We start from the raw sequence: 144,179 nt of genomic DNA, 5'->3' as shown, positions 1-144,179 counted from the left end.
TGAACTTCTCTGTGAATATACTCATCCTCCCATATTACTTACACAGAGGGATGGATGGCTCTCCTCCATCCATTCTTGCCCCTTTACAGCTGCTATTTACACAACATTACATTTCTGGTAAACCCTGGGATGCCATTTGACACAAAATGGTGGCTTTCCAATGGGATGGGTGGTCACTGGCAGACTGCTCCACAAACAGGTCCGGTAAGTGGTGGTGGCTCAATGAGCAAGGTCCAAGAGGCCGTGTGTGTGTGTGGGGGGGGGGAATCTGTCAGACTTCACATCCCTCATGGACTCCCCTAATATCCCTACTTATACATAGGGATGAGGGAGAAATTCGAGATGAACTAAAATGAATTTGGATTTCTAAGAATCCAACCTGTGGAGTACTCTGCGGACCAGCCTCTCCAAGTGATTATTTGCATGTTTCCCCACATAATAGGAGGGGGAGCAATCAAATTTGTCTGTGAATGGATGCCTAAACAAATGACACTGCAAAATCCTCTGAACATGCACAGGATGGATTTCACAAAAAACAAACATCCCTACTTACACATGAAATAGCAAATAACGACTAAACAATCTACACTGAAACACCTACATGGAGACCATGTGCAGCCAAGACATATATTTCAGGAATATGTATTTGCAAAGTACTCGAAAGAAAGGGCCATAGACATTTGGAAAGAAATACTGAGAAGCTTTTGAATCTTCTTTCCTTTTTCCTGCTACAGAGTGTAATTTAGGCCACATCTGGTGGCCTGATTTGTGGGACATCAGAAAACGCACCCAAAATATATCTGCATTGTGTTCGCAGATTATTGATGAGTCTCATCACAAACTCAGAGGCCCCCTGTTGTTCAGCAAGAGTGAAGAACAGATGTACAGAAGTGTCTCTTTCCCTAGCTAACATCTCATAGCTGAAGCTGTCACATGTAGATAATGCTGACATTAAGCGTAGTGGCACACAGCACACTGCTGCCAACAAATCTCAACATATCTGGGTAGCAGTCATCATGACATCTGTACAGTTGCTAAGTAGCCCAGTTTTACATTTATCCACTGGAAAGATTTTGAGCTTTTTTGACATTGAATACTTACAAAATCACCTTTCTCTTTTGGCAATATAACTGGGAGATTATTTTTACTTGCAGTAAATTTAGTACATTCCCCACAAAAAAAGCTACATAGTCATGAACTGCTTACTAAAGTGGTGGGTTTTTTTCAAATGTGGCCCAACAAACAAGAGACAAAATGTTACTGTGCTTATACTGGACAACAGGGGTGGGGAACTCAGGCCTAGGGGCCAAATCTGGCCATTGAAATATCCAAATCTGGGCCTCCATGGTCCCCCAGAAGGCCTCACCACTTTTAGTCCAACCACCAACCATTTGGTGGTTTCCTAGCTTTTGTGCAGTCCCCCCATGCCCTATCAGTTACTGATGGAGCCTTAAGCTACACTGTGCTGGTGTGTGTGTGTGTGTGTGTGTGTGTGTGTGTGTGTGTGTGTGTGTGTGTGTGTTGAATTTTTGTCCCAACCCCCTTTGGCCACCACTGGAATGTGACCCTTGAGAGCTTCTCCAAAAATGGGAAGAGGTTCTGCACCCATACTGCATAATAACTAATGCTGTGAGGAAAAATTCAATTCTTCCATTTTTGGCATTTCAATGGGGAGAGGGAATGAAAATTCTTTCAAAAGAGGCTGGTAGAAGTGAGAACTTCAGGAAATATTCTTCTTGGGGAGAGGGTTTCCACATATCTTTTTAAGTGTAGCTGATTGTTGAGGTGTCTCCTTTCTTATACAATGCAACAACACACACCCTGGCACTTGGAGGAGCCCAGCAGTTCTTCCTGAATGCCATGTGATTTTGCCCTCTCCAGTAGGTTTTCAGGAAGATATCCTGGGCTCTTGCAAGTGCCAGGGATGTAGTTTTTTTTTTTAAAAAAAAATACTCCTGGCTACACTTAATAAGGTATGTATTGGAAACCCTGTCCCCCTCTCCATGGAGAAAATTCTCTGAAATTCTCCCCTTCCCTGTGAGAGAGGCAGAAAAAATAATGCCTCAGGGAGAGAAAAAGTTCCTAAAAATAGGGGGCAGTATTCAGTGCAGCATTAATATTAGCATCACAAATAATATATGTTTCCTAGCTTCATCATTGAACCATATTCTAACATTTCATCCATCCATCAATTAGGCAACTGATTTCCTGAGTTCACTGGGTTCTTTCAGCACAGTGCCTTTTGTAGGTCTATAAGATTTTCCAATCCCCTTGCTGTAGCACTGATTTCAATGTAAAGTTAATAAGAATGTTCCTGTAATTCCTTCATTGTCTAGAGTCTGGAGGTGACTCCCCATGTGTGTGTACATGGTGAAAAACAGATTGCATTAAGTGTTTGGGCAAGATATTTGAGGGCTTGTAAAGGTGCACTGTGCCTCTCAGTTATCATCTGCGAAGCAAATCCCAGTTTACAACCATTCAAATCTAACCTATCACTCAATTTACAACCTCCACAAGTGGGTTTTATAAAGCAACTTTGTGAAGCAAAGGGAAAGTTGCCCCCCACCCTGCTAGTTTGCCAGAAAATTGCTAGCCGGATGGAGAAATAAGGCATAAAAAGAGAGACTCAACGAAATCCTGGACACAGATTTTATGCAGCAAACATTTCTAGGAAATTTGGCCCTGGAGTGCCACTTGAGTAGTTCCAGCCTGCTCCTCAAGTCAAAGACACATCTGCTTATTCATCAAGAGCTCCTTATATTTATGACAGTTATTATGAACAATTAAAATGCAAGAGTAAGTCCCCATGGAATGGCAGCCTAACTGTACTATCCCACACTTGTTTGTCTGCTCAGTAGTAATTCCCATTGAGCTCAATGGCACTTATTCTTAGGGGTTATGGATTTTGTTAAATTTGTTCCATCAACTTTTTTGTGGATTGACACACATCTTTCATTCCATTGTCTGCTCATCAATGGATTTTTTTAAAGCAATGTACAGGGATTTCATTCCACTTGCACAAATCTGCATTAGCACAAATGTCTGTTACTACAATGTGAATTTGCTCAAATCCCCCCTTCCAATTAAAAAATGGTCTGCAAGTCCATGGAATCCACACAACTTGTAAGAAACCAGCACATTGCAGAATCCAAAAGTCAGATCCCTAAAAATCCCAACTCATCTGAATCTACTGCGGATTTCTCAGATATCCCTACTTACTCCCAGTTAAGACAAGATAGGATTGCAGTGTTTGTGTGTGTATGCCTGTGCATACACATGCAATGACAACGAGCAGGGATCTTGAATTTCCACTGTTTCAGAGCTAACATCTGGGCTGCTAACATGTCCCTAAGAGGTGGTGTCTTGCTTCAAAGACAGACTAAACTTCATGTATACAGCAGGGTTTAGTGCTTAAAATAAAGGAAACTAAGGAACTATAGTTCCAAATTAGGCCAGTAGGCAGGACAAACACAGGGCATTCCAGAGAAGAGTGAGGCTATCAGAGAAATACAAGGCAACCATCTACAAACTACTACACATACACTATTCCAGCACTCTGCTACTAGAACTGAAGCTTTTAACCCTGAGCTTTCAGAGCCCCACCCAGAGCACAGCTGCAGGCCATCGGTGCCACCTGAGGAATATTCTACTTGCAACCAGAACCTTGCTCATAACTATACCTTCACTCATGCAGAGTCCTTATTCTTTAGGTGAGCACTTCTGTGTCTGGCACCTGGTCATGCCTGAACCTTTCAATGCCTGTGTTCCTTGGACTTTGGCCACTCAGCATCTGAGGGGACATTGTGAAGGATAGGATCGATGGTTATCTCTCCCAAAGCCCTAGAATTCCTTGATCTCCTAACACAGACAGCTTCTCTGCAATGTTTAGCTCACAGGTTGCACAGCATCATCTTCCAAAGAAGTGGCATGACCATCACTGATGTTTGAGTCCCTTATCTAAACTGGAGTAAGGTGATTATGACTATTCAACTCTTGACCACCCATATCTGCAGGTAAGGATCCATGTCTGAGCCTGAGGATTTACCTGTCATTCACATGACAGCTTGTTTTCTTAAATCCATATCTGGGACAATACCTTTAATAGGCCAGCTAAAGGTCACGAAATAGTGTAGAAGCATTTGAGTTCTCCAGAACTCTTCATTAGATAGGGTGGAAAACAAAGCAAAAAAAAAAGCAAGAGAAAGCAAAAAGTGACAGATGTCCAAACCATAGAGTCTGCATCTACTAACAGTCTCAAGCTGAAATGTGGGAGGAGGCAGCAATCATTTAAATTAGGCTGCATCAAGTGCTGAGATGGTTTCAGGTTCCACCCAGACCTCTCCCAAGGACTGCTGGAATGGAGAAAACAAAACAATGATCAATATTTTATGCCTTCTTTACCAACTTGCCTGGAGAAGACACCTTGAATAATGTGTACAGTTCTGGACACTAAACTTTAAGATGGATTCAGATAAATTGGAACAAGTCAGAGAAGGGTAACAAAGATTAACAGGGGACTAGAAACTAAGGCCATGGCTAGACCTAAGGTTTATCCCAGGATCATCTCGGGTTCGTCCCTGCCTGAGCACTGGATGCCCTGTGTGGCACTTAGATGAACAGGTTTGACGCCAGGACAATCCTGGGATAAACCTTAGGTCTAGCTACGGCCTAAGTTCTCTGAGGAAAAATGGAAAGAACTGGGCAAGTTTAGCCTTGAGAACCAAATGGAACAACTTTGATAGCACTTTTCAAGTGCCTAAAGTGCCATATAGAAGAAGGCTGCAACCTGTTCTCTATCATACAAGAGTGTAGGGCATGAAAAAATAGGCTTAAGTATAGGGAAGCAGTTTTTGGATGAATATCACAAAATATTTCCTAGCAGTCAGACAATGGAACAAACTGCCTTGGAAGGTTGTGGGGTCTCCGTCACTGGAGATATTCCAGCTGAGTCTGGACAACCATCTGACAGGGACGGGGGCTTTAAATTAGATTCCTGCACTGAGCAGGGGGTTGGACTTGATGGCCTAAATAGCCGTTTCCAATTCTGTGAGTTCTGGAAAAATTGAATGTTTCTACACTATTTTCTGACTTTTCATTGGCCTAGTAAAGCTATTGCCCAAATATAGATTTTGGATTTTTTCTTATACTGAATACTAGCTCTGTTCAGGCATTAAGCCTGAACAGGGTACATTCACTCATGAATGGGGTATGGGACCATTCATGCTCACCCCACCTCCTACATCCCAGTGTGGGCTAGCCCTGGCCCTTCAGTTCCAGACCTGGCTGCTCTGAAGAGGAGTTCTATGCTTTATAATGATCCAATGTTATGTGGAGAGTTATGTTCAAAGTCCTCTTGTTGCCAGATGTTGATGCTCAATATAGCAAAATCGGTAAGTGAGGGAGAGGAGCTGGTACTTACTGGGACATAGGAAATGAGGACTCTTGAGTATTTGAGAATGCCATTGTAATCATGTTATGCCTGTGGGAAACCCACAGGCAGCATGGCTCTTATGTTCTTATCCTCTTCAGGCTTAACACCTGAAAGGGGCTACAAACTCTGCCTGAAGCAACTTTCGTTACTCCATTGGCTTAGTAAGTCATTGCCAAGTACTCTTTGGGTATGGATGAGTACAAATTTCATTTGGATTTCTTTTTTACAATAAGAACTTAACAAAATTTGCAAAATTCTTTATAATTAGAGTGAAAAGAGCTTGAGATTTTTTATTTTTTTTTAAAGTGAGAGAAACTGAACCTGACCAATTCATCTATCCAAGGAGTTTTGAGTTTTTAGAAGCCCATGTTGGGATTCTTGTGTATTCAACCACTTCTGTGGTGCTGAATAAAAAAATGCTACATCTTATTTCTGGCTCCTCATTTTTGAACAAGCTGGTTCAACATGGCCCTTTATATGCTAGGAAAGGCTGTACCTATTGAATTCAGCTGGTGCAGATTAGTGAGAATTTCAATCAGTTCATTATTTGGTAGCAACATACCAAAATTTCTTCATAAACGGGGCAGAAAGAACTTGATTATTTCTTTTAATTGAATGTGGGAGAAAATGTAACAAACAGATTCACCCATCTCGACAGTAGGAACGACGAGCCCTAAAAGATGAGGGTAACCGATTTTAACATGTATTTATCCTTTTCTGTGATGTGTAGCTTCTTGTTCCTATCTGGTGGCTGAAATTTTATTTTGTTACACAGCTGCATTAGGAGGAAGGCAAACAGGTGTATTTTTTCCTCGCAAAACCCCAGTTTTTCTGCTTGGCACAGGCTAATAGGTATTCCACCTGGACCGAGTGGTGCTTATGTTTCTCAAACTTGTATTACAGCTCAAGTAGGTTACTGAATCCCTCAGCTGTTGGTGATTCTGCATCATCCTGAATGGTTTCTTCGAATATGTCAAGGCCCTTCTCTCGCTGCTTCCCCCCTTGTGAGACACATAAGAATAGCATTTCCCCTCATATATACCTTCAAAATGTTCCAGAGGAGAGTCAGACTAATACTGGACATGGGGGTGAGGTGGGTGGAACAGAATGTTTACCTCCAAAAATGTCTCTTATTTTCTGCTTCATGTTATGTACAGTCTGGGCAAAATGACACCTTATCCTAATTGGGCATAGCAGACTTCTGTGTTTTGGCTTGCTTACTTTAGTGTAAGCACGCATGGGCCCAATTCAGATTGAGACCATGGTGATTCAGGAGAAGGGTTTAATCTACCCCCTCTCATTTTCAGCCTGACATTCCACCCCTCCCTCATAAGAGGGGGGTAAAGAAAAGAAACAAGCAACGTTCCCAATGAAATCCGAAGGAGCAGAGCATTTAGTTTGGTCCTCTGACAGTGTGATCCTCAGCATTAGGGTGACCATATGGAAAGGAGGACAGGGCTCCTTTATCTTTATCAGTTGTATAGAAAAGGGCATTTCAGCAGATGTAATTTGTATGCATGCAGCACCTTGTGAAATTTATTCTTCATTACAACAGTTAAAGCTGCAGGAGCCCTGCCCTCTTTTGGATTTCGTCAAGATGGCAGGGCTCCTGCTGCTTTAACTGTCATGATGAAGAGGGAAATTCACCAGGTGCTACTTGCATACAAATGACACCTGCTGAAATTCGCTTTTCTATACAACTATTAAAAGATACAGGAGCCCTGTCCTCCTTTCCATATGGTCACCCTACTCTGCATGTTTACTCCTGTGCATATTTGATATTTTCATTGTTGAATTTAATTTTCGGTTGTAATTATTGTTTGGCTGGGGGTTTATAACTGCCAATAAGCAGTATTTCATTTCCGTAAACCACCCAGAGAGCTTTGGCTATTGAGCAGTATAAAAATGCAATAAATAAAAAAATAAAATATAATTTAATTAATCAATCAATCAATTCGTACCCATAAGTAAGTTCCACTTTGTTCAGTGGGGCTTGCTCCAAGGTGAATGTGCACAATGGTGCAACCATAGGATGCAATCCTATATGCACACTCACCTGGGAGCAAGCTCTATTGAAATCAGTGGGACTTACTTCTGAATTAATATGCATAGGAATTAGGGATGTGCTCCGCTCCGATTAGAATCGGAGAATCAGAAGCGAATTGGCCTGCTCCGCCTTGCCCAGAGGCGGAGTAGAAGTGGACCAGGGACCCGTAGAAGCACGGTGAAGAGAAGCGCCCATATGCAGAGCGCTTCTCTTTTCGCGGCGCGATCCAATCGCCATTTTGAAAAATTTCACCCATAGGATTGCATTGGGGAAAAGAATAGGGGATAACTGTGTTGTTTTTTAAGATATCTTTCTGAAACTTCTTGTGCTTAGAGAGGCATGGCTCGGGGTCATTTTGAGCTTACTCTCAGCTCTCTGCGTGCTGCGGTTCGCTTGCTAGAATTTTTTTTAAAAATCGGGTAAAAACAGCGGGAAAAGGTACCTTTTCGAAGGGCTGAGGGGCAGAGTCAACTCCCGGTCATGATCACATGATCCCAAAGTTGGAGGAGGGGATAGGCAAAATGGGTAACTTGGGATTCTGGGAACTTCTCTTTCTTAGTCTGAACGGACTTTTCCCAGTGTTTTTTAAAACAGTAGCCCCACCAAATGCACAAACACAACCTGAAATAATATACTAAGCAAATAAATAACAGATAGGAAATACAGCACTGCTACCCACCCTGACCTTGGGGAACAACTGAATAGATGTGGTGCAAGGGGATAAGGTCCCCTAGGACATGTGGACGTGCCCTGTGCGGAAGCTAATGCCTGTCATGAGTTGAAGTAACAGGTAGCTTCTTGGCATAGAAGCAGCTGAGCTAAAGCCTTTCATGAGTTGAAGTGAAAGGTTACTTCTTAATCCCCCTCCCCTTGGGCACGTCCACTCCCCTCTTACTGGTAAAAGACAGATATAGCCTTTTTTAAAAAATTCTTCTTGTTGTTTATTCAGCAACACTGCTGCTTTTAATTCCACCCCTCCTTTGTTTGTTTATTTATTTATTTATTCCATTTTATATGCATTACTGGCTTTGAAACTATCCTTGGCTCACTTCCTTATGCCCCCAGAAATGTCTGCTGCCTGCCTGCCTTCCCTCCCTCTTCCCCTGCCCGCCTCGCAGGGATGGTTTGTGTGTGTCTTGCTTTGACTCAGGGGAGAAGTCCTTCCTGCGCTCACTTAGACTTTTGGAAGTTCTAAATCAATTTTTCAAGTGTGGAAGAAGATTCATATTTAGGTTTATCTCTACTCCCCAATTCATGGCACGTTGGGATTTCCTTTGAAATGGGCCCATTGAGCTGTCTGCAGCTTTAAATCCCTGAGATACTGGGGTGTCCGATTTTCATAAATTCCCCAAAAATCAGGGGATGATGGGATTGGCTTGAGTCTTGGCATGCATGTGTATCCCTGGATAATCTATCATGGTGGTGAGCTTGAGGTTTCTAACGTGAAAATTGACAGAGATATCAAAAGGGGTGTGAATTGGGGTGAGTTAAAAGGTTAGAGCCCCGCCAAAAATCAGGGGATGATGGGATTGGCTTGAGTCTTGCCATGAATGTAGCTCTAGATGGTATCTGTGGGGGTGCCTGCTTCAATTTTTTTCATCTGTCAAAATGTCGGAGAACAGCCCATGTCTGCAAATGGGGTGTCCGATTTTCATAAATTCCCCAAAAATCAGGGGATGATGGGATTGGCTTGAGTCTTGGCATCCATGTGTATATGTCCATGAGGTGTCATGCTGCCAAATGTGAGGTTCCTAACTTTAACAGAAAAAAAGTTGTATACTTTTTTGTATTTCAATGCAAGCCTATGGGGGGAAAAGTGAAGCTCCGATCCGGATTCGGAGCTCCGCAGCGGAGCGGAGCGGACTATAGGCGGAGCAGGGCAGAGCGAAGCGGCCCGATCTGCAAATTGCGGATCTGGAAGAGAAGCGGATCGGAGGGTCCGTGCACACCCCTAATAGGAATACACCATGGCTCTCTTAACACTGATATATTCAAGCACCTTTCTCTCCCTCTGGCTGAACCAACTCTCACTTTGGCTGTGTACACCTGCTCTGATTTGTTGTGGTTGACCAGCACAGGAAAGGCAAGTTACTGTGCTTTATGTTTCCTATTGCCCTGGCTTTACAGAAGTGAAAAGCAGCAGGAACTCCCTGCAAACATTTACAAAAGGATGGCAATAGGACAATAGAACAAACTGCAGTCCCTCTTAGCACTCCCAAGTGAGAACAACAAAACCAAATAAATGTATATTGTAGGGGACAGTTGCAAATATGCACAGCCCATCCAAGCCCCATTGAAATAAATGAAACTTGTGCCAACAGAGTGCTTGGCGTATCATCCTCAGAACCTTTGTCGCGTGCATAGATTTCAGGCATCTGTCTATTGATATTTCTTCCCATATGTTCATGTGTGTACTCTTGGCAATCTAAATGACACACTGAGCTCAAACCACTGAGCCAGATTGCCACCTTGGGCTAGCTCCAGTATGATTCCTTTCGGAGATCAGAATGTCATCCCAGGGAGTTTTCATTTCCAAACTGCTCATCCAGAATTTTTATACTCGTTTCATTTTTTTTTGGCCAAACATAAAGCAGGTGGTACATTACAATCCTTTATGTAGAGTGCTTCATTCTTTATATGCAAGGGACACGGATTCCTGCTGAATTTTTATACAATGGTGCCCAATGGATTGTTACTCTTACTGTTTTGTTAAAGTGACTATAATTCTCATTGGCACAGAATAAGATGCCAACGAAGACACCGACGTAGAAGACACCATGATGTCAAAGATGAAGCTGACCAAGATGGTGATGATTATGGCAAAGAAGAAAGAAGTGTATTTCTATCTAGCTTTGGCATTCTGTCTCCTGCTGGGAGACACAAAGCCAGTGTGTTCCCTGATGTCTTTTGATTTAAAAAGAAATTGCTGCTGTTGCATTGGGGAAGGGTATTTGTTATGTTCAACATCAACAATGACAAAACTCAACCTGCAAGAATTGTTTTAGCTAGGGTGACCATATGAAAAGGAGGACAGGGCTCCTGTATCTTTAACAGTTGCATAGAAAAGGAATTCCAGCAGGTGTCATTTGTATTTATGGAGAACCTGGTGAAATTCCCTCTTCATCATAACAGTTAAAGCTGCAGGAGCTATACTAGAGTGACCAGATTTAAAAGAGGGCAGGGCACCTGCAGCTTTAACTGTTGTGATGAAGAGGAAATTTCACCAGGTTCTCCATATACAAATGACACCTGCTGAAATTCCCTTTTCAATACAACTGTTAAAGATACAGGAGCCCTGTCCTCCTTTTCATACGGTCACCCTAGTTTTAGCTGCCTGCAAATCAAATGTTGCTGTATTTTGCCAAAGTATAAATAAGGGGCTGGATACAGGATTTGCCTTCCTTAAGAGAAAGGGCTCTGCACACAGATTATCTGTCCACTTGATTTGGGGGGATCTGCCTTCCCCACACACATACCACAGCTCACCCCTTTCAGCTGGGTCTCCTGATTTTCTGAATAGGGTTTTCAGAGGGCTGGAGGGGCTGCCTTTTTGAGTAAAATGGTCAGCAAATCTTGTGTTATGTCTGAACAAGGGGTCATGGCGCTTTATGAATTACTGTGCTCTGCTTCTGCAAGTGATAAAACTTGTAACGGGTTTTAGGGTGTGGATGGGCATCCGGCACTGACAACAAAACATCTAGCATCCTCTTCAAACAAAAATACCTATACCTGCATTCATCATTTCCACCACCTGGGGCAAAGAGCAGCCGGGAGGGCAATTTTGATTAAGAAATTGGAACAGGGGAGGAAGGGCAAAACTCACATACATCTGCAACTGTGGTTCAGTTCAAATAAACCTGAGGAGATCCAACCACAGATCTCCCATATAATATAGCTCTGGGCCGTAGGCTTCTGCCTTTGGGGCAGTGTTGTGTGGCTGCTACCCCTTCCCCAACAGGCCTGCTTGTTCAAACTCTTCTGAACGTTAGGGATGCTTGTGGAATTCCAATACAGTCTTTGTGAATTCCAATATGAACAGACTTCATCTGCATTTCCCAGACTAACGTTTGGATCAAAATTTAAGTGATCCGTCACCTTTTGTACATCCACAATGTTACAATGCAGTTTAAAAGCCCATTAGAACTGTGCATTTGGAGATAAAACATTTAGTAATGCCAAAATGGGATGGAACAGAATTTTGGGTGGGGGCACACATGCGGACATGCCCTGGACTGGAAATAGATTGATTTGTCTAACCCTATAGCACTGGCTAATATTCCAGAAAATAAATCTACCGTATTTCTTCGATTGTAAGACGCCAGAGAGCTTTGGCTATGGGGTGGTATAGAAGTGAAAAACATTATCATCATCACCACTATCACCATTTTTAACAGCTACTTGGCAGTCTGGTTCAATATAATCCTCTCCATGCTGGGAATATTTGCACCTACTGAATTTGGCTGGTGCAGATGGGTGAGAATTGCATTTCATTTTTTATGAGAATTTCCTAAAATTCTTGAAGTTCTTTCTGTTCATGGCAGAAAGAAGTTGAGATTTTAAAAACCTGAATGCAGGTGAAAGTGGAATTGACAGATTCACTCCATCCCTAGTACAAGCAAATTCCCACACCCAAACTAAAATCAGCTTTCCTGCTTATTTACTCCCATACATAAAAGATATTTTACAAACACAACCATGTTAGAGAAGAACTTGAATCGCAACTTGAATATCATTTTGTATGGTTGCCCGAGACCAAATAAAATATATATTTTTATGGGGAGGAGGATGAAGTTAGTCCATGTTCATAGGCCACCACAGTCATCCATGATAGTAGTGAATATAACTTCATTGTTTTAGTTCTGCAAAATTTCAGTACCACTGAAAGCTCCATCCGGCGTGCGTTTTATTTCACGCTCGTTACTGGGCACTCCCGGAGTTTGCTCAGGTCCCTCACATGACATTGTCTACCTCTCTCGCCTGTTCCTCCCCTTCAGGTCTTCCTCGCGCCACAAGAAAAAACCCTTATTAAGTCCAACTCGGAATCGCTGCTCTCTCCTGCTGTGTGCAAGAGAGAGCAGCGCCATTAGAGCAGTGGACTCAATGGGCCTCCAAACATGATTGCTGTCAGAAATTGAGCCTTTTCTTCTTGGAAGCTTCCATACATTTTGAAATGCAATCACATATAAGTGAAAACAGTTCCTAGCAGTGCATATCCTGCTGCTGTGACAATGAAACAAACATGACAGAACTGCTTTCTTGGTAGATTTTACGGTTATACATTATTCCTTGTGCCTGCTAAGAGATTATCATGGGCCCATGAAGCGTTTTTTTGTCCAAGGGCTCCCAAAAAACTGGAGCCAGCACTGCCAAATTGCATTGGCCATGCTGGCTGCAAAATTGATTGCATCATCCCAGCAATATATTGAAAGTACTGTGGAAATGCAACAGCTGTGACCGTGATATCTTAAGGAGTCCTAATTTTTATTGTTAGTCACTCTGGAAATGTTGCGTTCAACTGAAAAACAGGACATTGGCCTTTCAAATAAGAAAACACGTGAATAGCTGGAGTAGAATGGCAGTTAGAGTAGAAACTGCTCACTCCTAATTCCAGATCGTTTATTGAATTTGCAGCCTTTCAGAGCACTCCCCACCCCCTGCCCAATACGATCTGATGGAGAAGACATCTCTAGCCATTGCAGAAGGGATTATTTGAAAGGCTGCTCCTAGCTCAAATGCCGCTGTAGGGGGAGGATCCCTCCTCCTGCAGAGATGTTCTTACGTCAATGCTACCCTGCAGAGGGCGAGCTGCTTGTTCCCCAAGGTAAGTTTTCTTCCATCAGCCTCTGTGGAAACTAATGGAGAAGATAAAGGGGGTGGTGCACACCTTAATTCTGTGTCCTCTGCCTACTCCCAGGGGCTGTCTACACTTGGGGAAAGCCCCATGGTGGCTGTGGATCTGCACCCCATTGATTAGACGATGCAGACACAACTTCACAGCCACTGTGGGGCTTCCCCGCAATGCTCCAATTTGAAGAAGTCAGGGATTTACCCCAACTTTTCCAAAGGAAGTGATATCAACTTGACACTTCTACAGTGTAATGTCACTCTGTGGACAATCCAGGGCCAGCCAGAGGCAAAGCCTGGTGGAAGGAGACAAGCGATTGGTTGCCTTCCACCAGGAAGAGGACGGGGTGGCTTATGGACCCAGACAGCTGCCCAGAAACCCTGTACTCCTTCCTGGATTACCTGTTGCTGGCGTGGGAGAGGGAAAGCATGGGATTGAGGAAGGAGGTGGCACTATCCTGGCACCATGAAGACAGCCCCCCCCCCCCGGTCAGTGTACATAGGCCTGCAGCCTTAAACAGAGGCATCAAATAGACGGATAGATGATTTGATCATGATAATACAGCATGGCTTTTCTCCCATCATGCCAAAAAATGCCTTACTTTAGCAATCTAAAGCATCATTTCAGAAAATTGCTCTTCCCCTTAGCAATGCTTTTCTGATATAAATATTTAATAATTATAATATACTTTACTGTATTTTACATTATGCTACCGGAAGGATATGCTTGCAGTACAAAAATATATCATTTGACTCTCTGTAACAAGCCATTATTTATGATGGCTTTGCCATTTCATTCTTCTTTACCTCTCTTTTTAGTCTTAGAAAAGCTCTTGTGTGAGATGCTTGACAGTGAAAAGTACTATGAGTTATAACTGAGCAAGACTTAGTTATTTCTTAGACAGCCAAAATGAAAAGGCCCTTTATAATGGATAAAATGTCTGAGGCAGATAAATTTACAATTATACTAGAAAACCCAAGTGCTACTAATAATACTTTTAAAATTACCCACTTTTCAATAAAAAAAAACAACAACTTTATCACCGGTGGTGTAGTGGTAAATGTTGAAGTGTAAGCAATCATCATAGCCATGTCCCCAAGGAGAGTCCAAAAATTCAGGCAGCTCCATTGATCCATATCAACAAACCAGTTCAAGCAACTTTCAGTTCCATCCAGAGGAGGTCTTTGGTAAAGCTAATGTGTCTTAATTACTCATTCAAGACCAAGCCACCCCAAATACTTTGCATTACAACAGTTATGATCCTGTATACAGGACATTACACTTTGTGGGTCAAATCCAGCAAAGTTTAATATGCTTCAAGTCCCACCAAGGGAAACAGAATGGGAGTTAGTAACAACTCACTTAAGTCTCCTTGAATTCAAATCAAATTAATTTGGACCAACGTTTGTATGCCCATAACACTTAAGGTGGACACTTTAGATTATGGGATGCCAGTGCAGTACTCCTTGGCATCCTCCTTGGCAAAGGTCCCCTGCTCCTGCTTTAGAAGGCTTTCAGTGTAAAATGTGAGCGCAACAAATGTGTTTGCAGATCAGATGGCATCTAACTGGCAGCCAGTGAAGAACCTTCAGCACAGGAGTCATACCTAAGAGCAAGAATAGGGCCCCCCTCTATGAATTGCCATGAAGAGGACAAGCATCACCCAAAAAACCAAAAGAGGACACCTATTTGCATAAAAATAATATGCTAACTTTTGTGTACAGATGCAAAAAAAATAAAAATAATTTATAAATGCTAATTAAGAAATATAGCACATTTCACCAGAGGGGGAAGATTGTGCACAGGTGACCTGTGTGCCTTGCTCAGTCTGCTGTCCAGGGCAGGATCTACACTACTGCTTATAACAGTTTATAATGGTTATGACAACTGTTCAGGCTTAGGACACATTACTTATACCGTTTTCATAACGTTTTTAAAGTGTTATATCTTGCTTGGTGTAGATTGGGCCCTGGTGCTGTTGGTGGGCAACTTCAATGCCCAGGTCTTCCTACTGATGGTTCCTTACCTTTAAACTTGGATTGTACAGACTTCAAATAGAGGAGACCTTCAAAATAGAGGACAGTTCTCCAGCAGCACTTTGATTAAAGCGCTGTCCTCTGTAAAAGAGAACACATAGCCACCCTAAAAGATCCACTAAACAACCTAGCTGCCACATTCTGCACTAGCTGCAGTTCCTGAACCAGTCTCAAGGGCAGCCCAACACAAAGCACATTACAATTGCCCAGTCTTAAAGGTTACCAATGCAGAATTGAAAGGTGAATCAGGAATTGGTTTGAAATGTTAATGGCTTAGGGTATTGTTACCTCCTGCCAATGTTTGTCAGCTGCAATGCACAGCAGTGCATGGGTCTGACCTGGGGATGTAAAGAATATTGTTCCCTTGTGCTCTGTGATATGTTGCAGCACCAGAGAGCTAGCCACAACTCCTCACAGGACGCTTGGTAGCATTTTGCCCCCCAGCATACATGCAGAATGGACATGTCCCCCATCTCCCTTAAGGTTGTTCCACCAATTAAGAATATGTGAGCATCCCGCCAGCAAGAATATCTGAAAGGAAATTATAACAAGAACCAAAGTTATGGGTTTTGGCAAGAGGACAGGAGCATGAATAGACCTTGGATGGTTTCCACCTAAATCAGGTCTGGAGTTTCAAATATTAATGTAGGGATCAATTTAAATAAATATCATTCTGGGAAAGAGCACGAATTAGCTGCAAAAATTGCTACCTCCCAGTCGTTATAAACTATTCTAAAGTTCTCTAAGGGCAGGGGAGGAAAAATACTAGCCTCTACAATTAAGTATGTTTGCCAAGAGAACATCACTGAATTCTCTGTGCTGCAAAGCTCTGGGATTTTGATGATGTTACCACTTTTAGAGATAATACAAAAAGCAGTTTCTCAAAGTCCTTCTGGGACCTCCTAACAGTATGCCAGATGGTTTGTTAAAATGTATAAAGTAGAAACTGCCCCCTCCTTCTGTGAAGGTAAGAATGCATAAGGTGCTCCTTTTGCATGGGTTTAAGTTACAAAAGAAAGTGTCAAATCAGTAACCTAAGACACGGCTGGAGAGAAAAGTTGCAGAGAAGTATTGGGCTAAACAGTGTAGCAGAACGATGCTCAAGAACCGTTGGTCTGCAACTATGTAGCGGTGCAGCTAGGCTTGGACCTTGGGGACAAAGTGCAAAGTCCCACAGCCCAATGAACACAGCCCATGACCACTCAGAGAGCAGCAGGCCAGCAGAAGCAAACTCTTCTTTTATTCCTGAAGTCTTTTTTTATTATTATTATTTTTGAGTACATAAAATACAAACCAACATAACAATTAACATACCAATACCTAACAAATTACTTGAATATATAATTATTAACATATAATGCTTTATCATAACATAATCCAACATAATTCAACATAATAACAAGTGCTCCCCCTTCCCTTCAGGATCATTCCTGTTTCCAAAATCTTAACACCTCTTCTGCTGGTGGTTTCCCACTTCCCTTAGAAAACACAAATATTAGGAAGGGTTTCCAAATTTCCTCAAAATCATTCGTATTTGCTATACCTCTTCTCACTTTAATGTTACATGTTAATTTATCATTAATAGCACTCTCCCATACTTCTTTATACCACTCTTCAATACAATAATCACTTTGGATCTTCCAGTTCCTAGCTACAATCAACCTTGCTGAAGTCAGCAAATTCGTTATCAGTTCCTTAATTTCTTTACTGCATTTTAAATCTTCATATAGTGAGAGTAATTCAACTCTTGGTGTTGCTTCTATCTTCATTCCAACAATTTCTTCAATCTCCGAAAACACCATCTTCCACAACTTTTGCACATATTTACATTCCCACCACATATGTAAATACGTTCCTTTTCCCCCACAACCTCTCCAACAATTTGCTGAGTGCTGGTTATTTATCTTATTTAATCTAACCGGGGTTAGGTACCACCTCCATATAATTTTATAATAATTCTCTTTTATTCTCACTGACATATTTCTCAACACTCTTTGTCTCCATAGTCCTTCCCAACTCTGCTGTCCTATCTATACCTTCAAATCTGTCTCCCAAACCAATTTTCCTGCACTATCCATCAACCCTTTCTCAAGTAATATTCTATATATTTCACTCATTAACCCTTTTGTCTATTCCTGAAGTCTTGATGGTTCGACAGTTTAAGTGAGCTTAAAATGCAAAAATGCATATACTTGGAGGGTGTTTGTTTCTTTGTTTTTGAAGCAGTGTTGGCAGACTATTTTGTTGTTGTTCTAACATATCAGACATGTAAAGCAGTTGTAAAGTATGGAATGGTGGTTAGGAGGACAGGAGAAGAAAAGTGTTAGTAAAGTAATACGTATGACTGTTAAAGGGGCTCCCAATAAGATAACTGTCCCAAGTTTAAAATGACCTAACTGCATGCTGCAAATATGTTAGACAAGAGACAGTGGCCATGGCCAGACGGGGCAATATCCCAAGAATCTCCCCAGGATCATCCCTGTGCATTCACATGATGCATAGGGGATCATGGGAGCAGGGAGGGATGATCCCTCCCTTGGCCTGGGATATTGTCATACCCTTTTCCCCTGCTTTTCCTGCAGTCTCGGGATGATTCCAAGACCGCAGGATGTGCGGCCAGGCATTGCGGGTTGTCCTGGCTCTCACGAGTAACTGTGAGGAGCCAGGAACTGGGCATGGGGTATGGAGCTCTTCAGGAGCTCTGTGCCCATCAGGGGTGGGGTGGGGGGAGTGGGGAAAAATTATTTTAAAAAAGACCTACCTTTTGTGCAGGAGTGCTTGTGCCCTCTTCTCCGATAAAAACAAACAAACAAAATGGTGGGTTTGACAAGATCGCGAGATCCTCCTCCCTCTGTCCCTCTACACCTGGTAGGTCTAGACATGCCCAGTGAAATGGGTTGATCTGAGACAGGATATATATGGTGGTAGAAATCATTCATTAGTACCTGATTCTAAGGAATTGGGACAGCTTTGTCATGATGGATCATATACAAGAAAGGTACTTTCAGGAAATGTACATATTGCCCATTGAAGGAAGCTTCTGACACTAGAGGTCAGCTGTCTTGAATAGGTCTATTATTGAAATCTTTCACTGAAATTGTTCTATCTCTTTCAATTGTTTCAAATGTTGTATGCTAAAACTTTTACATGACGTTATTATCGTATAATGTTGTATAATGTTGTGATTTACAATTTTTGTGAATTGTAGTGAACAGTCCAGAGAGCATCAGCTATTGGGTGGTACATAAATGAAATTGTTGTTGTTGTTGTTGTTGTTGTTGTTACTGCTACTATTACACCAGTCTTAAAATCTCTTCACTGGCTGCCAATTAGTTTCCAGCTGAAGTATAAAGTGTTGGTTATCACCTTTAAAGCCCTACATGGTTTGGGTCCAGGCTACCTGCGGGATTGCCTTCTCCTGTACAATCCTCACCCCTGCACATTCAGGTCCTCTGAGAAGAATTTACTTCAGTCAGCCAAAAGTATGCTGACAACTATTACCCGGAGGATCTTTTTTTTCTGCCATTCCCAGTTTGTGGAATGGCTTGCCAGGAGAGATTCGTCAATTTAACAGTCTTCCAGAATTTAAGAAAGCTATAAAGACTGATCTCTTCCGGCAGGCCTACCCAGTCGAATTTTAAGATGCCTTTTTTAATGGTGTGCTGCTTTTAATGATGCACTGCTTTTAAACGTTTGAATTAGTTGTATGTATTTTATGGTGTTTTTATTTGTGTTGTACCCTGCCTCAATCGAGAGGGAGAGGCGGGTAACAAATAAATTGATGATGATGATGATGATGATAATGATGATGATGATGATGAACAACAATAATAGATAAAATGAATTTGCTGGGACCAGCCCACTCAAAAGGAGTGGATTGTAGTGCAATGTGTAGTGCACCTGTATAGTCTTTGAAGTAGAATTTGTTGCAGTCTTTAATCACAATGATTTTACAAAAGTCAGATTTTGCAATGCAAATGATAACTCTGAAAAGCTGTTGTTTTCCCCCATTTATGTAAAACCCTTTTAGAAGCTTTGTGAGCTCACTGTCCCGTGTTCTCTGTGCTCTGGTTAATATCAAAGAAATATCTCTTATTTAGCTCTCTGGCCCCATCCGTTAGGTCTCAGTGTGCTCTAATTCCCTTGGAAAGGTATGAGAAATATTGCTTGAGATGGTATCAGGTTCAAAAGCAAATGAGACACTTCAGATTCAAACTGGTTAGCATTTCTGGCTGTCATCTACACTTGCTACAACTGAAAGTTACTTAGCCATGCCTTTTATTTGGAAAGTGGCAAATTTATCAGCAGCCAGCATACTGTTCTTCACAGGCTTTTTCTCCAGCACTAAGGACAGCAGTTTCAGAAGAAGAAACATAATATCTTAAAATCCAACCTGATTGAATGGCGCTGTTAGATAACGTTACACGATAGTTCAGACTATTTTATATGCTGAACTGAACAAATAGCCAAAAGTCCTGTGTCATTATTTTACTGTCCTGCCAAATATTGATACTGGTTACTCATAGACCAATTATCAAATGAACTGAGCTCACCCCCATTAAAATGATTGGGTTGAAAATACAAAGCAAATGAAAAATCTCATATGTACCAATACAGGTATATGCAGTAAGGACCATTTCTCCCTATACCAGCAATGCAGAACCTAATCTAGCCCATGGAAGTTCTGCATCTGGGCCAGTGAAGCCTCCTTGGTTTTGACCAGGAGGTGGTACTTCACCTCCAGGGGGAATCCCCCCACAAAGGAATCCCACCTGTTATCTCCAGTCTGGGGCCTCAGCTAGACCTGCCTGGTCTAGTGCAACAGAGGTGTGAAAATCTCATGATATTTTTATCGCAAGATCTCCCCCTCTGTTTACACGCAGTATGCGACAACCACGGAGGGAGAGGATGTCGCAACCACCATTTGTTTGTTTGTTAAAGAAGAAGAGCGCATGAATGGTCATGCGCAAAAGGTAAGATTTTTTAAATTAATTTCCCTGCTCCCCCCAACCCACCCCCAATGGGCACAGAGCTCCTGAGGAGCTCTGCACCCCATGCACAGCTCCCAGCTCTCGTGAGTAACCGCAAGGAACCAGGACAAACTGCTATGCCCACACACATGTTCTGCGGTCTCAGGATCATCCCGAGACCATGGAAAAAGTGGGCTCAAAGGGGAGAGCGAGATCCCTGGGCAAGGGTGGGATCATCCTTCCCTGCTCCCAGGATCCCCTGTGCGTCATGTGGATTTTGCCCCGGGATTTCACCCCTTCTAGCTATGGCCTGGGACTGAAAATAATGATGTAGATGTGGCCAGTGGGGGATTTGGCCAGCCTTGTGAAGAATCCCTTGGCTTTGCACAGTGTGTGACACACCCCTGATGTCTGGGGCAGCGTCACATGCCCTGATGTCATCCTCCACCCATACCGCAGTTAGAGCAGCTTTCAATACCCTGTTCCTTTCCCCATAGGGGAAGACATGGGAGAGGTGAAGCACTTAGTGCAGCACTCATCATCCAAATTTGGAGGGGGAGCAGTACACTAAGTGGAATCCCTGCTGTTATCTCTGTCCAGGAGTGAGGCGCTTGAGGAAGGAGCTCTCAGAAGGAGCTCTCATGGAATTCAATAGAGTTTGCTCCAAGTAAAGTATTTATTATTTATTTATTTATTTAAAACATTTATATCCTGCCCTATATCATTAAGATCTCAGAATGGCATACAGATAAAAGCATACAGTATAAAACAATAAATATGCACAGTTAAAAACAAATTAAACCATGAACCAAGTTAAAACAATATATAATTTAAAAGCAGTAAAATCTTTTAAATTTTAAAATTCCTCCCTATGGAATTGCAGCTATCAAAAAGTGTTGACCAGGCCCTGCCTTATCCATTATAGGTCCATAACTTGCATTATTACGTGTATGGCACTGATTTTATTATCTGTGCAGTAGATTGTATTTTCTGCTTATTTCATGCATAAGCTCTTAACCTTTTATTTATGTTGTTGTCTAAATTTATGCTATGCAATGGCTTGAGAAAACAATTTATATGACAAATGTTGTCAAAAATATTTTCAAAAAAAAGTTGAACAAATAAAATGGGCATTGCGTGTTCACCACCTAGTGTTGACTGAAGAAGGTTCATTCTCTGAAAAACACTCAAATACCTTTGTGCAGCAGCTAGTTTTGCTAAACCATTGAGCCCTTCCATTTATGCCATCCTTCATATTTAAAGTTGCATAAATAATATTAATCCAGATCTGTGTGTTATATAATAGATCCTCCAGTATCAGAAGCAGTAAGCCTGTATACACTAGTTGTTGGGGAACATGGGTGGGAGGGTGCTGTTGCACCATGTCCTGCTTGTAGTTCCCTGGTCGACAGCTGGTTGGCCACTGAACAGAGTGCTGGACTAGATGGACCCTTAGTCTGATACAGCATGCCACTTCTTCTGTTCTTATGGTCTTATCCTTGATGGGTTTTTCTAAGCCAGATCAGAAATTCATAGGTCACTCAAGAAAGAGTGGCTTGGCCATTCCCCAAATGCAAAAAACAGAAAGCATCCAGTGGAAAACTACCAAAAAAAGAGGCTGAGAAACCCCATCTCAAGATGCTGAAAAATACTGTTGCCAATTTTGAGTTTTGAAAACATACACTTATCAGTGATCTCTGTAGGCAATTTTTTTTAGACTCATCTCCTGAAGAAGGCCTGGTAGGATCAAAATAAAATACATACATATTTTTCAGCATCTTGAGACATGATCTCTCTTTTATTGGTGGCTGCACATTCCACAGACAAATCTATGAGCATGTAGCTACATGAACAAATATCTGGTCCAGGGTGACTTTGGATTCAACCACTTCTACCTGAGAATCATTCACATGTATACAATGGTCCATTTTCTAACCACCACACTTCACATTAATCACAGGTGGGAGTAGAACTTAGAGGTGATTCACTACACCACTTCCTCCACATGGCTACTTCCATGGAGATGGTTGAGCCATTCATCATAGAGCAATTTGTACACATCTGAACTAGCCACTTGTTTCAAAATAGGTATTGTGGTGTGGGTGGGTGTGCAGTCTTTCATAAGTGGAAATGGAATACTAAATCAAAAATGCAAATGTACCCACAAGAATTACCTGAGTTAAGACATAAACAGCCCAGTTTCTAAAATATAGAAAAAAAATTGCTCATCATATTCTTTCAACAACATCCCTCAAGGTTGCCAACTAGAACTGCAAATTTTCATGATTCTGGCTTGCAAGCTGTTCATGTGAATGATTTGTTTGTTTTCTAATAGTGAACTGTTTGAGACTTACCCCCAGGGGCTAGGAGTAGAATAAACACAGAAACAAGGATAATGGAGAAAATATATATTCAGATATGTGAAGTTCCACATGGTCTTTTTGATCTAAAGTTTTGTTATAGCCTTAATAATCATAATGCGCCTCAAGGCCAGAAGAACCAGAAAACATATTATGCTATAACCAGGGGGCATTGTATCGGGGTTAGTCAGAGAGGGGGTGGGGGAGGGGAGGGAGGGAGGGATGACTAATACAAGTTCCTAAACTTATATTCTGTAACCCTTTGCAGTGCAGAGCTGGAGTCTCTGGAACAGCTGTCCCCAACCTGATGCCCTCCAGATATTTTGAATGACAATTCCCAGCATTCCTGTTCATTGGCCATGCTGGCTGGGGCTGATGGGAGTTGAAGTTCAACATCAAGGCGGGGGGAGGAGGCACCAGATTGGGGAAGGCTGCTATAGAAGCTCACAAACAAATAAGGCATGAAAGTGACATCTGCTTGCTGGTGTTTACTCCACAGTACCTAGGAGCATACTGCCACTGAACATGAAGTTTACATTTAGCTATAATGCCTTACGATTGGTAATAGAGAGCCACTGTGGAATAAGGGTTAGAGTGTTGGACTGGGACTTGCGAGGTCCAGATTCTAGCTCCTACTTCGCCATGAAGCTCACTGGCTGACTTTGGGCAAGACATTGACTGTCTGCCTAATCTACCTCACATGATTGTTGTGAGGATAAAATGGAGAAGAGGAGGTCTCTGTAAGCCACCCTGGGTTTCTTGCAAGAGGAAAAAAGGCAGGATATAAATGTAGTAATAAATAAAATTTAAAAACAACACTTCCCTGAATTTGTCTAATATCATAGAATAGTAGAGTTGGAAGGGACCTATAAGGCCATTGAGTCCAATCCCTTGCTCAATGCAGGAATTCACCTTAAAGCATACCTGACAGATGGCTGTCCAGCTGCCTCTTGAAGGCTTCTAGTGTGGGAGAGCCCACAACCTCCCATGGTAAGTGGTTCCATTGTTGTACTGCTCTAATAGTAAACAGGTTTTTCCTGATGTCCAGCCAGAATCTGGCTTCCTGTAACTTGAGCCCATTATTCCATGTCCTGGGCAGGATCTACACTACTACTTTAAAGCACTTTAAAGCACTTTATAACAGTTTTGACAACTGTTGAGGTCCAGGACACACTCCATATACAGTTGTCAAAACTGTTACAAAGTGCTTTAAAGTGCTTAGATCTGGCTTGCTCTCTGGGATGATTGAGAAGAGATCCTAGCCCTCCTCTGTGTGACAACATTTCAAATATTTGAAGAATGCTATTCATGTCTCCCCTCAATCTTCTCTTCTCCAGGCTAAACATGCCCAGTCCTTTAAGTCTCTCCTCACAGGGCTTAGTTTCAAGACCCTTGATCATCCTTGTTGCCCTCCTCTGAAAATGCTCCAGCTTGTCTGCATCCTTCCTGAAGTGTCGTGCCCAGAACTGGATGCAATACTCAAGATGAGGCTTAACCAGTGCCGAATAGAGGGGAACCAGTACCTTGCGCATTTTGGAAGCTATAAATAAATGCATTAGGAGGTACATTAGGAGGTACAACAAGTACATTGTTGCATTAGGAGGTACAACAAGTACATTGTTAGTGCTAAATAATAATAATAATAATAATGGGAGGAAGATCAATCTTTGATCGAACAAACAAACAAACAAATAAACAAACATAAATTTAAACCATTGTCACATCTTGGGGGGATAAATGCCATAGTTTTCTTGGGAGTATGGGGTGCCTACCTTTGTAGTACATGGTTCTACCATAGCATCACCAGGTAAGGCTAGGAACGAATTCTTCCTAAGCCATTGGGAGCCACTCTCAATCAGTGTTGACAATGCTGGGCTAGATATCTAAGTCATTATTGGACAGTGTCATATGTCCCTGTTAGTTAATTGGCTCTGTTTGCCCTGTAAGCATCTTTGCCCAGTTTACCTGCTTTCTATCTGTGGCACAGACACTCAGTTGGATCCAGGAACTGCCTTCAACTCACAAAAGGTGCCTTTGCCAAATTTGGGGGGATCCTCCCTTCCCTCCCACACACACCACAATGTACCCCATTCATCAGGTTCCTCTGACCCTCTGTATTTCATTTCCAGGGAGCTGGAGGGGCTGCCGTTGGGTAGGAGGGACTTGGCAATCCCGCTTCCACCAACCCAGTTGCACATGCCTAAATCTGAATCCAAGCATGTGTATGTCAATATGGGGCTGCCTATACGGCAGCCAGTTGCTGCCACAATAAACAAAACTTTGCTGAGATTAAGATTGGCAGTCTAGAAGACCTCTAAAGCAACATCTCCATTTAGGGCTCACCGTGCCCTTTAAGCTGATCTTGATGAGGTTCACCTTGAAAGCTTATGGATTCCAATTCAAATTACAACAAGTGAAAGTCTGATCCATGAAGGTCCCCCTGCAAAAGGTTTAATATGCGTTCATTGTTTGTAAATTGAAACCCGTGAAGTTGATCTCTTCGTCATCAAATATGAGGAATGAAGCAGGCAGTGAAACAATAGCAATTTAAATTGTGCAACCCTTGGAAGGTTTTAAAACTGATAATATTTACATAAATAGCTAGGCAAATACAGCCCAGCAGTGATAGCAGCTCTTACATTATTCAGATTACCAGCTCTCAAAAGACATTATCTCTGTAAATCTCTGCAATCAGAAAGAATATAAATGACAACCCAAGCAAAGTGCATGAGAGCGATGTCTATAGCCCAGGAATCAGAGCAGAGGATGGTGATCTTTGACAAGGTCTCCTCATCCATAAGCATGAAGATGCCACTAGACATTCCTCCAAATATGGATGGATAGCTATTCAAAACAGGGGCCTATGTCTAGCCCCCATCATCCTCTTCCATAGCATATGCAATATCATTGTTTGTGTGCATTGTTATTGTTTTCTTACACATTTCACTCTATTCCCTTTCAGGTGCCAATGATGCGGACTGAGAATCTGGCAAAACAAAAACAGTGCAATACTGTCATGTCACCACACTTGCTCAGGACACGTGTCTCTATACACATCACCACTGGGTACCTTACATGAGGATGATGGAAGTTGTAGTCCAACATATCTGGAGGTCACCAGTTGGGGAAGGCTGTGGTATTCAAATGTATTATCATCAATAACATGATGATGATGATGATGATGATGATGATGATGATGATGATGATGATGAAATACAAATGGAATGGATTCAGGGCAGATAAAAGGAAGTACTTTTTCACACAGTGCATATGTTGTTACACTATGGAATTGCTACCACAAAATGTGGTGATAGCCATCAGTTTGGATGGCTTTGAACAGGGGTTTAAAATTCCTGGAGAAGAAGGCTATCAATGGCTACTAGTCCTGATGGCTATGTGCTACTTCCAGCATCAGAGGCAGTAAGTCTATACACACCCATTGCTGGGGAACATGGGAAGGAGGGTCCTGTTCAACTCTTGCCCTTCTTGTGGGTTTCCTGTTGGCAGCTGGTTGGCCACTGCGCGAACCGAGTGCTTGACTTGAAGGACTCTTTTTCTAATCCACCATGGCTCTTCTGTAGTTCTCCTGATTGCATGGCAGAAAGTAGAAGTGGGAAATTGCCACGTATTCTGCAAAATAAGCACCTTTAGAATAAATCCAGAATAAATCCAGCCTCAGTAAATCCCAGATGTGTCAACCTTAGTACTGGGTTTATCATGACTGTTAAAACTTATAAGTGATAAAATAGATTAAGATTGTAATATCCTTTGTGATGAACAGTGAGTTGCTACCCCAGCAGCCCCATTGATCTCAAGTGTGGATAGCGATATTGAGCTTTGAGCCTATAGCAATTTAATTTAATGGAAATACTTGCTCAGTCTCTTGTGGTTGTAGCTCCCTTGGCATTTTAAGACTTGTGACTACTTCATTTGTGCACTCCAACACTATTTGCAAAGCAGAGTTTTTGATAGTTCAGCCTTAAATTCTTAAGTTAGCAAACTCCACAGAGGACTGCAGAAGGCACTAGCTGAATTTTAAAATTTTGGCAGCTGCAATTCAACTGGCATCAATTTAATGGTCATGTAGATTGGCAAAAACAATCTAAACCTCTTGTGTGCTGCAGGGCTTTGAACTTGAATGATACTTTAAGAGGGAAAATGTTCAACCAAGCTTAGGAATAACTCAAAGCACAGAACAGGTTTTGTTTCTTTTTCTTTTTTTAAGGAGTAAATCAGCTGTGTGCTTGGTGTTAGTGAAAAAGGCAAGATCAAAACACAGAAGTTGTGTAAAGTACACTGCAGATTCAAGATGACATTTGGAATGTTTGCTCATGACAGGTCAACATACTATAAGAAATAGTGACAGAGTTTACATAAAAATGCTGTGGTTTACATATGAAAATGTATTCTGATCAGTTAAAGGCAGTTGTTAGCTATTTCAGATACAAGGTTGGAACATATAAGGTAAGAGCAACTGAGATTTCTAACAGAAAATTAACAAAAATAACAAAGTAACTGGTGGCACCTTAAAGACTAATACATTTATTTTGTATTATATTTTTATACTGCCCAACAGTTGAAGCTGTCTGGGTGGTTCACAATAGTGAAATATGACAGAACGTGTTACTCTTTGTAATTTTTCTGCAATAGCTTAGAATAGCTACTGCTCAAGGGGGGGGGGAATAAATTAAGAGAAAGCATATACTGAGCAGTCCAACTATCCCCTGAATTTTGCCTCATCTCACAATGCTTGGTTCCAGCTCCCAAATCTGCTAGTTTCTTTCCTGTCCACCATTTTTACAAACTTACAATGTTTTTGGTTGGGGTTGGGGTAGGGGAAGGTGGAGAGAACCAGCAGCCAAGGCTGCTTCAAAGATGATCTTGTAGATGGGAATTCTGAAAAGTTTAGCTTTTTATTCACCTTTTATTATTGGCCAGGAGGAATAAAAGAACTACAGTTTCCACAATTAAGGCCTTAGCTAGACCTACCTTTTACCACGCAATGGAGGAGTGAAGATCTTGTGTTGTGATTAATGCGAGATCCCTCCTCCGTTTACACGTAAGGCGCGATGACCACAGGAAGAGAAGCATCGTGCCCGTCATTTTTATTTTCTTAAAGCGATGGCAGTGCACGAACGGTCGTGCGCAAAAGTAAATGTTTTTTTAATTAATTTTCCCACTCCACCCACCCTACCCCCGATGGGCACAGCCCAGGACCGTGGAAAATGTAGGCCCAAAGGTGAGGGCTCTATCCTGGGGTAAGGGACGATGATCCCTCCCTGATCCCAGGGTCCCCTGTGTGTCATGTGGATGCACAGGGACAATCTCGGGGTTCACCCTGGGATATAGCCTGGTCTAGCTAAGGCCTAACCCATTCCTCAGTTCTTCATTTGTCACGGAGGACTTTTGAGCCTGAACTGTTGAATCTGGGAAGTGCAGTTCTTTATTCTACCTGGGAAGTGCAGTTCTTTATTCTTTATACTTCCCAGGGTGATGCCAGATGAGGATTTTAAGTTATATTCACCCTGCCTCAAACACAGATAATTTCTTCTTTTTACCTTTTTTTAAAAAAATAACCTGATGCTATGGATCCTTCCTCCACGTCCCTGTGTTTCAGACAGAACATAAGGATCTCTCTCTCTCTCTTTCTCTCTCTCTCTCTCTCTCTCTCTCTCTCTCTCTCTCTCTGGCCTTCGCTAGACCTAAGGTTTATCCCAGGATCATCCTGGGGTCGTCCCTGCCTGCTCCCGGGATCCCCTATGTGTCATTTATATGAACAGGGATGACCCTGGGATGATCCCGGGATAAACCTTAGGTCTGGCTAAGGCCTCTCTCTGTCTTTCTTCCCTGCTTTCTTCTACCTTACTCCCCCACTCCATCTTACTACTCATCCCTTCACTCCCCCTCCAATCCTTGGCTCAGTTTTCACAATTAATTATTAAATTGCCATTTTGTTTACTTTCACAATAAAAATTCTTTTCTGGAAAAGCTATAATCTCATCATTGTTCCACTGAGTACCTTTCTTGGAGGTACCTCTCCATTACCTTAGCTAGACAATCTGGAGTTACCCATGCTTTGTATTTTCATAAATTTGCTAGTTTCTATATCATTTCAACTGGACAGACAGAGCAGTCTGTGCTCTGAGAGAATGAAGCCAGGACTGCAGTTAGAAACTATTCCTTTAGTCTACTTGAGCAATATTCCCACCAATCATTTGTGTTAGATCTCATTCCTCAAACATGGACATGCATTTAGAGTCCTGGGCAGGATCTATATTACTGCTTTAAAATGTTTTATAACAGTAGTGACACCTGTTGGGGCCCAGGACACACTCCATAGACAGTTTTTAAAACTTTTTCAAAGTGTCATATCCTGCTTGGTGTAGATCTGGCCCTGAACAAGCATAATAACACTATAATGCAGGGGTATACATCTAGGTGCTCACTAGATTTTGGACTACAACTCCATCATCCTTGACCATTGACCATGTTGGCAGTGGCTGATGGTAGTTGTAGTCCAATATATCTAGAGGGCACCAGATCTCTACAACTTGCTAAAGAGTCTAAATCATGGTTTGCTTTTATATTGGGGCTGACAAGCAATATTATTCAAACATGAACAAAAGGCAAAAGTGTAATCTAATTAAATATCGCTGCTCAGATTGCTCAGTGAAACATGTTTTTCATGAAATTCTCTACATTCTAAAATATAATGCAATATATTAATATCTTTCATTGTGTTTCATTAGGGTTTAAACTCTATTGAGCCATAGCTATTATGCAAATTCACTTTTTTAAACTTGATTCTCTTTTAGATGATATTCCCAACGAAAAGATGTATCATCTTTATAGTGGCAGTAAATTCAGCAAGCCATTACATACTGTAGTACTAAAAGGAAATATGTCTTTTTGTTTGAGTAAATGTCAGTTTCTTTCTAGAGTAGGATTGGGCAACTTGTTGGACCTCCATATGTTTTGGCCTACAACTCCCACAATCATTCAGCATTGATTATGCTGGTTAGGGAAGATAGGCCAAAAGATCTGGAGAGCCACAAGTTGCTGAACCCTGTTCTAGAGATTAGAAATCTTTTAAAGAGGAGACTGAACAATGTGTAAAGGAATGGTAACATGGAAAACAAATGATTACATATGCAATGGTGGCATTAAAAGAAACTAAATTAAGCATATTTTCAGTTCATTAAAGCATTATATGTACACTAGCTATCCAGCTATTCTGAGCATAAACACATCATTAATTTATTCTGATGAGGTCCAGTCAGAACATATAAAGTCAATCTTAATTCATCCTAATTCCTGAACTCTTCATATGCTCCTTATTTGATACTTCTTCCTGATTTAAGTCAATAACCCTTGTGTCCTTCCTATGGTGTTGGGAACAAATTTAGAATGACTTTGAAAGTGCCTTGATAATAGTCACCTAATGGAAGGATGGATGAGTGATAGAAAGATATCAAACTATAAATATCTAACATATGTATATTAGGGGTGTACATCAGATTTGACCGTCCTGAATCCAGTACTGATACAGGCGGATTCAGCAAGATTCAAGAGATGTCAAAACTGAACCAGGGCTCCTCCAAAGTGAACTGAATTGGAACCCTTCTGAAACTTCATTACTTATCTGGAGAGACCCAGACTGTGGGCTCATCTACACCAAGCAGGATATTGCACTATGAAAGTGGTATGAAAGCAGTATATGGTATGTTTCATGGGCCCCAACAGTCATCAGTGCACTTCAATACTGCTACAAATCAGTAGTGTGACTCCTGCCTTTTATATACCGCTTCCATACTGCTTTCATAGTGGAATATCCTGCTTGGTATAAATGAGCCCTGTGTCTCCACAAACATTAATACATTTCTCCCCAAGTTATCCATATAGGTAGGGATGGGTGAACCAGCAATTTTCAAGCGCTTCTAAATTCTCTGACAATCCATTTGAAGCTTGTTTCTTCTCACTCTCATTTTCCTGTTTTTTCGGTTCGTTGAAATGGAGAGACGGCACATTTCAAATGGCAAAAGTGCACATTTCTTTGCATAGTTTTTCAAAGTCTGCACTGTCCAGTATTGACTGAAGTGTGAAAAAATGCTTTATTTTAATGCATATTTTAAAGCATTTATGTATTTTTCTAACATGATTGCAGATTTGGGAATTTGTGGACATATCTTGAAAAAAGGGGGGTCCTGTTCACATTCAGGATTGTGAATGGGTCATGTTTGCATGATTTGTACATCTCTCTATATACGGAAATGCTAGGGTGAGGAGATTTGGCTAGAGAGACAGGGGAGTAGTTTTGTGACTGAGAGATCTAACTTGGAATCACAGTGGATAGTTTTACTAGGACAGGATCTACACTACTGTTTTAAAACGTGTTATAACAGTAGTGACAACTGTTGGGGCCCAGGGAACACTACATATACAGTTTTCAATCAATTTTCAAAGTGTCATAGAGCTTTATCACACCAGTGGTATACTGTGCAATCACTGTGAATTCTGTGCAAAGGACTCCGAAGTTTTCCAGCTTATAATCTGCTTTTATTGTGAAGTACTCCCATGCATCCTGCTTTAATTGTGCTTCTTAACCAAATGAAGTGCAATATTTTGCTACTAGTTTTTGTGCGTATCATTTGTTGTTTTCTGAGTGGCCACTGGGGTGCAGGAGCAGGATTTGAAGAAAAAATAAACAAATGCTTACATCTGTGTAAGCTTTAAAGATAAAGACAACAAAATTGGCACAGTAATAGATATTAAGGAGAAAGCATACCAAATTTGAATCGGATTGGGTCATCCATTGAATTTTTATGATTTTTTTACATTTCCCCCCTTAAACCCATTTCCTGGTATGCAAAGGAACTAGCCACCCGGTAGCAACAGCAACAACAACAACGGCGACAACATGTATGCATACTTCTCCTGTTGGTTAAAGCATATCTTTTGCATTGTACAATTACACATTTTCCATGCACATTTTTTTAAAAGTATGCATGCTGTCGAACACATTTCTTTTAGTTCATGAATCACATTGAAAGCTGAGAATATGGACTTGAGCTGCAGATTGCATCCAAATCCATGTTTGGTCAGAAAGGTGCAAACTGGGTAAATCCTGATAAAAAAACAAACCGAAGTGAATTCCTCATACTGTGCATCCTTAATCATGAGGCGCTTGCTCAGAAAGTACTGTCAGTTCATGTCCATCTGCCTTTACCACTATATGGGCTACATTCATCATTGACCCTTGTCCTTTTGCACTTTCTGTGGCTAGTGCCAGTCGAACTATATATATCATCATCATCATCATCATCAACTTTCCTAGCTCCTACATCCAGACTTCTCAAATTTTGCAGGTTTCTTGCTGAAGGACACCTCTGTGAGGCACGCATTTCCATATGAATTGCACGCAGAAAACATAAGCTCATCCCCCCACCACCACCGTTTTTTTAAAGCTCCAAACTGTAATGGCTGCTCTTGAACAAAACTGCTGGTCTTATTCATTTCAAACTTGGCAAGCACGATCCCCTTAGAATGAGCAGCAATGCCTGCAAAGTTCATCCAATTCTGCTAAGAACTAAAAAATAAAAATGAAAAAGAATTACCAGTAATTCAATTCTTTAAACTCTATCTATTGATATAGATATATTAACGTTTACATTTGCCTAGTACAAAATGCCCTGCACCTCTTTGCATGACGTTTGGCGAGCCCTTCATAAGAAACTAATCCTACTGCAAATTTCATCCAACCCTGCCAAGCAGAACAAAAGAGTAGAGCTATTATTGATTTCCAATTATAGTCAAAGGGAGGCACAAATCTTCTGAAATGAAATTTGGATTTAGTTCCCAAGTCAAATTGGGCAGCCAATGAACTGATCTGAGGCAAATTGGGCTGTTTTCTGAATCCCTGAATTGGGGTCTGAACCAAACTTTGTGGTTGGTGCATGCCCCAACTGATCATTGTTTAGACTCTGCCTATTATTTTTCTATTATTCCTATTCCAATATAAGTCTGTATACCAGCTATAGGTATGTTTTTCCTATGCTAACCTACCTGAGAGTAAGACCCAATGAACTCAATGGAGCTTACTTCTAGGTAGACACGTTTAGGACTGCACAATAAAAAAATATTGATCTGTACTTTTCAGTGACTTCACTGGGAGCATTTGTTTTATGAGTAATTTTATCATAGCTCAAAAACAAAACATTGTACTACCTATTTTAGAAATATCTTTGGCTAACATAAGAAGTTTACACAAGTACTAACAATCCATAGCCATCTAGATCACATTTACCTGATGAGATCAGATAGAGATTTATTACGGGAGACATGATTGTCTGACTTTCACAAGCTATCAGCCATGTCACCTTCTTTGTTCAGCTAACTTTTCCCAGTACAAATAAAAAGAGTCAATCAGCTCCTCCACAGTTGTTAAATACACTGAACATTGCACCTTTATCATGTCTTTTGGCTGTCTTATTAAATTTAGAATTTGTTACATTATTTTCCAATGCAGAAATAAATTCCAACACAGATGAGAATAAGTCTCAGACTTGCAAAGTGTAAGTTACTCACCTATTATTCATACATGGTTGCAGCTCCTTGGGAGCCACTTCTCTGTGGAGCTATTCCACAAGGTTCAAGGTAAATATGTACATACCTCATCACATGGGTATTTCCCACCCAATCACACACACACCCTTCTATCCCACAGGGTGCCAATTGGCTCCACTCACATGGTTGTGCTATTTGATTTACATACCTGCTGAAAATGCATGGAAAATGCATGAGGAATTGGTTTTCATGTGACTCAGTGTGGAGGGGACTCATTTACACCCAGCAGGATATTCCGCTATGAAAGCAGCATGGAAGCGGTATATAAAAGGCAGGAGCCACACTGCTACTTTATAGCAGTATTGAAGTGCACTGCAAGATTTACGGTGCACTGACAACTGTTGGAGCCCATGACACATCTATACCAAGCAGGATAACACCATGAAAGTGGTATGAAAGCAGTATATGGTATGTGTCAATGGGCCCTCAACAGTTGTCAGTAGTACATTTCAATACTGCTACAAAGCAGTAGTGTGGCTCCTGCCTTTTATATACCGCTTTCATACTGCTTTCATAGTGGAATACCCTGCTTGGTGTAGATGAGCCCTGTGTGTGACGGGGGGGGGGGGTGCGGGGAGGGAGGAAGAGAGGGCTGAAATGTTTGTGGAAGATCTGTTCCTTGATCCAAACCAATATTTCTGAATCCTCTGTGTTAGTGATAGGCTTGCCCATCCCATGACTTATACTAGACGGGGGGAGACAAGAGGGGATTCTAGAAGGAAGAACTAAGGGTCTGGTTGTTGGAGTACACCAGGTAGAACTAGGGATGTATGAGAATTTTATTTTTGTTCACAAAGATAAAAGCATGCCCTGTTCAAAATCCAGAATTCAAGTGTGAGCAGGTGTCCACTGAACATTTTGCAAATTGTTGCGCATGTGCTCATGTTCATCTCTTTCCTGACTGCACATTCGATTTACGCAAATTTCATTATTGCTCAAATTCCCTTGCCAGACTGAGGCTGTTTCTACACCTGCCTTCCCCCCCCCACCCCCGATCATCCCTGTGCATCCAAATGACACACAGGGGATCCCAGGAGCAGGAAGGGATAAACCCTCCATTTTCCTGGGATAATCCTTAGGTGTAGAAAGGGCCTGAATCATCCCCACTTTAGCCTATGGAGGAAACCTGTGCACATTTCAGGAGATTTGCATGAACTATAGGAGATTTCTACAAATCTCCCATTTGATCACTGCTCAATTTGTGCAAATCTCCCATTTGTGTAAAGCCAAGCAATGATTGCAAAAGCAAAAGGGAATTGGGCACAAGACGAGCAGAGAGATGGTGTTTGGAGAATCTTGGGGCATGTCTACATCTATGGGTGTAGAAGGCCAGAGAGGGGGAAATCTTAGACTTACCTACTTCCGGGATCATTGCCCTCTGTTTACACGCAGCACACAACGTCCCGGGTGGACGGAGGATGTTGCACCGGCCGTTTTGTTTATTTATTTTTATCAAAAAAAGAGCACAGGAACACTCCTGCACAAAGGTAAGGTTTTTTAAAAAAATAAAAAATAGCTCCTGAGTAGCTCCATGGCCCATGCCCGGTTCCTGGCTCCTCACGGTTAATCACAAAGAGCCAGGATGAAAACGGGATGCCCGGCCACATGTCCCATGGTTTCGGGATCATCCTGGGAGTGCGGGGAAAGTCGGGATAGAAGGGTAAGGCAATATCCCAGGGAAAGGGAGGGATCATCCCTCTCTGCTCCCAGGATCCCCTGTGCAATCCACAGGATCCCGGGGCAATCCACAGCATATCTCCCAGTCTAGCCATGCCCTTGGTGAACTCAAACACTGCTTGTTCACCCATCCCTGTGCAGGACCTGAACATTAATTTTGCCATCTTAAAAATATTCGAATTTGGATTCCTAAGTGTCCTAGTCCCTCAGTGTCTCACTACCAGCGTCAGGGAGCATTGAGATGCTGGGATATATATGGTAGTGAGTTTTGTCCCACTCATACACACACTTCATTTATTTTACATATTGCACCAGTGATGCAAATATATTTCATTAAGCTGCCTTAAAATGATGACAAGGACTTCATTAAAGACATAGACAATGCAGTCTTTTGTCATAATAAAATTCAATTATATTGTAATTATTTAAAAAGGCCTGCTGTGTGCATATGCCATTGCAACAAATGTTTGCATCACAGTTAGGCAGGATAAAATGGTTCAGCAATCACCATGCATTAGAGGCCAAGTTAGAGTGACAGAACATATTTTAAAACAACAACAACAACAACAACAACAACAGAATTTTCACTACTACAATTTCCTATCAGGAGCTCGACATTCTGTTTATGGATCCATATAAAAGGAATATGAAAGAAATGTGTAAACAGCACTTATAGATGCCATGCTGTTTCAGCTTGCTAAGCTTATAGAACTTTTAGCAGTCTGGTAGTTACAGAATACCTGTACCCTAAGGTAGAATAATTTGTTGATTGGTGCAGGAGATTGTAGAAGGGAAATTGACACAGCTGTGTTTGGGATCTGTGCCACTATTTCAGCCAACCTCAAGATAACATGAGGGTAAGGCCTATGGATAATATTGCAAATCATATTCTGTTCATGTGCTCAGTATTGTACTCTGCAGTACATGCTAGATAAAGTAGAAGAGCGCAGCTTTATTTCCATTTAGGGAGACTAATTAGCATTTATTTTATTTGTGTGTTTATTTTGTTCTGTACCGCCCAATAGCTGAAGCTCTCTGATGGGTTCACAAAAGTTAATTTATAACTATACCTAATAGTTAATTTACTCTGGAAGGATACACACACAAAAACACTGGCCCTGTTCAGAAGACATCTTAAACCACAGCTTTAACCACAATGGTTAAGCCAGAAAGCCAGGCCGTGTTCAGAAGACACCTTAAACCATGACTTTAACCATGGTGAATAAGGCTTTTTGCCTTACTCTCTGTGGCTAAAGCCATGGTTTAAGGTGTCTTCTGAACACATCCTGGCTTTCTGGCTTAACCACTGTGGTTAAATCTGTGGTTTAAGGTGTCTTCTGAACACCGCCACTGATTTGTTCAGTATAGATGAGTTTTCCCCAAAGAACATTTATGTTCACAACCTGCTGGAAAAAGTGGGTATCATCTTATCAGTAAGCCTACTTTGAACCATCAGTTTTTCTTTCCTTTCATTCCCATGACCATGCCCTCAGGTGTGAGAACATTGAAGATACTGGCACCTGCCTGGGTCGTCGTCTCTACTTTATGGCCGAATTCAGGCATAGAATTAGTAGCACCTGGGCAATATCCAACCATGTCATTTCCACTTGTGCAAATTATGTTGTGCTAGTGGAAACTAAGTTCTGCTTGTGCTTAAACAACCATTTGTACAACAACTTTCAGGAGAGTGGGTCAGGTGCTCTCCTATCACAATATGCAAGTCCTTATGTAACTGAAAGATTTGGTGGGGCTCTACTAGTCCTATTTGAGTTTGTGCAATGATACTGCTGGATACTGTTCCATGTGTTTAATGCTGAATTTGTGCCTAGGTATTTGACATAAATAGCCACGCACCTCCTGTAGTATCTCGTTCCAGCCATAACTGCCTAGGCAGACCTGGTCTCCCTAAGCTCTTTAACGATATTTCTAGATGCTCCAATAGCAATATTCAAAATGTTCATTCATAAAGGATACTGGCATTTTCTAAGATATTTTTTTCTTACCTTGCTGCTCATCTAATAAGATTGCCTTGATTTTGGCCTTGTAACTGTGTGCTGTCAGAATCCATTTCATCTCCCCAGGATGCTGCTAGTTCCATTCTTGTCTCCTTCAGGACCTGCATAAATCCTTGTACTCCTTTGATCTGTGTTGTCCTAAGTAAAAATTGTTCAGAAGCCAGCTCTCAAAAACTGGTGTCAGATTAAATGTTAAGGTCACAGCATTCTATTTGAAAGCCAATTTTATTGATTTTACTGTTCTGTCGCTCCATTATAAGATGCTTTGTGACCTTTCTTCCATTTGCCATAGCTCCTGACTCCATGGTCTCTTGCCCATGCCATCCTGTCCATTGGAAATGATACACACTATTAAGAATCTAGCCCTTCTTAATGTTATCTATCCTTCCCAACTTTCATTTTATTTTCTTCCTGTAGAATCACAGTTGCGATTGTAGTTATTATTGCACAATAGCCAGATGGTTTATAGCCAGATGGTTTTGCCAAAGGAGACAGAGTTATCAGAAGTTCAGAGTTTATCACCATGAATGAAGCCATCTGGAAGGAGATATATATGTGAAAGATTGATGCATGTGATGGAGAAGCTCACGTGGTGGCTGGCCAGCCACAGACATCAGATGGAGATACACATTCCCATTTTTGTCCTCCCCCACCTCAAGAAAGAGGCTGAGAAACTGTTCTCCTAAAAACAACCCCATTTTCACATGTGTTGCCTGCTTCCCTAATGAAAAGTTCCTTTCATCTCAAGTGAGCAAATAATGAGGCAAAAATCAAAACCAACAAATATTTGGCTCATGCCTAATTTAGAATAATCCTTCTATTCTACAGTGGGTGTGAACAGTATTTTATTTATTTTTTTAAAAAAAGCATGCATGCAAATATACCATGAAAGAAGATGTGAACTCAACCAATATTGGTTAGATCAAAATCCCAGCTAGCACTCTCCCTGACACGCAGTCTTTCCTGTTGCCATTGTCTTCACACTTTTCTCTGCTCCTCCTCCCGGTGGCTACTTCCACATTTCCCTATACTTATAGCCTAATTATAGTCCCTTATAGTTTATTGCCAGAATCTGATCTGAAATGGTCTGGAAAAGTTTGGGCCTGTTCATCCTGTGGAATGTCAGAATCAGTGTGAGTTTGTCTCTGTCCTCAGAGCAAAGCAGGTGGGACTTTCATTTCTCCTAGGGGTGTGCACGGACCCCCCGCTCCGCTTCACTTGCAGATCCGCCATTTTCCGGATCGGGCCGCTCCGCCCCGCCCCCGCTCCGCCCACTTCCGCTCCGCTCGGAGCTCCGGATCCGGATCGGAGCTCCGTTTCCCCCCCCCCATAGGCTTGCATTGAAAGCTAAAAAATTATACAACTTTTTTTCTGTTCAAGTTAGAAACCTCACGTTTGGCACCATGACACCTCATGGGGGTATACACACGCACGCCAAGTTTCAAAGCAATCCCATCATCCCCTGATTTTTGGGGAATTTTTGAAAATTGGGGACCCCATTCACACCCCTTTCCATAGCTCCGTCAATTTGCACGTTAGAAACCTCAAACACGCCACCATGAAAGCTTATCCAGGGATACATACGCACGCCGAGACTCAAGGCAGTCCCATCATCCCCTGATTTTTGGGGAATTTATGAAAATCCAACACCCCTTTCCATAGCTCCATCAATTTTGCACGTTAAAAAAAAACCTCAAACTCACGACCATGACAGCTTATCCAGGGATACATACGCACGCCGAGACTCAAGGCAGTCCCATCATCCCCTGTTTTTTGGCGGGGCTTAAACCTGCAAAATTTGGAACTTCCGAAACTCCAAGTGAGCGCAGGAAGGACTTCTCCCCTGAGTCAAAGCCACACACACACAACATCCCTGCGAGGTGGGCAGGGGAGGAGGGAGGGAAGGCAGGCAGGCATGCAACTGGCATTTCTGGGGGCATAAGGAAGTGAGCCAAGGATAAGCCAGTAATGCATATAAAATGGAATAAATCAATAAATAAACAAAGGAGGGGTGGAATTAAAAGCAGCAGTGTTGCTCAATAAACAGCAAGAAGATTTTTTTAAAAAAGGCTATATCTGTCTTTTACCAGCAATAGGGGGACGTGCCCGGGGGAGGGGGAAGCAGCTGCCAGTTCAACTCAAGACAGCCACCAACAGCTCTGAGATTAAGAAGTAAACGCTCACTTCAACTCATAACAGGCATCGCTCCACCACTAAGAAGTAAACGCTCACTTCGACTCATAATAGGCATTGCTCCACCGTTTTACTCTCTTTGGAAGGCTCTAATGGCCTTCCAGTGCAGGAGAGAGTGGGGGCACGTCCACGACGAGATGCCCTAGGGGAGCTCATCCCCTTGCACCACATCTTTTCAGTTGTTCCCCAAAGTTAGGGTGGGTAGCAGTGCTGTGTTTCTATCTCTTATTCTTGGCTTAGTATATGATTTCAGGTTGTGTTTGTGCATTTGGTGGGGCTACTGTTTTAAAAAACACGGGGAAAAGCCCGTTCAGATGAAGAAAGAGAAGTTTCCCAGAATCCCAAGTTACCCGTTTTGCCTATGCCCTCCTCTAACTTTGGGATCATGTGATCACCGGGAGCTGACTCTGCCCCTCAGCCCTTTGAAAAAGGTATTTTTCCCGCCGATTTTTTAAAAAACTTCTAGCGCGCGACCCGCACGACGCAGAAAGTTGAGAGTAGTCTCAAAATGACCCCCATCCACGACTCTCTGTGCACAAGAATTTTCGGAACGATAGCTTAAAAACCAACCCAGTTATGCCCGAGTCTTTCCCTCAATGCAATCCTATGGGCGAAAAGCCGAAAACGCTGTTTGAGCCGCGCGGTTGACCCGATTTTCAAACAAATATAGCACGCGACCCGCATGACGCAGAGAGGTGAGAGTGGTCTCAAAATGACCCCCATCCACAACTCTCTGAGCACAAGAATTTCCAGAACGATAGCTTCAAAAAGAACGTAGTTATCCGCGATTATTTCCCGCAATGCAATCCTATGGCGAAATGTTTTCAAGATGGCGACCGGAGCACTCCGCCTGAACTAGGAGCTCCGAAAAATGGTCGCTTCTCTTCGCCTTGCTTCTAGGGGTCCGCGGTCCGCTCCTACTCCGCCTCTGGGTAAGGCGGAGCAGGCCAATCCGCTACTGCTTCTACGCTCCTAATCGGAGCGGATCACACCCCTAATTTCTCCCATCCAGCTGATAGTTTCAACCTTGGTGGGGAAGGAGGCTGGCAGCTTTTCTGAGAGAACCTAACAGGAGGAGGAGGTTGGAGTTATCACAGAGGTTGAAGCATCACCCCTGAAGGCCAGAATGGAAACACCTTCTTTGGGCAGGGACCTCACTGATGGACTAAAATCCCTTGTCAGTCAGTTTCTCAAGACGAGGGCTATTGCAGCCTCACCTTCACTCTTAGGCAGATGCACAGGCTAGGAGTCTTTGCTTTGAACATTTTCATCTTTACTCTTCATCCAATTTGGACTTTTGCCTCTTTGAACTTTATATTACGAAGAACCTGCCATGAAAACTACTGCTATACTTTTCATAGACTTTGAATTCTTGTTTCCTATGGATTTGGACCCATGTAGCATAGAAATGCCAAAGTGGAAATTATGGTCATCAAAATCTCTGCATGTGTGGGATTACTCTGGACTTACTCCTTGTATTGACTCTTGGATTTGAAAAGCCTTGACATGTTTCAACAAATATTTCATAGTTGGACTTGTTTAGGTTGGATTTCAAGGTTGGATTTGTTTAGATCTTTTTCTAGAACCCTTGTCTTTGATTTGCTGAGATCCCAGGAATCATTCAAGCCCTTTGCCCTGTATTCTGTGCCATGATGCTACAAGGGAGAAATCAAGTTGTCTGGATCTCTGACATGGTTATAGTTAATAGCTTTGGATTGTTATAGAATTACTTATGGAGCCTATAGCTAATTGTCACCAGCTATATGGTTTCTGAGGAATGTAATCATTAAGTTTTTACCTGGTGACTTGCTACCATAAAAGAGTCTCACTGATTCTGGGACACTGTGTCAGAATGCCAGAATGTGTGCCTGAAGGGTTGGGCCCATGATAATATGATGCCATGTACTGAAGTGCACTCATATGAGATATCTGTAAGACTTGGTGTCTCAAGCTTTCAGTTGACTGCCTACCAGGCAAATACTTGCTTTCTTCCAGGTTGCTGGCCCACAGTCCCATAAAGAAATATGGCAACTATGTCTGGGGCTCAAGTGGCCACTAGGAGCACAGGTGTGTGGGAAAGGTGTCAACATTGAGACAGCAGGTCAGAAAACAGGCAGGTTCAATTTAATACCTGCTATCTTATAATGATTGGTGTCATAATAAAGATTCTGTTCATTCCATATGGACCCACTCCTTGCAGTGAGTGCATTATCTTATAGCTCAATACAATCCACCTTCAAGCTAATTAAGTCTTTTCCCCCTCTTGTTTTTCTGCGAGTACTTAACATAATAAGTTGCCTAATCTGCACTCCTCATTTTCTATTAATTCATATGTTTAGAAGGGCAACAACAAAAAAATCAATGATTGATGTCAAATGCTAGAACAAAAATAACAGTGCACCACCCATTAACGATGGGAAATACTGAGTACTTTGGATTCGGCAGTGCAAAATCAAACACAAATTAATCAGGCCCATTCATAATAAAGTAGTGATTACAGCTTGAGACATTTTGTACTGACACAATGAATAAAAATAGCTTTTGGAAGAGCGGCATTGCATTCTTTGCTGTATTCAGAATGGTGTTTTTGTAAAGCACCAAAGGTCTTTCACATCAAGATCCAGATATAGAGATGGGTAAGCAGCTTAATGCCTGTCCTAAAGATCAAATGAGCACTTTGAGCGGGTGCTTGGAAGCCTCAGCAAGCCTCAAGGTTTTTTGTGGGTTTATTTGAGCATTCGAAGTGCCTGATTCCCTCTGCTGCTTACTATATCAAATTACTTCCCGAAGGAGAAATACTCACTATGGAGCAGGTGGTCAATGTAGCAGACAACAGAGGTTCTCTCACTGACCTCCCACTGGTTGTAAAGGATGCTGCTGCCAGCATCATTTTCCATTAGTTTAAAACCCACCATCCATGATCCTTAGGAGAAAAAGTTGCTGCCAGCATCACTATGCAGTCAGGGAAAGAGAAGAGGCCCAGTAGGTCTCATTTGTCAGCATGGGTGTCTTCTTCTGTCTTCCAGGCCACCCCTGGGAAAAGTGAGGCCTTTTTTTTTTCCTTTGGGGAGATGTGGTTGATATACCGGCAATGATCTGCTGGGTAGGAAGCGATCAGAATTGGCAAGAGAGGCTGCTTGAGGTAGGTTCTTCCCACCTTGTTCATATTTAGGAATGTATATGAATTTTGTTCCTGTTTGCAAAACATGTGCACATATCCTGCTTGCAACACTGAATACAAATGCTATCAAGAATACCATTACCAGGAAATTTCACAATTTCCCAAAATGCACATTATTCTTTGTTGGGGAATGTACCTTTTAAGAATGCACATTTTTCCCAATCGGCAGGGGGAGGGGGGAGATGCTTGCATTTATTTATTTATTTATTTATTTATTTATTTTAATTTCATTTATATCCCCGCCTTTTATCCTACAAGGAACCCAAGGCGGCGTACATAATCCTCCTCCTCTCCACTTTATCCTCACAACAACAACCCTGTGAGGTGGGTTGGGCTGAGAGTCTGTGACTGGCCCAAAGTCACCCAGTGGACTTCCATGGCCGAGTGGGGACTAGAACCCAGATCTCCCAACTCCCAGTCCATCATCTAAGCCACTGCACCACACTGGCTCACATTTTGGAATGTGAACAAGGTGAACTCTTCAGGAGGAATTTGGAAAACCTCAACAAGCTTGAATATTGCATATTTTACCATCCCTCCTCACAGGGCTGAACAGTCCTTCTTTTCATGTTTATCCCATCCTACCCAACATGGTAACTTCCCAGATGAGGCAAGAACTCACCTGCTCTCTACTGTGCTTCAACTCCACCAGCAGAGTAAATTTCCTTATCCTCATTTAACCCCCTTTAATTCCATTATCATCCAAAGGTCCAGCTGATTTCCTGCTTCTGATATATTGAAATAATTCTTTATTGTTGTTAGTGATATGCTTCTCCAAATGCTTCTTTTTTTTCTTTTTCTTTTTTTGCATTTTTGCAAAATCTCTTATTATCTGCTTGCATCTCCTTTGAGCTGTGGACCTAAAACAGCATTTAACTACATCTAAAACATGGACAATTGAATCACTCTTTGTTCATAAAAAGCACCCCCCAAAACTATTTTTTTACAGCCCCTTGCACATCACACCATTATAACTCATTATCCATTTCATCTTTCCCAAAGAGTGCAAAGCTTCCTTGCAGGCTGTATTGTTTATATGGGGATATAAAATTTCAAATGCATCTTTTATCAAGTATCATGTCAGCAACAATGAAAATTTCACACACAGAGACCCTATATTGTTTGCCTCTGTTTTAATAGGATCTTTTGTTGTGGTCCTTTGGTTTTATGTAGACTTCAGGGCCTGTTTTCTCTATGGGGAGTCACCATTTTCTCAGACAGAAGATGTAGCATACTTTAAAACTGATCTACCCTTGCAGAGAAATAGTATGGGATTGCCTTTCCTGGTCTGCCCATCTCTGAATGTATCTGGAAGATTACATATTTGAACGTTTCATCTTGTAAACATCTCCTAACATGTAGAAAAGTAGCATGTCCAATAAGTAAGGGTGGACACAATTGCCCTCCAGGCCCTTCTTCCCCCCAAAATACTATCACCATTGGACTAGGGCATCAACAGGAGAGCCAGCCATGCCACCAGGAAATTCCACAAGGCCTCTTGGGAATCCATTGGGATCCACCAGCCTTTCAGAGTAGACTGTTCTCATAGGTCCAGCGGAAGGAAGAATCCACAGCTGAAAATAAAGTGGGGGAAGCTGGAGTGTTTGTTCTGTGGGATATGTAGATGACTCGGGCAGTTGACATGCTGATTCCTCACTGGGTGGAGCTTGTGCAGCTCCCTGGTTTGCCAGGGGCATGTCTGAATGGGGCGATATCTGGGGGATCACCCCAGGATTACCCCTGTGCGATCCTGGGGGCAGGGAGGGATCATCCCTACCTTTCCCCAGGATAACTGGGATGGCTTTAAACCAGTAAACGCGAGGAGCTTGGAACCAGGCATGGGGCATGGAGCTCTTCAGGAGCTCCGTGCCCATCAGGGGTGGGAGGGGGCGCAGGGTCTTTTTTAAAAAAAACAACAACCTACCTTTAGCGATTGAGCACTCATGCACTCCTTTTCTTTAAAAAACAAAATGGTGGGCGTGATGTCCTCCTCCTCCTCCTCCTCCCGGGACGTCACACACTGCGTGTAGACTGAGGGGGAAGGATCTTGTGATCACCATATCGCAAGATCCTCCCCCTCCAATCTCTACGTCTAGACATGCCCCAGGTTGCTAGGAGTGATGACGCAGATGGGATGGCAGGTGGAATGCAGGGGAAACAAATCTGACCAAACACAAATGAGAGCCTGTTTTAGAGCCTACTCTGTGCTGGTGGTGGTGGTGAAGAAGCAAGACATGACTCCATCGTTGCTTCCTCACACTGCTATCCAGCACTCAGACTTTGTCCATAAAAAGCTTCCCCCTCCCAAAATAATTTTACAACACCTCCAACATCACACCAGTATAACTCATCCATTTCTTTGATGTGGTACAATCCCCAAATGACTGGACCATATTGTTCAATTTGTATATTGGGATGGATGCATCTGCCCATTTCTTTCCCCCCACATTTTTTTTAAGATGTGGACTTCCCATCTGATCCTCAGTGTGCCCCCATTCTGATCCCAAGAACCACCCCTTATTTTGTGCTCTACATAGGATCAAACTACAGGAGTTCCTTGTTGTTGTTGTTGTTTTTAAAAGGGTCATGAAGCGGCTGCAGGCTAGAAGCAGAAGAAATACAACATGGGAAGGTTCTTAGCCCTTTCCCTACCAGACACTGTACCCCTCAAAGTCACACCTGCACCTCCTAATTTGCCTTATGGGCAAAGGATATGGGGACATGATACTTGCCCTATGAATCAAGATGCCATCAAACAGGGGTAAACAGCCTGATGGGAATACTCTGAAAAATCCTGTCACGGCTACCACAGTTTAGGCCAAAGGAGGGAGTGACTGAATGATTGCAAACATCTCTTGCTGTTCATGGAAGTTGGGGATTAAAGCACTCACCTGGCAGTGACTCGCTGCCAATGTGGCTGGCGCATCAATGCTCATGCAATTCAAAACATCCCCCCCATTTAAAAATGAGTTGCTTACTAAGTCTTTTTTCCATGGAAATATTTTCAAATCTCCCCCTTTTGAAAAGAAAGATTCTAAATGGTTTTCTATTGCAATTCTTAGGGATAAATAAGATGTTACACAGGATAGGTTCCAGCCTACTGATTCTTCTAAGTGAAAGGCAGCCATGTAAGGCTGCCAGTTTGAGTAGGGGAAAGCCAATGGCTGCTTAATCCTTTCTCCTCCAGTCATTTCCCCTCTTCCAATTTAGATTTTTTTAAAAAATAAATAAATAACTCTACCCTTCTACCAGGTTTCTTGCACAGCCCTAAACCAATAGACCTTATATGTGAATAACAATACACAGGATTGCAATGGTTCTCACTTGCTTTTGGACCAAGAGGGCAATAGCATAATATCTAATACTGCTGAGTTCAGCATGTGGAGTGCCAAACATCAGAATTACTTTTTAAGCGACTTTCCAAAATTTGCATTACGTAATATTTATTATGGAAAGGTCACTAGATTCACCCATTCCATTTATCTACTCACCCATTCTGTATATTTATTTACAACAGAGGGAATAAAAATGGAAATGCATTGTGCAGCTTTCAAAGGAGAAGACATTTGTATGCAGTGTGCTTAATGTGATTTCATGTAATGACCTTCACAAGGCAAAGGAAACTGACGAAAGCCAGTAGACATGGAAATTCAGTGTTACAGAAGCACTTTGATCAGTAGGATAAAGTGCTTCCAATATTTTTTCTCTTAAGGTAACCAGAATAATGCTAGGAGCACACTGTGGATTCTCCACCTTTCACTTGTAGAATGACCACTTCTCATTTATTAAAGTATCACATTGTGATTCCTTCCTTCCTTGTGTAGTGAGACCTCTTGGAAGGACTGTTGGCTGAGCATTGGACATTATCAATGTCCTTGGGATGGGGAAGAAGAGGTTTCAAAGTAGGATCCAGTGAGCTCTAGGTTCAACAAGGCCCTCAGCAGAATGCCCTCTGGTAGGCCACCTCCCACAATGGTGCATCCCCAGCCACAAGCATATCTGGTAAGGGCAGTGATGAGTGGCCATTTCCCACATATCTCTAGGGCACTGTGAGTAATTCAAATGGCAGCTTTCAGATCTAGCTGCCCAACTTGTGGGGGGGAGGGCAGGGACTGACATGGGACCTCAGGTTTAGGCCTTCTTTAACTAAGCAAGTTTAAGAATTCAACTTATCCCTTAGTTTTTATTTTAAAAATGAAACCCACACACAGAGAAATAAGATGCACTCCTTGCTAGCTTCAGTCTAGGCGCAGGAATTGGGACTTAAAGAGCTTAAAGTTTAAATTCGTAAAGTTTAAACTCTATCACTTAGTTTTAAACACACACACACACACATATAGATATAGATATAGATATATACACACACACTGAAAATAATAATGATAAAATTAATAAAACTCATACCTTGCAAGCTACATCTTTCCCAAATCAACAACCCCTTAAGTAGAGGATGTACCCTGAACAGTTGTCTGTCCTCAATAGAAATCACCATTCCCTGGGGTGGGGTGGGGCAACTGATCTACATTCCCAGCCAGTGGAAGCTACTGCTGATCAGGAATTCACACACACATTAGCTTGATGCGCTAATGAAATGGAGCTAGAAATCATGGAGGCAAACTAGGGGTGGGGGAAGTAGGTGTAATGGACCCCAATGCATATGGAATGCTTTAAATTTCTTAAAGCACTATATAAATGCTAAATATTACTCTTAATGCCAGCAGAGCAAACACACTGGAGAAATGTGCATTTTAAGGGAGCTCAAAGAACTGGTATCCACACAACTTGTTTTGCAATCAATAGCAAGCTGTTTCTAGAGCTATTTCTCTTAAGTTACTTGCATGTCCATGAGGGATACTTCTCCACTTGTCTCCTGTAAAATATGACAACATATGTGCTGTTCTGCTAACTAATCAGTTGTCAGCCCATCAGAAAAAGATAATGATTCATTCCCCATGGCTCCTTGTCCCTGGTTACAAAGAAAATATTATCACGTTTAACGGTAGCCAATACATCATGTCTGAGTTGGCGTATTTTTGTATTTGACCTTTTAACTTCCCATTCAACTTCTTCTCTTTCGTGGCCAATGGAAATTCAAAACTAATAAATTACTTCTAAGTAAAAATAATTTCAAGTCACTTAAATGCCCATCACACCTTCTTACCTGCTCTCAAGGGGAACAGATATAATTTGTGTGCACTGCCATGTATTGAGAATATAGAAGCCTGAATGTTCAGAAGGCAAATATTTAAGTACTCACAGAAATGAGCTGTTTCCAACAGGAAAAGAAGAGAAGAATTTAGCTACCTCCAGCTTCTGTGGTACATGACCCTCTAATTAATTATACTTTCCTTATAACAAGGAACTGTTTCCCAGAATTCAGGTGAGGATTTGAGCTGAATATTTGATTATATTTCCAATGGTGTGCACACTGCAGAATGAAGTATTGCTGGTTCATCACAGAAACAGAAGGACTAACGTCCCGGGAAACATGAAGTTTATGTGATGGAGAAATGGAAAAAATCATTTTTATTCCTTTCTAAGGGGCATCCAGTGGCTACTGTTTCCTGTGCAAGTGACATTGGGCTTGTGTTTCTTGAATAGCAGCTGAGCCCCAGCCAAACTCAGAACAAATGTCAAATCCTTTTTGGAACCAGGGAGTGCTAGCTTCCAACCAGAGAGATCCCACCTTTGTCTTTCTTAACTCATATGTAGGAAAAGAAATTACTGCTATGGCACCTCTTGCCATCTTCCTTTCAGGAGTGCAGCTGCTCACCTACCTCCTCCATCTCATGAAGCAAATGAGTCTTTAATTTTGCCTCTCAGCAGATGAGGAAGCAGAAGAGTGATGGGAACCAGGAAGGAGTCAAAAGGAGGGTGCAAGGCTGGCAGCCTGTTCCTCAACATGTGCATTTTTAATGGTAAAGAGATCTTCAGGATGAAACCTTGCAAGCAACCTGTTGAAAACTTAAAATCCAGTTTGCAATATGAAAAGAAGATCCATTATTCGCTTTTAAAAATGAATCCAACCCATTTTCTCTATTTCTTTGTGTGCTTGTTGATTTGTATTTTGCCTTTCCACCAAATAGGGCTGTTGAAAGTAACTCACAGCAATAATATAAATACAATACAATACGAGGAAAGAGCAATAAAATGCCAAGTAAAAACAAACATAAAAGCAAGGCAGGTAAAACATCAATAAAACCAATAAACAAACCGATCTCAACATGTTTTAAAATCAGCTAGTAGACTGAATGCCTGCCTAAATAAAAATGGCTTTGCCTGGCTGCCCAAATTCCAGTTTAGGAGCTAAGCATGCTGGCAAAGTAGTTAGTTTTAAGTTCCAACTAGTCTAGAGGTATTTATGTTTAATCAGTGATGTAGTGGTACATTTTGAAGTGTGGGTGTTCGTCATGATAGCCCCATGGCCCCAAGGAGAGTTCCAAAATCCAGGCAGTTCTGTTGATCCGTTTGAAGAGTTTTCATCTTCACCAGGATCAAGCCTTCTGTCAAGCCTATGGCTTTTCATTGCCCATTCAAAACAAAGCTATTCCAAAAGACTTTGCATTGCAACAAGGATAGCTCACAACAATGTATTGTTGCTAAGAGGGCTTTTTTTTATCTCTCTCCCAGCTATTGTGAGGTTTGCAGCTAAGCTCAGAGGGATGCCTGGGGGTGGGTCCTTCTTCCAATGGAAGTCTCTTTGATCCAGTAGAAGCTCCCACTTGAATGAGAGGGGAGAAGCTATTTTTGATTATTCCCTTTCCCTTTGAGCACTCCAATATCTTCTCTGGGGGAGGGAGAATGGGAGAATCACCCAAACCACCTCTTTTCCAGTTCTGCTGACAGAAGACTCCACTGTAACAAAGTTCTCATGGTTAACGGAGGAACGCTAATTGGATACAACCCAAAGACGCCTAGGAAATCTGTATCTCTGCAAATATGTTATGCCATGCCGTTTCTCCATCCTGGATAGATGTCTGTGTTTAGCCAGATGTTAAAATCCTTTCTTTCTTATGCTTTGAATATCTTCTGCCTCAGAGTTCTTTAATATAATTCCATTTTCTTTTTAACTGCAATCCTGTTCTCTGTGTCTAGCAATACATAACCATTTTACTGGGTTTCATGCAACTACTGTAATAAGAGGGAAAGTGAAAGCTCCCCCAATATCCTAGGTAAGTTGGATTGGTGTCAGGATATTACCCAGTTTTGAAAAGTGTTGAAAAAAATATTTTAAGGAAATTGGCCAAAGGTGCAAGGTTAAGAGGTTTAATATGAACACACACCTTCTTGGCCATAGGTTCTTTATAGCCTAAGAAAGCTCTTTGGATATATAGAAGTATATTTCTCCTTATGAATATCTATTTTAATACTTCCTGGACTTTGACTTATTGACCTCTTTCACAACTTTCCCAAGGGTATCCAATGTTGAATGAAACTTTGAACCTGGGTTTCCTATGTGCAAAAAAATTGATGCTGCACCACACTGGCTCTCCACCAGTATTGTCCTCTTCTTTCTTTTCTTTCCCCACCCCTTATGGCCAAATTACAAGCATTAAAAGTTAAGCATATTTAATCCCCCAACGCACATGAACAAAATGGATTGAAGAAAGATGTGCAGTTTCTGTAGTCTGCATATCACTCTCATCCTATTCTCTCTCTCTCTCTCTTTCTCTCTGACCTTGGCTAGACCAGGCCTATATCCCAGGATTGTCCCAGGATCATTCCTGTGCATCCAAATGACACACAGGGGATCCCAGGAGCAGGCAGGGATGACCCCTCCACTTGCCTGGGATAATCCTTAGATGGTATTTTGTAGCTGTTTGCCCTCTGTGGCAAATTAGCATGGTTTTTTAAATTATTATTTTTGCTACCACAAATTTTGCTGGTGTGGCTTCATCTGGACTGTGGCCACATGCAACTCAATTTGCATCTGCAAGCCATGCTATGGAGTGTACTACAAACTCAAGGAGCTTTCTTGCACATTTTTCAGGGGAGAGGGAGAGATTCTGCCATTTGTGCCCATTTCTGGCAATTTGTGCAAATTATGACTACATTTCTGCAAAGCCTTTGGTCAGAAATTTGTGCAAATTGCAAAATGCACAAAATGCACAGAAATCCATACTGGCCAAGTTGGCACCAAAGTAAGAATTCTGGGGGCTAAGCCTAGGAAAACCCATTGAACTCCAGCCCCAAATGAATTTCTCCAACATCCCTAATTGGGCTTGCCCCACCCCACACAGCACACTATTGGAAAAGGGGAGTTACTCTAAAGAAGGTATCTTAGGGCAAGACAATAGAACCTTTTAGTCACTGAAGGACAAGCTCCGTCCCCTAGTTTGTTTCTCTAAAGCCTCAGCTAGACCTACGAGTCTAGCATGACAGAGGGGTGAGGATCTCACAATATTTTTATCACAAGATCTCCCCCTTTGTTTACACGTGGCATGTGACGGCCTTGGATGAACAGGACATCACGCCCGCCATTTTGTTTTTTCTTTTAAAGGAGACAGAGTGCATGAGCACTCAAGCACTCAAAGCTAAGTTTTTTTTAATAAAAAAATTATTTGCCCACTCACCCCACCCCACCCCTGATGGGCGCAGAGCTCCTCAGGAGCTCTGCGCCCCATGCACGGTTCCCAGCTCCTTGCGAGTAACCACAAGGAGCTGTGACAAACCACAACACCTGTCCACACATTCCACGGTCTCAGGATCATCCCGAGACTGCGCAAAAAGCAGGTAGGGCCATATCCCTGGGAAAGGGAGGGATCAACCCTCCCTGCTCCTGGGATCCCCTGTGCGTCATGTGGATGCACAGGGACAATCCCGGAAATCACCCTGGGATATCGCCCCATCTACCTATGGCCTAAGCTAGCAGAGGGCCATTTTTATCCCTCCAGATATTTTGACCTACAACTCCCAAGTTCCATCATCCTTCACCATTTCCTATGCTGGCTAGGACTGATGGGAGTTTTAGGCCAAACTTTGTAGAGGACCAGATGTTACAATGACTACAGAGCCAGGCAGAGGTTCTTATTCTAGATAAATGTGGAGTACAAGAATATATGTGGTGTCTTTGCAAAGTTGTGGACCTGCAATGGTTTTCTGGAACATCCCCTATTTTAGACAGATATTTACTGACTACTGAAAAACTCCTAAGCACACACACTGCCCAGTCACTGAAAATGTGTCTTGATTGGCAGAATAGATTACACTTTTAACAATAGGATCATGCAAACACCTTTGTTTGCTCACATTCATACTCAAAGAGCTTGGCACTCTGTCTGCCTTCCCTGTATTGACAGAAAAAAAGCCACTGATATGCATTCCAGAGAGAGCAGGAAAACACTAAAATAAAGGCTTCTCTGTCCCTTTGGGGGCACTTCTCTGACTAATCTTTGCCTACATGGAAAGAAAATAGCATAGATCAAGTAGAAAATAAAGGAGGCTCATCCAATACAACCAATACATGTTACAGAGACAATGATGGACTTCAGACCAGGTGTAAAGGAGTGGGTTGCACAGCAGAATACAGATCCAAATGTATTCTGTCATAGCCCTATGCAGACAAAAATGGAATAGAACATCCAGCACAACTCATTTCAGGAAGAGATCCAAAATAAAAGCTGGGATACCTGTGTCCATCTCTACATGCAAAGTGATGATACCCACAAGTGACATCCTAAAGTCCTGAGAGGACAGAAAATTATAGAGTTTAACGTGCTGCTTTTACTAGAACCATTCTTTAAAACAAGGCTTCATGTTTCAAAGATGGTTTTCCTCTTAAAATTAAGTGCAGATTTATTTGAAATAAAATCAATAAGGAGAGGTGAACAATAGATTTTTAAGGGAGTTAAATAAATTAAAGCTACAATCTCCCAAGACAATGCAGAAGAGTGATTCGAAGGGGAAAGCATGTAGTGTTCTGGCTGTGTTGGTCTTTTTTCACTTCTCTAAAGTTGCTGCTATTTGTATAACTTATTATGTAGCTATGTGCCACAGCGAAAATCCTGGAACAAAACATGCTAGTTTCAGTGTAGGGAACAGTCTACAAATAGCCTAAAAATGTTGACTTTACAGCTGGGAATGTAGGTTTTCATTGTAAAGAGACTAGAATATATGAATCAGTGGAGGCTGGTGGTTCTGATGGTACTTTGTATTGTTTGTTTGTTTGTTTGTTTGTTGCATTTTTATACCACCCAATAGCTGAAGCTCCTGGGCAGTTCACAAAAATTAAAACTATTCAAAGTATAAAACAAACAGTATAAAAACATGATATAAAATACAATATAAAAGCACAACCAGGATAAAAATCTGCAGCAGTGCAGAAATACAAATTTAAAACAGCATAGTTAAAATTAAATTTATAGACTGTTAAAATGCTGAGAGCATAAAAAGGTCTTGTATCTCTCCTTCAGAGTTCTGTCTGGTTCTGACTGAAACCCAGGGCAGATTTACTGCCCCACGGCCATCAGAGCCACCAGCCTCCATTGGTATTAAGAGCTATGTGACGTGTACTTTGGGGGTTTCTTTTAAAATACACCTCAGTTATTTTTTATCAACTCATCTGAATCTGCATAGTAAGAACTGCATAGCACATTTATGGCATTTGTCACAAGACTAGTCACAGTCAGAAATCCATTCAAACAACCAGTTCATCCCATGCAAATTCAAATTCTATGGGGGAGGTGGGAGAGAATTGCACCTGGGACTTAACAAAGCTTGCCACAGTTGGGACATGTGAACTGGTCTACATTTCTATCTAGTAATGTGACTAAATATAAGGGACTGGATCTGGATCACATTCATAAGAGACCTACTGAAATCAATAGGTCTTAAGTTAGCTGTGCCCAACTTCTGCCCCATTGATTTCAATGGGCGTTCTTCGAATGTGACTAAATCTGAATCCAATCCACTGAGGTATGTAAACAGTAGCTCAAGTTCATTATTTTTGTAGCTCCTGGATTCCATGTTCAGATTTAACATTGGGTGAGAAGAAGCTGACTCACAACTACTTCACATGTTACAGAGCAGCCCTGATTCCCCAGTGTTCTATTGAAGCAAACACAGAAGGTGTGTGAGAGAGATACATATCTTCAAACATGTGGTGGGAGTGCACTAGAAAGCCACAATCAATCATACCCTCCTCCATGCCCCCCTGAGCACTTGGGAGACATTCATCTACCATTCCAACTCTTATTAGTTTGTTGCAGCAAGTATTGGTGGCTGCTAAGCTTGGGCATATAGTTTGATTTGGTTCCTGGGCTGTTCACATTTGAACTTTATCTACCAGTTCAAGCTGAGGGTATTGTGCTGCATTGCAAACATTTGGAGCTTGGCACCAGCCATGTTTGTGTAAATGATATGGAAATGACGTTTGCAGAAATGGAACATTAAGTTGGAAGAAGGCTTATTTATGATTGATGGTCCTTCTGAAATTAAGGTACAGCTTCACATCTTAGGTGTGTGTGTGTGTGTGTGTGTGTGTGTGTGTGTGTGTGTACGCGCACGTGCACTATTCCTAGTACAGTGTGGAAACTGGTGGATGAGATAGCACATATTTTCATAAATAAGATGCTGAAGAATTGGTGTCAACAGTGAAGTCAGTTAAGCTGCATCACTTCCAGAAGATGGCACCTGGGGATGAAAGGTCCTCCCACACCACTGTTACTCTTGAAAGGATGCCTTCATTTTCAAAAGAGAAATTTCAGAAGAGAAACATGCCTTTTCTGCTTTTTTTAATAGATATTTGGTATGTTACAATAGAAAAGTAAGTTGACATGTGAAATGAGTTGTCCAAAACATTATTAGTACTGCCGTGTACAGAATACTTTTATCTGTTTACAAAAAGACAGGTTCTGTACCAAGGAGTTTATAATCTCCCACAGAACATATTCTCATTAGAGGAGGCCTTTGCCAAGTTCCATTGCCTGCTGAGGATATCTTGCTTCAATGAATTGTTGCTCCAAGTGCCATTAACGCCATTTGGGACAGAAAGGTGCCCTATGATGTTTTAAATATATATATATATATATATATATATATATATATATATATATATATATATGAGAATGTTAACTGTGAATTATGAGAGTGTGCCAGGTTGGGGCAGACTGCTTATACAGAGAAAATGTAATTTCTCTATTTTTCCCCTTTAAGTTCTCACACACAGGATATTTGCACAACTCGGGCATAGCAAAATCATGGTCAAAATGTGTACACATCATGAGTGAAAACTGAGCATGGCTCCACTAAGTGGGGGGTGGGGGAATCTGTCTGTTTTGCTTTCTATAATGTTTGCATTTTTTTCCCAAGTTGATTTTGTTCAATTTCCATTTCAGTTTGCCAGTTTTTAAAACATCCACACAAAAACGTGCATGAACGTTCAGTTTTGTACACATTTCCCCTCATATTCACAGTGTTTGCAAGCATTTTTTCCTTAATGCCTGCCATTTGTACACTATTTCCCCTAATCCATACACTTCTGTAAGCAATTTCCCCTGAATTATTCTTTTTTGTACTCTTTGATTTGATTGGAGAGTTCCATCACAAAATTCAGAGAAGTGCAGAAAAGAAAGGATAATTTCTTCTTGGTTTGCGCATTCATTCAGGAAGTAAGAATCAGGTTGATTAACCCTAAAATGAAAACCAAATGAATTTTCCCCACATTTGAAGTGTGCTAAACATGTTTGGAAATAACTGCATGGTGCCTTCTAAACACAGAAAACAATAAACAAGTGATCATCACACATGATAAACTAGGATATGGTCTGAGTGCACATAATGCACAATTGATTGATTGATTGATTGATTGATTAAATTTATATACCGCCCCATAGCCGAAGCTCTCTGGGTGGTTTACAAAAGTTAAAAACAGTGAACATTAAAAAGTATACAAAATTTAAAACCATCAAAAATATAAAACAACAGTAACCATTTAAACAACAACAGTTCTGGGGTCCATTAAAAAACAAACAAACTTAGCATATGTTGTTAAATGCTGTTAAATGCCTGGGAGAAGAGAAAAGTCTTGACCTGGCACCGAAAAGATAACAATGTTGGCGCCAGGTGAGCATCATCGGGGAGATCATTCCATAATTGTGGGGCGCACCACTGAAAAGGCCCTCTCCCTTGTTGCCATCCTCCAAGCTTCCCTCAGAGTAGGCACTCGAAGGAGAACCTTAGATGTTGACCGCAATGTATGGGTAGGTTCATGTTGGGAGAGGCGTTCTGTCAGGTATTTTGTTCCCAAGCCATGTAAGGCTTTATATGTTAAAAACCAGCACCTTGAATTGGGCTCGGAAACATATGAAGCTAAGCAAGTTTGGCTCCAGTCAGTGAGCAGATGGGAGACTGCCAGAGATCTTCAGGTTTACTTGTCTGGGCTATATGATGGGAGAAAGATAGGGCATGACTGCAATAAGAGATTTTTCTATGTAGGAAAATAGTCATATCTGAAGCAGCCCTAGTAGTGAATCAGCAACTTCAAGTTCAACATCTCATATATAATATTCATATTTTCCACTAGCTACCATAGCTATGTAAGTATACCAAAATGCAACAGAATTGGAACTGCAAAATTTGTATTATTATTATTATTATTATTATTATTATTATTATTATTATTATTATTATTATTTTCCCCTCCCCTTTAACATTTGAGGCAAGATGACCAATCAACTTCAAGATTTTCTGGACATTTCCATACATTCCACTAACACCCCCCTTGCTCCCCCCCCCCGGTCATGTATAAATCATATTAATGCAGGACAAATTCAGAAGAAGAAGAAGAAGAAGAAGAAGAAGAAGAAGAAGAAGAAGAAGAAGAAGAAGAAGAAGAAGAAGAAGAAGAAGAAGAAGAAGAAATGCAGTTCACACAACCGATGCATATGTCACAACTACATTTGAAACCAATTTAAAGAAAAATCATTTTGGGGTTTCTTTGCTTTAAAACTTATGAAACTGGCTTCTGAACTGCACTGCATACATCAGCAAAGGGTTTGAATCTTATCCCTGGTCTGTTGAAACAAACAAAGATAGTTAACCCTACCTTGGTCTGTTTAGGACTTCAATTCAGCTAGTATGGTGTAATGGTTAGAGTGTTGGACTGGGACTGCTTAGCCAGGAAGCTCACTGGATGACATTGGGCCAGTCACCGACTCTCAGCCCAGCCTACCTCACAAGATATTTGTGAGGGTCAAAATGGAGAGGAATATGCATGCCATCTTGGAAGAAAAGAGGGATAGAAATGTATCAAACATATCTACTGTGAAAAGTGTGAAGCATGTCTTTTTGAGAGCATAACAATGTGCGCAGGTGTGGTGGCATTTCCAGTCCATGGAACTCATTCTTCCCCATTTCTGGTCATCAGGTCATCCATGGACACTCTATGAACTGTTCACATGAATGAACTGGCCATGAAGTTCCTGAATAGGTTTGGATAACCCCAACCCCCCTAAAGACCTTGACCACTAGGAATGTCTCTGTGTCAGGCCATAGCTAGACCTAAGGTTTATCCCAGGATTGTCCTGGGGTCAAACCTGTTCATCTAAGTGCCACACAGGGCATCCAGCGCTCAGGCAGGGACGAACCCGGGATGATCTTGGGATAAACCTTAGGTCTAGCTACGGCCTCAGTCTCTCTAGATGTTTTGCTTTCTAGGTATTTTGGACTGCAACTCCCAGCATTCCTAGTCACTGACCATGCTGACTGGGACTGATGAGAATTGAAGTCCAAAAACATCTGGACGTAACAAAAAGATCAGGAGAAACAGAGCAGAAGCGTCTTGCTATTCTTCAACTCTCATTGTGTGTTTTCACATGTGAAGTGAGATCTCATCCTCCTGTGGTCACCTGCAACTTGCAGCTTTCATAACAGATGAGGAGCATGAGTCTCCTTTTGAATGCTACAGGAAAGGCAGAAGAGCAAGTCAACAGGTGAGCTGCTGCTGACTCTGCCATTACTGTACAAGAGGCAAGTCGTAGAGATCATGCACCATGAATGCCTACTGGGAATTCCTTTCAGAAGGTGCCAGGGAAGGGGTGAAAAAGATGACTACGTAGGAACATTTGTCTCCTGTTATTAGACCCATATTCTGGACATTAAAATTATACTGTTACAGCAGTTCATCCCCTTTGAGGAGGTTGTGCTTTTGCTGATTGTTCTCTCCAGTGAAAACAGATGGCTCAGACACAAATAGATTTTTGTTTTACTTAGGTTGATTATATAAGATTTCTCTATAATTGGTTAGCCTGTTAGTATTTCCCCCCACATAGTGGCATACTATTTTTCTTTTCAGGTTTTTCTACACAAGAAGCATATTTTTCTAGTTTGTTCCACAATGTACCTTCCGTCTTCCCTCACTGTTGCACTTCTAGCATTTTCTGAGCTTCAAAAATGGCACGATCCTGCCAAAGTTGAGCTGCTTTTTTCTTTTTCTTTTTTATTCCCATTGATTTCTAAGGGAAGATTGAAAGGCATGCTAAAATGTATCCTATTGAAATCAATGTGACTTAAACTTGATTAACTTTGGCTCGATCATGTCCATAATGTTTAGCATTTTCTAAAATGTGATATTTCTCCATATAATGCATTCACTGTTGCTGAGACTTCAGAGGATCACCTATTGATCTTTGTCTTCACATAGTGACAAATGAAACACCATCACCCTCCCCCTTTTCCATACTCTTTGAAAAGTTCTATTTTTTCAATAGATCTTGCCTAGTGTTTAATATTACCTAAGAATAAGTCTAATTGAACTCAGTGGGGCTTACTTCTGAATATAGATAGATAGATAGAGGATTGCATTGTAATATCTAAACTGTTCTCTGTCACCATTATATCGTAAGCATTTCACCTGAATGTTTTTGTGCCTTAAATAGCTATGGTGCTGGGCAGCAGGAGATGGACCAGAGTGCATAGGGACAAGAGTTTCATCCTTTCCCCATGTACCATGGTCCCACTGAAAATTGCTATACCGTGGCAGCTGCTATGAGCTACAGAAGGGAAGCTTCAATTGAGGCAAACACTACTAATATCTTTGAGGCTAAGAGCAGTTTGGTGAAGAAGTATACAAGAATTTTAGTCCACTTCACAAATCACTCAAAAATGCCCCATTTGCAACCATGGATTAGGCATATGTTCTCTGAAAGCATTTGAAAATTCCTGAACTTATGTTCACGTTTGAAAAAATGTGCACTTTTTTTTTAAAAAAAAATGCACTTTAAAACCATTAGAGGAAAAGTGGGCAATTTTGAAAAATGTGCACTTCCCCCATTTGAAATATGCATTTTTCCATTCAATTGACCCAAATGACCCAAAAAGACACTAGATTGCAAATAAGAATGGGAATGAATAGAACCAAGATTTGAAGTGAAGTTCTGAGAACTTGATAAGCTCAAGCATCTCTGGTTCTCTCAGCCCTGGTTTGGGGGGGTGGAAGAGATATTTGGTGGCACAGCAGCATGTGAATAAAGGCTAAGATCCCCCTTGCTCATTCACCTCGGTCCAGATCCTGTTCATCCCTTTCCCATGGCTGCTATTTAAGAAACAAACATTGTGCACATTAAAGACCTGCTTATACACATTTAACATCACATGCCATTTCACCTGAAGAACAATTCTACACCTTAGGCAACAAGAGTTCAACAGAGGTTCCCTGTCACACTGGGTATACATACACAAACACATAATTGACTGTTGCATTCAGGGTTGCATATGGAGCATTTCTGAGAGATTTGTGAAGCAAAATTAAATTAAAGTAATGTGACATATCATCTAAAACCAGGGGGGGGGATCTACACTACTGCTTTTAAAGCGCTTTAAAGTACTTTGAAAATGTATTGAAAACTGTATATGCAGTGTGTCCTGGACCCCAACAGTTGTCAAAACTGTTATAAAGTGCTTTAAAGCAGTAGCGTAGATCCCTTCCAGGTTCACATGTGCAGGATGAATTGATGCTCTGTATTTTACACTGCAAACAGCAGTGTGCAATGTGTTAAGGATGAAGAGTACAAACAGCATCCCACCATGTTAAAAGCCATTATTGAGGGGTGGGTCATTCTAGCATCCTAAAATGGAAAATGTTTCACCAATCTTTCTGAAACAGAGATCTGCCAGAAAGAAATGCTGGTTTTACATACCTTGCGCGTTTCAAGAAGATTGGTGAAATATTGAGGGCAGGATGGCAGTTCAAAGGATTAAAGTAGGAAAAACCTCTGTGACTCAAAATGAACTCTTAGTACTTTCAGGTGGCGACCATTTTTTTGTGCGCTAAAAGCTCCAAATTGGGACCCTTACCCTTCAGACCAGTGGTGGGAACTTGTCCCCCTGTCCTTCTAGTTGGTGGAATGGCTTTTCTTTTTTAAAAAATCCCTTCCCTTGATTTTTATTTTTTTAAAAAAAAAATTCAATGTTTCCCTATGGAGAATCTGATAAGGCAGTGCATGCACCTCAGATTCCCAGGAGGGAGGGGGGAGAAGAAGGGAGAGCGAGGCCTGTGCCCAGCTGCGAGGGACCAGGTAAGTGGGGGGGCTTGCCGGGGGGCTTGCCAGGTAAGGGGACGGGCGGGAGGGGGGTCTTACCTGGTCCATTGCAACTGGGCCCAGGCTTGAATCGAGCCTCCGGGTGCACCAAGGGGCTCAGGGCAAGCCCGTGACCGGCCATGACAGAGCAGGTAAATGGGGAGGCTTGCCTGGAGCTGCCGCTGCAGTCCGTGCAGCGGGGCCAGGTAAGGGGACAGGCAGTAGGGGGGTTTTACCTGCTCTATCGTGGCCAGGCCCGGGCTTGAATCAAGCCCCCTGGTCCACTCGGAAGCAAGGCTTGCAATGATGGGAGTTGTAGTCCAACACCTTTGGAGGGCCCGAGGTTGGGGAAGGGCTGCTCTAAACAAAAAGAGAGAAGTAGGTGGCTCTAAGTTGTTCGTCATCAGTTTTCCACAACCCCACAGTCACCTCTGCATATCCTATTCTCCATCCTGTCCTCATGGTTTATCTGCTTTGGGAGAATGAGAATTTCACTGGTACTTTCTGCCTCCTTAGGGAGGATGTGTTGTTAAGGCTTGTGAGCCTTAACTCCCAATTTCCCTGCTTTTTGGTGCTTGGTTGAAAACTGTACATCCTTAAAAGTTGTTTTGTAAACTGCAGGTTTTTTGTTTATTGAATTTTTATTTATTTATTTATTTGCTTATTTATTTATCTTTAAAGATTATAGCCTGCTTGATTTCCTGGGAGAAAACTCAGGGAAGCAATCAGGCAAAATTGGCATAGACCAGGATCAAGAGTCCTCTGAGGCTGAGGTTTCTAATTGCAATGACTCTGAAGAGGAGTCAGAACCAGTTCCTGGTCCTTCACAAATGAGGCCCTCCATCTTGGCTCTCACAGCCTGTCCTTTCAATCCCCATAACACACCACTACCCTCTGAGTCTGAGGAGTGGACCTCAGACACTTTCAGTAAGCAGGAAGGCTCTGGGGAGCATTTCCTAACCAGCTCCTCAGTCACCAATCCAAACCACCAAGAAGAAGCCAGTGACTGCTGGAACGGTTACTGTCCTTTTTAAGAAAAATAGATGCAGTGCTCGAGGAGCTGGAGCTTCCAAAGGACTCCTGTGACCTTCCGATAAATTCCAGCCAGTAGCTCTAAGCCAGTCCTGGGATAACTTTGTCAATGCAATAGCTGCAGGACTGCTCTCAATGGCACTGAACAAATTCCGAGGCCTAGGCTGGTACATGCGGTGCTGAAACTGTTCCTGTTCCAATGTCCTGAACCACATCACGGCTCCTCACCTGAGCTGTTTCCCAGTGTAGATTCCAAGATGGAGCAGGGCATCAGCAGTATTTAAACCCCAAAGTAATAACCAACAATAATTACAATTTGTAAGAACAGCAGTTAACCAAAAGTGCTAAAAATTAAAACAAAATGCAAGAGCTATTAAAACTTGAAACCAAGCCCTTCTTAAAGAGAAGTTGTTGTTGTTGTTGTTGTTGTTTTACGTACTGCCTAAATAGTAGAGTGTTGGAGTCTGAGCAATCTCTGTTGGCAGAGCACAGAGAAGGCACTAGACCTTATGATTGCCTGCCTAGCTTCATGAAGCCAGGAGATCTGCAGCAATGCCTCAGACGATGATCAGAAAATGCAAGGAAGAACACAAGGAAGAAAGAGGTCCTTAAAGATTCCCAGGTCCCAAGCCATTTATGGCTTTAAAATCTTAACACCAGCACCTTGAATTCAGTCCAGAAACAAAGCATCAGTTGGTCCATCTTTTTCAGGAATAGCCACAGCTGGCAAGCTAGCCAAAGCTAGAAAAAGGCAGTAGCCCCAACCAGCACAACCTACACATTTAGCTGGATAAAGCAGCACTCCTGATCTAGGATGGGAGAATCGACGATTTTTGAGCTCATCTAACTTCTCTGAAAATCACTTCAAAGCTCATTTCTTCTTACTCCCAATGTCATTTTTGACCTAGTGTTTTTTGTTTGGTTGGTTTGGGGCTCATTCCAATAGAGAAGGGCTCGTTTTATTGGGAAAAGCATGGATCTCTGTGTCCATTTTTCAAAATTGTGCACTTTTCCCTCATTGTCTAAAGTAGACCTAGGTGCAAGTGACACCTCAACATTCTCTACCCTATTTATGAGCAGAAAAATGGGGGATTTCATTTAATTTCTCCAGGAGGAGGAAAAATTCTCCGATTTCTCACAATTTCTCTACTATTGGAAAGGGCTGTTTCTTTCTCTTCCCCTCCCCCTGCAAGGGATTTTGTTTGCTTGTTTTGCTACAAGTGCCAACAGTGATAACTAAGTTGGCAACCTGGCTCCCATTTTGCATCTTAGCCTAAGTCCAGGCCATTGGGGGGTCAGGGGTGGGGATACAGCTGCCACCAAAAATAATGGTGAAGGAAATTCGGACATAATTCTGCAAAGTGTCCTTTTATTTCTAGGAGGCCAAGTAAAGAAAAATCTGAGGAGTTTTCTGAGAAATTTTGCCTTCAGATGTAGTTGCCATGCTTCAGATTTCAGCACCTTCCCCAAGGTCTTCGAAATGTTAAATTTCTGAAGGTTGCTTGCCTCTAATGCAGGTATTGGTAATACCGCTGCTTCCCACTAAGCCCTGTAGCACGTGTGAACAGGCAGTGTTGCATCCAGCTCCAGAGAAGAGCGAGAGCTAGTGTTACACCAAACTCTGAACTGCAATTTCCTGAAAGTTTTCTTCCCCCATGAAAGAGGCTTCCTTTATTCTGCCTCATTTTCAGTGCATTTTATAATTTATTTTGAATATCTTTTGGTGGCATTCTTAATCTTACCTAATCAGCATGAAGTGGCCTCTCTCTGTTTTTATTTCGATTACACATCTCTCCATTGCTCTACAGCCTCCCAGGCTGCCCACACTTCTTGAACTGAAAGAGCCCTATGGGAGGAATTTCTTCATGATGTTCCCTTGGGTGGGAAATGCGGGAAGCCAAGTTGGCTGCTGGCAGCCATAGAGATGATTGCATAATGAAAGACAGGACACTCACACACTCTCCTCAGCCACCTCATAAGTAAAGCAAGAATGAGAACCCTGAACCCAACCCATGAGAATTTCTCCAAAATTTCTTCTTCTTTGAATTTCTTTTTGAAAGCAACTTTTCTTTCAAATTGAATGAGAACGGTCAAAAATATGCAAGGGGAATGTTTGGCACAGCACTGGTCTAAAGCATGAAAAGGTGTTATTTTTTTTTAAAAAAATGTGAATTTCCAACTGCTCATTTTTATTTATTTAAAAAAAACATTTTTCATATGCAGTCACAAATTCAGGAATTTGCAGACATTTCCCCCAAAAAACACTCCTGTTTGCATTTGGGTTTGTGAATGGGACATGTTCACATGATTTCCAAACAGAAATGAATTTCTTACACATATCTAGTTATGAATCTGAGGGAGTGCAACGCCACCCAAGACTAGGTTAAACACCTAATCTTGAGTCTGATTATACCTTTACTTCTAATCTGTGAGGATTAAAGTTTCAGTTTGTTTTGCCCCATCCAATCCCTCATAGCTGCCAGACAGAGCTTCAGTACTTCTCTCACCTCAAGTGATAGATAGATAGATATGTGTGTGTGTGTGTGTGTGTGTGTGTTTAAGGATGTATGTATGTCATTTACACTTAACATGATAACTGTGGGATAGCAATGTACCCCCTATGTCCACAGTTGCCATGTAAATAGTGGAGTGGTTCTTACTCATTGCTGGAGTGATTGCAACAAGACCTGTGAGTCCAGGAGCAGTGGCAAGTGGGATATAATTGATTCTATAAACTCCTGAATCTCACAGCTGATCTGTCTGAGTCAAGAATTACAGTAACATTAAGTGTTTGGTGGGAGAACAAGGCTCCATCCTGAGATAACCAAAGCTCATTAAATATTATAGCAAACAGATGTGGAGACATCGCTTTCAGAGAGAGTTAAGAAAAGAGATAATCACGCTTTATATTCTTGAGCATTCCTTATGAGTGTTTTGACTCCCATAAGTTTTAAAAAAAATCCAGTGTGATTTTCTGATATCCTTCTTTTCCCTTCCTTTTATCACTTTCATTTAAGTTCTCAAACTAACTAGGTCAGATCTAGCCTCATCTGCTTTGCACTCCCTTTTCCAGCATTTAATTGGCCAGTGAACATTCTTTTATTTCCAGTGGTGGGGAAAGCGGAATCTCGAATCTTCAGATGATATTGCACACACACCCCACTACCCAAGCTTTAAAGCATAGACACTGACATTCTTTTAACTGTCAACATTTGCTTTTTCTCTCAGTCCACAATGTGTTCTACCATCCTGATTCTTGGCATAGGGCCTATGAAGCTGCTATTTTAAGACTCTCTCTGTGGGCTTGGAATTAAATAATTGAGACATGATGCTGAGATACTCAATGGACTCTGTGCTCAAACAGCATAAAATCCAGCTTTGCAAAATTATCTAGTTTAATCTTAAAAGGGGGGGCTGGATGCAAGATTCATCAGCTTTACTTCACACTTGTGTGTATGTGTCACATTTCCTAATAAGAGGAAACAGTACAGATTTGTTTGTTTATTTTGTTGGTTCCCGAAGTAAATATAATGGTAAACTTCCAAGGAGAAAACATATATGCAGTGCCTTAACTCCTTATGGAAAACTGTGAAACACAATCCACCTTAGCAAGAGAAATGCATGTAGGTCTATTCTGGTTTTCTCTTGACTTCCAAGCCCCACACTTACAATCACATTTAGACCACCAAACTAAGGGATAACTTAGGGCCAAACATCACATTACATTATTCATCATTCTTTAAAGAGAGAGAGAGAGAGAGAGAGAGAGAGTGAAAAAGGAGGTAAGCACTAAGCAGGTCACTTTAATTACAAAGGAAAAGCAGTTGAAACGTCCTCCAGTCTGGATCAGTTCCCCCCTGAAACCTGCCCCTCCCTCTGCTATTTGCCGCCAGAGATGTTGTTTACTGCAAACAGCAGTCACTCTGCCAATCAAATATCAAACTGTTTTCTCTGTCATACACACCTGCTTGACATTTTCCTCAGAACGCCAGACTCCTGCAGGTAAAAAAGCCTCCTGAACACAGAAACACTTAAAAAAAAAAGTTTCAGCCACCACAAACAAGTAAAATTAGTCTGAACAATTATAAAACCTGGCCACTCACAGATATTTGCAGGTCATTTTGGCAATGTTGTCAGCCTCCTGCACATCCCCTTCTCCATTTCCCAGTTTTAGTGTTATAAAATAAACTTCCGAAAACCCAACTCTTCTGAGATATTACAATATTTGTTGGGATTTCCTGCCATGTGCAGGCAAAGTTGTGCTATAAAATGTGCATTAGGGGGCACTGTCCCATTGAACTACAGGCCACGTGGTCACTGCTCTCTTCCTCATGAAATTTCACTTATTGTAAATGTGGAAGAGAAGCAGGAAGCAGAGCCACGGTAAGGAAATATTATTTTCCCCCATCTGAAGGAGCCCTAATTCTAGAGTGACTGGTCAAAGGCACTAAGCTTTATGGCTGAATGTTGCTATGACCCCAAAAAACCCTGTTCAGGTTCAACACCATATCTACTAGGCATGTGCTCCGCTCCAATTAGAAGCGCAGAAGCAGGAGCGAATTGGCCTGCTCCGCCTTGCCCAGAGGCAGAGTAGAAGCGGACCGCAGACCCCTAGAAGCAAGGCGAAGAGAAGCGCCCATTTTCGGAGCGCTCCGGTTTCCGCATTCCGCTTCTATCGCCATCTTGAAATATTTCGCCCATAGGATTGCATTGTGGAAAAGAAAGGGGGATAACTGTGTTGTTTTTGATGCTATCTTTCTGAAAATTCTTGTGCTTAGAGAGTCGTGGATGGGGGTCATTTTGAGACTACTTTCAGCTCTCTGCATGGTGCGGTTCACATGCTATATTTTTTAAAAAATCGGGTCAACAAAGAGGGACAGCGTGGGTAAACCGGGGGTTTTTTGGTGTGTTTTTTTGAAGCGGTGACAGGCACATTCAACTCCCAATCCTGATGAGAATTGATCACCTCATGAAGCATCCTCCAATCCCAGCGTTAGAGGGGGGACTAAGGCAGAGGCACCCTCACAGCTTTGAGCTCGTAGCGTCTTGTGGGTTTTGGCGTTTGTGGAGAGAGGAGTTAGTTATAGGTGCTGCTGCTGTGTTTGGAGATAGATTAGGATTTAGCTTGGCGTGTGTGTGTGTGTTTGTTTGCTTCTTTCTGACTTTAATCTTAGTTTGCTCTGTGTTTTTCCCTTACTTTGATTTAATATAAACTTTATTTTAAAATTTTGGAGTGTGTGTTTGGTTGGTTGGTTGGTTGTTCCCCCCCCTTCCCTCTCTTAAAGCCTGATTGTGTTTCATCTTCCTTCTTCCTTTTATATACAAAAAAAATACCAAAAAAATACCAAAAAAAAATATATTCTCTATTTCTTCTCTCTGTTACTTGGACTCTGTGTGTGACTGTGTTATTGTGTGAGTGTGCTGTGTGTGCAGTGCACTGTTTGTGAAGTGCAACAGCCACAGATTGAGCATTTCAAATCCTATTTGGGCAAAGCACACACACTTCTTGTCCCATTTCCCTACATATAGTAATATTCTTATACATATTATTATATTCTTATACATATTATTCTTATACATATTATTATTAGTATTAATATTTTATTCTTATACATATTATTATTAGTATTAGTATATTCTTATAGATATCATTAGTAGTATTAGTATAATATCATCATGAGAAGAGGGAGCAGGCACATGTCTGTGGCGGGGCGTGCTGAAAGCAGCAAGGGTCAGGGTGGCACCAGTAAGCAGGCTGCCTCTCCTGCTGTGAAAATCAAACAGGCAACTCCTTAGCTGGCTGCTCCGCAACAGAAGCAGGAGAAGCAGCAGGCAGAGACACTCTCTTCTGCAACTTGTGCCCGGTGTTCTCTTTTTGAGGGTGGGAATGGGAAAAGTGCCCCTTTGCAAGAGGCACGTGGCAGCAGTGCTATTAGAAGAGGAGGAGGAGTATCCCCAACTCCTTCATTATCGTTTGAGCCCACGAGCCCGCTGATGGACCTGTCTCCAGACCTCCTAGACGAGGTTCTTCTCAGCACAGTGGAGGGGCAGGAGGAGGCGGTGGGTGCTGAGGAGGAGCAGCAGCAGGCCGAGGCTCTCTCCCCAGTCTCATCCCACACCTCTTCCGCTGCAACCCCTGTTTCTGTGGCAACACCAGAGAGCTCAGGCAGGCAATTGGTGGTGTCACCATGGAAGCGAAAGACAAGTATAGTGTGGGACCACTTTGAGTTGGGAGCGGATCCCCGCTTTGCTGTCTGTCGCCACTGCAAACTCACCCTAAGCAGGGGTTCATCTACAGGGCATTATGGAACCAGCAGCATGAAGATGCATCTTCAGAGGCAGCACCATTCGATCTTGCTGGGGAAAGAGGCGGGCAAGGCGACTGGTTCCAGGGGAAAGCTGAAGGCTGCTGCTGGCACTGCCACTCTAAGCTCTCCATCTCCCATCCCCACGAGGGTTAGGCAGGCAACCCTGCAGGACATGGGGTGGGGGAAGTATGGACCCACAAGATGGCGTTTTCCAATGCCCACCCAGGGTGCTACTGTGGTGGGGCATCTGCCGGGACTGACTCCTCCCCAATACTAGATCTATGACATGTCTCTCTGCCTGCCCCTCTGCTAGCCTGTCCTCCTCGGTGACCGACTCGCTGGGATGGTTTGCGTTTGCAATGCGTGACTAACTGCAGTGCTGGCTTAAAAACCAGCCATCCTTGCCTCACTTCCTTGTGCCCCCAGAAATGCCTGCAGCCTGCCTGCCTGCCTGTCTGCCCGCCTCCCCCGGGGTGCTGCTGTGGTGGGGCATCTGCCAGGACTGACTCCTCGCCTGCTCTGCCTGCCTCTCTGCCCGCCTGGTGCCTGGGAGATGGGCTTTGCGGTTCGTGCCCAGCACCCTCCGGCACGCTTGCTCCCAGTCGTCCTCCTCTGTGCCCCTCAATGCGTAACTGCTGGCTTAGAAAGAAACAACCAGCCATCTTTGCCTCACTTCCTCCTTGCACCCGCTTACGGGTTGGTTTGCTATGCGTTAGTGCTCAAGCCATCCTTGCGGCACTACAATGCATGCTGCCTGCCTGGCTGCCTGCCTTCCCTCCCTTCTCCCCTTCCCGCCTCGCAGGGATGGTGTATGTGTCTTGCTTTGACTCAGGGGAGAAGTCCTTCCTGTGCTCACTTAGACTTTATCAAGTTCAAAAAAATCCATTTTTCAAGTGTGGAAGAAGATTTAGGGTTATCTCATGGCATGTTGGGATTTCCTTTCAACTGGCCCCATTGAGCTGTCTGCATTGCAACTTTAAAATCCCTGACATACTGGAGTGTCCGATGTTCAAAACTTCCCCTAACATCAGGGGATGATGGGATTGGCTTGAAACTTGGGGTCCATGTGGACACATGGGTAAGCTGTCATGGGACCAAAGGATAGGTTTCTGACGTGCAAATTGACGTAGTTGTAGAATGGGACTTGATTTGGGGTGAGTTAAAAGGTTTAAGCCTCGCCAAAAATCAGGGGATGATGGGATTGCCTTGAGTCTGGGTGCCCATGTGGACACTTGGATAAGCTTTCATGGTGCTGAGTTTGAGGTTTCTAACATGCAAATTGACGGAGCTATGGAAAGGGGTGTGAACGGGGTGCCCGATTTTCATAAATTCCCCAAAAATCAGGGGATGATGGGATTCCCTTGAAACTTGGCATCCATGTGGACACATGGATAATCTATCATGGTGCTGAGCTTGAGGTTTCTAACATGCAAATTGACAGAGCTATCGAAAGAAGTGTGAATTAGGGTTATGGGTGGTGCGTTAGAGGTTAGAGCCCCGCCAAAAATCAGGGGATGATGGGATTGCCTTGAGTCTGGGCATCCATGTGGACACATGGATAAGCTTTCATGGTGGCGAGTTTGAGGTTTTTAACGTGCAAATTGACGGAGCTATCGAAAGGGGTGTGAATGGGGTGCCCGATTTTCAAAAATTCCCCAAAAATCAGGGGATGATGGGATTCCCTTGAAACTTGGCGTGCGTGTGTATACGTCCATGCGGTGTCATGGTGCCAAACTTGAGGTTTCTAACTTGAACAGAAAAAAAGTTGTTTACTTTTTTAGCTTTCAATGCAACCCTATGGGGGGAAAACGGAGCTCCGATCCGGATCCGGAGCTCCAAGCGGAGCGGAACGGACATAGGCGGAGCGGGGGCAGGGCGAAGCGGCCCGATCCGCAAATCACGGATCTGGAAGTGAAGTGGAGCGGGGGGTCCGTGCACACCTCTAATATCTACTACAGCATATTGGAGCATCAAAGACTAGATTAATGAATAATTAGCAGGGGAGGGAGATACTTATCGAACAGGCTAGTTTTGACCTTAATGTTTTTGGAAATCTATAAATTCTGAGTTTTTAAATAGTACAAAATCAGGTAAGCCCCTTCACATGACATCTCCACATAATTGCCTCCCCTGTTCTTTATCCTAGAAGCACCTGAGCAATTTACATGGTGCTGGGGATGAAAAGATGATTTACAAATTAGCCTCACTTTTTCCTTGTGAATCTTGTTGCTACTTTTTCCTGATGTTCTTCAGCTTGCTTTTGGGGTCTTGTGTAATCTTCAGGGAGGCCAGATGGCCATAAATAAAGTTAATATTGTTCCTGCTTCCTCTCCTTTGGCTCTGCTAGGCTAACGTCATCCTGTGCATGAAATATAATTTAAAATGTTTTTATAAGGCATTATTTTAGTCTTTTTGTCCTGAAAATTATACCTGAAGAATTCTGCATATATTTTTTTTAAAAATCTCCTAGCATTTAAATATTTGTTGGTTCAATAAAACCATCAATTAAGGTTTTTTGCTTGTTTTGAAAACCAAGCTATATAGGTTATAGCTCCCTCCAATGTTATTTCAGCAGCTTTGATTTTGGAAGGCATTTCAGGAGTGCCTGTTTTTCTGTTGTTGGCCAATAAACACAAAATATGACTTTAAAATAAACTGCTTTTTGTGGCTTACAGCACAATACAAACCATGTTTATTGAGAAATAAGTCCCACCATCTTCAATAGAGCTTTCTCCAAGCTAAGTGTATTTAGGACTGCCATTCTGCCATTGAAATCAGTGGGATGTTATGTCTGAATAGACATGCATAAGATTGCTTTACTCAGAAGTAGGCATGAGAAGAAATATATTCAGTTACCATATTAATGCAAACTTAACCAATTTTTCACTTTCAAACCAATATGCGAATGCAACGCATATCTTTTAAAATTTGCACTCCTCCAAATTTTGTAATAGATTTTTCCAATCCAAAAATGCATACATAATTGTGAATATTTTGGGAAAAGGGCACACAAAAATGTACATATTAGTGACAGTAATATGCAAGAATGCATTGTATCAGGCAAATCGCTTGCAAAAATGCGTATATCCTAGGCAAAATTGCACTGTATCAGGAGAAACATGCATATAATTTTCATGCAATTTTTCCCCTCAAAGTTTGGGATGAGCCGAATTCCAGATTGGAATAATGACAAACTGAGAGAAACCAAAATTGATAGACTTGCGCATCTCTATTCAGAAGTAACCTTTAAATCAGGGTTTCTCTCAGGGAGACGATGGAGCATATCCTTCTGTCCTGTAGCTTTTATAATCAGGCCTGCCATCTTATGATCACCCCATTGTTGAGTAAACTGTCCAGAAGTTCAGACAAATTTCATGTTAAGTTTCTGTTGGAAGGTAAGTCCTCAAGAGTAACTTTGGCTGTTGCTAAATTTCTTACAGTGGCGGCCAGGCTTAGAGCTCTCTGTGTATTAGATGAAAGTTGATAATAACTCTAACTGTATGATTTCATGTTTGATTCTTGTTTTTTCATGGATCTATGGATCACAATAAAGAAGTATGGTATGGTATGGTTTCTCTCAGGTAAGCCTGCACAAGATTATAGTCCTAGGCCTTAGCTAGACATAAAGTTTATCCCGGGATCATCCCGGTGTCATCCCTGTCCATGTAAATGACACACAGGATATCCCGGGAGCAGGCAGGGATGACCCCAGGGTGATCCCGGGATAAACCTTAGGTCTAACTAAGGCCCTAATCTTGAATATATCGGATAGAGTTGGCACTGCCAAAAAGTGATGATCATCAATTTCTGTGTGCTTTTGCACACTCCTATGCACACATACCTGGGAGTAAGCTCCATTGCAGGCAATATGACATGCTCCCAAATAGACAAATATAGGATTGTGCTATAAAGCTCCTTTTCCCTTCCTTCTACATAATGACCACATTCAGACATCATGTTAAACCAGTTAGCTGGATTGGATGCATATTAACACCAACGAGGTGACGGTTACAGATGTCCAGTATACATATTGGTACACTACAGATCATAAGATTTACAAAAGCATTATTTCATCAAGCACCTTTATTTGGCACCATCCAGCCAAAATCTGGAGTTTTTGAATGTAATAGTGAATCGTATTCACCTCCCCACCCCCAAACATGAAGTGGCCACTGTATGGCACCACCACCGCAAGCATACTTCCTAGTCTACGCTGTTATGTTTGAAGCCATAATCCAGGGGTGAGGAATTGGTTTGGGGGAGCTTGACCCCCCCACCTAACCCTTCATGGGCCTGATGACATCGGGGGATGGTGACACCCCTAATATCAAAGAACAGATAAGGGGCCATAGTTTAGTGGTAGAGCACATGCTTTGTTCAAGCCGCAGGATCTCCAGGTAGGCCTGGAAAAAATCCTACTTGAAAATCTAGGCTGCCACTGCCAATCAGTGTTGACAATACTGGGCTAGATAGACCAAGGCCGTTTATTTATTTATTTATTTATTTATTTAATTACATTTATATACCGCCCCACAGCCGAAGCTCTCTGGGCGGTTTACAACATTTAAAAATAGTAAACATTAAAAGTACACAATTTAAAAACACACACACACACACACATAAAAACAGTATAAAAACAACAGTATCCATTTAAAAACAACAATTGTGGGGTCCATTAAAAACAAACTTAACGTTGTTAAATGCTGTTAAAATGCTGTTAAAAATGCCTGGGAGAAGAGAAATGTCTTGACCTGGCGCCGAAAAGATAACAATGTTGGCGCCAGGCAAGCCTCATCGGGGAGATCATTCCACAGTTGGGGGGCCACCACTGAAAAGGCCCTCTCCCTTGTTGCCATCCTCCGAGCTTCCCTTGGAGTAGGCACTCGGAGGAGGACCTTAGATGTTGAGCGCAGTGTACGGGTAGGTTCATGTCGGGAGAGGCGTTCCATCAGGTATTGTGGTCCCAAGCCATGTAGGGCTTTATAGGTTAAGACCAGCACCTTGAATTGGGCTCGGAAACATATAGGCAGCCAATGCAAGCGGGCCAGAATCGGTGTTACATGCTCAAACCTCCCTGTTCCAGCTATCAATCTGGCCGCCGCATTTTGCACAAGCTGCAGCTTCCGGACCGTCTTCAAAGGCTGCCCCATGTAGAGGGCATTGCAGTAATCTAATTTGGAAGTTACCAGAGTATGGACAACTGAAGCTAGGTTATCCCTGTCCAGATAGGGGCGTAGCTGGGCCACCAACCGGAGTTGGTAGAAAGCACTCCGTGCTTTCTACCAACTTTATTTAAGTGTTTGGAGCAGCAAAAGGCATTTCTTATTCTGCTCACACTGGGATCTTCCAGTGTTTTTATGACATGAGTCTCCAGCTCAAGTACCAAATGGTGCTTCCCGACCTGGAATTTTGGCCAAGAGCCAAGCTGTGCTCAATCCCAGTTTTCCCAACCCATGTGCAGCAAAACCACTTGATGTTTTGTTGCACACCGGTTTCCCCCTGCTCGCAGCTGCAACCAAGGCATGAGGTACAGAAGTGATACTCCATCCTGACTCTTGCTCAGGGTGACTGCACCCATTTCACCCTTCCTCCATTGGGGAGGTTGCAGGGCAAGCAAAGGACTGAACAGGAGGGAGTGCGGCATGCTTAATAAGGGAATTCCCTTACATTGCTTCTACACCATCATTTGTGGCTAGAGCAGAAATCCTCTAATCAGTCTTTTGCTCCCCATCACATTCTTAACTGACTCCCCATACCTGATTCCTGGACAGATGGAGAGGTCTGAAGGTTTTGCTACCACACCGGCAAAACGTCTCCTTTGTTCTTTCTAACAAGATGTTTTAAGGTCTTTATTATTGGTTAACTAAAAGGTGTCTTTGTTTCTTACCTGTTCTTTAAGCACCAGGGCTATCTCCTTTTGTATTCAAAAGAAGAAAAATACAATTGACATAATGTCAGTGCAGGTACTGTGTATGCACGTTTAGAGTGTGACAGCTCATCTATTCAAACTCAAATTAGATTGCTCATCTGATTGTTTTCAGTAACGACAAAATGTAAAGCAATTTTGCTGGTTAAAATTTAGAGTGCTATTTTTAAAAGGTCAGATTAACTTTATTTAAGTGTTTGGAGCAGCAAAAGGCATTTCTTATTCTGCTCACACTGGGATCTTATTCACAGAGCTGCTGCTTTTTCTTTTTGTTTTAGGTGAATAGTTCAAAATTGAGTTATGGGTAGAAAAAGCTACTTCCCATCTTCAGAAAACCCTGCTAAGAGATTGGCCTTGTGATAGGGTGAAGTCTTCACGCTGCCATGAACTTGGTGTCATGAACATATAAATAGGGAATGTGACCATGGTAGTGAAGCTGAGTTCTGATGGAAGGAAGGGTTGTGTTGATATGAGCAATGGCATAAATAGAAACAGGAAGTTGCTTTCTTTCTTAACCAAGGACAATTGAGTTCAAAGTCTTTGATACTGAACAGGTAAAAGGTAGAATTTGAGCTCACTGCTAAGCTAATAACAATTTATGTAATGTTGGTAACATTGCTGAGTGCCTCATTATAAAAAAAAACACCTCCCTTTTATTTCAAATTCTGAAAGGCAAGTAGCAATGCCATCAAAACTCATAATTCATCTGCTTGTTGGTTGAAACTCATGTATTTGTAATGTGCAGCAGTATAGCGAGCCTAGATATCTACTTAATAAACTTCACCATGCTTCATTCCAAAATCAAGTTTTGGGTACATCTGTAGTCTGTATCCAGATTCTGCGATTTCTGTGCACCTGCTGAGTTTGTTGGTTTAACCCCTTTCTTTCTGAAGAAAATGTCATGACATCACTTCACCCGTTAGTTACTGTTCCCAAACCAATCGGTGGAAAGTTTGGGGTTTTGAATTCCTTCCACAAACAAAGTACATTTGAAGAAACAACCATGTACTTTACTAGACCCCACCACCCCGATCAACATTTTCTTTTCACTTTAAGCTTGGTTGCTATTCATCTATGAACAATGAGTAAACAAATGTGTAGGCAAATTACGTGGAAACAACCACTCAGGATGGGAACATAACATAGTTATGCATGATGTCATGATGCTTTATGTGACTCCAAACTACAGCTCCCATGATGCACTTTGATAATGCGCATGTGCAAAAGCTCATGTTCAGAATGTGATTTCAAATTAAGAGGAAATTCTCATCCAAGATTGGAGAGGGTGAATTTGTCACTTTCCAAGGAAATAACAAATTCCATTGGGGTAAATCATAAAATTGCGAGATTGTTGCCCTACTACTATTGGCCGCCCTGAGGCCCAGTATTTGGCAAAAGGCAGGATACTAATAATAATAATAATAATAATAATAATAATAATAATAATAATAATAATAACAACAACACCCCCCTCATCTAGCTGAGGCCTTAGCCTTGGGATTGAACCTCTATGCTACTGAACTTGGACTTCTGCTTGACTCTCCTTCTTGGACTCTATATTGTATTTGTGTTTTGACCTTGGCTGCTCTTCAGACTTCTCTTTGGAATTGCTCCATCTTACCTGATAAGATTTGGAGCTGTCATGTCCTGATGCTACATGAGCATATCCCTGCGGAGTATGATTCAAACAATGGCCAGTAGGGATTACCATGAACAAAATGTTGCCTAACTGCTTCTGAAGATGCACAGGTGCATTGTGCTATCAACCTATCACATTATCTATGACGTTTTCTGCTGGGAATAATAAAAAAGGACTGGTAGGGAGTCCCACTCAATGTGAAAGGGCTTGTTTGAAACTGTCTGTAGAAATGTGAAAGGGGAACAGAAGGAAGAATTGCAAGTAATTGGGTGATTACTCACAGAAGAGAAAACAAGTTATATGAAATGCCAGGTGGTCGAACCCTACCTGACTGCATTACACACAGATTCCATAATCCTGTGCACAATTACTTGGGATTCATACCCAAATGAGCACAGCAGGATTATTTCCAAGTAAACATACATAGTGATCAAGATGTTAGAATCTCAAGCTATATCCAGCAAATAAATGTGCATATTTTATCCACAAATGTGTGTGACATATATACAGAAAATAATAGAGTTGAGCTGGAATTTCCCTGCAGGTAATTTTCTGAGAACTTCTATATCTTTTTCTCACCCCTCAGAATATTCTCCACACCTTTTGTGTAGTGAGTGCTATTTTTCTCATTGCAAAGGAGAGAGGGCAGCCCGTCAACCCAGTTGCTGCCGCTGGCTACTGCCACTGCGAATGGTGAGCCCTGACCCTGAGAAACCCAGGAGTATCATCACCCTTAATTCTCTATTCACAAAGAGGGTGAAGAGTTTTGAGAGGCTATCCGGGGAGACTGGTGGCTCCAATTTCAGTGAGGCTGAGATTCCATTCTTGGTTTTAGTTACAACTAAGGATGTTGGAGAAATCTGCAGTGAAACCAGATAAGTTTGGATTTTTTTGATGACTCTGAGCCCTGGATTCCATAGTGGCCTGTCTTTTCCCCCATCAGGTGGAGTCTGTGGACTTGCAAACTGTTTTCCTAACTTTCAGGAATTTTGCACAAATTTCGTCACAGAAAAATACACATTTTTTAAAAAAAAAACTTGCAAACAAAACACATTTCTCCCATGGGCCAAAGTGTGAAAAATGTGCATTTGTGCATGTGTGAATTTGCACAGATTCACATTTGTGCAAATGCAGACACTGAAAAAAAGCACTGATTCTGTTGATGGGTGGATTGACACCTGACAATCCATGATGCACAGACAGAACAGGTTTAGCACAGTCCATAGATCCTTAGTTACAACCAGCCATAAATCTAAAGGAGCTGCCCAAGGTACTGAACCTTATCCCCCAAATGGGCCCAGCACCTTGGAAAGCTGCTTTAGGATTCTGGCTGGTTGGAACTAAAACCCAGCAATGAATCTCTGCCCACCAAAATCTGAGCCAACAGTCTCCCCTGGAGGCTATTTCTTTGCACTCAGCTCAAGAAAATACAGCAGCAACGTTGTTTAAGTAGTATGTTTTATGCAAGCATAATTTGGAGAGGATATACTTCAGATAAAATAAGAAGTCCCCATTTTTCCTAGCTATAGTTTTAGATACACTTGTTTTAAAATACCAACCAATTTTCCTAATTGGTTGGAATGTTGTGTGTGTACATTAATCAACCACACAGTTTAGTGGTTGGTTAGTAAAATGACATTAGGTCGCTGGTCTTTAGCTTGGGGTCGTTAGGTTTTACTTTTGGATATCGGTTGTCCAATCCCTGTGCTCAGCATAAGCTTCAAGGAAACAGGCTGTTATTTGCATCAGTGCAGCTGGAGAGTACAAATACACCAGAGCAAATGTTCTGATTGCCAGGAAATCCTCATTTCTCATGAATGAGCAAACATATCTCAAGGTTCAATAGGCTGTGCTTCAGAATAACACAGCTGAATAACTGCCCCTGCCAATAATGTCATGCTGTAAATTGAAAAGCAGCATCTTCTGTTTAAACTACTACTTTATTTTACTAATATCCATTGCCCACCCCACCACAACCCCTTGTGCACAGAGTTCTATTTTAGTATAGCATTGAGTGGGTTCCTTTCAATCTGCAAGTCCAAATGGGAAACCCCTGAACCTCTCTCTTAAACTCTTGTTCCGCCACTAGAACAGTTGTTGAATGGTCACATTAAATGTGCTTTCCATGTTCCCTGCCTCTTTGAAAAATGGGTGGATGGATCAAGCTTGTTTTAGAACTTGAAATGTAGAATTATGCCCTAAATGTCTATACCAAGTACTATGGCTGTATCCTAATGCTGAAGTTTGAAAACACAAAGTGTGGTATGACATCTGTCACTTCCCTGTGTGATGTGATGTTTACTCACTGTCACCAGTTGCCAGTATATGAGGGAGAGAACAAGAAAGACCCAAAGAGTCCTTCTAGTCCCCTTCTTCTGCAGAGCAAGAGCTGCAGTGGTGGTTGTGATGAGAGACAGCGTGGAGAATGCACCACATCATTCAAAGGTTAAACCACCCAAGTGAGTGCATGCACAGAAATGGGATAGTTTAGATGCAGACTATGCATGCTCCAAAGCTCACAATCAATTCTGAACATAATAGTGAATTCTTAATTATGGATGTTGCAGCCTTCCGGATAGCTTGTCACTCCCAGATACCAGTCCATGGATCTCCATGCTTGGCCATCTTGCTGTCTACCAAGTCGGGCAAGCATGAAAATCCCTGCTCCATTGCTGACCCGCCATTTTGCATAAAATTGGCAGCTCGGCCTTTTTGTGAAGGGCCATTTACAAAAGTGGAGGCCGTAAAGGGACCCATTACACAAAATTACAGTGAGTTCACTCATCCCTGTTCGTAATATATCAATCCAGGCTCACTGCAAAGGTGAGCTTACCCAAGGGTGAGTTTCAACTAATGAGCTAATTATGAAATTCAGCAGCATCACTACAGAAAATATGCCTTCCCCCAATTTGGTAGGATTTGGGCAGGAGTGGCACTGCACGTGAGTTTGTCAACATACACTGTGTTGATGCTGGCTGAGAGGCAGAGCCTGAAGATCTATCTAAGCTTGCTCAACCTTCTGGCCATCCCATGAATATTTCAAGTGAATATAAGAACAACTATGCTGAATCAGACCAAGGTTCATCTAGTCCAGCATTTTGTTCATGCAGTAACCAACCAGCTGCCCATAGGATATCCACAATCATGGCATCATCATCATCATCATCATCATCATCATCATCATCATCATCATCATCATACCATCTTTAGGTCTTTTGACTCTAGAAAGGGGTGCAGCTGGCGTATCAGCTGAAGCTGATAGTAGGCACTCCTGGTATGAGTGCAACAGCAGCCTCCTGCCCATGTTCTCCAGCAACTGGTGTACACAGGCCCACTGCCTCTGATACTAGAGGTAATCATAGAATCATAGAATAGCAGAGTTGGAAGGGGCCTACAAGGCCATCGAGTCCAACCCCCTGCTCAATGCAGGAATCCACCCTAAATCATCCCTGACAGATGGTTGTCCAGCTGCCTCTTGAAGGCCTCTAGTGTGGGAGAGCCCACAACTTCACCAGGCAACTGATTCCATTGTTGTACTGCTCTAACAGTCAGGAAGTTTTTCCTGATGTCCAGCTGGAATCTGGTTTCCTTTAACTTGAGCCCATTGTTCCGTGTCCTGCACTCTGGGAGGATCGAGAAGAGATCCTGGCCCTCCTCTGTGTGACAACCTTTTAAGTATTTGAAGAGTGCTATCATGTCTCCCCTCAATCTTCTCTTCTCCAGGCTAAACATGCAAAGTTCTTTCAGTCTCTCTTCATAGGGCTTTGTTCCCAGACCCCTGATCATCCTGGTTGCCCTCCTCTGAACACGCTCCAGCTTGTCTGCATCCTTCTTGAATTGTGGAGCCCAAAACTGGACGCAATACTCTAGATGAGGCCTAACCAGGGCCGAATAGAGAGGAACCAGTACCTCACGTGATTTGGAAGCTATACTTCTATTAATGCAGCCCAAAATAGCATTGGCCTTTCTTGCAGCCATATCACACTGTTGGCTCATATTCAGCTTGCGATCTACAACAATTCCAAGATCTTTCTCGTTTGTAGTATTGCTAAGCCAAGTATCCCCCATCTTGTAACTGTGCCTTTGGTTTCTTTTTCCTAAATGTAGAACTTGGCATTTATCCCTATTAAATTTCATTCTGTTGTTTTCAGCCCAGCACTCCAGCCTATCAAGATCACTTTGGAGTTTTTTTCTGTCTTCCAGGATATTAGCTATCCCACCCAATGCACACTGCTTCTTTATTTGAAGACTATAGGAAAGAAGAGGGTGCAGTCTTCCAGCAAAAGACACTCTGCTGCCTTTCACTTCCCAGATTCTGTGTCTGCCCAACACTGGTATGCATGCACAAGAATGCCTGGTTCTCATCTCTGAAATGTTGGGGGCTATGCAGGTATCTCTGATGGTCTCTCCAGTCCCTTCCACTCTATTACCTCTCACCCTACACTCCCACCACATATGTGTTTCCATCCTTGAGATTCTCCCATGCTCATCTATCTCCAGCTTGGTGGCCATTTTGCCCCGTCTCTTAAAATTGACCCATCTCACCTATCTTTATCCTGCCCTTTATTTCATTTCACTTCTATACTGCCCGATTGCTGAAGCTCTTTGAGTGGTTCGCAAAAATTACAAACAGATACATTATAATAAAACAACGCATAACATTTTAATGTACAAAATTTAAAACAATTTCAACAGCTAAAAACAATTTCAATAAACAATTTGCACCCATTTTTGTAATCAAACATTCCTGCTCCTCCAAAGAAAAATTCTTGGAAAGAACATCTTTGTTTTCAGAGTGTTTCTTTCACTGTGTATTGTGGTTTGGGCTAAAGTCAAAGTCTTTAAACAAGTCATCAACACTGAAGTTAAGTTGCTGTTAGAAAGAGTTTCCATTGTTTTTTCATCCTTTGGCCTGGCCAAATTGGTTATGTTCTCTATATTTATTTTGATATGACAATATTTCACATGCTTCTGCAATTTCCCAACATTTTGTTTCTGCTCCAGGACTCTTAGGTATTATTTCATAAGTAATTTGTGAAATGCCTTCTTGATTGGATGATTTGTTTGGATCAGTTAGAATGTCATAATAACTTTCTGCAGCCAGCATTAATTTTGTTGTCAAATATAAAGATCGACTGTGTAGTCATCATTGTAAGTCTCTGGCTGATGCAATCCCTGCCCGTCCATCCATCTGTCCATCCCAATTTTGTCAGATCTTCACAAAATTAAAAATTAAAATAATCCCCAAGCTTTAGTATTGTTCAACAAAGTAAGACTATGGTACTGGTAACAATATCTAGGTCTTAATAGTCAGCTTCACAGTACCTGGGCTGGTTTGGTTTTGATTTAACTTCCAAAGCAGCAATTGTATGTACAATAACTGAGGGAAAAGGCATGATATTAGGTTGTTAGACTGTCAGACTCACTGAAGTGGCAGAGCTGAAAATGTGCTCACATGCACTTCCATGAACGATTACTTGTATGGGCAAATTGTCTCTCCTTTTGTTAGCTCTAAAATGGAATAGTGTGATTAAAAATATGGACATCATTTGTTGTCCCTTAAAAACCTACCAGTAAAAAAAAATGAATTCTCTGCCATAGATTCGATGTCTGGCCTTGGTCATATCTCTCAACCTCACTGCAAAGTATGAGTATTAATTGGTTAACTTTGGTCAAGTCTTCATCAAACTCTACTGGCCAATTGAAAGAGTTTTATTTATTTATTTATTTATTTATTTATTTATTACATTTTTATACCGCCCAATAGCCGAAGCTCTCTGGGCGGTTCACAAAAATTAAAACCACAGTAAAACACCCAACAGGTTAAAACACAATTACGAAATACAGTATAAAAAGCACAACCAGGATAAAACCACACAGCAAAGTTGATATAGGATTAAAATACAGAGTTAAAACAGTAAAATTTAAATTTAAGTTAAAATTAAGTGTTAAAATACTGAGTGAATAAAAAGGTCTTCAGCTGGCGACGAAAGGAGTACAGTGTAGGCGCCAGGCGGACCTCTCTGGGGAGCTCGTTCCACAACCGGGGTGCCACAGCGGAGAAAGCCCTCCTCCTAGTAGCCACCTGCCTCACTTCCTTTGGCAGGGGCTCACGGAGAAGGGCCCCTGTAGATGATCTTAAGGTCCGGGTAGGTACATATGGGAGGAGGCGTTCCTTCAGATAACCTGGCCCCAAACCGTTTAGGGCTTTAAATGTTAATACCAGCACTTTGAATTGGGCCCGGACCTGGACTGGCAGCCAATGAAGTTGTAAAAGGACTGGCGTAATGTGATCTCGCCGGCCAGTCCCTGTTAATAACCTTGCTGCCCTGTTTTGCACCAGTTGAAGTTTCCGGACCGTTTTCAAAGGCAGCCCCACGTATAACGCATTGCAGTAATCCAAACGAGAGGTTATCAGAGCATGGATAACTGTAGCTAAGCTATCTCTGTCCAGATAAGGGCGCAGCTGGTATATCAGCCTGAGCTGATAAAAGGTGCTCTTAAAATCTTAACAGTTGGCTGTTAAAATCTCTTATTTTGTACATCATCCCAGAATTTGACATATGAGATGCAGTGGGCAGATAGCACTTCACATTTCTAGGGGGTAAAAAAAGAAAAATCTCAGGAAATTCCGGAAAAAAAATCTTCCAACTAAAAGGGCTTCCATTCCCCCCCCACCCCATTCACAGGGCATTTTATAATTTATTTTGGATGTGTGTTGGTCGCGTTTTTTGACCTTATCTAATCACTGTGAGATGGCTCAGGGTACTGTCTATATTTCTCTTTCTATTACACATCTCAGGCTTCCTGCACTACTTTATCTGAAAAGGCCCTATAGAAGGAATAAATTCATGATGTCTTCCCCTGAATGGGAAGTGCAGGAAGCCAAGGAGGCTACAGGCTGTCAGAGAGATGACTGTACATCGAAAGACATGAGATGAGGCTCTCACACACTCCTCAGCCCTCTCATAAATAACGCAAGCAAAAGAACCATGAACCAAACCCATGAGCATTTTTCTGGAATTTCTAATCCTTTCAAAAAAAAAAAAAACATTCTATCAAATTGAATGAGAATAGTCAAAATTTTCATGGGAGACATTTTCAGCACAGCACTAGAGAAAAGTACATGAGGTAAGAAAAAGGTATAAGTGAGCACTCTGAAGCACCTGGCAATGAGGGATTCCAGAGACCTTCCACTCAGACTTGTGGAACCGTGGGAGTTGGGGGAAGGACTCTCTTTGGACTTTCTCACTGTGACCCTGCTGCTCAGCGCCTGAACAGGTGTGGCCACGGGGTTTTATTTGGAAGCGTTGTTTCTTTTCCCATTTGTTTCTTTTAAAGATTGAAGTGGAAAGTGGATTGTTTGGCCATTTAAAGGTATATTCATCTTATATGGGACTGCAGACAATGTTGTTGGTTTTAACCTAGATATGTCTTAAGTAAAGCTTTAACAAATACTGATAGAAAGCAACTTATCCCCACACAGATTTTCAGTCAGTTGACAGGCTCCAGAGATTTCCAGAATATCCACAGCTATATAATAGAGAAGTGGGGTGGGGGATCTACAAACTAGGGCTTCTTAGAACAGGCAAACATTGGTATTAGCCTTTCTGGTTCTTTTAAAAAACAAACAAAAAACACCTGTTTTCTTTCCAATGTACTTTCCCAGGTGTTTTCACAGTATGCATTAAGGCTGTGTGTTTGCCTTTGGGCAAGACCTGAGTAGTCTTTCAAATAGGCTCTTCAGACTGCATACATTAAATCTAATTTGTGAAATACCAAGTATGGTGATTTAGAACACCAAGGACCAGATGGGGTCCTTTTGTTCGATATGTTGTCCTTCTGTTTTCTCAAGTGCAACCATTCTATTTGGGTCTCGATTCAGGAAACTATTTCAGCTACAACACTCACGTCTCATTCTTCTCTGTATGTCATCGAATGAGATTTCTTATAACCATATTCATGGATTGATGGTAAAACTGTTTGTATGGGGAACAAATTCAGAGAGAACAATACCCAATTTGCACATCTCATGCTAAACATAGAATGGAACTTGTCTAGGTAATGAAATCCATTTATTTCCATGGCTTGCATTGGGGGGGGGGAATACAAGCAAAATGCATGTGTTCTGAGTCTGTATACCAAGAATGTAAATATTTGGAAAATGTGCACAAAACAGCTTTTCACAATGGAAAATAATACGTTAAAGAAGTGCAAACAAATAAAGCATACATTTAGAAAACTGTGCACAGAAAAAATACAAATGTCCATGCAGGGTGGGGTGGGGGGAAAGATTCTTAATCTGATGTGGAGTCAAGTCAGAATGAGCTTGGTGGTGGAAAATTTCAGACCTTGAGAGGAGCAAACTTGACAGGTTTACCTATCCCTGAAATTATACTTGATCAATGTATTGCTCTTCTTGACTCTATTAGCCTTTTTGGGCTCATCTACACCAAGCAGGATAGTCCGTTATGAAAGAGATATGAAAGTGGTGTATAAAAGGCAGGAGCCACACTATTGCTTATAGCAGTATTGAAGTACACTACAGGATCTACACTACTGCTTTATAGTGGTACTGAAGTGCACTGACAACTATTGGGGCCCATGACACATCTACACCAAGAAGGCTATAGCACAATGAATGCTGTATGAAAGCGATATATGGTATCTGTCAATGGGCCCCAACAGTTGTCAGTGCATTTCAATACTGCTATAAAGCAGTAGTGTGGTTCCTGCCTTTTATATACCACTTTCATATTGCTTTCATAGTGGAATATCCAGCTTCGTGTACTCTCACAGCCCCCCTCCAAAGAATAGAACATGTTTGCTAGAGACTACTATAAGAAGCACTATATAGAGTTGCCTTCAAAAGCTATTCAGAAATTTCAACTGCTCCAAAATGCTATGCCTAGACTATTGACCGGGGCTGGTTACAGGGAGCATGCAATTTCTTTGTTACACTTCACTGTCTACTTGTCTATTTGAGGCCACAATTCAAAGTTCTGGTTATAAAGCCCTGTATTGCTTTGAACCAGGGTACCAGAAGGACCACTTCTTCCATTGAAGCCTGCCTGGTCCTTGAGACCTGGAGAGGTCCTTCTTTTGAGACCATCATCTTCAGAGGTGTGTTTGGTAGCAACCTGACATAAGACCTTTTCGGTGGCTACTCTCAGGCTGTGGAACTCACCCCCAAAAGAGGCTAGGGTCTTTGCTAGGCCTACCGCATATTCCAGGATGGAGGAGGGGTGATCTCGCGTTGTGAATAACACGAGATCCCACCCTCGTTTACACATCAGGCGAGGCGACCTCAACAAGAGAGCCATCGCACCTGACATTTTTTTAAGTTTTAAAGAGGCAGAAGCATCCACCAATCCTGCACGAAGGTAAGTTTTTTTTAAAAAAAAATTACCAACTTTCCCCACTCCCCCTATCCTAGCCCCGATGGGTGCAGTGGCTCCCGGCTCCTCGCGAGTAATCATGCGGAGCCGGGATAAGCTGCAGAAACAGGTGGGAAAAAGCAGGCCCAAAGTGTTGGGTTTTATCCCAGGGTCAGGGAGGGATAATCCCTCCCTGAGGCCAGGATCCCCTGTGTGTCATCTGGACCCACAGGGGTGATCCCAGGTATCAGCCCGGGATAACCGCTGGTCTAGCAAAGGCCTAGGTTTACCTCTGTGCTGTCCTTCCAATCACTTAATTCAAGAAGGCCTTTGGCCTATAAGGGGTCTGTTGCGTTGGGTGCTTTCTTATTGTGTAATTGTGATGTTTTTATTGTATTTTAATGTGTGTGTGTGTGTGTGTGTGTGTGTGTGTGTGGCATTAGTGTATTTTAAGTTGTTTTTATAAACCGCATTGGTGTCATCTTTTGGTAGAAAGGTGCAGTTTAAAGCAAATAAATAAATAGGGAGTGAGCTACGCAATTCCTCAGCAAACCATTGAGTCCATCATTGAACCCAAATTTCCAATGTTGGGTTATAGTGTTTAATTCTGATGTAATCATTTTCATTAATATCAAACTGTCTAAGCATACCTGAAGTTTGAGGAATGAGCCAAAATACAAGTACTAAACTCAAAACACAAAACAGTATACAGAAGGTGAAGTATCTTTTGGAAGAAAATTATACAGTTGAGAGCAAAATCGTAAGTTTTAGACCACTTGAATACACTCCTTTGCGCCTTCAGTAATTTTAGTGTTTAAAGGGACCATATGATTATTTTTAAAACAGCCTTTTAGCTCTTGTTGAAGATAAGGTTCGATTTACTTTCTAGGTCTTGATGGGCTTACGATACATAAAAGGGAGCATTTAATCTGACATTGTACTCCTTCCTTGGTTGTAACCAACACAGGCGCTACTTTCAGGGAAGGCCTGATTTCAACACTCAAGACTTATAAACTCCATCACATGCTCCTATTAATTTTAATGTTAAGGAAATACTGTGTGTCTGTCTCTATTCACCATGGATCACCCTGAATTTCTGGGACATCTCGATAGTAAAAAGCCTGCCTTTTGCAGAGATGTTAGGGATGGTGCCTTCATAAAGTGTTGTTAATCTGTCCAGTACACATATGGACTTAAGTACTTTAGGGTGAAATCCTATGCATGTTTAGACAGGGGAAAGTCAGGAAGGAAAAATGCTAGCTGGGGAATGCTGGGAGATTTTCCTGTCTAAACATGCATAGGATTGTGCCTTTAAAGTATTAACTTCCCCTCTAGAAATTACATAGGTGTAAATGAATGTACAAGGGACACAAAACACCAGTGAATGGCCTCCCTTCCATCCCATCTCTCACACACCCCTGCCACAATGATCCAAATCATTAGTATATATTATATTAGCCAATCCAGGATTACAGTACCTATTATGCCAGCCTTGGCTGATGGGCATGGTTGTCCAGCACATCTGTTAGGGAGTCTATATAAAACCATATGACTACTCAGGGCTACAAATATGCTTTCAATTCAGAATCATTCAGAGTCAGATGGAGAGAGGGAAGTGGAAGGCATCAAGGTTGTGGGGAGAATATTGATGTCAGAGAAGATGAAGCCCAGCTGCAGACTAATCAGTTGGATGATAGCCTGGCTAGGCCATCCCCTGAACTTGTAGCAATGCTGGCTCCTAATGAAGAGGAGGGGCTAGGAATAAGAAACCACAGAGTAAGATGTCAGAAGAAAAGGCAAGAGCAGTGCTGGTCTTGAAGGGGTCCAAGAGGCTTGCAGCAAAGGTGGTGGCCATGCAGAAAGACCCATCTTGAGAGTAGTAATTAGGCCACTCAGTCTGAGACAGGGAGTCTGTAGTAGCCTGCAGTAGCTTAGTAGCAACTCTCAAGCATGTTGTTATAACCCAGGTGGTTACCCAAAGCCTCCTCTATTATGGAAAGCCTGCTAAAAGAAACCTTGTACATTGCTGCATAAAGACAGTGTCTGTAGCCTAAAGTTTTTGGCTTGCATAATAAAAGTTGTTGACTAGAAACACAGCTTGACAATTTGACTACAGAAGAAGCCAGGCTGGGTACCTGACAATAACCTGCCTTCTGTATATAGGTGAGATATAAATTGAATTCTTATTATTATTTAAAATTGTTACAATTTAAAAAAAGAATTATTATTATTATTATTATTATTATTATTATTATTATTATTATTATTATTAATAATAATGAGTACCTGTGCATGGAATTTGGGTCCCTCCATTTTTCAGGTACCAGATTGTGCATGCAGAAATCTCCATATCTTTGTTGCATACCTATGCACACAGGATCATTGAATGTACAGATGTTAAGGTTATCTATCTATCTATCTATCCATTAAATATATATCTTGCCTTTCCACCAAAAATGGTGCTCAAGGGATGGAACTAGTGGGAGCCACCCTGATCATCTTCTCCCTCCCACACAAAGATATGTTAAATGCCAGAATAGAATTTGTTTCAATAAGCGGTTGTGCTGGAGGGATGGAAGAACAGCAGGGCAATAGCATTTTGTGTCTCATATACCCTCATATGAACTAGAGGCAGGATGCATCTGCTCCCCAGTCAGAGATTTACAGTACCATCCTATGCATGTCTATTCAGAAGTAAAACCCAGGGAGTTCATTTGGAATTCCTCGCAGGTAATGTGTCCAGAATTATAGCCTTAGGAACACTAAAAGTGCCATGTTGGATAAGACTAAAGACCTATCTAGCCCAGCATTCTGTTCACACAATGGCCAGCCAGCTGCCTGTGGGAAGCCCACAAGTAGGACACAAGTGTGATATTACCCTCCTGCCCATGTTCCCCAGCAACTGGTTTTCAGAGGCATACTGCCTCTCATACTGGAGGTAATATATAGTAGCCATTGACTAGTAGCCATTGATATCCACCATGAATCCATCTAATTCCCTTTTAAAGCAGTCCATGTTGATATCCATCACTACATCTTGTGGTAGCAAAGTCCATGCTTTAGCCGTGCACTGTGTGAAGAAGTACTTCTCATTATTAAGTTTCATGGGATGATCCTGGGATCTTTTATTATGAGAGAGAGAGAGAGAGAGAGAGAGAGAGAGAGAGAGAGAGAGAGAGAGAGAGAGAGAGAGAGTTCTTCTGATCCTCTTTCTCCACACCATACTTAAAGTTATCATGTCTCCCCATGACCAGCCCGCATTTTCGGGCTGGTGTAGAAACGGCCCATGTTAAATCTTTTTGTTAGAAGATCAGCATTTTCACATTTCTTTATGAACTCTCAGATGAGTACTATTTGAAGTGATTTGTTTGTTTTCAATTTGTCAGTTAGGTGTACAACTTCATCTCTTTTCATCACTATGTGCTTCACTTTCAGAGTCCTTTTCTGAAAAGGTCTGTCCATGCACAGATATGCTTATCCTACTTTAGCACTCCCTTAAATCCATTGTCATCCAACTTTTCAACTGCCTCCCTAACAGTTTTTCTGCTTCTGATATATTTAAACCATTTCATTGTTTATTGTTAATTGCTTACTGTTTTTAGCAATATGCTTTTTCATCTCTTATTATTTACATGCATTTCTTTTATGCACCTTTGTGTACCTTTTTGTTCTCCTCATTTGGGCAAAACTTCCATGTTTTGAAGGAAGCCTTCTTTTTACTAATAGCTTCCCTGACAAAGCTTGCTAACCATGCTGGTGACCTTTTAGACTTATTGTCTCCTATCCTATGACTTGCTATATACATTCCAGCTGAGCTTCTATTATTCTGGTTTCTAGTAACCCACAAGCACTCTGCAGAAATTTGAACCTCTTGGCTTTACTTTTTGACTTTCCTCTTACCTTTTCCTTAAATTTAAAGACATTTCCTATTCTGAAGTCAAATGTGTTGTACTTCCTTGGCAGAGCTGGCCATAGAGTGATGAAGTGATGCAACCGCTTCAGGCCGAGGATGATGGGGTGCAGGCAGTTGCAGCTTCCCAACAGTTCTTCTTGACCCCACCCCAGCCATTACTCTGTCTTGAAGGACAAAGGTGTGTGTACCACACAACCTGTCCTGCAGTCACTAAAATAGCTTGCTGCCCTCTAGTGTGACAGAGGATCCTATCCTATTATTGTCAGTGTTGAAGTAAGATTCAACTTCCAGGCCATTCAGCTTCTGTCCATGGAATGGAAGGATCCACCATCTTGTCCTTTCCCTCAGGTAGCAAAATGTATCAAGCTCCATGGTAATTTTCCACTTACAAATAAGTTAAAGAATTGTAGATCCTGGTACCAATTAGGATTGAATCCAGAGTCACCTACCCTAAGGTCATTTTCATAACCAACTGTACTACGGCACAATCATTTAGGATATCTAGGTTTTTTTTTTACCCTTTTATCATTGTCATGACTGAAACATCCAGTCTATGTGAGGTTAATTGAAGACTTAAATTCTAGAAGCCTAACATTTCGCAGGAGGCAAAAATATGACAAACTATTGTTTTACCAGAGAAACATATTAGAAAACAGGGGATTTCCCTGGTAATTCAGGACAGCTAGAGGATAGGAAATGGTGCTCTCCAATTTGTTGATGCAGAAGATACAAGAACAAACAATAAAATTATTATTGTTGTTGTTGTTGTTGTTGAAGTTTGGGGAAACAGTGCTTTAAAATCTTTCTTAAGGCTGGCATTGATTTCCCCCCACCCACTTTCAATAATATTTTCTGAGAGAAAAGAATCCGGAAGAGAGAGGCTTTGGGTATCAAGCCAGCTTCCTACCAGCAAGCTGTTCTTTTTCTACAAGGCACAGCTACTCACTAGAGCCAGTGATGTTGCTGGAGAAGCAAAAGGAAGCAACATTTACCACTGATACGAGAACAACACCCCAACCCTCTCAACTATCACTTACTGTGCTGTAAGTCAATATCTTTTGGACTTCAGTTGTGGAATTCATCTGACACTGCCCAGAGATAAGCCTAGATCAATGTGGTCACTCCCATCCTATGCAATTCCCTGCCTCTGGAGGTCAGACAGGCACCAACTTCGTATTTCTTCCAGAACCTCCTGAAAATGTCGGTGTTCCAGGAAGCCTTCCCTTAATGACCAGGCACAGTTTTATCTGCACTTGTTTCTTTTAAAAATGCACTTTTGATGTTTTTTATTCTGTTTTTATTCTTTTATTCAATTTGTCCACCTCTCCAAAATTCTTGAATGGGGAGCAGTATATAAATATTGTAAATAAAATAAAATAAATAGATCAGGGATGGCCAACTCCTCTTGGCTTGGTGGTCCTTGGTGGTCCTTGTTCTTCTCACGGTGATCCATGGACCAAGCATAAACTTGGAACCATCCATGGGGCTCAATACGGGCTTCACACTTGTGCAGTGTTTGGACTCAGGCATTCAGTGACATATGGCAAACTGTGCAGAGAATTCCAAAGGACATCTGCCCAGCCAGTGCTTTCCTTCACTGACACTTCTGTTGAGGAGGAGCACAGCCAAGAGCCAGGACAGTTGTATATCAGCCCAGATTTATTTCATACCATAGAAGCACCTGGTATTCTGGTGACAGCTTGAAGAAGGAAGTTATTCCTCTTAGTGATCTTTCAAAAATATATTCTGCAGCAGCCTTCCCCAACCTGTCCAGATGACAACTCCTAGCATTCCTGACCATCAACTGTGCTGGCAAGGGCTTGTATGAGCTGAAGTCCAAAACAACTGGAGGGCACCAGGTTGGGAAGTCTATTCTACAGTGCCTGGATACTATTAATAGAATTCATTGATGCGAGGTCGATATGCATCTAATGTACCCCTTTGAGAATCAGTATGGGATATGAGAATCAGCAAATGTTCTCCAAATTCCATGTCAAAGCTTGTTCTGACTCAAGTCCATATCAGATTATGAGCTTTTTTTTCTTTCACATGAAAATCTGTCCATGTTTTCATGTGTATTTTTCCAAACATGCACATCTTTTGTGCACAACTCTTAAATATATCCATTCTTCTCTCATTGAAAAAGATGTATTTGCACACTTTTTTTCAAAAGTACACATTTTTCATGTGCGTATTTCAGATGTATGTGTGCTGTCAAATGCATATTTTTTTCATCCATGAATGGCATTGCTACCTTGGAAATGTATGGACTTTGACTGCAGATTGGGTCCAAAGCCACATTTGTTTTGGAAGATGCAAAGTGGGTAAATCACGATAAAAAATGAACAGAAATGAATTTCTCATATATCCCTAATACTACTTAATGCTTTTAATCTTTTAATGTTTTATGCTTTTGTAAACTACCCAGAGATCTTCAGCTGTGGGGCAGTACAGAAATAATAATAATAATAATAATAATAATAATAATAACAACAACAACAACAACAACAACAACAACAGCAAGACAAAGAAGCATTTCCATATTACATACAAATCCAAAAGGCAGATGTGGAATTATTTGTTTGTGACCACTTGAAAACATTTTTGGCAGAGGCAAATTCATGCTGCGACACCTCTGGTCCATGGCCTTAGTCATCTCTAGCCTAGATATTATTTGTTTATTAGTTTAATTCCAGCATTTATATAATAGTACCCAATAACATTGCTCTTCCAGCAGCTTAAAGCCTTTTTTAATGGTGTGCTGCTTTTAATGATGCACTGATTTTAATGTTTGAATTAGTTTTATGTATTTTATGTTGTTTTTAATTGTGTTGTACCCTGCCTTGATCCAGAGGGAGAGGCGGGGTAACAAATAAATGAATATATTATTATTATTATTACTATTATTATTATTATTATTATTATTATACATAAAATACTAAAATGCAATATTAAAATGGAGTATCATAAAAGTACAAATTGCAGCATAAAAAATTGTCAGCTGAGAGAAATAAGATCAGTTTCTCAACAGAATTAAAAATGTATGGCATGTAAAGAGTAAAGGACTTCCTAGACGAGGCCTTAGCGCGCCTTCAGACCCGGTTTCCCTGCTGTGCATCCAGATGACGCACAGGGGAATCTGGCGGCAGGCCGCAGTGAGGCCTCCTCCAATGCGCCATAAGCAAAGTCGCTTATGGCGCGCCTTTTCCCCAGCTCCGGCCTCGGGCTGGGGGAAGTCTAGCTACTTCCGTGGCTTTTTGCGGCTACTCGCTTACTCGCGAGTAGCCACGAAAAGCCACGGACCTGGCACAGCGCTCATACGAGCGCTGTGCCCATCAGCCCGGGGGGCGGAAGAGAGGGGCAGGAAGGATGGCGGGGGGGTGGCAAGGGGGGAGGGTGGGTGACAGAGAGAGTGCCGCTCGCCGCCGCCCGAGGAAGCAGGTGAGCGGCGCTTGCCCGGGCAATGCCGCCCCATGCCAGGCCTTGCCCGGGCAAGCGCCGCTCACCTGCTTGCTCGGGCGGCGGCGCTCTCTCACCCGCCCTCCCCCCTTACCATCCCCCTTTGCCATCCTTCCCCCCCCCATTTTAAAAAAAACCTTACCTTACCGGAGTCTTAGGGGCCGCAGGTGGCCCCTTTAAACTAAAAAAAAAATGCTGGACACTGCAGGGCTTGCGTTGTCCCTGCGCATCCGGTGTGTGGAACCCTGGGCGAGGCGCGCTAATGTTAGCCCCGCCTTCCTGCTGGGATAAGCCGGCAGGTCTAGCAAAGCCCTAAGTTATAATTCAAAACCTTAAAATCATAGCTTTTTAAAAGCCTGGAGCAATATAAATGTCTTCACCCAGTGCTGAAATGACCATAAAGAAGTTACCAGGTGAGCCTCTCTGGAGAGAGCATTTTGCAATAGTAGCAACACCGAGAAGGACTTCCCCTAGATGGCCCTCACTTGGTGGGAGCACCCATAGATGTAAGGGTTTACAGTGCGATCCTAGCCCCCTGATCTTGCTCTGCTCACAGAGTGGAGCTCCATCAGCAGGTCTCTGCCATAGCAGAAGCTCCCTGACTGCCAGTACGGAAAGCTCTGTGGGCTGAAAGCCATCACTGGTAGTGCTCCCACCAGCACTCACAAGCATAAAGCCCCCAAATGGGGCATTCAAGGAGTGGCTCCACGGGATTTAAAGCTGCTCCCTTCCCCCTGAAAGCAGGGCAGGGAGAGGGGGCAGCTCCAGGCTAGTTTAAGAAAATGCCCTCCTGTTAACAATGGGACATCTTTCTTTCTTTCTTTTTTAAATGCTCAGTCTTGGGAACGTACCCACTTTCTTCCACCTTGGGCAGCCTAAGCCATCAGGCAGTGCATGAGACAATGAATCCATTTGCCATTCCTTCCCTTCATACACTCTTAGGATTGCTCTGCCAATTTTCTCCAAAATGCATGTAATCTTCCTGATGGAAGATTCTGTCCCAAGGTGGGAGTGTGGGGAATCTCTAGCAATTTAGCTTTGATTTGCAATTTAGCTTTGATGTAAAGTCCAAACGTTCTCAGCCCTCATCATTGCTTCTTAGGGCTCATCTACACCAAGCCAGATATTCCACTATGAAAGCAGGAGCCACACTATTGGGGCCCTTGACACATACCATATACCACTTTCATACCGCTATATCCTGCTTGGTGTGGCTTCTGCCTTTTATATACTGCTTTCATAGTGGAATATCCAGCTTGGTGTAGATGAGCCCTTAGTGAAATCCCCATTCAGCAGAACTATCAGCCATCTACAGAGGGATCCTGTGTGTGTGTGTGTGTGTGTGTGTGTGTGTGTGTGTGTGTGTGTGCACGCATGTATGTTGTAAAAAACTGAGTCCTTTTGAAAACAACACAACTTTATTTATGGCTTGCAGAATGGTAGAGAGTTTAAATCGAGCAATTTATTTTCCTCTTCCTAACACCAGCCACAGCAGTCTGTTAAAAATGACAACAATTTTCAAGAAAGACAGGGACAGAGGGAATGATTAGAAGTTCAATGGCCTTTTTAAAACTATCAAAAGCAAACCCATAGCTGAAGAAGCAGTTTTTGCTTGTTTTTATCTATGTCCGCCACCCCCAACAACATCCTGAACCACAGAGCAATCTTATACCTGTCTACTCAGAAGTAAATCCTATTGAGTTTAATGGGGCCTACCCCTCAGATAACTGCATAGGATTGCAATCAAAATGTTCCCCGTTACTAATCTCATAAAGCAGCCAGTCTGGTGCCCTCCAGGTGTTTTGGACTTCAGCACCCAACAGCCTCTGCCAGCATGGCCAATGGTCACAAATGCTGGGCACTGTAGTCCAAAATATCTGGAGGGTACCATGTAGAGAGGACTGGACTATAGTGCCTTGAACTCTTTTAATGATAGAATATGTAATCTGATTTTTTATGTTCCTTTCCCCCTTAGAATTTATCATGTTTACTATGAAATGTGCATTGTGCCAGATATGCAATTACACAATCTCTCCAGTGTAATATACACAATGTTCAAGCTAACATCACTCATGAGAAGAGATTTAATTTTTTTTCTACGGTGGTTGTTAACAGATATAGGAGCAGGGAAACGTAAAACAGCTTCTCAGTGGGGATGCCTATATGAATGAGAAAGAATCTCCAGGGAAGTGTTGGTGGAAGCTTCATTGATTGAATAATTTAAATACTAGGCAAAACTCCCGAAAATATGCTGTAGAAATTGGAAACTATCCCTGACGGTCAAATGTTACAGGAAATCTTGCATCTCATTCATTGATTCTGATTGATACTATACCTTCCCCACCCACACCCACCCAGGGCCTTGCTAGACCTACCTTTGAATCCTGCCTTCAGGTGCGGCAAGCCCGTGCTAAATTAGTATGGGTCGTCACGCCTATCCAGACGTCAGGTGCGACGGGGAAAAGAAAGCCCCGTCGCATCGCCCATTTTAAAAAAATCTTAAAGGGGGCCATGTGCGCAGGAGCGCACCAACGAAAAGGTAAGTTTTTTTTTAAAAAAAAATAAAGGGTTCTCTGCTCCCCCTGCCCCTAATTCCCCCCACAATGTCTGATCCCCCCCGCTTGCCAGTCCGCCCCCCCCGCTCGACCCCGCGCTTGCCCGCTTGCTCTCCTCGCCCGCTTGCTCGCAAGGTCTGATGCCCCCTCCACCCCCATGGCTGCGATCTCCCCACCCTGGCTCCACTCTCCCCCCCATCTCTCCTGCCGGGTCTGCTCTTTCCCCCCTGGCCCCCATCACTCCCCCCCTGTGTGATTACTTCGCCCCCAGCCTGATGGGCACAGAGCTCCTATGGAGCACTGTGCCCAGTGCACGGCTTCTCCCAGCTACTCGCGGGTAAGCAAGCAGCTGGGAAAAGCCAAGGAACCTGTTAGACTTTCCACAGCCCCGTTCTCAGCCCAGGGCTGTGGAAAAACCGGCCCAAAAGTGATGCCAGTTATCCTGGGCCAAGGGAGGGTTTAGCCCGGCCTGACCCCAGGATCCCCTGTGCATCATCTGCATGCACAACAGGGAGCCCAGTCCCCGCACTGGGCTAAACCCTCATCTAGGAAGACCCCCAGACTATGGCATTTAAAATCCAGCTTAAAATTAGAACTTGTGAAGTAATATCATTAGTTAAACAAACTCAAGAATCACTCAAAATGCGCAAGCTTTCAAGAACTGCAGATCTCTTCATTAGGCAAGATGTTACAAATGCAATGGGCAGGGTGGGGGATGTCTGCATAGTCAAACTCTTAAAATGATATGGAGGAGGAGGATTTGCAGACATTCAAATTGGGCTCTTCCAGATCAGGTAGGTAATGTGATTGTTCCAGTTTCAAAGTCCCTAGGACCACTGGGATCAAGAAAACAGCAGACTAGTGTAGGTACTCCATTTTTGAAAATATAAAATCCAGCTGTGAACACAAAAGTGTTTTCATCCCAGGCAAGCTACATAATTTGGCTTTTACTGACTTTTTTTTAACATTTACATTTATCTACAGCTTAAGACTGCCTAGTGTATCTCTACTTCTCTTTTCCACTAATCAAGGGACCTGTCTGGGTTGATGGAGATCCCAATCTAAATGTCTGCAAAGCCTTCTGTTCCTCCTCCATATCATCTTGAAAGCTTGCATATTTTTGTGATCTTTGAGTTGGCCTAGTAAAGGTATTACACTTTTTTGGTTTTTGGATTTTTTTTTCTTTCTTAAGGTGAAGATGGCTGCCTTTGTTTTTAGTTAAACAAAGTTACTATAGCTATTTCTCTATTAGAGAAACCATAAACAGATCTGGTTAATATCGTGCAACCCTGATCAACCATTACTTTCATTTTTGAGTTCAGTAATGCCACTAATACAACATCAAAAGGCTCCCCATAAATGACAAAAATAAAACACCATGATTGGCCGCATCCAGCTCTCCTCCTGCAAAGAGTATGGTGCTGAGTCTTCTGCTGTGCTGAGTACACAGTGATGTGTGAGCCCAGAACAAAGATAATTGAAGGCACCCCACTCCGTCCTATTGGAGAATTCAGCACTAACATGCATCATCTTAAGGGTTAATCAAGCATTGTATTTGGAATCCAGGAATCTAGATGACAAAAGGAAAAGATGCAGCTGAATTGTATTCATCCACACAGCTGTGGATGAATACAAGTTCATTACCCATAAGGTCAATAAATCTGCCCACAAGGCTCTACTACACTAAATCAACCCATAAGGCCCCAACTACAATCTATTTGCCCACAAGGTTCCAGACACAACTGGCAATAATGGCTGGACTATGATGGCTTACTGCACATGCTTGACACTTCCAATGAAGGGGTATGGCCAGTTACTTTGATCTTTAGGTGAAACAGGTCTAGAACTCGGCTTCACCAATGCTGGAATTCATTCTCTGTGAAGTCTTTGTTGAGGTGTCACTTCATCTTAAATCAATGCAACTGGAGCTAATAGTGTTAGGTGGTTCTCATTAAGAGATGTCCCTTGCTAGGAGTTTCTTTTATACTATTATTGACCATTCCAGTATAACGAGACACATGCTATCCCGCAACCCTGAGGTCATCCAAACAAAGTAGTGATGTCCATAAACCAGTGTAGCTGTAACAATATACTATGGTCAACTCAACAGAACAATGTATAAATTCTCATTAGGGATGGATGAATCTGTCACACTCAATGTCACTCTGTTTTTTGTTTTTAATTTTAAGTTTATGATATCCTCTTTAACAATAACTACATTTTTAAAAAAGTCTGCATGAAAATACACACATATTTTCATGTGCATTTCTCAGGATTTGTGTGTGCACTTCTTAAAAAAAATACACACTTTTGTACTATGGAGTCAGAGAAATCTGCAACAAATTCAAATGAAATTGGATTTCTGCAAATCCAACTTGGGGCTTCTGTGGATCTGGCAGATTTGCAGACCATTCTTTTTAAGATTTGTTGAAGATTTGCATTTGCACTTGTACCAATCTCCATTATTGCTCATGTACATTAGTACGACTGTGCATTAGTGCAAGTTTGCATTTGCAAACTAACAAAATTCTCATACAAAAAATCCAGTGTCAATGAGAAGACAATGGAATGAAAGATGCATGACATTTTGCAAAACAGAGATGGAGGAGATTAAACGAAATCCATACACACTTCCAAATGTACACATTTTTGTCCACACATGTTCATAATATGCATTTTTGCACTTTCCATGATATACACCATTGTTTTGCATCCATTTCTATAATATTTGCATCTGTGCACTTTCCTGTAATACACACATTTTTGTGCACATTTAAATTTGTAACCTGCATCGCAAAATTCTGAAAACTGTCAATATCACTGTATAAATGCATTCTGATCCATGTGTAGGTTCGTTGAAGTGTGAATTTGATTTATTTAATTTGCTTTAAATTAAAAGCAAACAAATTTCTCACCCGTCCCTAATCCTAATCTATGAGTTCATGAAAGTTTAGCAAAACATCTTGTGACTATGACTCTCTTTAGATCTAAAACAACTTCTGACCCCTTAGAAATGCCTTGTTTTATTTCCTCATTGACTTATGTTCTCCAGGCACTCTCTTCATGCTAATGTTATCAGCCCTGATGCACTGACAAAAGCTTTTTGCCACTCTGTGGGCACAATGAAATTTTCCAAAACAGTGCATTCCCTTATTGCTAGACCCTTGTCAACCAGATGTCTCTTTTCTGTGGCCTTCAGATTCCTTTATACCAGGGCCTGTGAGTGCATTTGGCAATTTGAGAAACTATCCTGGATGCCACCACAAAATGGCTGCCATAGTTAGTCACAAAGGACAAGTAACCTGCCCCAAAGACTGAATACAAGCCAAAGGTACATGCCAACACACTAAACAACCCTTTTGAACTCACTGTTCAACATCACTTTTCCTTGCTTCCCTTTTTTTTCTTGGTGGCTGGGTGTGCTACAGAAGAAAACATTGGCCTCTAACTGCACACCATCTTCATTTCCTAAGAATGTCTCTGAGCCCCATGTGTGTGACCCAGAGACATTCATGGGAAATGTGGATGGTAATCATAAATGGAGCCAGTGGAGAGACCATCTGAACTGGCTCTGAGAATATCTCTCTCGGTGCTCATAATGTTCTAATTTGGAGCACACAGATGCCCACTTATTTACTTTTCATTCATTATATTTTGATAAAAATGAGCAATCGACCACTACTTTATCATATAAATTGTTACACAGATGTGTAGGGAATGATTGTGGAGAAGTATTAGGCTCCACAGTGTATAAAGCTTCCTGGCTTTAAGCCGTGCATGAAATGACAAGTCACAATTGAGGCTGCATCTTTTCCATTAAAACATTCATATTCTACATCAAGCTGTTTTTTAAAAAAGGGTATTAGAAAAATAAAATATCTAATCATATGAGCAAGCATCTAGTGTGGTTCAACTTGGGGCTCATCTACACCAAGCAGGATATTCCACTATGAAAGTGGTAAAAGGCAGGGGACATACTACTGCTTTATAGCCACATTGAAGTGCACTGACAACTGTTGGGGCCCATGACAAATACCATATACTGCTTTCATACCACTTTCATAGTGTTCTATCCTGCTTGGCATAGATGTGTCATAGGCCCCAACAGTTGTCTGTGCACTTCAGTACCACTAAAAAGCAGTTGTGTAGCTCCTGCAGTGCACTTCAATACCGCTATAAAGCAGTAGTGAGGCCCCTGCCTTTTATACACCACTTTCATACCACTTTCATAGTGGAATATCCTGCTTGGTGTAGATGAGCCCTTGCTGTTAACTGTGCCAAGAAGTATAGTGAAGGCTGCAATCCTATACACAACAACCCTTGGAATAAATCCCATTGAAAACAAACCCCATGTTCTTCTGGCACTTGGCTAGCCTTTCTGGATCAGCACATCCTGTTTCACCATCTGCCACTCCTCATGGGACTTGAAGTCAGGCACTTTAGGAAGTTTCCATATTATCTTGCAGACAAGTTTCCAGATGATCTCAACCAACTATGACTGTGCTTGTTTTTCTCGAAAACACACTCACCCAGTACATTCGCTGTGTGCCATTATTTACACATCCATACTTCCTCATTCATCCTCAAAACACGTTAACTTAGCTTAAGGCGCTACGAGCTTTGGCATTAGTTGGCCCAAAGGCCTTTTGGATATGTAACATTTTTGTGAAGGCATCCTTATACAAGACAAATATGGAAAGTCTAACGCACACATCTGTTTTCCAGAGAATACCAGTGTATGCTTTCCATTTTGAAAAGTGTCGGTATAGTTTACGGCACTGCAAGGGCTTACCCCTGGAATCTGTGTTGGGAATTCCAAAAAATACCTTTGGGTGCCTTCTAATAATCAATAGCATCCAGATTTTTAGCCAGTGGTTTCATTTGTTTTTAACATTTCATTTAACATTTGATTTTAACATTTTAAAATAAAATGGAGAGGAGGAGGAGGATTATGTACGCCGCCTTGTATTCCTTGTAGGAAAAAGGTGGGATATAAATGCAATAATGAAATAATAAAAATTAAAAACATTTAACAAATATGAGGATCAACAGGAAAATACAGAGATGTAACATTTGAAGAGAAAAGAAGAAACATGTTTTCCCAAAAAAAACTTCACTGGAGAGAGAGAGAGAGAGAGAGAGAGAGAGAGAGAGATTGCACACAAAAAAATGTAAAAAGTGCTGTTCCTGTGAGAAGTTTGAAAAAACTGCTGGACAGAGCAATCCTAACACACACACACACACACACACACACACACACACACCACTCAGTGGACTCTGAGAGTTTAAGTAATGACAGAGGTTTCCCTCCACTAAAGGAGAGAAGCTCCACTTCAGAGATCTCATTTATGCCCACAGTAATCATAGATGTTTCAAGGCAGAGCAGAGCTGACTTTGCATTTGCTGGATCCAAAGCTCCCTCCCCATTTCTGCCAACCAGGAGCTGCTGTAGCTAATTCCCATACATCCACATGCTGCTTTTGGGGACAGATGGGTTAAAAAAAGACCCACCTAGCCAAAAATCCTGGCAAAGTTCTCCCTCTCTCTCTCCCTCTCCCTCTCTCTCTCTCTCAAACACACACACAGGAAACTTCTTTAAATGGAGGTGTGAGAGGAAGGACAAAAGAGGGGAAATGAATTTATACTCTCTATAACAGACTAAATATGAAGTGATTGACCAGATGGATCAAAACACATTTCTTTTATTGTCAATATTGGGGATCGTCACTATGACAATTAAACATTTTTAAAAGGTGTTCCATCTGCCATTAAATTTATCATATATATATAGTGTGTGTGTGTGTGTGTGTGTGTGTGTGTGTGTGTGTGTGTGTGTGTGTGTGTGTGTGTGTCTTGTTTCATAGAAGAGTGTTAAGCCAGTATTCCATATCTGCAGGTGTATGAGGTTTCTAAACCTTAGCCCCCAGGCGTGCCCAACTAAGCCAGGACTTCTGAGATTTGTCTTAAGTCCCATATGACTGGTATAGTTATTAAATGAATAAAGAGAAGCCACATACATTGGTTGGATTCACTATTTCACTTCTGTCCAGAACTTATAGATTCCGGTCAATGTAAGATAGGTTAGATTCATATTCTTCTTAATATATCCAACAATTAGTGTTATCCAAATAATTAATTCTTACCAGTGTTGTTGAATATCAGGCTATACTTCATATAGTGGCCCAAATTATTAATCCTCCTCTTTTAGGGGCACTTTTGGTTGTGGGGGAGGGGATGAGCACGCTAATGCTTTCCTCATTTTGGAGGGGAGGGCAAATGGAAATAATGTTCAGCAGTGGAAGCTGTTGGCTCCAATTTCAGTGGAGCTGTGAATCCATTCCGGGTTTCTGTCACAAACAGTAGGCATGTGCTCCGCTCCGATTAGAAGCACAGAAGCAGGAGTAGAAGCGGACTGCGGACCCCTAGAAGCAAGGCGAAGAGAAGCGCCCATTTTCGGAGCGCTCCGGTTTCCGCGGTCTGATCCGATCGCCATCTTGAAACATTTCGCCCATAGGATTGCATTGCGGAAAAGAAAGGGGGATAACTGTGTTGTTTTTGAAGCTATCTTTCTGAAAATTCTTGTGGTTGGAGAGTCGTGGATGGGGGTCATTTTGAGCCTACTCTCAGCTCTCTGCGTGCTGCGGTTCATGTGCTAGAATTTTTTTAAAAAACGGCGGGAAAATACCTTTTCCGAAGGGCTGAGGGGCAGAGTCAACTCCCGGTCATGATCACATGATCCCAAAGTTGGAGAAGGGCATAGGCAAAACAGGTAACTTGGGATTCTGGGAACTTCTCTTTCTTAGTCTGAACAGACTTTTCCCAGTGTTTTTTAAAACAGTAGCCCCACCAAATGCACAAACACAACGTGAAATCATATACTAAGCCTATAATAAGAGATAGAAACACAGCACTGCTACCCACCGTAACTTTGGGGAACAACTGAAAAGATGTGGTGCAAGGGGATGAGCTCCCCTAGGGCATCCCATGTGGACATGCCCCCACTCTCTCCTGTACTTGGAGGGCCATCGGAGCCCTCCAAAGAGAGTAACCGGGTGGAGCAATGCCTATCATGAGTTGAAGTGAGAGTTCTACTCCTCAGTTCTCGTGGTGAAGCAATGGCTTTCATGAGTTGAACTGGCAGCTGCTTCCCCCTCCCCTGGACACATCCCCCTATTGCTGGTAAAAGACAGATATAGCCTTTTTAAAAAAGTTCTTCTTGTTGTTTATTCAGCAACACTGCTGCTTTTAATTCCACCCCTCCTTTGTTTATTTATTTATGTATTCCAATTTATATGCATTACTGGCTTATCCTTGGCTCACTTCCTTATGCCCCCAGAAATGTCTGCTGCCTGCCTGCCTTCCCTCTCTCCTCCCCTGCCCGCCTCGCAGGGATGTTGTGTGTGTGTGGCTTTGACTCAGGGGAGAAGTCCTTCCTGCGCTCACTTGGAGTTTTAGAAGTTCCAAATCCATTTTCCAAGTGTGGAAGAAGATTCATATAGGTTTATCTCTACTCCCCAATTCATGGCATGTTGGGATTTCCTTTGAAATGGCCCCATTGAGATGTCTGCAGTTTTAAGCCCCGCCAAAAAACAGGGGATGATGGGACTGCCTTGAGTCTGGGTGTGTGTGTGTATCCCTGGATAAGCTATCATGGTGGTGAGTTTGAGGTTTTTAACTTGCAAATTGACGGAGCTATCGAAAGGGGTGTGAATGGGGTGCCCGATTTTCATAAATTCCCCAAAAATCAGGGGATGATGGGACTGCCTTGAGTCTGGGCATGCGTGTGTATCCCTGGATAAGCTATCATGGTGGCGAGTTTGAGGTTTTTAACATGCAAATTGACGGAGCTATCGAAAGGGGTGTGAATGGGGTGTTGGATTTTCATAAATTCCCCAAAATTCAGGGGATGATGGGATTGCCTTGAGTCTCGGCGTGCATGTGTATACCTCCATGAGGTGTCATGGTGCCAAACGTGAGGTTTCTAACTTTCACAGAAAAAAAGTTGTATACTTTTTAAGCTTAATGCAAGCCTATGGGGGGGGAAACGGAGCTCCGATCCGGATCCGGAGCTCCGCAGCGGAGCGGAGCGGGCATGGGCAAAGCGGGGGTGGAGCGAAGCGGCCCGATCCGCAAATCGTGGATCTGGAAGTGAAGCGGAGCGGGGGGTCCATGCACACCCCTAACTAACAGTCAAGGATGCTGAACCTATGTTGGTTCTGAAGGGAAGCCAGTATGGAATTGCACCCTCACTAAAACTGGAGCCACCAGCCTCCACTGATGTTGAGTGGTGACAGGAGATTCACCATTAGGATGAGGTGGCAGAGGGTAAAATCTCTCTCAATCTCTCTCTCTGGACATGTCTACACCATGCCTTATCCTAGGGACCGTCCCGGGATCATCCCTGTGTTTCCACATGATGCACAGGGGATCCCAGGGGCAGGGAGGGATGATCCCTCCATTTCCTCGGGATAACTGGGATGGCTTTCAGCCTGATTTTTCCTGTGGTCTCAGGATCATCCCAAGACCGCAGGAGGTGTGGGTGGCCGTCTCAGCTTTGTCCCGCCTCCTTGCAAATAAACAAAAGGAGGCAGGAACCAGCACGGGACATGGAGCTCTTCCGGCACTCTGTGCCCATCAGGGGTGAAAAGGGGGAGTGCGATCGGGGGTTTTTGCTTTTGTTTTTTAAAAAAACAACAGCTTACTTTTGCATTGGAGTGCTCATGCACTCATCTTCAGTAAAAAAAAATTTAAAAAAATGGCAGGTGCAACATCCCTAGTTTCTCCCGGGATGTCACACGTGCCGTCTGTTCAAAGGGGAGGATCTTGCAATCAGAATATCGCAAGATCCTCCCCCTTTCCCTCCCGGAACACCAGGAGGTGTAGACATGCCCTCTCTCTGTTTATGTAACAAGTTTTGCCATTACTTGAAGCAGCAGCAGAGTTGTGATGAGCAGCCCATCCTATTAAATGCCCAAGTGGAAATGGCACTACACCACATAGTATTCTATGAGCACTTACATGTTCAGTCCTCATTGGGCTGCTTTGGGGAGGGGGGTTCTCTCCTGAGAGCAGGAATGGGTGGCATGCAGGTCACATGCAGCCATGACTTTCTTGTCATCCTCCCAAAATCAGAAGGGAACTAATTGGCAGTGTGCCACCAAAATTCAGTCGCAAGGTACTACAGAGGCTTACTAATGCCCAATTTATCTTTTTTTCAAGCTGAATTTGTCTCTATAGTAGCTATCAGGACTTACTAAGGCTACGGAGACTTATCAAGGACACATTTAGCTTGTGTTAAGAACTTTTTGTGTCATCACTGGACCTTTGAAGTTGTCCATGCCTTCCTTAGGGATTTGGCCTAAAGTAAGTGTGTGTGTGTGTGTGTGTGTGTGTTACTTCAACAAATGCTGGATTTCCCAAAACCTGCTGAAATGTCCCTCTTGTACATGGATGGGGTCTTTTTGTTATATATGGATTGGCACTCAGATAATGAGCTTGCTTGCTCTTAGTATTTATGGCCATTAGTCTAAAGGTTTACCAAAACAATTCTGCAGAGAAGGCCTGATAGAGGGCCATCATGTGTTTCCTGATGTTGGGATGATCTACAACAAGTATAACATTAAAAGTGGTTTGAAAATGCTATATGGAATGTGTCATGGGGCCCAAAAGTTGTCAGTGCACTTCAATACCATTATAAAGCAGTAGCGTAGATCCTGCCAAAGGCTCTATGCCAGCCTCCCCCAACCTGTTGCCCTCCAGATGTGTTGAACTACAGCTGCCATCATCCCAAGACAGTGTGGCCTGGCTGAGGATAATGGTGGTTCTAAGTCCAACAGATCTGAAGAGTAGCAAGTTATGGTAAGACTCTCTGTCCTTTTAAAAGTGGCATAATAGGCAGCTATTCAACATTGTATTATTTGCATTTCTGCCTGTCGTGGGTATTGAGGGGCACAGAATCTCTGTCAGGAAAAAGTTGGCAATAAAGAGGAGAGATGTAATACAATTATCTCTTAAATGCACTTAGGGCCTTGCTAGACCAGGCGTTAGCGCGGTGTGAGGCCCGGTTTCCCTCCTGTGCATCCAGATGATGCACAGGGGAATCTGGGGTCAGGCCACGCTGAAGCCTGCCTTAAGCCGGCATAAGCGAATTCGCTTATGACCCGGCTTTTCCGCAGCCCCGGCCTCAGAAACCCTGCGGAACGTCTAGCAGGGTCCGTGGCTTTTTGTGGCTACTCGCTTACTCGCGAGTAGACGGGAAAAGCCATGGACTGGGCACAGCACTCATATGAGCGCTGTGCCTATCGGGCCAGGGGGAGGATGCCGGAGGGGGAGAGAGCGGCAGGGAGAAGGCCGGACCCACCAAGAGAGAGGTGGGGAAAGCCGGACATCGGCGATGGCAAGGGGGGGGAAGCCAGACATTGGCGATGGCAAGGGGGGGAGAATATCGGGGATGGAATCGGGCCTGGCGGGGGGGAGAAGATTGGGGACGGGATCGGGCCTGGAGGATGGGGGGAGGATGAGCGAGCAGGCAGGGGGGGAATCAGGCAGGGAGAGCGGGGGGGCTTTATTTTTGTAAAAAAAACCACTTACCTTCTCCAGCGGGGCTCCAGCGCACATGGCTCCTTTAACAAAAAAAAATGGCCGACGCTACGGGGCTTCCTGTTGCCCCGTCTTGTCGTGCGTGTAGAAGCCAGCGACGGTGCGCGCTAGCTCTAGCGCGCTGTCGCCCCTCCTCCTTGCTGGCTTATCCGGCAGGTCTAGCAAGGCCCTTAGTAAACAGATTGCATGGTTTGCTCCAGTTAATTCAAAGTCAACCCAAGGGAAAATATTTATCAGTAAAGTGTTATGTCTCCCCTGGGTAATATGGAGATAGATGATACTGATTTAGATATAGATAGATTAAGAATTTCACATTCCATAATCTCTGTTAAACTTCTCATTTTTCTTCAACTTGCTTTTCTACAGGTTTAGATCTTCTAGGAATATTTCCATAGGGCTGTGAGCTATTTAGTTGTTGTTGGGGGGTTTTAAGCCTTCAGAGAATCTACTTCTTGCAAAATATTTTGAATGGCATGGTTCTCTCCAGGCCCTTTTCACATCACTGAGTATTTTGAGGACAGTTTTTTGTATAAACAGTTGAGCTGGTTGATTTCCAGGTGTTTCATTTGTGTGTTTTCTCCATCATCTAGATGTAGGCTTATGCAGGAAAATATCTGCTTTCTCACCTATTGTCAGATGTACTGCCTTCTTTTTGTGATTGAATATAGCCTCACACAGAGGAGCAGCGCAATTCTTCATTTCAGATTGAGTGACCCCATCTAATTTGGGTGACCTGTTCAGATTTGGATGTCCACAAATACTGGCTGGCATAGGGAAGTTGTCAGCCATTATGTCTGGCTGAATCCAAATCAAACAGAATGAAAAACAGCTGCTGTTGAGGGTTTCTAGACCACTTGTGTAGAATCCGTTCATAGCTTGTTTTTCTACTGGAGGCAAGTAACTTCCCACTGCCAAATGTTAAGAAAAAAATGCAAACCCTTCAATCTCACAGGTTTTGCTTCCTAACAAAATTCCTATCAAAGTCCATCAGTCTACATATATTACTCAAGTGTAGTGTTGCTTTGTGAAGCTACACAGCAAATCAGGCCAGTTTCTTTTTTAATATATTTTTAAGGCAATGGAGCTCATCAACTAAAGAATCGGGGGGAGGACACATTGGAGGAGTCTTGTTACAGTAAAATGCACTTTGGGATTATGTCAAATTTCTGAAATAGTGCTTGCTGAGGTGAATTTAACCTTGTTGAAGAATTTACATTACAATGACCTTGTTCAGATGAGATGCTACACCATGGTGGTTAAGCATTTTCAGCTAACATTATGGCTTAGGATACCATGTGAACCATCACTAACCATGGTGGCTACATAGTCATAGTTTAAACACACTCACTAACCATTTGCTGCAAAATGGTTAGCAGCCTAGCCATGGCTTAGCATGTTGTCTGAACAGGCCCATTATGGCTTAGCGTGTCATGTGAACCATGACTGAGCATGTTGTATGAACTGTTCTTTACCATGGTGGCTACATAACCATGGTTTAAACATGCTGACTAACCATTTGCTGCAAAAGGGTTAGTGGCCTAACCTTGCCTTAGTGTGTTGTCTGAACAGCCCAATACTAAACCACCACTAGCCCTGTTCAGGTGTTCTAACATTGTGTACAATAAATGCATAAGAAAAGGGAGTACGCTAGCCGTGCCCACCTCCATTGTTGCTTTCATTGCTCTCTAAATGTGGAGGGTGACTTTGTGAACAGGGAAGCCTCCACATCTGTGAGGGTTGTCCACATGACCCAGAACACTGGAAACCCTTGTGTGGAGAACTTTCAACGATAGTGTAGGCTTTCTTCTTCATGAAGTCACCTTCCATGAGTAGAGGGTGATGAAAGTGAGGACAGAGGGGGTAGGACTAATACACTCCCACTCCTTGCATATTTACGCTCATCAGATTTGAAATGCATAAATAGGGTAAGTGTCTCAGATCAGTCGAATTCCAGGGTTCTAATATAAATAATGACTCTTTTTTATTTACTTATTTCATTTCTATACCACCCAATAGCCAAAGCTCTATGAGCGGTTCACAAAAATTAAAACCATACGGTACAGCATAAAATATAAAATATGGAAGCTTAAAGCCACAATCTAAAAATACAACCAGAATAAAACCAAGCAGAGATTTAAAATACAGATTTAAAACAGCAGTGTTCTTAGGCTTGACAATCACTCCCTCCAATAGCAAAGCCAGAAGGGGAGTGCAGAGAACTATACTATTAGTATTTATATCAGCCATCCTGCCCAAAGATAACATTGTTACCCAGGCAGCTCACAAAGATAAACTGGGGAAATACACACAAACAAACACACACACACACACAAGTCAAGACCACTGAGAAACAAGGAGGTGGTATCAGAATGCTTCAGGGATGCACAATGTTTGGAAACACCCCCTCAAAAAAAACCTAAGAGGCCAAAACAAATGAACAATGACACCAGAACATACCAGTGATGACTGAGGATGCTCAGTAGCCATCGAATGTTGAATATCAGTTGTGAAAGGACAATGGAAAATGGAATGGCGAGTGGAGAGAGAGGATGGGCTGCCCTACTTGAAGGAACAACTGGGTGAAATCCTGAACAGGACCACATTTTGTTGCAGGCCCACATAGTCCAGTGAGAGGAAATGGAAACCCTTAGCCCAACAGCTCGCCTTCTTTCCCTTAGCTACACCAAAGGAAACTCAACCATCGCCAGCAGCTCAGGCTTGCTGCTAAAGTGGATAAAAAACCAGTTCTATTCAGGTGTTGTTTTATTGAATATAATCATTGCATAAGGAGAGTGAATACTCCAGCCCTGTTCCTCTCCATTGCCACATCCATTGCACTCTACTCATGAAAGACAAGTCTGAAGAGGAGACCCTCCTATATCCATGGAGGTTCTCTGTGCAAGCCAAAATGCTGGAAACTCTGCATTATTAAGGGCTCACATGGAGAGCCCTCATGGATAGAAGTGGTTCTTCTCTTCAGACAGGTGCCCTCCATGCGTACAGGGTGATGGATTCAAAATTGGGGTGGTGGTGGAGATAGAGCAGTCCCTCACCTCACACACTAATTATACCCATCAAGGGAAAGCCTGAATAAGGCTAAGGTCAAGCCTTCGTTTCTATGGAGAGTCCCCATCTTTTCACAACTCTGCTGAAGGTTCATATCAAAATGGATATATGGACTCTGAATGAATACCAGTTAATTGTTATGCATTGTGAGACTATTCAGAGAGAAAGAGGAGTAAATGAAATCGAAATGAAGACATCCCGCTTGGAATCTTCCCTAATAATATGTAAATTTTGTAGAACCTCAAGCTGACTTTTCCTTTCCCAGCTTTTCTTCAGAACTAGCAACCTTAAATACATGTGTTTGGGTTCCTAGCACGTATTTAATTTATTCCTAATGCTGGAGTTACTTGTCAACTGTATTGCTTTGAATGGCACAGAACTGTCTCGGCAACTCTTTCTCAACTTTGTCAAAGCATTGTGAATTCTAAAATTTTGAATATTTTAGAACTTGGAGAATGAGATATGAGATGGAAAGAAAAGAAAAAGTGCAAATGTATGACATCTCAATGTAAAAATGTGCATTTTGACATCCATGTTTTCAGACATTCTTTTATCAGTTCTGACATCGAACTCCATTGAAGCGGCTAATTCATTTGGCTTCCTCATTGCTTTACCACATTGAGTGCCTTGTTCACTTAATATAAAACAAGTGTACTTAATTTCGCTATCAAACCGTGGAGGATGTGTGTATCCAGGAGAACTTTAAAAAGCCAGATTTATGCTTTTCATGCTGGATGGTGTTTTTGAGACAACTGTTCCCTCCAAGGATCTGAGAGGCTTCACTTGATCTCTGCCTTGCCAGGCCTGTTCTTTCATCTTTTTGATTTGTAAGGGCTTCCCTTTTTCCTCTGCCCAGTTGGCCATCACCCACACATAGCCAGGCTGTTCATTGTAACTCATGGGCAGGCCCACCAACACACAAAGTATTGCTGACATGCCTTTAAGAGTCCATCTGCAGATACACTGTCCATCATAAAACATAGCCTCATTTGATGGCGCATCAATTCTTCTAGTACAGATTTACAGAACCTCAGACCTAGGAGTCAAATCTGGCCTTCCTGCAGTCCCAAACTGCCCCTCTGCAGTTCCCCAGATGTTCCTGCCCCCTTTCCCTGCCCCACCCCTTTCCTTCTGCCACCAATCATTTGCTAGTTTCCCAGTGTTTATGCAGATCCCCCCAATTCTAAAAAGTTGAAATGCCTCTCCTAAGGCTTAGTTACTGGTAGTAAGAGCTTTACAACACAATAGGCTGCGCATGTTTGGCCCTGCCTCTCTGCCTTGAGCCTTGCCAAGCGCTGGAATGCAGCCCCTTAACCTCTTGCTTTGTGTGAATGGGGAGCTTGTGCAAATTGAGCAGTGATCAAACAGAAGATTTGCACAAATTTCCCCTAGTTTGTACAACTTTCCTCCAGAGACTAAAGTCTATGATTCAGTCTGTGGGTCACTGCTCCCACATAACTGACTACCAGAAAAGAGTGTTCTTTTATATGGATTGCTGAATGGAGTTCCTTTTCTCCCAAGCATTCCAGATAAAGATCATTCTGTGCTTACTGCTGCTAGCAGTGAGGAAAGAATGGTTTGTATCAGGATCGCAGGGCGAGGGGATGGAGACAAGGCTAGCAATCAGCGTCATCAGAGCTGTTCATGGTTAGGGATGTCACAGGAGTCTGGGAAGGGCATGGAGTCTAGTGGACATCCTCCCACTTGGCTTCCCAGACTCCAGCCTCCAGCCTGCTATGCTTACCCCACTCGGTGCACTCTCAGTTGGCCAAGTGCAGCAATCCCCGCTGGTCCGCCAAACCACCATTTTTCATAAAAATAGTGGCTCATCGTTTTTTGGAAATGCCCATTTATGCAAATGGTGTCCATAAAGGGGCCATCTATACAAAATGGCAGCATGATGAGGGATAGGGCAACTGCCCACCACTCACTGGGTGCCCGCAGACCACATGGCGAGCAGAGTTGGGCAGCTGGTGTGGTTCTGGCGAGCAGTGTGTGACCTGGACTGGTGAGTTTGCCCATCCTTAGTAGTGATGGCTGTGGCCACAGCTACAAAGGTACAACCAGCAGGAAATCAACAGGAGAATCTTGCAAATATGGGGGTGAAGGCAACCTGGTAGCCCACATATGGGCCATGGGATGTGCTTCCTGTTCTAGTATTTTATTGATAAGTCCTACCTTCTTTCTTCCACACACATGGTCTATGAATATGCAAAGCTAAGGAGAACCAAGCTGCATATATTAAAAATTGTTTTAATTCTGCTGTGTTTTCTTTAAGAAACAACTGGTCTGATTCTTGTACATCCCCAACCACCTGATATGGGCCATGCATGTGTTTTCTTTAATTGCGCTGAAATCATTTATACCAACTAATGCCACATTATAGCAGTGTAATTTAATTTGGAGCTGTTCATTATACTTCTATTACCTTTTCAGAATTGGACCTCTTCCAGAGAATGACCCAGAGTAGCTGGTTACACATTTCCTAGAGTGATAAATATGCACCTCCACACAGTGCAATGCCAGCTTTTTAAAAGAAAAAGTACTTTGCCATAATTATATTTCCTAGCTACTGCCTGTGTAAGGTTCAAAATAATAATTGTTTCTTCTTAGGCTTTTCAACCCTAGATTCTAACTCCTGCTTTAATCTTAATTAATAACATGGCATTGGTTATGTTATGTACTTCCAGCTAGTAGATTTTATTTTAAAAATGGAAACCCATCCAAATTTATACAGTAAAAATAATAAAAGGCAAAAGTAAAAAGGAATTCAAGGTGATTCATAAAAAAAACTCCCTGGTGTCAATGGTAAGGCTTAAAAAAATCTTTTATTTCTGCAAAACAGAAAGCTTTTTTGTGCACAACCCTTTGTTTTCTTCCTGCAAAACTCCGTTCTATCATTATCCCAGAACTATTTATTGCAACTTTATGCAGTTAATCAACAGTAGGTATTGTAAAAATAAAAATAAAATAAAAAACCAACCATATTTATAGCTTAAGTTATAAATGTCAAGTATTCTGTTGTGCAAACTTTATCTAGGTTTCTTTCCCAAGAATATTAAAGTGATTGAGATAACGGATGTTTATTAAAAACTCAGCAGGTTTCTTTGCCTTTTACTGTTATTTATGGGAACCATTATGTCATATATGATGCCAGAAGGAGAAGCAAAATAATTAGGAACTAGGAGTGGCCATGATCCAGCTAACATTCAGCACTTCTAACTCAATGGGAGGACAAATGGGAATTAAAACTGCTTATCCTTGGCAGATTCTGCTTAATTTCTATAGAGCTAGGGTGACCATATGCAAAGGAGGACAGGGTTCCTGTATCTTTAACAGTTGTATTGAAAAGGGAAATTTAGCAGGTGTCATTTGTATATATGAGGAAACTGGTGAAATTCCCTTTCCATCACAACAGTAGCTATACTAGAGTGACCAGATTTAAAAGACAGCAGGGCTCCTGCAGCTTTAACTGTTGTGATGAGGAGGGAATTTCACCAGGTTCTCCATATACACAAATGACACCTGCTGAAATTCCCTTTTCTATGCAACTGTTCAAGATATAGAAGCCCTGTCCTCCTTTTCATTTAGGGCTTTGCTAGACCTACCTGATAATCTGGTGGTGAGGAGGGGCTGTCACTCCTGTCCACATGTCAGATGCGATGGACTGCAGGAAAGCCCCGTCGCATCCGCCATATTTTTATTTTTAAAGGAGCCGGATGCGCACAAACGCTCGTGCGCTTAGGTAAGTATTTTTTTTTAATCGTTCTCCTCACTCCCCCCTGCCCCCGAGCTCCCCCCGGCTCCGATCTCCTCCCCAATCTCCCTGGCTCCGATCTCTCCCTGGCTCCAATTTCCCCCCCCCCTGCCCTGGCTCCGATCTTCTCCCCCCCCCCCCCCCGATCTCCCTGGCTCCAATCTCTCCCTGGCTCCGATCCCTTCCCCGCCCCCAGCTCCGATCTTTCCCCCGATCTCCCTGGCTCCGATCCTCCCCACCCCCAGCTCCAATCTTCCCCCCGATCTCCCTGGCTCCGATCCCCGCCCCGCCCCCCAGCTCCGATCCCCCTGCCCCTGGCTCCAATCTCTCCCCCTGGGCCCCATGCACGGCTTCTCCCAGCTATACGTAACTAAGTGGCGTAGCTGGGAAAAGCTGTGGAACAAGCTAGACCTTCCATGGTCCCGGGCTCAGCCAGGGACTGCAGAAATACCGGGCTGAAAGTGGTGCCCGTTACCCCGGGGCCAGGCAGGGTTGACCCCTGCCTGACCCCGGGAGCCCCTGGATGCACAGGGGCAAGCCCGGGTGTCAGCCCGGGCTAATCCCTGGTCTAGCAAAGCCCATGTTCACCCTAATAGAGCAGGATTTTAAAACTTTTGTTAGCAGATATAATTAGCATTGTGTCTAGAGGCCACCTCATACACATTACATTTTTTAAGGTATTCACTTAAGATGTAAAATGGGAAAGGGATGAACACAAGGATCATACAGTAAACTGTGGTTGGCTGCATCTCCCTTTGGTGTGTACATTCAGTGTATGTTCAGGCTTGCCTCTGCATAATATGTGTGATCGCTCCAGGTGAGTGGGTATATGAGAGCAACAATACAAATTCACTTTTTAAATTATATACACACACACACACACACACACACACACACACACACACACACTCAAGCCCCAATAGCAAAGAAAAGAGGGATTGGATAATAGCCCCAAACAGGAAGAATGTTTGTGAAATACACAGCTCAATTCCATGTATATTTGCTCAGAGGTAAACCCCACTGCTTTCAATGGGACTTACTCCCAGGTGTACATAAGAGTACATCCCCACTTTGCCCTGGATGCACAAAACAACTTGTGCCTCTGTAACAAGGTGTGTCATGATGTGTGAGAAAATAACTGGGCAGAGTGCAGAGACAGTTCTCAGGAGGTCATCTCCTTGCCCTTCTCCTTGCCTTTGTATCCCCACTTGGGCTTTGGGGTGCAGCTGTTATACGAGGGACGGATGTTGAGGGTGAACTCTCAGTACATTATGTGGCAATTGAGGATGACGGGCGCTGATGCTCTAGCATTAAATGACTCAGCAAATCTTACAAGTGCCTAAGCAGTATGTAGCAAAAACAAAAAGGAAAGGAAAAGCACCCCACCATAAGCACTCTGTGTGCTATAACGATTTAGTCATTGAAATCTGAATGCCATTTATTTTGCTCTTTCGCAGTAATTTGCGATAGCCACTCAAGCATGCAAGCATATCTTGTGCTGCCAAAAAATTAGATAACTCCTCCCAAGCGCCCACTACTATCTAAATTGCTCCAGAGAGCTCTAGAAGGACTCTGTGGCTACATTCGCAGAAGGGAGCAGCGAGGGCATTTGAAGTGCTGATAAGTGCTTTGGAGGAGAGGCAAAAGATGTACGGAGATTAACGGCTTCCCTCACCTTCTCCTGTAAGAAGCTACACCTGCCAGGGTTGTTGTACCCAACATTTTAACAAGGTTAATGTCTTTACCAGCTTCACTTTCAGGCATAGGCTGCACTAAGTATCTACTAATAGCTTAGCAGATTTTGTTTGGTTTTTAACTTCGTATTTAATAAATTTTGTACATCATCTTGTGATATGGTAATGAAGTGGTATATGACAGATAGATAGATAGATAGATAGATAGATAGATAGATAGATAGAGTGGCTAAAGTGTCAGACTGGGAGTTGGGAGATTGGGGGTTCTAGTCCCCACTCAGCCATGGAAACCTACTGGGTGACTTTGGGCCAGTCACAGACTCTCAGACCAACCCACCTCACAGGGTTGTTGTTTGAGGATAAAATGGAGAGGAGGAGGATTATGGGTTCCTTGGAGGAAAAAAGGTGGGATATAAATGCAATCATAGATAGATAGATAGATAGATGATAGATAGATAGATAGATAGATAGATAGATAGATAGATAGATAGATGCTGCAACAGACCTATGTACATGTAAGACTTGTTTCTGAGGAAACATGCATAAGATTGGGTAAAGATAAATAGCTTCTCCCTCACGTGGTTTTGGAAAATCTGGGTGGGGGGGAAGCAATTTTATGAGCCCTCTCAGGATGGTTCAAAGAAAGCACATAAAAACTATTTAAAAATACCAAATACTAAAATTAAAATAAAGCAGGGGGGACACTCATGCTCAGATTCATAGAAAACAAAATCCAAAACAATAAGCAGTGAGAATAAGCAGTAACACAATAAGCAGTAACCTAACATCATTAATTAAAAATGGATTGGAACATAAAGGTCTTTAAGGCACATTTAAAAACAGTGACATGAGAAGATATATGAACATTCTTTTGGAAGAAAAAAAATGCATATCTCTAAACAGCAAATGATGTAGTAATTGATGCATAGTGATAGAAAAGACACATTTCAGATTAGCGCAGGAAGACAGTAGCAAATGCATCTACACAGCTTGCAGGACATTCAAGAATGTCAAGTCCTAAGATCTTTAGATGCTGCTTCTTCTAAGGGAAGTGATTTCACTTCTAACAAGAGCATCTTCCAACCAAATCACAGGGATTGAAAGGTAAAGATGCTGTTGAGATTTCTTGCCACTCGGAAAACATCCTAAACAACTGGGGTTTGATTGCTAAAGGACTATCTACATGTGACTTAATTTGATTTCTAAGTTCTAGGTGCTCAGCAAAGTCGGCACAGTAGTGTTATTTGCCTATTATACATTTTTTTGTATAATTAGCTCTGTAGGTGGCATTTAACCAACTCAAGAATTGTATTGATTGAAAATAAGGGACGAGTACTTTAGCTTCCTGAAAATGAATCTTGAAAGCCTCACTGATTACATGCTTCCTACTTTAATTGCTTTTATCACTGGAGCTAAGATTACTGTGAATTAAAAATACTGAAACTTACTGACCAGAGTGATCCAAGAAGCTAGTTGTAGCACTTCGTTGACCTATTTCTCTGATATAATGCTTCTATCTGATTTTAGTTCATATATAGCTTATTGCAACGATGCCCAGTATGCTAACAAAGTGAGAGGATGATGATGATGATGATGATGATAATAATAATAATAATAATAATAATAATAATAATAATAATAATAATAATATATTTCTTACCCGCCTCTTCACTTGGATTGAGGTGGGGAACAACAGCAAATATAAAATACGTTAAAAAAAACCTCATCCAATAGTCACTGGATTATGTAACATAACAATTAGGTTGTAATCCTATATATCAGGTGTAGGTAACCTGGTGTCCTCCAAATGTTTTGGACTATAGCTCACACAATCCCTGTCCATTGGCCATACTGACTAGAGCTAATGGAAGTTGTAGTCCAAAACATATGTAGGGCACCATACTGCAACCCTTGCTATACACATTTAGCTGAAAGTAAGTCCCACTGAAATCAGTGGCATTTTCACATGGATTGCACTGGAGGAGACTAATAGCATGATCCTATGCCAGATTACTCATGAATAAGCCCCTTTGTGTTCCATGCAGACTGCTCCCAGAGAAGTATGCATAGGATTACAGCCTGCATTGTTTCTTAGTAAGTCCTGTCTCCTAGGGCTCATCTACACCTATGAGCCTTCCTGGGGAGGATCCCGGGCGTCCTGGCTTCTGGGATCCTCCCCCAGTATCCAAATGGCAGCGTGACATCCCAGAAATAAGGAGGGATGTTGCGGGCACCTTTATTTTTTTCATGGAATGGAGATAGAGGCGTAATTGCACTCCACCACAAAGTACTTTAAAAAAAAAAACACCTTGCAACTGCTCCCCACCCCCAGCCCCCGATGGACATGGACTGCCCCCGTGTAGCTCCATGCCCATTTCCAGAGCCCTGCTACTTGTGGGGAAGAATGGACAACCCATGATCGTGCGCCACACCAGCCATGGTCCTTGGGGATGTCCCAGGACCGCAGAAAAAACAGAAAATCTATGGTCCCAGTTATCCCAGAGAAAGTCTCTGGTTGTCCCTGCTTGACCCCGGGATTCCCCTGTGCACAACCTAGAGATGACCTCGGAATATATGCATGGTGTAGACATGCCCCTAATCACACCTCTGCCATGACATTTTGCATGTCAAATTTTACTTTTGAAATTTGGAGGGAGGAACCATTTTGTTTGTTTTTGTCCCCTAGCTTGGTCAACCAGAGGTGGGCCCAGAAGGTGGGCCTGATGCCAGGGGTGAGTCATTTGTAGGAGGCATACATCTACATGAGATTCACTTTCCATAAATTCACCATTTGGATTCACTTATGGTTGTATTTTTCTTGGGAGAGGGAAGTGGTTATACGAAGTTCCTACCTGAATAGAAGTGCCTTGTCCAACCAACCTGGCAATACTTCTTCCTTCCATTGACCAGTACAACCACCCTGGAGGACAGCAGGATTGGATGGGGCCTGTAATGTCTTTCTGCAGCACCATGAACTGGGGAAAGAGAGATGAAGGCAGAAAGCAATGCCCGAATGCTGCTGCAAGACTTTTTGAATAGGTGGGCCTTAGTATGTGAGACAGGGAGATGCCATTTGGGTTCCACTTCAGGCAACAAAATGTCTTACGCTGATACTAGGAGTTGGGTTTGAAGTCAACGCCCTTACTGGAGAGAGGGATCTATTTATGTAAGACTATTTTCCTGATGCAGACCCCTTGTGTTTAAATGAACATAAGGGACCTACAACTGGTGTTTTATCTCTTTATTCTTGGGCCATGGCTAGATGAGGATCTAGCCATGGCCCAAGAGTGATGATCTCATGATTTTATAATTGTGAGATTGTTGCCCTCATTTACATGCAGCATGCGACATCACAGCCGCCATTTTGTTTTTGTTTTAAAGGGGGAAGGAGCGCACAAGCGCTCACCTGCAAACCGGTGGTTTTTTAATAATAATAATAATAATTTGCCCGCTCACCCCACCCCACCCCTGATGGGCACGGAGCTCCTGAGGAACTCTGTGCCCCATGCTCGGCTCCTCGCGGTTACTCATGAAGAGCCAGGACAAACCGTGATGGCAGGCCAAACTTTTCGCGGTCTCGGGATCATCCCGAGACCACGGAAAAATGTGAAGAAAGGGTAGGATGATATCCTGGAGAAAGGGAAGGATCATCCCTCCCTTCTCCCAGGATCCCCTGTGCACCATGTGGATGCACAGGGATGATCCCGGGACGATCCCAGGGATATCCCCCATCTAGCTGTGCCCTTGGTCTGTGAAGATGCAAAAGAGCCCTTTCCACCCCAAACCTTTATATCTAAATCCTTTCCAACCACTCCTCTCCAAAGTTTCTTGCCACCTCATTTCAACATTGCTAATTCAGCCTGAGACACGCGTAGCTACATGACATCTAAGATTTACGGACATTTCCCTTCTAACGATTTACAGTGACTCCAAGCCCTATTAAATGAAACTGTGTTACAGAAAACAAACAAACTTACAGTAAACATTTTAAGGCAAATCTGCATATTTCCACTGTAGGTTTTTTCACACACAAAAACAGAACAACTAATTAATTGAATTATTCAGTTATAACAAATGACATAGACTGAAATTCATTGTGGATTTAGTCAGGGTTATAAAAATTAACTACTAGAATCTGGGTTAGTCATGTATTCAGAGATTATTAAGAGAAATTAATTTAATAAGAATGTGGATATAACTAATTCATTATATTTAATCATCATAAAATGTTTAAATAATGTGAAACATTATCTAGTCGAAAGCTCTCCTAATGAGACTTTGCAACCAACAGAGGTCGCAAATGCAAATCTGCACTGGTAGTGGAAGATGTTGATTCCTCTGCTTTCTGCATAATTCGCAGTGTCCTGATATATGAGGTTCAGTTCTAGAACATACGCTGTGCAAGCAGTAGGGTGGCCACTTCCACATCACCAAAACAGAGGATATATGCTAACAGAAAAAGAGGACTCAGATTTGTATAACATTTTTTATATCCTAAAGTGTATGTAGAGATGCAGATTTTGAAATAATTGCTATAATGCAAATAGAAAAACAACCCATCTCACCATAGTGAATAAGACTGGGGCCAGGTGACCCGTGTGCCTTGCTCCGTCTGCTCTCCAAGCGCTAAGTGTGGATGGGCCACTTCAAGGCCCTTCCTTTCCCTTCATCATTTTTTTTTTAAGTTCTCTGAACTGGCCTTGGACTGGATATGTTTTCAAATAGAGGACATCTTCAAATAGACATTTGTATTCTGACAGCCCAGCATATAGAGCCTGTCCTGTATAAGATAACACGCATGGCCACTCTAGTGGTTTAAGGTTCAATATCTGGCAACTCTGGTTAAAAGGCTCAGGTAGCAGAGCTTGAAAAGATCTTTTCTGGAGACCTTCAACAGCTGCTGCCAGCCAGAGTTGGCAATATTGTTTTAGATGGACAAGTGGCCGGACTCAGGGTCAAAATACATGTTTATTTGTTTTATTATTTATTTGAGTTGTACCCTGCTTTTCTACCAAGAAAAATAGCACTCAAGGCAGTTTATAATTACAAATAAACTAGATTAAAACAAGAATAAAACAAATACATTAAAATACAACTAAATCACAACAAATAACAGAATAAAAACAACATCCAACTCAATAGACCCACTAACATGCTAAATGCCTTCTTGAATAAAAAGGTCTTCACCTGCCAGGAGAGAGGGAGCAAATCTAGCCTCCCTTGGCAAGGAGTTCCACAGCCTGGGAGCAGCCACCAAGAAGGCCATCTTTTACATCACTACCAAACATGCCTCTGAAAGCAGCACTCTCAAAAGAAGGGCCTCTTCCAATAATCCTAGGACCTGGGCAAGCTCATAGTCTTTCAAATAGCCTGGTCCCAAGCCATATAGGGCTTTGTAGGTCATAAGTAGCCCTTTGAATTCTGCCCAGAATTCAAAGGGCTAGTTACACTAGCCAGTGAAGCTGCTGTAGCAAGGGAAGCACACGCTCCCTGTAGCTGGTCCCAGGCAACAATAGGGATATACGAGTGTTGATAAATCTATTCTGTCTGTTTTTCATGGATTGTCGGATTGTTAGGAAGCAAATGGGGGAAGTTGTGCAAATTTCATATTTGATTGCTGCTTGATTTGCGTTGTTTTTTCATTTGTGCAGAGCAAGCAGCAATCACAAATGGGAATGGGAATAGGCACAAGACAAGCAGCAAGCCAATATTCATAGTATCCTGGTGATTTCGAACATCGCTTGGTTACCCATGTCTATCCACTGGTGCTTCTCAGCGGTCAGACCCTTAGGCACCTTCTGAAGCATCCCCCAAGCCACCCAAATGCCCCTTCAAATCCAATATTTACAAATGCTGTGGTGAACTGGAAGGGGGATTTTGCTTAGCCTTCTTTCTTTCTTTCTTTTTTGGCACCAAGGAAAGCAAGGTACCTTGTGTAGTGGACCTGCTGATTCTTAGGGGTCATCTACACCAAACAGGATATTCCACTATGAAAACAGTATGGAAGCGGTACATAAAAGGCAGGAGTCACACTAGTGCTTTATAGCAGTATTGAAGTGCACTGCAAGATTTACACTACTGCTTTATGGTGGTACTGAAGTGCACTGACAACTGATGGGGCCCATGACACATCTACACCAAGCAGGATATAACACTGTGAAAGTGGTATGAAAGTAGTATATAGTATGTGTCAATTGGCCCCAACGGTTGTCAGTGCATTTCAATACTGCTATAAAGCAGTAGTGTGGCTCCTGCCTTTTATATACCGCTTTCATACTGCTTTCATGGTGGAATATCCTGCTTGGTGTAGATGAGCCCTTAGAAATGTTTAGACTGCTGGCAGTGAGTCCAGTCCAACACGGAATGCCATCCCTCACAGAGGCCTAGCCAGTCTCAGTGCTGGTTTTGCATCTATAACAAATATACATTTCTGACTCACTCTTCTGGATAAAGGCCATGGCAAGAACTATATCAGATAAGAAGTAGCAATAAGCTGGGTTAAGACAGAAGACCCTTTATATCTATGAAATTGTATAGGACTCTTACTTCACATGGTTTTTTATTCAAAGAACTCACACTGTGCTTTCTGCCTTTTCCATTTTATTTATTGATTTCAATGTCTAATGCATAAAGTAAGCCACCTATGGGCACATGCCATCTCTTTCATCAATTCAAAATGCCGGATGTCCTGCCCAAATCTGCCAAAATCTCTGCTGAGAGCACCCACTGTATTATTCAAAGAAGACAGAGATTTCCGTCTCGTTAGAATTAGGCCATACATATTTCTATTCAAATTCGTCAAAGTTTGCTTCTAGTTTTCCAAGTCATATTTTCTTAGGAAATTATGATGGCAGTGATGACGCCGACGACGATGGTAATGATGATGAGCAGGATATGGGAAGAATCCAGAGGAGCAGCCATGTTAATCTTTTGTAGCAAAAACAACGAAGATTCTTGTTGCACTTTAAAGCTTAACATATTTACGACTGCAAAAGTTTTTCTGGACTATAGTCCACTTCCATTCGTTCATTTAACTTATTACATTTCTATACAACAGGGTGACCATATGAAAAGGAGGAGGGGCTCCTGTATCTTTCACAGTTACTTAGAAAAGGGATTTCAGCAGGTGTCATTTGTAGGCATTCAGCACTTGGTGAAATTCCATCTTCAGCACAACATAGGGTGACCATATGAAAAGGAGGACAGTGTTCCTGTATTTTTAACAGCTGTAGAGAAAAGGGATTTTCAGCAGGTGTTATTTGTATGCATACACCATCTGGTGAAATTCCCAATTCATCGCAATAGTTAAATCTGCAGGTGCCCTCCTCTCTTTTGTATTTGGGCAAGAGGGCAGGACTCCTGCAGCTTTAACTGTTATGATGAAGACAAAATTTCACCAGGTCCTACATGCATTCAAATGACACTTGCTGAAATTCCCTTTTCTATACCATTGTCCTCATTTCCATATAGTCACCCTATTTCCATATAGTCGCCCAATCTCTCTGGTTGGTTTACAAAGATTTAAAAAGCACATTAAAATACATTCTCAGCAGTATAAAAACCCATTTATGTACAAAGACATAGACAGCACACACACAAACACACACACTTAAGAAAAATCCAAGTTCTGATTAAAAACCATCAGATGCAAGATATGGAAAAGCTTTACTAAAGATTTAGGAAAGCTTTACTAAACCATAAGAAATTAAGAGGCTAGTTCACATGTCACCTACTGCTTGGTTCTATATGTGTCAGAACACAGCAATGACCTTGGGCTTGCGGTACTCTTCTGTCCCCACTATATGTGCAATTGCAAACATAATTTTAGTGTGAATGAAGACCATGCATGTACATTTACATGTACATGGGTGGGGAATACTTGCAAATGGATATCTCTGTGCAGTCCTAGGTTTACATTAAGGCTGCAATCCTATACATACTTACTTGGGAATATGTCCCATTGAACTCAATGAGATGTACTTCTAAGTAGACAAGTATAGGTTTGTAAATGGTCTGTTCAAAGAAGGTCTGAAAGTAATCCCTTCAAATCATGGTTTTAAGACAAATGACCCTGTTTTTCGGCAGGATGGCTAGATGTTTATGGTGCATGCACACACCATGTTAGGAAGAGAAGTGAATCACCTCCAAATTGCCTTAGTTCAGGTCAGCACCTAGAATGGCAAGAAATATTATTTATTTGTCTGTTATTGGCTGTTGGTTTTATTTTTTATTGGCTAAGATTTTTATCTTTTCTTTGTGTATTTATTTATTTACAATAATTATATACCACTACATATCCAAAACAGATTCCAGAGTGCTGAACATAGGAATAAAACAGTAAAAAAGGTAAACAGCATATTAAAATTGTTCAATTTAAAACAGAATACTAATAAAAAGAGTGGCTGGTCAGTTGAGGAATGCTTCCTGAAATAGAGGTGTTTTCAGGAGTAACTGGGAGCAGTACAGTGGTGCTTGCCTGACCTCCAGGGTCAGGGAGTTCCAAAGAAAAGGGGCTACCACACTGAAGGCTCTTCTTCTGGTAGACCCCAATCAGATCACATGTGAAACCAACACCAGTATGTCATCTAATGACCTCAGTGACCAGGCAGGTTGGTAGGAAAGAAAGTGTTCTCTCAACGAGAGAGAGAGAGAGAGAGAGAGAGAGAGAGAGAGAGACAGAGAGAGAGAGAGAGAGAGAGTTGTAGCTATTGTAGATATGTGTTTTGTTGTGCCCATTGCAAAGCAGGGTAAATAAATGAATAAATAAATAAACAAACAAACATGCCAATAGAATTATGCTCTCTTTATTGGCCTGGAGTGGCAATTACAGTTTAAACTAGTGCTCTGCTGAATCTGCCCCCACCTTATTATCAGGAACTTTTTCTCTCCCTGTAAAAGAGGCATTGTTTTTTCTTCCTCTTTTGCAGGGAGGAGGAGAATTTCAGAGAATTTTCTCCATGGGGAGGGGGACAGTATTTCCACATACCTTTTTAAATGTAGCCAGGTGTTGAGGGGTTCTCTGTGTGTGTGTGTGTGTGTGTGCGTGCGTGCACTATCGCATCTTCTTAGTCATGAAAATCACAATGGACAACTATAAAACTAAGAACAACACTTGGACCTGCCCCAGTTCTGGAACTTAAGACCTGAGGTATGTAGGAGTTAGTTCAGCTTTTGTGCTACTAGTAATGGATGAATTTCTCCATTTTGTTTCCTCTCAATTTCACATTTTTTCCAACCATTAGTACATTTCAAAATTTGAGAATTTATCCAGTCTTCAGTTCTAAACTTTGAGAATCATTTAAGTCCACATTAAAATTCATTAGTATTTCTCTGAGTATTTCTCCTAACACATGAATTTCGGCCTTATACTAGGGCTGTGTACAGCCCACTGCCTGACTCATCTCAGAAACCATTTGAGAATCTCCGAAACAGCCCGAATTTGACTAAGGGTGCTTCAGGGTGGGGTAGGTGCCAACCTCGCCTTGGCACCAAAGCAAGATTCGCCTCATCCCCTGAAGCAACTCAGACTTGCAGGTCTCTGGGTGCTGGCAACATGGCTGGTACCCAGGAAAGCTGGGCACAAAGCCAACTGGGAATCCATGGGACTCCTGATTCCCCATTCCCTGCTCCCAGCCCCCTCGCCCCCTTCCCCCCAACCCAGAGCCACCAGGACTTACCAATAAATCATGTCCTTCTCCCAGAGAACTGAGCAAAGAAAAGAGTGGCCCTTTATGGCGGCCATAGTTTAACCATAGATATACTAAAAACAGAGAGCTGCCATGACCTTAAATTGAGGCTTGGAGGTGACCAGGGAGGGCGAGGAGGGAGAGCGAGGTGACTAACCATAACCCCTATGAAAGCCATCATGTCTGGACTGGACTGTAGTATTTTTAGGAGACCTGCTTTCGATGCCCATGAGGTGTCTTTGCCAAAGCTGAATCTGGTAGAAAGTGTTAATGTATAGCACATGGCCCTGCACTATGAGCTAGGAGAACTCCCTGCCCCGCCCCACCCCAAAAAAACCCAACTTTGATCCTTCTCTGCATGTTCTTGTGACCACCAACATAGGTCAGGCCACCCATCACCATCCTGATGCCAAAAGGGATGTCACTGACCCAGCAGGAAGAAAACTCCTCCTGTGCCATTTTCCTTGCTCACTGGCTCTCTCTTATTTTTCTGGCTTGCCCTGCCCATTCTCTTCAACAGCCTGCCATCACCAGCTGAAGCACAGCATGGGCTCAGCTCCACTGAATGAATCACTCAGTGATCAGAAGCTTTGAGAAGCTTTTATGTCTCCCCCTTCATCCCTTCCAGGGGTTTTGGTGGAGAAATGAGATACCTGAACGTGCTGCGGCTGTGGTCTGTTAGGAGAGGGAAAAGCTCAGAGCAGGAGCCAGTCTCTGAGAGCAACTTTGCTTGCAACAGGAAGTGCTGATTTGGCCACTGAAACACATGTCTTGATCACATCCAGATCCTGCATTGCATGCTCTGCTTGGAAAAGTGTCCATAAGTGTTCAGACACATTCAACCCGACTAGTTAAACTGTTCATGAACATTCCATGACAATACAAGAGCTTAGTCAATTGCTTGGAATGCCTCACTGCCACCATCACAAAATCCCCTCGCTTCGTGTAAAGGCTTTAGGCTGTAATTACATTCCTACTTAACCCAGAAAAAGTCTCAGTGAGGCCCAAGGGACTTACTTCGGAACATGCATAGATTGTGCTGCATGGCTGCTATGTTTTAAGTAGGGATGTGCACGGAGCCCCCGATCCTCTTCGTACCCGATCCGCCCCGCCTTGATCTGCGTAGGGTCCGCTCCAACTCGGAGCTCCGCAGCGGTGGGGAGTGGCGCCTGGTAAGGCCCCCGTCCCTCCTCCCCCTTACCTGTGTCCGTCTCGGCCTATCCCAGCTTCACTAGAGCCCGTGGCTCAACCAGGAACTGAGCCGCGGGCTCGGGTGAAGGTGGCAACAGGCCGCGATGGATGCAGGTAAGTACCCCCCTCCCCCTTACCTGGCTCTGCCACCGTCGCCGCACAGGTGGCGGCAGGGCCAGGTAAACCCCCTTCCCTCCTCCCCCTTATCTGTGTCCGTCCACGGACCCGTGGTTGCTTCAACTGAGCCCGAGGACTCAAACAGGAAGACCAGGCTGCAGTTGCGGCCTAGTCTTCCTGTTTGAGTGCTCGGGCTCAGTTGAAGCAGCCGCGGGACCGCGGATGGATGCAAGTAAGACCCCCCTCCCCCTTACCTGGCCTTGCCGCCGTCGCCACATGGGCAGCAGCGACAGCAGCAGGGCCAAGTAAACCCCTCTTACCTTTTTTGCGGAGCTCTGGATCGAGGCGAAGGATCCGCCTTCACCTCGTTCCGCTCCACAACGCTCCACTGCTCCCCCGATCCTCTTCGCCTCCTCCTTAAGTGAAGGCGAAGCCCCCTGATCCGCTTCTGCTTCTCCGGTCTGAGGAGAAGCGGAGCACATCCCTAGTTTTAAGCCATCCGTGAAAAATTATCCTGAGAGAGAGACAGAAGACAATGAGGCAAGATGTGACTTTTGCGGTCTCACTCAACCACGGTAGCTGCTGCACTTCTCAGAAGACCAACATCATTTTGGAGGGTGTGAGGCAAACCCAGAGACTTCCGCCCACCATGCCAGTTTGTCTTAAACCTCATTGTGGGAGCTTTCATAGGAATGTGTTAAGATTGGAAAGTAAGTCCCAGCTTCTTATTCAGGGCTGTGGAACCACTTGCTAGCATATGAGCTCAGCGGGACAGCAATGGATTGGGTGGGAGAAACCACAACAAAAAGCACCACTTTCTCATTGGTCTGTGTGGCATTCCCCCCCCCCTCCTTTCAGATGTAGCCAAGACTTCACCTTCATGGGTTTCCTTTGTAATTCTGGCATGCCGCTAATTTGCAATTGAGCCTGACATGCCACCGTACAGATTAGCATATTCTGTGCATTTTATCCAAACACTCATGCCGCATTTTGTCATAAGTCATTTGCAATCTTTTCAATAGATGTCATTCCGAGGACGCATCTTGTTCATATGTCTGCTCTGGGAAGCTGACTGATATTGCGAATAAGTTGTCAACACGTGGTCTAAAGAAGTCACAAAGTCTGCAAGTTAAGTGTGGATTGTATTAGGAAGTGTTGTGCTTCCATCTCTCTTCATTATTGATATTATGACAGGGTATTATGATCGACCTTAAGGATTGCATTTGCCCAGGGGAAGAAGTGCATTTGCTTTTATTTCGTAAAGTATTAGAATATTTTGAAGGCTTCTTGTATGTTTGTAAATAAGTATGTTAATTTTGGCTGAATTATCATTTTTATGAAAATTCCTCTGCCAATTAGTCTTAAGGAGAGGAGCTTAATTTTGTGAAAAGTTATATAATTATTCAAGGAAGGGTTATCTTTCCCATATATCCAGGATTTATCTGTACTATTAGGGGAAAACACTTCGTATATATTAATTGAATCATTATCTAAATAGGGAACTGCCTGGAGAATATTGCTGCATTGTGCCAGGGGTGGAAATATGGTTATGTTTCATGTGCTACTTGTACATGACATTCCTGGGCAATGGCCCAAGGCCACAGCACCCTGGATGGGCTCACCACTGATGCCTGTCCTGGGCAACCCTTTTTCATTTTTATCTACCCGTCACTCCAAGCAGCACCAAGCAGCTGGGTCTAGCCTCCATTTTAATTTCCCACAATACCCTGATGCAGTATTCCTCTGCAGTACTGGCTGGACTTCTGGAGGAATGGGTTATATCATTTGCAATCACTCCTCCTAAGCACTGTGATTGGAGGGGGGTACAGGTGGCTATTGGTTAGCCACGGATGTCAATCTCAAAACTACCCCTCCCTCACCCCTCAGTGACAGCATCTTCATTTAATTATCCATCAACATGAAACAAGCCCCCACATTGCCTAAAAACCCTTCAGATACCTACGGATCCATCTGGGGCTCCGGACAATCTTCTAACCGCACTACAGGTTTCTGATGGTTTTAAAACCACTCCCTAATTGCACCACATTCTCAGAGGTTCATTGGAGGTCCATCAAACCCCTATATTTTTGGTGCAGAGTGCTCACTTCTAGTAGCTAGTGATAGCCTTTCTCCACCATGAATCTGTCTAATCCCATTTTAAAGCTGTCTTGTGGTAGTGAATTCCAAAGCTTAACTATACACTGGGGGGGGGGGATACTCCCTTTTATCTATCCTGAATCTCCCATAAATCATCTTCATGAGATGACCCTGGGTTCTAGTATAATGGGAGAGGAAGAGAAATGTCTCCCTGTACACTTTGTTCACAACATGTGTAATTTTGTACACCTTCATCATGTCTCCCCTCATTCATGTATTTTCTAAGCTAAAAAGCCCCAAATGTTTCCTCATAAATGAAGTTACTCTGGCCACTTGATCAATTTTGCTACCCCTTTCTGCACCTTTGCCAAGCGCATACAGAGATTTCATTCAAGCTCCCACCTTCCTCCATGTGGTCACCATGACTCTGAAGACAGAACACAGATTTGCTGTCCTGAAACCAAATGCCATATAAACCTTATTCATGCCCTCAAAGTGCATAGGTTGAACACCTAGAGATAGTGGTGAAGCTAGGGCTGGTCCATGAGGCCAAAATCTGGGGTCCCAAATGACAATCTACAGAGCAGCAGCAAGGCAAGAGGAACAAATCCCATTTTATACCTATCACTGTGATGGTGCTAACATCAGTTATTCTATCAGGAATGCAGAAGCAGTGGTAAAGCAGTTGGACTGAAGAAAAGGTAGTTGTGTACTTCACAAATGAAGTAATACATATGGCTGTCTAAGCCCTCCCCACAGATCACTGAGTTCAGGATCTAAAATTATTGAGCTGCACCACTGCATGAAGGGGAGAAGGAAGACGTGCCCTCACTCTCCTCAGCCACTGTCCATGCAAATAATAACACACACACACACACACACCAGTTGTTGGGGAACAGTTGTTGGGTGCTGTTGGACCTATGTCCTGTTTGTGGGTTCCTGGTTGACAGCTGGTTGACCACTGTGTCAACAGAGTTCAGGACTAGATGAACCCTTGGTCTGATCCAGCAGAGCTCTTCTTACATTCTTATGTTTTACAAAGGTCTGAATAGGTCTGAACAGCTCGTACAGCAAAGGTGGGCAACTTATAGCCCTCCAAATGTTTTGGCCTACAACTTCTATCAGCCCTAGCCAGCATCGTCAATAGTGGGGATCATAGGAGCTGTACACCAAAACATCTGGAGGACCACAAGTCACCAGTCTCTGTCATGCAGTTATACATATGTAGGGCACTGTTGAGACTGCCAGCTGAATCCACAGAGAACAAAGCAGGGGACGTGTGTGGGGGGGGGAAGGAGCGTAATCCCCCTCCCCCTCCACTCACTCAACGTACCCACTTTGAAGGGGTGAACTGGGCTTTGGGATGCAGCTGATGTGTATTCAAACTATTTCCATCCATCCTGTCAGTTTTTACTCTAATGTCCAGGTCTGTCCAAACACCAAAGCCATGTTCTAAGGCAAGCCATATAACAGCCACAGGTACAACAGGGGTAATGACTAAGAACCTACTTAGCTCAGTGGGTTAGTGCATTCATCTCAAGCCTTTCTCAAAAGAATCGTGCGTATCTAAGGCTGTCTGCCAGGGTTTTTCCAGAAACTTCATGAATATTGTACAAGTGCCTTTAACCTCTATGATTAAAGGGAAAAGGGGGGAAATATAAAGTAATAACATAAGCAGTGCAGGCTGAGGATGAAAAGAGCAAGGATTCACTATTGCATGCTAATCTGTCCAAGACTGAAGGTTTGCCTTCTTCCATCATTTTTCTCATGTTTCCTCTCAAATATTTAACGTTATTTAATTAGGGTTTTTTCTTCTTTCACTGGGTCACACTAATGTCAAGAACATCTTAAAACATCAATTCTGTGTTTGGTTATTGTACTGCCATATTCTTTCAGCTTTGAAAGGTTAATGCTATTTCATTTTTAATCTCTCACACGTTAATTAACATGAGGCCCAATCTCAAGCTGGCGCATAAAGATATACTTCAGATCCTGAAGCTAGGAAATGCTTTAATCGGTAAGTTAATCAACTAAAGCTTCAAGTTTATTAATCGGCAGGGCTAATTGTAATCAGTTTGTCTCAGTGTTATTAGGGGCAACTCAAAGCAAATGCAGATAAATTAACATGGGAGTACATCCATGTTGACAGGACAAGATGTGCTAGATTGGTGCCTGGCTGTGACAATGGACTGGATGAGGGCTAATAAACTGAAACTCAATCCAGACAAGACTGAGATGCTGTTAGTGGGTGGTTCTCCTGACTGGATGGAGGGTCTTCAGCCTGTTCTGGATGGGGTTGCAGGTTCATAGCTTGGAGGTTCTCCTTGAGTCATCTTTGTCACTTGAAACTCAGGTGGCCTCGGTGGCTCAGAGTGCCTTCTCCCAGCTTATGCTTGAGGCCCAGCTATGCCCCTATCTGGACAGGGATAACCTGGTTTCAGTAATCTATGCTCTAGTAATCTCCAAATTAGATTACTGCAATGCACTCTATGTGGGGCTGCCCTTGAAGATGGTTAAGAAGCTGCAGCTTGTGCAAAATGCAGCAGCCAGATTGATAACAGGGACTAGGAGGTTTGAACATCCAAGTCCGACTCTGGCCCGCTTGCTTTGGCTGCCTGAATGTTTCTGAGCCCGATACAAGGTGCTGGTTTTAACCTATAAAGCTTTACAGGGTTTGGGACCACAATACCTGACGGACCGCCTCTCCTGACACGTACCTACCCATGCACTACATTCAGCATCCAAGGCCCTACTTTGGGAACCTCCTCTGAGGAAGCCTTGGAAGGGAGCAACAAGAGAGAGGGTTAGAGTCATTGTATCCACAGCCTCTGCTACGTAGCAAGTGTGTGTGTGTGTGTGTGTATGTGTGTGTGTGTGTGTGTGTGTGTGTGTCTGTGTGTCTGTGTGTCTGTGTGTCTGTGTGTGTCTGTGTGCTCTGTTTGTTGATTGTACATAAAGCTAAGAAAATATGCAAAAAGTTCACTAGCTTTATGGAAGTTCCATACGTTGTGGCAGACTTTCTTGTGTACTTGTCCAAAGGAGGGGAAATATCCAAATCCCTCAATAAGTAGATGATAGAGCAAAAGATACCAGACAATCCATGAAACACCGATGGAATGAATTTAACAAAATCTGTACATCCTTACTCCAAATTAGTCATTCTAACTAATGGTAAGGTTAAGAAGAAAACCATGGTGGTGTTTTTTATATATATAGTCTTCCTTTATAATCAAAAAAATAATGCCCATTTAGTTATGGGTTGTTTCTAAGTGCACAAAATTCTTCCTTCTGAAGGAATTGCAGAAGGAGAAAGAGGTCAGAGTAAAGTTTGGAAAAGAAAAATCAAGGAATTGTAAATCTCGAGAAGGTGTGGCAAAATAAGTTCACCAACCCATAACCTCTTTTCTTTCTGCTGCTCATAAAATAAGAAAAAGGTTTCTCATCTCAGTTTTCAGTTCCTTGAAAGTGAAACAAATGTACTCCTTTTTCTTTCCAGTCTGGGTCGGCTCTGCATTTCTATAATATATTTATATGGTGGTCCCTGAGGTTTATTTTATTAAATAGAGTTTTCTCAATGCTTGACCTTGAATTCAGGACTTGCATTTTTGAAATAGCATTGGTCTGGTAATCGTGTTCCGTACAAAATGCAGCCAAATAAATCCAGGACAGAATGGCAAAACGGGGGAAGAAATGCACACTGCAGGAGGCATAACTTAAGAACCAAAACACACTTTAGACATTTTGCATGCATAACAAGATGTAGTGCCCAAATCAGGATGCTAGCTGTCAAATTATTATTAATCCATTAGACACAGACAGCGCATTTGACTCTATAAAAATAACAAGGAAAAAAGAAGAAAAGTCTGCATGCCAAGGAATGTACAAGTTAAGTCTGTCAGTCTCCCTCTATTTAGAGTTGTGTGCTGTGCTGCCTTACACCTTAGCTTGCCGAGCTCCTAAAGAAAAGGGGCATATTGCTAAGAAAAAGGAGCATACATCAACACCAGTGAGATTTTCAGCAAAATACTGCATTATCCTCACCACATAAGGGTGGTCCTCCACAGGGCTTCTCAAGCAGATAATTCTACCCTGACCCCACATCTACTTTTCCTTCAATATCTCATGGCTACCTAACATGTTCAGACTTCATTGGGATAGAATTATGGAGGGCAGGGGGAGTTACCCCACCAAAAATGTTCTTTTTTAACATTGGGGTTCCCCTGATCTTGGGCTAATACCTCCCTTTTATTCCTCAGTGGTCCCATTTTGGTTCCAATCCTATTAGTACTCTCCACCTGAGTTCACTATTTGGGGGCATGATATAGGGAGTGATCATCAGCTAAATAACCAGAGACCCTCCCTCTGTGGAGCAGCCTTTCCAATGGAAGAATGACCACCATGAAGATGCATAAGTTCCTTTCCTGGGAAGCTTTACATGCAGGAATAATACTGCAACCAGTAAGGTTACAGAATAATTGCAAGCATCCTTGGGACATAGCAAATTACATTCCCTTAAGGCTTTTGTATATTTAATTAGCTGAATGTGTTGTCTAAATGGCCTTTGAAGTGCCCACGAACTCCAAATTGCATAGACTGCCCCCACCTCCTGCAAAGGTGAAGGCAGAAAGAAATGATATGGCAGTTCTGAATGTGTCCAGCAAAGGAGAATGAAATTCTGTAGTTGGCCTCATGTGTGAGGAATTATTATACTGTGAAAACTAGTACTAGGTAAGCCCACCTCAAAACATTTTTTAAAAAATAATTATAGATATTATAGAAATAACAAAATGCTTTCTCTTCACAAGGAACTAACTATGTAATTGGCTAATGCTCTAGAATGTCTTGCAAGTAGGATCTGTGAAACAGTATTCTTGGTGAGTCATTGCACAAGGAGGAGATTTTGAGCATCTCTGCATGAGGCATTTATTGTGCACTCATGATTCTTCACTCATGGAAGTTCCAATGACGTCAACCTCTGATGCCTCTTGTGTTGTTTTCAAGAGATAATCCACCATCTTAAAAGCCACCAAAAATGCAGTAATAAACCTAAATTGCACAATAGAACAGTGCCATCTTCCGGCAGTATCAATGAAACATAGCGGGGGGGGGGGGGACCAAAATGGAGGTGGGAGCAAGGGTATTTTGCCAATCGTTAAAGTGTGAAGACTCTAGAAGAGAAAGCCCCAGTAAGCCTGTGGGATTGTCGCTAAATGTAGAGAAGCCCCTTGTCTCAGATACCACTTTTCAGGCCATGGCATGTTGACCATTGTAAAGCTGGATACACAAGTTTATTTATTTATTTATTTAGAATATTTTTATCCCGCACCTCAGCCAAAAGGCTCTCGGAGCGGCTTACAATGTATCAATAAAGAAGACAAGTTCTGCTCTCTGGATGTCTTGTCAAGTGGTTATGACACACAGCTGGTGGTTTGTTTAAATTTCCCTTTTTAAAAAAAAAAATCAATGTAATAAAAAAAGAAAAGAAGCTGAGAGAAAAGAATTGAAAAAACACAGTAAAAGGTAAAGGGCACAATTCACCAGGCATTTATCCTATACATGGACCATTAAAATGTGTAGTAAAGTGCTTGCAATCACCCAGTTCTTCCTGGAAAACAAATTCCAGATAACCTGAGATCTCAATGAAGTCAACGTTTCCTTTTTCCCCACTTCTATTTCTCAGAAATAATAATAATAAAAAAGTATTTCTGTATCCGCCAGCAGAGGAAGTTAAATTAATATGTCTGGTCACTTAACCACCTCCTTTTAAAGCTATGCAGTCTTTGGTGCCCCTGGGTTACTCCCCTGGTGTTTCTTCCTCAATGTTACTATGGAAAAAGTTACAACTCCCACAGGGCTAACAATTGTAAAGAAACAACAATAATAGACTTTTCCTCCCTTCCTTCATTTTGGTATAAAAGCATCAACAGGCACGTTCCAGTTGCAGGGAGCTTCTCTCAAAATTATCTTTTTTTAAAAAAACAACCTGAATCTACAATTATATCACAAGCCAAAAAGATAATTGGGGAAATGCTCTCTGGCCAAAAATTCAAATTAAAGGTGTTTACAAACACTTTCTGTATTTACTGTAGTTGCTCTTCAGTAGTTCAAGTCTTGAGTTACAAAGTCATTTACAAATACAAATACTGGTTTTCAGAGTGTTCAAGGCACCTTACTACAAGCAAAGACCCTAGACTACCAATAGCATCTCTGCCCCAAGTATTTTCAGCCTGTCTGTCATGCATAGGCGTGTGCAAGGGGTGTGCCAGGTGTGCCCAGGCACACCCTAATGATGTCTCAAGCAATAAGTGCTGAATTGAGGGGGGCATTTCTCATCATTCCCCCCCACCTGCAGTAGCCTTCCAGTGGTCATGCAAGCCAAATGCAGAGTAGGGCATCAGTATATACAGTTTTTAATAGATAAATGAATAAAAATAATGTCCTTTATGACTGAGTATTCAATAAATGTTCACATTTTAAAAAGAAAAGAAAATTCCCTGGTTGCACACCCTAATGAAATATGCTGTGCACACCTATGCTGTCATGCCTGGGATAATGTGAGTAGTAGTTCAACACAACTGGAGGGCACAAGGTTGAGGAAGGCTAGCAGAAGAGATTTCTCACAGGTAGGCCCATTGGCATTACAAAAGCAAAAGCATTTGTATCCTCTCTGCTCTTGCTGATTGACATGTTGTCACCGGAGTAAATCTAACCTGAGAGGTTGGTGTTGTACAGACTGGCATCAGAGCATAAATACAATGCAAAGCAAGGCTACCAACAGCAATAAGAACATTTTCCCTGGTTACCTGTGGGGTGAAATAAATTTTTACCACAAAATGAATGGGTGGAAAATTTCATCATCGATCATGCCCTGAAAGACTAAATTTGGTATATATACATATAATTTATAGCACTATCATAATCACAGTAATCACAAAACACAGGCTTAAACATAAGATTGTAGATGCCTACAACTCCATGAAAATCAAAAGGTATTCAAAATACCACAAAACGTCATTCTTGATACCAATCGATGCCACTTGTGTTTAAAATAAGCGATTTTATTCCATTTTGATCTCAAATATTAACATTAATGACAAAATTTTCACTCAGTGATATTAACATTCCTACCAGTGGGCTAAGAAATGTTCAAAGCACTTCATATTCAGTGTCTCTATAATCTTTACAATGGCCCTCTAAATTAGGCCAGTATTATTATGTCCATAGTGCAGATGGGAAACCTGAGGCTAAGGGCTTCAATACTCCCACTCAAAGCCAATCCGCTATACTGGCTCCACATTTATACTATCTTGCAGATGTGTATTGCAGCATGATGAGAAGAGGGTGTGCTCTTTCCCCCATGAAAGGAATGTGGATTTTTTTGGGTTTTTTTTAAAAAACAAGTACAATAGTAAGCTTAATAAACTGCCAAGTATTAATCCAAAATTGATGTCACCAATGAAGAATATAAAAGGAATACTGACCTCAGCTTTATACTACGGCAGTTACAGTGATATGCTTTGCCGGTCTTTTAATTCCCACAAAAGATGACAAGCCTACAGGCTTGCTAACACGTTACATTCTGGAAGTGACAGCAACTCCCTGCTCTCTCAGACAAAACCACAGCTTGCTCTAGCCTCAGGAATGGCAGCGTCTCCAGCCTGTCTTGCAGCAATGGACTCTTGGGGCTGTCTAGAGCTATCGCAGCTCACGTTGTAGGGGGAAAGAAGCGCGTTGTATAACAGCACCACCAGCCAGATGTAATGAAAGTGAGAAGTTCCAAATGAGTTATTTATATCTAAGGGCAATTTACAAGACTGAGGGAAGATGAGGTTTCAGACAGTTCGCTGAGCGCTGAAGCTCGGCTACATGCCCTTTTGGAAACCAACTTATAATTCACTGCACTCCTACTAGACTTTCAAGACTGGTGAGTGACAGATGTAGTGTGAGTTCTGAGCAAAGCACATGCCAGAACTATCAGGTCTTTGATCCAGCACGGGAACATCTGCTAAGAAAAGCTACATCTTGCTGCTAGTGTTTGGACATTTAGTGTTTCCTAATTTCCTCTCACTTCTAGGGCTGACTCTCTAGTTACCTGATCTGCTGAGTCGGGATTTTAGTTTTCTCATATGGGTCTACAGGGGATGAAGCAACATCTCATGGTGGTGAGCCAGATTCATGGGGAAAGGCTATTTTCTTGGCCTGCCTAAAGAATATTTGCTATTTGCGGCACTGTCTTTATGATGCTCTGACCTTGGAACATCAGGCACAGCCAGCCTCTTCTCCTGACCTGATAAGTGTCATCTTCTAATCCATGCAACTTAGGATCAGAGCTTCAGAAAACCTATTGAGCTTAGCTGGTTCACACTGGAAATAGCAATCACTTGCCCAGGGTGTGGTCGTACAAGGTTACCACATGCCTACTGAACATATGGGGCTTTATTGTGTGAATAGGCATCACATACAATAAATATATGTGTAAAAAGAGTGGCTGCCATATTTTCAACCCCATATTAAATGGGTATTGCAACCATAGATAGGGTAGCCATGTTTTCCGTGATCATGTGTAGGAACAGTTCTTACCAAATCTACATGATCTATGCAGGAACAAAAAGATGACAATGCCCATGCCTCTAACCCAGCCTTCCCTTGACCTGTTCAAAATGTGTTGGACTACGACTCCCAGAACCAAGTAGTCCAACACATCTTGAGGTCACCAGGTTGGGGAAGGCTGCTCTAACCCAGTGGAAGCTGGTGGCTCTGATTTTGGTGAGGCTGTGAATGTATTCTTTTAGTCAGAACCAGCCAGAACTCTAAAGGAGCTGTTCAGGGTGCTGAACCCTACCCCACCTGTATTAGGTTCAACACCTTGGATATCTCTTTTAAAGTTTTGGCTGGTTCTGATGGAAACCCAGACTGGATTCACAGCCCCACCAGAACTGGAGCTGGTGGGGCTGTACACGTTTGCTGCCAGATATGTGAATTGGCCCAAAGTAAGCCTGTTGCCCTCAACTCCCCTTCACATGAAACTGGATCAACTTCAGGTTGTCGCTTGGTACCTGACGAGGCACATTCTTGGGTAAACAATGTGAAACTGTGATGCCTTTGCAACTTTGGTTGGGCTGAAAGAATGGCTAGATATGTGCCAGTTGCAGAAGGTAGTAATGCAACATCTTTTGTGGACTCCCTAAGCTCAGCTTCAGGGGTTATTGCATTGACTGTAACTGGCTCTGTGCTGTGCTGTTGAAAATATAAAGTGGCTGAATGTGAGCCTTGAGAAAGCTCATGGCTCTTACTGGGGCATGTGGAGGTTGTTACTGAGCCAAGGGAGACCTCGGGAAATTAATTTTAAGGCTCCAATGCGTCAAAGTTAACTCACTGCCTGGGAGAGACTGGGGAGGGGGGACAACAGAGAGAGAGAAATCAGCTGTTAATTCAGATGAAAAGAGGTTTTAAGCAGAATAATTTTTTTAAAAAGGAGCTCTCAATGCTGAGATGGTTGCACACTTCCGTCCTCAAGATTGTTGGAGACGGAAAGACAGTCAACAAATTGAATAAAGTCGATGCAGTCCTTGCTTGCAAAGCTGAGGCAGAGGCGAAAATCAAAGCAGAAATTGCTGGAGTGATCGTAATAAGAGTGCTTCAGACTTCAGAGGAATCCTGAAGGAGGGCACTTAAAGAGGAATTAAGCACTCCAGGAAGTTAGTAGACGCATATGCATTTTTAAGAGGAAGCTGGTTCCTCCCCAACCCAAGCACTGCTGTTCAAGTGTTCTTTGTCACTCCTGTATTATTATTATTATTATTATTATTATTATTATTATTATTATTATTATTATTATGGACCCATATAAGTAAGATGCATATGGTCTGGTACAGGAGGGGGGCACTTTTTTCCATCAAATGCTGCATTCCCGCAGGGGGAATCAATTGAAGGGTGCACACCAGTGGTGGGTGGGACAGTGGAGCTGGTGGCTCATTCCCAGCTGTGGAATGAGCTCCCTAAGGAGGTTCACTTGGCACCTACATTATATGCTTTTAGACGCCAGGTGGAGACCTTTTTATTCTCCCAGCATTTTAACGGTCTATAAATAAATTTTAACTTGGTGTTTTAAATTTTAATTTTGCATTGCTGCTGTTTTTATCTGGTTGAGCTTTTATATTTTATTTTGTACTATGGTTTTATACTGTTGTTTTATACTTCGAATGTTTTTAATTTTTGTGAACCGCCCAGAGAGCTCCGGCTATTGGGCAGTATAGAAATGTAATAAATAAATAAATAAATAAATAAATCGAGGTGCTGAACCCCTGTCCGAGGTGCTGAACCCCTGTCCAAGGCGCTGAACCCCGCCACCAGCTATGTAGTACAATATATCTTGAATGCTGCAGGTTGAGGAAGACTGCTCTAACCCAGTCAGTCTGACTTCAGCCAGTTTGGGCATTGGTCCCATCCCGGTGGAGGCTGGTGGCTCCAATTTTGGTGGATCTGTGAATCTATTCTGGCTTTCAGACAGAATCAGCCAGAACTCTAAAGGAGCTGTCCAGGGTGCTGAAACCTATCCTCAAAATAGGTTCAGCACTTGGATAGCTCCTTTAGAGTTCTGGCTGGTTGTGGCTGAAATCCAGAATGGATTTACAGCCCCAACAAAACCAGAGCCACCAGACTCCACCGGGATGGGACCAATGCCCAAACTGGCTGAAGTCAGCCCCCTTCTTCTTTCAGCTACACTCTGGTGCTCTTTCTCACTCCCCTTCTCTCCCTTTCCTCCCACCCAGTGAGCAGATTGCTCTTGCAAGAGTGCTGGTATAGTGGAGCCAGCTTCACATGGACACAACACTGACACTTTTTTTTATTAGCAGGAGGTCATGTTCTACCGCCATCTCTGTCCCATGAGCTTAGCTGCAATCCTAACAGCAGCAGTAAGAGGAATGGATTTTCCCAGCAATTTCCCCAGCAAAGTATTCTGGAATGGCTTGGTCTTGAATGGTCAGTTAAGACCCATTAGCTTACAAAAGTCCTGTTCCTGGTGGAAAAGAAAACTCATAGAACTAGTTTGTTGAGATGGATAAACACAGCTACCTGCAAGTTTAGACTCTTCTTGGGGGGTGGCTACGGGGACTGTCATGATAAGTGTCTGCGCTTCAAAATTTATCATGACACCACTGTGCAAAAGGTCTGAACTGATCTCTTGCAGAGAGCTTTTGCAATTAGACTGAGGTCTGCATGAAATTAAACTGGGGGCCACATAAAGGTTTTGCATCTTAGCAGAAAAGATCTCTCATGTCAGTACTCTGTTGTATTCCATGTTTCATCTTCTTAATCTTATAGAGGGATTTGTTAGTCAACAACATAAGCAATTACCACCGTATATGTTGGCTGCAGCAGGAATGTTGTATGCAAAAAAGTCAACAGGACAAATAACACTTTCAAGGACAAGGGAGAATTGTTTGGATAAAATATGGGATTTTGCTATTTTCACAAAATTAACACACTACAACAGAACAGGAGGGGGAAGACAGAGGGGACAAATTCCCCCGCCCAAAGGGACATCTTTATTATTTTTGTAAAATAAATTAATATATCCAAATATTCAGTTTTGCTTTTCAGCAACCAGGTTTAGACATTTATAAAATTTATGGATATATAAATAAGAGAACATGCTCTATTGGTAACTTTGGATTCTGCATATGAAAATGTTCATACCTTATTCAAGTGCTTCAGAGAAGGGATGTCTTATTGATTGATGTATATAATATGCACTGTAACATATATTGTATTATTCTTATCGTACCGGGAGGGTGGGGAGTTGAGGATGATAGTTTGCATTAGCAGAACAATAATAAACATGTTTAAAAAGCAAAAATTAAATAAATTAAAGGCCTTTAGTATATCAGACCTTGTAGAAAGATACAGCGAGTTTCTGACTGCATTCCAAGGAAAACCTAGGTTTTACCAACCTGACAAGGAGTTGTTCAGTGAGAAGATAGCCTGCCTGTTTTGACAAGGTGTAACCGGGCTGGAATGTTTGGTGCATTACAGTGTTAGAATTATTTCAAATGGAGCCCCATCAGGTCTGCTGTGTGGGGGTGGGGAGCCATTTTTGAATCATCAAAGAAGAGGACGAAAGAGGACAGCGATTTGTGTAAAATTTGCATATGCTAATTCACATGTCTAGATGCAAATTTAGAAAACATTCTGATAATTTAAATAGAAATACAGTACATCTCACCATTGCAGGGAAGGCTGTTTCCAGATGACCGTTGTGCCTTGCTTGGTGTGCTGTTCAGGTGCTAACCATGGATTGGCCACCTTGGGCCCTGCAGCTCTTCCTTCGGATGGTCTTTGATCTTTAAACCAGACTTGGACTGGAGAGGCCTTCAAAGGGAGGATGCCTTCAAAACAGAGGGCAGTCCTCTGGCCGTCCTTCAAATAGAGGGCTGTAAAAGAGGAGACTTGCCCCTCCCCACCGTGCGACCAGATTATATATCTGACAGTATGCCCACAATGTTCTGAAAGCCTGGGGACTCCATGGGTCCCTCAGCCGACACATCAGCATGGGGAAGTCAGCCCTTAAGGTAGAAAGTCTAAAAATCATTGCTCTCATAACATACCTATAAACCTGTAACATTCCCACACAGTTTAGGTAACATTAGCAACTTGCTAATGTGATTTTGCTGTTAGAAGGCTCTTACTTTGAAATTACAGGCCACCATGCTGTTGCTGTATCCCTCAGGGTAAAAAGATCATATAGTTTTTACAGAGCTACTAGCAAGCTGCTTGCTAAGATCAGGAAATGAGGTTTGTTTAAAGTACTGCCAGCTAGACCCACAGTCATCTAACTAGTTTTGCTGTGTCTCCGAGCTTGTCAGATAAGCAAGGTTGTATAACAGTATGTGTGTGCTATTCCGCAGGAGCAAGGAAGTAAAGAAGTAAACTAAGGTTAGAGATTTTAAAGCCCAGTGGCAGCTAAGGGCATTCTTAGTAGGATTTGCATTGGCAGAGTTTTAATTTCCTGACATTGTGAATTGCCACACACACACACACACCTGTTGTAAGGTCTACTATCTACCTTTCTTCCTTCTCCTCCTCTGTTTACTATCAATTTACAAACAATCCTCTTCTCCAATGTATCCATTAAAACTGGAAGTAAAAAAGCTACATAATAAACTGCTTTTATTTCTTGGATTAAACATTTTATATGGTCCAGAAAAAAAAAATTGCATAAACTTTATTTGGGATTTATCATTACCATATCATCTGGTGCCACCTGTATTTTTTTCCATGCTTGAAAAGTCACCCAAGATCTAACTTAAAGAAATGTATTGTGGTATTTGCTGTGTGGCAGCATTATGATGAAAGACAGTGGAGTTCTGGTAAATTCTGAAGAGCAGATACTCATTATTATGACACATCCCCAGTGGCTCTGATTTCAGTGGGGCTGTGAATCGGCTCAGGGTTTCAGTCAGAACCAGTCAGAACTCTACAGGAGCTATCTAAGGTCCTGAACTCATTTTGGGGGGTTGTATTCAGTTCCTTGGATAGCTCCTTTAGCGCTCTGACTGAAACCCAGAGCTCATTCACAGCCCCACTTAATTCAGAGCCACCAGCCTCCACTGCATTCCCCATAGTTTTGCTTCCAAGAAGAGTCCAAAAATGCAGGCAGATGTGTTGATCCAGTGTGCTCTCTCTCTCCCTCCCTCTCTCTCTCTCTCTCTCTCATTATATTATTCTTTTGTAAAGCTAATGCATCTTAATTACCCATTCAAGACTAAGCCACTCCAAAATAATTTGCATTACATCAGGGACAGCTCATAACAAAATATTGTTTTCCTAGGAAAGCACATTTCTCCTACCAGCTAAGTTCAGAGGGAGAAGAGAAGTATGAGCTCTGGGGTGGCATATGATGACACCATCCTCCCTGCTAATCAAACCATCCTGGTGCTTTGTCCCTGTGAGTCATTGCTCCAGTACACCTCCGCTGATTAAAGATGGCCTAGTGCTTATCCTGAAAATCAATCAGTTTTCCTGTCAAATAAATGTGCATAAACCCTCTAGAGGGGTTCTGAATATTCAAAAGCACTCAACCGATTCTAGTACTTTGCTGCCTGCTACCATTCCCCTTCCCCAAAGGGGGCGGAGTGGTGGTGGTAGAGATACAGCTTAGCTTGGCAAAGGTAGATACCTTCAGGGAAACAACACTCACAGAAAATTTTGCTGCCAAAATATGGGTTCCAGCCACCAGCACCATGATACCATTGGCTGAAATGATGCTTGCCATGCCTTTACCAACCAGGACTTGTGGGGAATGTGGGAAAAGTGAGGCAACCCCATTTGAATTTGTAACAAGCATGGTGTAGAGGCCTCGTATGTAGAAACAAGGACCAAGAGCATTCTAGAAATCTAGAACTGTGTGTTTCCATGTACGACTTACGTCATTAAAATCATAGAGTTGGAAGGTATCTTTGGGATCATCTAGTCTATCCCTGGCTCAATGCAGGCTCCGCAATGCAGCATACACCCACATCATCACTGACAGATGGCTATCTAGCCTCTGTTTTAACACCTCCAGTAAAGAAGAACCCACCACCTCCAGAAGCATGATGAACAGCCCTCACTCGGTGGACGCTGGTGGCTCTGGTGTCAGTAAGGTTTCAGTCAGAACCAGTCAGAACTCTAAAATAGCTCTTTTAGAATTCTGACTGGTTCTTACTGAAACCTAGGGCAGACTCAACACCTCACTGACATCAGAACCACCAGCTTCCACTGCCCTCACTGTTAGGAAACTTCTTTCTAAGGTTTAATCAAAATCTGCTACTGGAATGAGGGACTCATGGGACCCTAATAATTAGGAAGTCAAAAAACAGTTTACATAAGTTTATTGAAACTTTTTGAGGGAGTTCTCGGCATCCCTATTCTTTCCTAGAGCATCACCCCAGAACATCTGTGTTATCTGAAAATATTACAAAACATTCTTGGTTGTGTTGGAGTCTTAGGGCATGTCTACACCAGCCCTATATCCCGGGATTGTCCCGGGATCGTCCCTGTGCATCCAAATGCCAGAAAGAGGATCCTGGGAGCAGGCAGAGATGATTCCTCCATTTTCCTGGGATAACCCTTAGGTGTAGAAAGGGTCATGATGACCATGGCTAATCAGATGCTAGCAAATTATAATTCAAAGCAATATTTTATTATTTTAATGGATATTTTATTTTGTTGTTATACTTTTTTTATCGTACTACATTGAGGCTTTTATTGTGCAATCACCCAGAATTTTACGGGTATTCAAATGATGTTGTCTTCTGTTTGTATCCCTCCACTATTGATGATGATGATGATGATGATGATGATGATGATGATGATGATGATTAAAATGGCCTTTTCCAGAGAAGGATTCAGCAATGTGTAAGCTGGATTTAAATTCTACATTATTCTTTCTCACCACCATTTCTTGAGCTTCTAGAAGGAACTCTTTGATCACTTTAGCTCCCTTTTTATCACTGAATTCCAACTGAGCTAATGCCTGATCAATGGTCATTCCCCATATCAATTTTGCCAGGTACCACATCTTGTCCTTGCTGTATTCAATATCTCTTCGACAGTGGCATATTTCCGCAGGTCTTTGAGGTTCTCCTGGTTGCTGAGGATAAACGATTCTATGCTTCTTCTCCCATCTTCCCATTTGCGCAACAGATGCACTTATATAGATATTTGACAGAAGCAGAGCACTTCAGGATGCCTGATGCTCCATGCTCGGACAACCCCCCAAAGCATCACCAGCATCGCCATTTTTGACACTACTTCTGTCTTCTTTCTTACCACAGAAATTCATTAAAGAGGGAAAGATGAGATAGCTGCACAAATTCTTTTGATGGTAGTGCTGTGAGCACCCCCTCGAGCAGCCCTCATTTAGTGTGAATGCCCCCATACCAAGCCCTTTTGGCTAAAAATCAATACACAAACTATATTCAAGTCCATTCCCTTTTGACTAAAAATCAATACACAAATAAACTGTATTCATGTCCAAATGAGTATCTCATTTTAAATATAATTTCATATAATTCCTTGTTGGTTTTTGCTCATTCACGTATTGACATTGTACTGAAATGTCCGTTTCCTGAGCAGTTTTAGCTCTTAAAACAGAAAATTACATAACATCAGGCTCCATCAGATTCTCCAGACATTCTTCTGCTAATATGTCTTCTCAAAATTATCCTCATTAGAAGAGCAATTTTTATTTCATAACCCCTTTGAACTCCTGCTGTGCTCTTGCATTGGCAATTTCTGAACTGTTATGAACTCAAGAAAAGAAGACTGATATGTACAGTATAAACTACTTTAGATTGATAAAATGCTGTGTGTGTGTGTGTGTGTGTGTGTGTGTGTGTGTGTGTGAGAGAGAGAGAGAGAGAGAGAGAGAGAGAGAGAGAGAGATATGAATCAAGGGGTAGAAATGACCAACCAGAAATGGGAATATCAAAGTTACTACAAATCTGTACCCTGAATAGCCCTCCTGCTGCCAGCTTCAAACTATTTTCTGAATTGGCAATGAGATGGTATTCTCCTTCCCAACCCCTTCCCAGTGTATTAAAATATCAAGAAGAATAAATTGTCCTATTACCAACCCAGTCCTTAAAGTACTGTGCTTCCAGAATTTGTTTGTAGCCCATGCTGTTGTCACAGTTTTTATTAATACTGCAATATGAAAAAGAAAACCAGCATGCCTGAATCTACTCCAGCATCAAGAATGACAATTACCTTTCCCCTTTGCTTCTTATAGCTAGCTGTTGGAGCATGTAAGGGACAAATCAGTGCTGGTAAACATTCAAAAGACTTGGGTCCAGGCTATCTGAAGGAATGCCTCCTTCCATATGTACCTGCCCAGACCCTAAGGTCATCCTCGGGGGTCCTTCTCCATGACCCCCTGCCAAAGGAAGTGAGGCAGGTGGCTACCAGGAGGACCTTCTCTGCTGTGGCACCCTGGCTGTGGAATGAGCTCCCTAAAGACGTTCACCTGGCATCTACACTATACTCTTTTAGACACCAGGTTAAGACCTTTTTTATTTTCTCAGCATTTTAACAATCTAGCAATTTAATTTTAACTTTGCTGTTTTAAATTTGTATTTTAAATCTGTATTAAATTCTGCATTGTTGCTCAATTATATCCTGGTTGTGTTTTTATATTGTATTGTATTTTATGCATTTATACTGTTTGTTTTCTATTTTATATGGTTTCCATGGTTTTAATTGTTGTAAACTGTCCAGAGAGCTTTGGCTATTGGGCAGTATAAAAATGCAATAAATAAATAAATAAATAAATTTTAACTCTGCATCTATTTCTCCCCCTGCAGTTATTTTTCTTGTAAAATACATGCATGGCCCCCAAACCAGACCCCTCCAAACTAGTACACCTCATGCTCAGCTCTGAATTGGGGTCCCTGTGCCCAATTCACAGGGGGGGGGCTTATGGGGGCGGAAAAAGATGTATCTGCTCGATACCAATGTCAAGTGATGTCTGTTTGGGCCGTCTTCCAGGAAGGGCTGACTGTTCTCAAAAGGTTGCAGTTCATCCTGGCCTAAGAAGAAAGAGGCTGCTTCAAGGGTTGGCACAGCCTGCAGCAGAGCTTGCTGACATATATGCCTGCTTTTAACCATTGCCAAGTATGAGTGGGGATCAAATAATTAAGTTGCTCTCCTTTTTAAAACAGGGGAAATAAGTTAGATGTTGTTTTGATTGGAACTATTATGAGCCATAATAATGAAGCCATAGTGCTGTAGAAATATATTTTTAAAGTTCCTGATATTGTAATACATATACATTTGAGATAGATACTAGATAGATAGAGAGATAGAGAGATAGAGAGAGAGATAGACA

This window comes from Elgaria multicarinata, chromosome 8 (genome assembly GCF_023053635.1).
Source record: "Elgaria multicarinata webbii isolate HBS135686 ecotype San Diego chromosome 8, rElgMul1.1.pri, whole genome shotgun sequence".
NCBI lineage: Eukaryota > Metazoa > Chordata > Lepidosauria > Squamata > Anguidae > Elgaria > Elgaria multicarinata.
The sequence above is the reverse complement of the archived record's forward strand: the minus strand, read 5'-3'. Positions refer to the sequence as shown.